The sequence below is a fragment of the Ammospiza caudacuta genome, chromosome 3, assembly GCF_027887145.1.
Source record: "Ammospiza caudacuta isolate bAmmCau1 chromosome 3, bAmmCau1.pri, whole genome shotgun sequence".
Taxonomy (NCBI): domain Eukaryota; kingdom Metazoa; phylum Chordata; class Aves; order Passeriformes; family Passerellidae; genus Ammospiza; species Ammospiza caudacuta.
Window position 1 is genome coordinate 72,786,980 of NC_080595.1, and position 121,786 is coordinate 72,908,765.

A 121,786-nucleotide genomic window follows, 5' to 3' on the forward strand; every position below is an offset into this window, starting at 1 on the left:
TCCACAGGTCACCCCAGGGCTGTGTTTTTCCCCTGAGGCTTCATGGCCCTCTTTCAGGGCATGCAGGTCAGGTAGGGAGACACAATCTCTGCAGACAGCTTGTGTTGCAAGACAGAAACTGCAATGCATGGTTGCTAGCTATGAAAAACTATCCAGGGAGAAGGTTTCTCTCTTACGAAATGCCCCTCCTGATCACCCTGCAGAAATCATCCTTGCCCTTGCTGCTGCTGCCATCCCTCAGCTTTTCAGTTCTACCTTTGACTTCCTTGCAAGCTTTTAAGAATGTCTCCACACGAGGCTGCTGAGCAGTGCCAGCTTTGCTGCCTTTCCTAAAATGTGCACTTGCAGTGAGAGGAAAAGAAACCCCAACACCCATCTCAGCTTCATGGTACTGGTGCAAATGGTTTAAGTTTACTGATGCTTATCAGATAGAAGTCTAGCTAATCTAAGGTCAAATTCTATAGCTAGAGTGTTAGTTTATTATTTTAGTGCACTGTTTGTGGTGTTATTGACACATAAAATAGTGAAATGAGTGGTGGAATGATTTTCCCTTCAAGTATTTAGCCATGTGCACAAAAGCAGAGAAGTTTGTACTTGCCTGGCCATTTTGCGTCTCTATTTCCAACATCATTCTCCAGTGTATGGAGAATTATTACACACAGGAAAGAATCATTCCACAGTTAAATAAAACTGCATGTGCTTTTTGTAGGAAAGGAGGAAAAAGCAGGTATTTTTATATTGCCTTTAAGAACTGTTACCCTTGTAGGAATGGACTAAATTTGAACCAGTCACCTAAAACCCAAACACAAGTATTGCCAAATCTATGCCCTTTTTCTAGACTTCTAGTTTGCATTAGGTTGAACAAGAAAACAATTTCTTAATGTTCTTAACATTAACCCTCACCCACTTGGTACAACTACAATTCAAAAGGTGTAAATTGCTAACATTTATGGAGAGACACTTATTTAGCTGTTAATCTATGCAATTATAGGTAATCTCAGTGCCCTCTATGTGAAACTCTTCTGTTTCTTACTATCTGCACACATTGTCATCATCAGGGCAATTAGTGGTGATAAAGAAAACTGTAAGAGAAAAGTTCTTTCAGACTTTTGGCTTTGATGTTTACGAGGCACTGTATCTGTCACACGAGCATTCAGTCCACAGAACTTCGTATTTATGTGAGGTGAACAGCATTTTCTTGAGGAAAAGGAACAAACCCCTCTTGCCAGTCAATTTATCAGGGTTTTGTCATTGTTTTGATGGAATGATTTAGGCATGACTGGGGAGCAGGCTCTTCAGGAGCCGTGGGTTGCACAACGCACAAACAGCTTGATAGTGTCATTACCACACCTCTGTTTTTTTAAATACACTTCCTCCTGCTTTTAGGTTGGGTCCAGTTATTCATAGGGAACACTTGGCTCTGCACAAGGAAGCACTAAATCCTTTGCCTTCAAAGCACACAGACAGCAAGGAAGGTCAAGTATTACTCAGGGATTTCTCACCACATCTTCTGATCAGATCTCTTATTTTCTCAGTAAAATGCAGCACATCATTTTCGCATGTTCAGCTCTGGAGCTCTTGATTAAACCAGTGAAGCTAAACCACCTCCCTGAATGTCACTAGAACAAGGAAACACAAAAATCAGCATTTAAATGTATCACTGAGCAACTAATTCCAGTTAATCCCAGCAGCCCCTGAAAGTCCCTTACGGCACAGGACGGGCAGGGAGCAGCCGTGTCCCGAAGCCATGGATCATGCCAGCAGCTTCACGGCCAGGAATGGCAACTCCTCACCTGGGGACACAGGGTCTGCAGTCCTACAGCATGGCATGAGTCCTCAGCACCCCACCATGGGCCCAGGAGGGCAGGCAGCCAGAGGGAAGTTCACATTTGCTTGTTTGCTCATTCTCCCCAGAGACCCTGAGCTGCCCACCCCCCAAACACCAACACCAGCACAAGGGAGCAAGAGACTAATTTATCATTATTTGGGAGGAACTGCTGTAGTTTTACTCATAGGCAAGGGCAGTTGTATAGGAGAGAGCAGCAAGGACAAGGACAGAGCCCTGGCAGGTTTCTCCCCAGGTCTGTGCCCTGGGCAGGGCGGGCAGATAGGATCTGCAGCACCATAAATCACCTCCCAGCAAAGGGAGAGGAGAAACGGATTGTGAAATGAACTGTAAAATAAACTTCTAATGTAAACATCACACAGGTAGGGGGTTGTTTTCTCTGTCTGGGAGCCCAAGTCTGGTACAGTTTGCTGGCTGACGGTGCTGGGCCTTGTTTGGTGAGGTTACTGCTGGGCATGGAGGCAGCCATCACTCGTGTTCGCCAGCAGGAGAGGAGGCTGCTGCTGCCATGAGCATCTTCTTCTCCTCTGGCATAGTTTGCCTGCTCAGACACCAGAACTTTGCCCACTTTTCCATTATGGACTGTCTGGGTCCTCCTGTCTCAGACAGACACCCTCCCAAACACTTGCCTCGGTGGCCTGGCAACAGTGACAGGCAACACCCCAAAAGGTTTCAGGCTGCATCTCTCACCAGGGCCTGGGTTTTCTGATTAGCAGGTGCTCACCCATAGCTGCCTCTCCCTGACATGTCCCTGCCCACTCAGTCCTGCTGCCCACAGTCAGTGAGGTTTTGCTGCTTGCACCTTTTCCTGGTCTGGCCCATTGTCCCTGCCAGGAGGGCCAACCCGTGCCCTCAGCAGGGAAAGCAGGTCACCTCTGGAACAAACCTGACCCACTGCAGGAATATCTATATTTTCACCTGTATTTATACTCCAGAAGGAGTCAGACTCTGTGATGCTGAAGGGTCCCTTCCAGCTCAGCAGGTTCTGTGATTCCCTGACTGTGCTACACCAACACCTCCCTGGGCCTGCCTCGTGTCAGCACAATGGGACGACATTGCTCAATACCTGCTACAGTCCAACCAGCAGAAAAGATAACAGTTTGCTACTGTACACAGAGACCTGTGCCTTAGGTAGGAAAGGACAGAAGACTCTGTGCTTTTTTAAATGTTTTTGTCTTGCTTTAAAGCTGCTTTAAGGCAAGTCATAGGAGCGTGAGGTTAGAAGCGACCTCAGGAGATCCTCCTGCTCTGAGGCAGGGCCGTGGAAAATCCAGGCAAACATTTTGTTCCCAAAAAACACCCTTAATGAAGAAAAGTCCACACCTCTAGGAAATGTGTTAATTATCTTCATAGCTAAGAGAACATAACCTAAATTTACTGTAGATGAAACATGGATGTGTCCTCTCCTTAGTGGGTATGAAGGGTGGGGGGTTTTAAGTAATTTTCTTCATGAAGTAATGAAGAAAATTACTTAAAAAATAAGAAGGTATTTTCTGTCCCCTCTCAACTTGTTCTAACACATAACATCAGCCTTCTCCCATTGGTCCCCAATCCCACTGCCCCTGCTCATTCTTGCTCCTCTTCAGCCTGGCTTAAACATCGGAGGAGGCCCCAGTGCCACAATTCCACAGCAGGAGCTCAGACTGCTTCCACCTCCTTACTGCCCACTGCCCTTTTTTCCAGGGCTGCTGCTCGTGCCCCACTTGGCATTTGGTAGCTGGTCTGTCTCCTCTTTTGTCTGTTGAACCTCACCTGGCTGATTTTCCCTCCCAGCTCTTGATGCTGGCCCGTGGCAGCCATGCCCATTCTGCGCCTGGGCATTGCTGGGCGCTGGGCAGTGTCCTCCAGCTGCTGCTGGGCTGCCTGACCTGCACCAGCACTCAGAGCCTGCTGCCAGCTTTTGGGTTTCCAGGGCTCCACATCCACAGCATCCAGCCAAGGCTGGGTGGGGAGGTGGCAGGAGGACCAGGGGACAAGTGTGGCACAAGATTAGGCTCATAGGAGGAGGATAGAAGGGACAGCTGGGAGGGGAGATAGCACACAAGTCCTACTTTTAGAAATGCACACAAGCAAGCCAATAGTTAAGTGTCTTGGTGAAAAAGAAGTTGCTATCTCCAAATTCCTCTTCTCTGGTCAAGCACCTGTAGTTTTTCTGCCAGATGGAAGGTAGAGGGGCTGAAAATTGTCAATTGGTCAAAAAGTTTGTGGGACATGGTGAAGAAATCCTCAGAATGTAGGGACTGGTCATTGTTTCCAAGCATGAGAGTCTGCATCCCATAATGGCCCTGAAAATTTGGGTGTAAGTGCTTAAACACAAAGTACTTCATAAGTTTGTCCATAATTCAGGTTTCAGATAAGAGGGGTCAGAACAATGTAATTCTACTCCATCTCTTTCTTCAAACATTTCTTTTGTCAGACTCTTATCATTACCTTGTGTTTAAGGTGCCAGATTTGGCCCACATCTTACATCTCTAGTACAGATTTATCCTGATATTCCAGCACATGGGGCATGTCTGGGACAAGGCTAGATGGAAAAGAAATGTGTGTGTGACCTCTGAGAGTGTGTGTGAGTGTGTGTGTGTGTGTGTGTGTGTGTGTGTGTGTGTGTGTGTGTGTGTGCAGATGTTAGACAAGACACTTTTAGATGGTCTTTCCTCAACCATGAGCTCACCTGATCTGTCCATATGGTAAATTTGACCTTTAAATTAGTCTTGAAATGCTGAACATGTGCCTAGAGAGGGCTGTCAGTTATTGAGGAAAAGAAACAGGTAAGCCTTTTGTTAGCTTATGGATGAGGTGATCAGCATCAAATTCTGATAACCTTCAGCTGGAAAAGTTTGCAGATTCTTGACTCACTGAAATAGAGAGAATCTAAGTTTTTCAATCTTATTTTGCAGATTATGGCCCAGGGAAGCATTGCAGGTCACACGTGCCAGCACTGCCAGAGAGCAGACACCACTGTCAGCTCTGCAGCTGGTTGTTCAGGGCTGCACCTGAACTGTACAAAGTTATTCACAATATTCATTTCTCACAGAAAAACTTGGCAGAGCATGAACAAAGAGAGACACTTCCTAAAAGAGCAAGGCATTAATTTCTTTGCCATTTATTTGTCTGTAAGAATTTGCTTGAAGTCTTGGGCTGGTGTCCCTTTGAGCTGCCATACCTGGTAAGAGGCCCACAAACCATTTGTACTCTCAGCTCTACCTCTCCTTACCTTAGCAGACCTGTGAATACAGCCACCAGACCACACTGGCTGCAAACTTTGCTGTTCCAAGCAATGTTCAGGGTTTAGCCTGTGTAAGGAAAGGGTGTCTGATGCAGATAGAGCAGCAAACTTTGTCTTCAGACTCAGGTGTAGTTTGAAGCAGGAAAACAAGGAATGTTTCTTCCTAGTGTAGCTGGAATGGTGTGACTTGTGCTGGCAATGAGTTCTTACCAGGTAATTGTGTTACCTGGCCTAGTTGCTTAAATCAAAGCCTCAAAAAAAAAAAAAATCATGTCCACAACATACATAATTGACCCAACAAACATTATAACAATGGGCCTTAGAAAAACAGAGAATGTAAAAAAGTCATAGAATGAAAAAAAAGGAAAAAAAAGAGAAAAAAATATTTATTTCCAAAAAAGATTCATGAGGATTAAAAGATAGGAAGATAATGGCTGACAGCAACGAAAATCACTGGTGACTTTAGATATGGGTTGAAGAATGACTAAAGGGAATGAAAAAGTGGCTCAGATGCCCCCATGGCATTGTATCATTTAAAGAGTAGCATTTTATGAAACCCTTTCCACTTTGTTTTTCACTCCCATGTGCTCACATCTCTTGACATTTTCTCTGCACCCAAGGAGAAGCCCCCTTGGATGCATGGTCCATGAGATCTGTAAGGTGGGAGCTGCCCACCCCTCTGCTCCTTCAACATCCCTTTGTGGGGGAAAACCAAACCTTGAGAGTCTCCTGCTAACAGCAACATCATCTTGTCATCCCAGAGGCCCTTTCTTAATAAGGGAGCAAAGCTTTGGCAAGGGAAGGTGAAGACATTGTGGAAAAGCAGAGATGTTCTGGTAGGAGATTTAAGAGGCTGGAAATGCAGCCATGTCCCCCAGGACCCAGCAATTCAGGGCACCTTCTGCAGGCAACTTCTCACCTTGACATCCTCTGGTGAAAAACTGAGTGAAATGGGCTCACCCTGAAGTGCTTGTTATGGGTGAGAAGAAGGGAGGAGAGGCTTTGCATTTGTGTTACTCAAGGAAACTTCCCCCATGACCTCTCCTGTCCATGTAACTTGGTTGGTGCTGGCCCTGTGGTGACAGCCACTGTACCCAGACTGCAGAGCAAACACAGCTCCACTGCACATCCCCTCCACATCCACATCCATGCCTGACCTCCCCTCTGATACCTTCTCCAGAGGCTTCAGAGAAGACACTCAAAGGTAGCTGCCTTCCTCAGGAAGAGACTTGGATCCAGCTCTGGAAGCCACTATAATTTTATAACTGCTGTGGCAGAGCAGAATTTTAGCTTCAGTTGTGGCTTTTCCATGGGAGTCTGCTAGGCTGAGTGACAGCGCATGGCAAAAACTTCTGTATAAATGAGGCAGCCTCGCCATAAATTCTGACTAACAGATGCACACTGAGGTTGATAACACAATTTGATATTGCAAATATGACTCTCCAGAGAAGTGTGAATGACAATGGGTTTAATTTAATGAGTAAAAGGACTTTGTTTTTTTTATTGTATGTCTTTTATTAATTGCTTTATTGCTTGCTAAGCAGTGACTTTTCTCCAGGACACTCATCCATGAATTAGTTAATGGTGTACAAGCCTGGTTAAACTTAAGTGAGAGAAGCCTGAGAGATTTAAGATAAAATGCTGGTGAAGTATGAATTTTCTTCTGAAACAACAAATCCAAGACAAACACTAGGCCAGTCACTCTCAGCAGAGGCTTGGAATGGCTGGACCTCTCCCTCCTGGAGGGGAAGGTGTCAGGAGCAGCTTCTTCTGCTGCTCTCCAGGGTCACCTCGGAGGTGACTCTGCCAATGCACACATTTTCTCCATCTTTTGCTTTGGAGGTCAGAGGTAGAGTACACCTGTAGTTCTTAACTAGCACTTTCTAACCAATGCCATCCTTTTCCAAGGTGGTTGGGAGCAGCAGAAGGAACCACTGTCCATGCAGCAGGTGAATCTTAGAGAGGTTATCACACACCAGAGCAAGGTGCTGGCACCTGCTGTGTTTGCTGCTACTGATGTCCTTCCCATCCTCCTGCACTGGACCTCGCTGCACCAGCCATGGGACAATTCAGGGTTTACAGTGGCCCTCAGAGCATGAAGTAGAGCCAAAGTCTGACATTCTGTGGTGCCAGGGTGCACAGGTGCCAGCAGCAGCATTTCCCTCAATGCCCATTGCAGAGAGCGCTGCTGGACAGCGGATCCCCAGGGAAGGGCAACATGTGGGAATTGCTCTGTGCTTTAAATTCCAGCAAAAACAAAGTTTTAGGGTATTGCCTCAAAAAGAGTGAAAATTGAGGGAAAAGACTCCTGATCAGCATTATATTTGTCTTGAAAGTTGGAAATATTTTTATGAGATGTCATGTATTTTTACAGTTTTCCTTCCATTTCACCATGTCACTCATGGGACAAAGGCATCTTTAAACCTGCATGGCATAATGTAACATTAAAAGAATGTTACAACAGTTAACCTCATTTATGCCAGCTGCTCCTACTGAATTGGGACATTTTATCTCATTTTCTAGATTAAATCAGGTCCTTGGTATGTCATCAAACCATCAAAAAATAAAAGCAGGAGACGCTTTGTTCTAGCAAGTAAATGTTTTGACATATGCAAAACTGCTCATGTCATGAGTATGCAAAGAAAATCCAGGTGCAAAAATAAAAATTCCCATCTGGAGATTCTGAATTTCATCAGATATTTCCAAAGTTTTTCAAAGATTCAAATCACAGTAAAAAAAAAAAATTAAAGCATACTTGGTTTTTTGTTTGTTTTCTATGCTTTGTACTTATGTGATAAATACATTTTCATTTTTAAAAAATCCACAGGCAGACCCAGTGGGAAAAAAAGCTCTGTGGGCTGGGTTGGGCAAAGAGAGATGCCATGAAACAGCCCAGAAGCTGCTGGCAGTGGGATGAATGTGTGTACCAGCAAGAGCAGTATCTACTCCATCTGGCTTGGGCTCCACTTCATCCAGGAAGACTTCCTTTTGAAGGGTGAGATTCCAGCCATGATGGCTCCAACCAGGAAAGGAGGTAGCCTCCCAGATTTACTTATCTCAGCCTTCTTGAAAGCACCCCAAACTTCCTTGGCAGCAGTAACCAAACAAGAGCTGTAAAATACTGTTTTCCCTGGTCTGGCTGAACTCACGACTCAGCAAATGTGGTGGGGAGCTCCTAAAATAGCTCTCTGTTGCCTCACCAGCCTCAGCAGCAACTTGAAAAGTCTTTTGCCTTCTGGGACAACTTGGAGAAGTTTTAAAATGTTTGGACTTATTTTGAAAGTACTGTGAAAGATAAGAATTAGCTATTCCAAGGCCGTGTGAACTGAAGGTCACAGCTGAGGCATAGCACAATAGACGCAAGTAGGCTCAGCACTAAACTTGCTCAGGAGCTGATCAGCTCATCTTCATTGCTGTGGCCATCCCTGCCTAAATTCAGGTTAAAGCTGAGTCCCTTTGACTTGGCACCTCACTAGGCCAAACAGTCACAATATCAGTGTCCCAAAAATCAGCGGGGCAATGCCAAGGGCATCTGGGTCCTTCCCTGGCAGAGCCTTGTTGGAGAAGCCTTGTGAAAAAAAGCAAAACAGCCCTGTTTGTGAGGGGAAGCTGTAGCTGCTGCAGGACAAGTGCACTGTCACTCTGGCAAGTTTAATGCACACTTTCTCCTGGTCAAAGGCTATTTACTCCCTGTCTGGATCTTGTGATGTTCCAGGCTGTCTCTAGTTAGAGCAAAACCTGAACAGTTCTTGCTGTGTTTAACAAGGGATATACCCAAGCTGCTCTTTATTGCTGCAGTACTTCAGTGTAGTGTTCCTGTGGGCTCTGCACGGACAACATCACGGTTTGTCCTCCTGGAGTAATGAAAACTCCCTCCCTCCTGTGAGATTTTCTTTCTTGAAAATATCATTTCCTCCTGAAAAACGACTCAAAAAGACCATATACATCTCTGGCTTCTCATCAGGGTGGGAGAAGAGTTTTTTTGTTTTCATGTCTCTAATTTCTGAGCACACTCCCCATGGCCTCAGCTAGAGCCCTCACTATAACTTTCTGCTGAGTCAGGCTGCTGGTTTTATTATCCCAAATCCCAAACGAGAGGTTTCAAGTACTCCAGGCATTTTTCAAAGACAGTTTGAAACCCAGCCAGCCCCTGGTGGGGGGTGTAACCCTTCTCTGGACAGGCCTGCGGTCGGACTGGTTCTCTCCCAGGTCAGGCGAGCTGCCACCCCTGGGGACAACTCCCCTCTGTCCCCAGATTCAAGAGAACCTTGTGATTTTTTAGCAGCAGTAAATGATCCTCCTGGGGGTTATCTGACCACCACCTGGCTTGGCTGAAGGATTGAAGGGCCGAGGCCCATGTCAATACGCATTGACAGATATTAGGGGATGCAGGCTGGGGACCCCTGCCCAGCCACAAGTGCCCCAGCAGCCATTTTCACTTGCTGCTTGAAAGTCACCCCTTCTCCAGGTTCTGTGTAAACACATGTCTGTCTGTGACACAATAAAACAGAGCAAAGGCAAATGTGCAATGCAGAGATCCATTATGCTTTATTTACATGCGTCACCATCTCTTTTACAAACTAGATTACAATTTAAAATGGAATACACAAGGCAATATCTACTAACACCAAGTGGAGTAAGCACTGCGTCTCTACTTCATTTGGAAAGGGGCAGGTTTTGCTCCAAAACAAACTTCCTTCCAACCTCTGAGTAGTAAGGTAATATATTCCTCCAGGGCAGCATCTTTTTTCTTTGTTTTCCTTTTTTTTTTTTGTTTTTTTTTTGTTTTTTTTTTTAATATAAAATCCTCAGTAAGACTGCAACGTGAGAGTGTCTGCTTTCAAATGAAAGTACAAGATAGCCCAAATGAAAAGTATAAACTGTTCAGCTCTTCGGTATGTAAAGACGGCCATGCGCGATAAGGCTGTGGATTTAATATTCTTCCAATTTACATGGCTTGAAACAGAAACAGATAAAACAGTTTTACAGATACTGTATACATATTTTTTCCAATCATGCAACTTTTTTTAAAAAAAGTTAAACATGTGAAGCCAAATGTACAATCCATTTTTTCCAACCCACAGTTACGAAATGTATCTGGTCCCCCTTCGCATCTGTTGGCAATTCCAAAGGTATACTGTGTACTTGAAACACTTACAGGACACCAACTGCCAAGCAATGATATAATTTTGGAGAAATACATGACCTAAAAGGTAACTTTTTAAAGCAGTGGCACAAAAATTTCTGCAGTTAAGCAGTGTTTAACTACCTGATTATTCTTCAAAGAAAATTTCTTTTACAAAATCATTAAATCAAGCTCCAACCTGTGACTAGAAACTGCATAAATAACACCTTTTTAGGCCTTTTGTTTAGTTCAAGTGTCGAAAAGCCAACCATGTAATTGTGACCTTGACCTTCATCTGTTTGACATGATTTCACAAGGACAACTCCTAGGCATAAACATGTTCAAAGACTCAAAGGCCAAATTTTCAAAATGTAAGTTCCTCAAACTATCTATTCAAGGCTTAATTTGACACCTTAATAACTGGCCCTTTGAATTCAGGGAGATTTACCTAGCACCTCTGGAGTAAAGGGCCTTTGCTGGGCACCTCAGCAGGTGAAGAGGGTGATGAGCTTCCCCTGGGCCTGGGGGGACCTGTTCCCTCCCCGTCCTTCAAGAAGCCATGAGGGCAGAGCAGCTTGTCCCCTGCTGCCACACTGGAGTCCCCAGCGTATGGTGCCTGATACCAGGCACTGCTGCTTGAAAATTCTGGCCCCAAAACTGAGCAACAGAAACCAAACCAAACTGAAGAGGCTGGCCAGGTCCATCCCTCTTCAGTGAGTGCTGCGATGTTCTCCAAAGCAGGGGCCCAAGCTGTCCCAGCCACGCCAATGGAAATGCTCCCCTTGACACTGCTGGGAGGCAGGTTAAGCCTTTCAGCCACTAATGCTTTTATTGTTTCTTCTAAAAAAAACTTTCCTGCCACTGATGGGCTGTCTCTAAACCAAGTGGTTTTTCTCCATTTTCTGAACAGAGCAGGCCATCACTTCATCTCTCATTTCTGCCAGTGGAAAGCAGTTCCTCTGAACCCAAGCAGGCTAAGTTGCTGGAACAGAACAGAATTTGCAGCCTTTTCATTCAAGTTTTCAACAGGTCTTCCCTTGCCTTTGACAAGAACTGAATCTGAATTAAGAAAAAAATAAATTATGGGGTTTGCTGACTTTGGCCATACCATCGAGTGAGGCTTTACTGATCTGTCAGTGACAATGGGTCTTTGGGCAGCACCACGGGTCTCACTGGAGGCTCATCTGTGTAGGGATCAAAAGCTGCACCTCAGCACAGGTAGCCACTGAGTGAGCTCTGCTGACAGCCAGAACATGGGGCTGGGGCACAAGTCCAGCCTCAGGGCAGCAGCTGCAGAGAAGCCTCAGCGAAAGAAACACCAGAGGGAAGTCCTTCAGCATACACTCACATTTTGGGGTGCACCAGGAAGATAAGGGCGAATGGCACACGCTCAGGGGAGGCCAGTGATGAACTCTTGACCAATTTCAGTAAAAGGTGCCTGCAACTGGGCTCGGGTAAGCAGGGTGCCCAGCTGTGCCACACAAGCATCCTGGGAAGCTGGTTGCTGATAGACATGGGCAATGTGCACCAGCCACCTCCAATGAATGTAATGAACTAGGCCACATGCTAACAAATAGAACCCCTCAGTGTAAAAAGAAAAGAGAAGTTTTTTTAAAAGGCAAATGATAAACCCTTGGCTGCTTGAAAGAGTTGATATGCTACAGGGCTATGCTACCCACAACTGCACAGAGCCTACACAGTCGTAACTGGGGGGAGAAGCCAAGAGGTGCATCTTTATGAGAGAACAGCATGGGGGCTACGGTAAAAAACCAAAACTTCCATCACACTAGGAGCCATTGTTTCACCAAAATCACCTCAGGGACCTGGAAGGTAAGGAGTGAGGAAGGGCCCACGAATGTGTGTGAGTGTTGGTGCATGACTGTGCACGTGTGGTGGCAGTGGCGAGAGGGAGTCACTCCACATTGCATGGGACATGGGTCGGTGGGAACTCATGCACTGAGACCTTGGGTTAAAATGCTAGTTTTGTTTTCCTAACATCCATGCATAATGATCCATTTCTGTACATAATAAAATATATTTATATATTTATATGCATAATGCTTTAATGCAAAGGAAAAAAAAACTTCATATATCGCTTTGGAGAATTATGTATACACTGTCCTATTCAGAACCTCCTCATACCAAATTCCTATGTACCATTGGTGTTTTCCCCTCTTTTTTTGCATCCCTCCCTCCCCCAGATACTAATAAAAAGTAATCAAACTTTCCAGATTATAGAGAGGATCTATACAGCACCATACCTTTTATTCATTATTATTATTAATTATTATCCATTTTACAAAAGAAAATCTTAGAAGCAAAATATATAAAACTGCCTTGTCTTTCAGTGTCATTTATCCTGCTACAATCTATGCTCATATGAAAAGCCATTTGCATGATACTGTGCCATTCCCACTCCTGCTTCTTCTGCCACAACGGATTATACATAATGAGAAGGAAAAAAATAATCAAGGATATGTCCAAAACAACAACAACAACAAAAATAAACAGGATCACTAATGCCATAACACACTGTGCAATGATCTGTGCCTCAGCTCCTGGCATTGTCACTGCAAGTCACCTGCCAACGCCCAGCCGCTCAGTTTCCTTTAAGTCCTTCCAAACACATCTCTACAGGTGACTACATTCACCTTGTGTGGCAGCTCAGCCTGCAACTCCTCACCAGCTCCCCAGAGCAGTGAGGGCAGCTTTGCTAACCTAAGGCAGGAGGGGAGCCTGCTCCAGCGGGCAGGAGAGGGGCTCCTGCCTCGGTGCCTGTGAGGGCAGTGGCACCCGCTGTCAGTCTGTCCTCGTGAGCCAAGAGGCACCCACCAGCTTCCCCTGCTTTGCAACCAGCTCTGGGCTGACCCTTACGGAAAACAGGGGTGTACCATTAAACTTAAGGAAAGAATAAGAGAGAAACAAACCAACCAACCCGACAAACAAGCAGGGCACGCATATCCCCTCTCTGGAATCCAGCTGGCTGACAGGACTGACAAACGCTGTACCTTCAGAAAACCCTGACACCTGAGCAGTGCTGGGTTACAGTCATTGCCATTCATGTGCACAGTGCCTCAGATTTCCCAGGGAGAGAAAGCAAAAATGGTTCAAAATCTACGGAAATAAAACTGGAGGCTGTCGGAGGGGGAGGGTGGGCAGATAGGGAAAACCTCCAAAAAGAAAAGCCAACTTAAAACATCCCATAAACCATTAATATATTGAAACACCACATACTCATTGACAAATAACTAGTGTAAAGGTTACACAGTGTGTTCTCAACAGGATGGTGCTGAACATTGTCTCCACAGCAGGTGCTTGGCCATCCCAGAAAAGGAAGAGTTTGCATACTTCAGAATGAGTTCAATTTTCAACAAAAAAAGAAAAAAAAAAGAAAAAGGAAAAGAGGGAGGAAAAAAAGTAGATTCTTCACTCCAGTAAGGGGCCTATTAACAGTCTGCTTCATTAGGAAAATAATGCAGGGTTCACAAAGGTCGTAAGCTGTAAACAGTATCACTGTCCACTTGCTGACAGCAGATTTGGCAAAGGGTTCTCTCTCTACATCTCGTGTCAGTTTGAGGGCCTGGAGAAAAAAAGGAAAAAAAGACAGTGAGATTACTGCATGTAGAAAAACAAAAACAAAAACAAAACCCCCTAAACAACAACAGAAAACCCACCAGAACAAAAAAAAGCAACCAAGCAAACATCCAAACAAAACAACAGCTTACACTGAGGAACATTTCAGGTATGTTTGCACCCAGGAACTTCAAACATATAGCAAGGAATAAGATGACCCTGTCTGAAAATACTTTTCCCTTGCCAAGGTTCATGTGTTTCTTTGATAGCTTAGCTGCTCCCAAACAGGACAGAAAAACCCTTTCTCTGATGAAAAATGATGGTCAAGTCTGATTTACAGAAACCCAGTGCACTGTAGATTTGTTAAACATATTTCCAGGTAGAAGCAATGAAGAATCTTCCAGCTTTTCTCCATTTTCACAATCACCTTTTCTCAGCATCACCAAAAAGCTGAATAAATCTTCTGTAAGTGTTTGACACCCTTGAAGGACAGATGAAGAGGATGCTTAAGACAAACAGTAAGGAGCCACAAATTTCAGTGTGGACTTTGGGGTTTTCCATTTTCCTGCTCACACAATACACCAGCAACAGACAGGGTCCAGCTGGCTTTAAAAACTGGGTTAGGGTCTATCTCATTCTCTAGCCAAGAAACTTCTCTGAGGAGAGAGAAGCATGGGGAAGATACCTTGGACACAGCACTGAGATGACTATGAAGAAACATGGTAGGTAGGTAAAACACTGAAAACAGATGAACATTTCAACCACGGGGGGCAAGGGGACAGAGTTTTAAAGGTATTCAGTGGCTTAGAGATACAGGCAAACACCACATAGGGTTTTGGAAAGTATGTACATTTAAACATTCCCATGAAATCCTCTCACATTTTCAGAAAGTTCACTTGGTAGACATCAGTATTGCTGGGCATGTAGCTTCTGACTCTGAAATCACTTCTGAAAACAGGGTTTAGTCCCCTCACACCTCACACTTACTACCTTTTGAGGATTTTCCCCAAGACGAAAGATTGATGATTTTTTATACAGTGCAAGAACAAGGGGACACTGGCTGAAACCAAAAAGCCATTGAGTCGATTACAGGAATGTCTTTACTTTGAAAAGACCCTGACAGCAGACAGCCTCATGAAAAATGGTGGATTTAGTGGAACTGCTGCTTTAACCAGGATGGGCATCTCCTGCAAGGAGGATCACTTAAACTGTCTCCTGTCTAAGGTGCCAGGCACTGATCCTATGATAACAATTTATTAAAATGACCTATTCTGATAATGCTAAATGATTGATGGAAATTTAATCATTTTGTCTCATGGTTATTAAAGCAACAGTGTGACAGCTGCTCCCTGTGCCATTAGGGGAGAACTTCATTCAGCACAGCTTAGGGAGTAGACAGATTGTGCATTTCACCCAAACAAAATTTGGCTTTAGCCTTAATTATGTGGAGGGGTTTGGGGTAGACTGTTTTGTGAATAAAGGGATTTCTGACTGGATCAACATATTGATTTCTTCATTTTCAAAGGGCAAATTAAGGCTGGCCTCTCGTTAATGTGACTGCCTGCCAGTGACTCCATTTGGTGTGCCCCGATGGCCGTAACAAGGTCAGCAGGAGATACCCAGACAGGCCTGGCAGCCCCCAGTAAAACCTGGCCAGTGGCTCACAAGCAGCTCAAGCAAGTGCAAGCCCATTTCTCTACTTCTCAAAGCCTGAGCACCAGAGAGGGCTGGAAATGAGCGACTTCCCAAAGCACAACACCCTCTGAAGGCAAGGCTCATGTCCCAAATGCCACAGCCCAGCAAGTCAGCTCCCTCTCAGGCAGCTGCCAGTTATGTTGAGCATGGACTTAATTGTGGCACATGTGAGAAGTCTTGCTGACTTTGAATAAAGCTATTGATTAAAAGTAAAAGAGTACAGAAACTCCCAATAAAGCACCAGAGTACTGCCTAATGTTAAAATTAAAAATCTATGTGAAGCATTATACTATGAAACCAAGTGATGAGAAAAAAAAAACTGGAGGATGGGTTAAGCTGAGCATCTTTTGTGGAAGTGGCACTACCAAATATTTTTTCTTGTGGGACCTGTACTTCAGACAGTGCTGAGATTTTGGAGACAGATGCACAGCTGAGGTGTGCATCACATAACAAAACCAAACTATGTTCCATTTTCACACCTCTGCTTACATGGACTTTGCAAATGGATTAAAAATGAAAAGAGCTAGATCAAAGTCTTAACCTGCCTGCCTTCAAATTACCCTGTTAACATCTGTAACAGACTCACGCAGTCTTGCTTTCTGTCTCACCACAAAAAGCCTATTTACCCTGAGTTAGCAGCCAGCTACCCCACAGCAATGAAAACTGTATCAAGGCAAGGAAACAAGTGCTCCAGTTATGCCTTCATTTATCACAGAGTCATAGAATGGTTTGGGCTGGCAGGGACCTTATAGATTGTCTAGTCCAATACCCCTGAAGTAAGCAAGAACATCTTCAACTAGATCAGTTTGCTCAGAGCCCCATCCAAGCTGGCCTGGAGCAGTTTCAGGGATGGGTCATCCACCCCACCACCTCACTGGGAACCTGCTGTGGTGTTTTACCACCCTCATTGTAAAAAAACACTTTCCTCTTATTTTTTCTACATCTACCATCTTCTGGTTTAAAACCATTACCCTTGTCCTGTTGGAACAGGCCCTGCTAAAAGCTTTGCAAACAGTCATGCAGGAGATGAGATGCCCCTTTCTTCTGTCCTATTCTCTGCCTCCCCATCCTCTACCTTGCTACTGACCAGTTACAAATGCTACTTTCATTTTACTCTGTGGCCAAGCTGACCAGTCCTGATCTCCCTCCAGCAACAACATTTCTTCACCCGTCTCCCATCATTCCACCACTTAACTGGACTCCCAAGCCCCATGCCAGCTTGTGCACCACCAGAGCAGCTCTGAAGAATCATCTGCCACCTGCTGATTTCTCCCTTTGATCCCCAGTGGGGCCAATTATGAAGCACTGGAAATTTCTTCAGAACAGAAAGGTGACGTGGTGATGCTCCCCAGAACAGGGCATAGATAATGTGCCCTGGATTATCAGTGAGCCAGCACAGCCACCAGCACATGAAGTTTTCTGCTGGAAGAAAAGCTGTGTGCTCCTTTACACAATTACGGTATGAGAATCTGCACTGCCAACACAGAGCTCCTCTCTATGGCAGCCTAACATGGATCTCCTGATTTGGATGGAAGGCTTGTTCAGTGGATCTCATCTTGAAAAGTATCACCCTTTGGAGGTCTGTAAAACAAGCATTCTCCCTGGGTACCACTTTGCAACAACTCTCCAGGGACAGGAAATCCCAATAACTACTTTTACTGTCTAGACACTTGGGATGCAAACATTTTCAAGGAAACTTGTGTCCTTTAGTGACAGATGTGCATTCGTTCTGCTGCCTCTGCCCTCCAATTTGTCATCGCTTCTAGCAACTGAACTTCTACTCCAAAGTGGGGATAGACTCAAAAAGCAAGACTTGATTTTGTATGGTTACAAGTTAATATTCTGCCTCAGGTTCACAGCTGAAGACTGAAAAATAAACAGAATTTGCTTAAAAACAAGTAAGGAAGATAGCTACTGTGGCCAGTCTTTCTGTAACAACAAAACTACAGCATGAGATTTATATTTCAAGCACAATAAAAACTGGAAATCCCAATGCCCACAGCAGGTATGCCACAGTGACACCCTACAGGCTGCACAAGGATGCCACAGGATGGCCCAGTGCTGAGGGACAACACTGAGGTCAGGGGACAAAGCCCAAGGACAAAATAAAGAGTTGGCAACTTAATGTGGCTTTATTTCCTGAACTTTCAGGCATGTTGCAACTTTGCCTTTTCTCTTTAAATTCTGCTCATAAAAATAGATTTTTCCCAGCTCAGAACTGGGGGCAGAAAATAAGGGTTGAAGGATGGAAAGAGGAAGAATGCCAACACAGAACCAGGCATGTAAGGCACAAAAGTATCTCTTTTCCTTCTGTTACCGCTCTTCTTCCAAGGAACACTGCAAACCATAGGAGACAACCAAGTATTTTGGAAGTAAATGTAATTTAAGACAGCAGATCATTTTCTCATCCTGTACCAGTGCCCTGGGAAAGGCCAGAACTGTAGTGAGGTGCCACAACTATTTATAAGCAGGTTATTCTGATATCCACTGCTCTACAGCACCATATACACGTCCAGGCTGGAAGAGATCAGATCATGATCTGGTCCAACTTTCTGTTCAAGTCAGGAGATGCAGGCAGTGCAAGGTAAAAACAACGGGCAAGACATTCAGCTCAGCTATAGAAGTGCATAAGCACAAGCCATTCTCCACAGCATCATCTGGGAAAAGTGGCCTTTTTCCTGGAGGAATGGCAGACAGCCGTGGCTGCACAGCAGCTTCCGCTAGCCGAGCTGTGGCCCTGTCCGATTCCTGCTCAGCAGATGTCCCTCTGCCAGACTCCAATAACTGCCACCCTGTGCAGCAATCTGAGTGGAAAAGCTGATTAAACATCCTCAGCAGACTGGACCAGAGCAGGCATTCCCACCACCCAGCCACAGGCACCTGATTTAACGGGGTCAGCATCCCCACACACCGCTCGGGATTTGATCGAGGACAGTGCTGATGGGAACATCCTGCTGGAGCTCCTTCACCATTGGCACCAGGGGCCCAGCATGGCTCCTTCCTTCATTCCCCTTCCCCAGGCCAGGACAGAAAGGCTGGCTATCAGTACTATTCCATCGTGCACTCCCACTGCCACACTGTACCTGGGCTTTTTGGCTGGCATCAACACAAGACTTAAACCTCTCCAGCTGTCAGTTCGTCACCTGGGCTGAGTGCCCAATTGATATGAAAAAAAGATCCCGACCTTTCCTCAGCTGCATGACGCTATGTTTCTAAAAAGGAGCTCTTATTACGCACTTCTTCAAGAAAACATGCTTTCATGGGGGCTATTTAAAAGTCTGGCTCAAAGGAAGGAATGAACAAAGAAAAGCCACCTGTAACCAGCCCAGTTATCAGGCAAACCACATACCGAGGGACCAACACTGATCTGCAGCTCTAAACAGTCATTATGGATCATTCACACGAGACAGACGATTTGCAAAGACTCATTCTATAGCAAAACCTGTGCACTGCTGATCCAAGGAGGAAAGCACTGGGGAGACCAGTTGATGCAGGCTGTGCTAAAAATATCGGTTTGTGCTGTCATCTGGTGAGAGTATGTCATCCTGTAATCTTAGCATCTGCAGGGACAGCAAGTTTCTGCCTAATTATTGCTGCTGAATCACATGACAAAGCATGAGGTTCTAAAAAATACATCTATATAAAACACCACCAGAAGAACACCCAAACCACAGGATAAGACCGCTGTCCTGGCTTCAGCTGCTTTACACTCACAACACAAGCCCGTGGAACCAATCCTGGTTTTTACAGATCTCTTCTCTGGCTTAATAAAACCCCAAACAATAAACCCAGATTAAAAACATACCAGAAAAAAAAGCCCTACTCCCAGAAGGAGTGAGCAATTCATTTGTGTGTCAGCTCCTGCTGTCTTCACACAGCAAAAGCCACAGCATCCCTGCAAGCCCAGGACTGGCCTCTGGATGCAAGGGGCTTTGATGAGCTTCAGTGGGACCTCATGGGGGACAGCCCCAATGGGGTTTGCCACAATATCCCCTCTCCTCCTCCCTAGCAGCCACGAGCACAGAGTTTGTTCCTTGGCCACAGATGTATTCCCCAGCCACTGAGGAGCCTGCTCAGGGCAGGCCCTCCTTGGAGTTGAAGGGATCCCTGTTCCCCACAAAATACATTTTCTGCATAGATATTTTTGTTCAAAGACTAAACTTGGCAGCTGTGTAGAGTTCAGCTAGTCACAAAACCACCTTTCAAAACTTGGGCTGGCAGAAACAACATTTAAATGTTACAAGTGCCACCACCTTAACCACTGGCCTACTAGAAACAGAGCAGAAGAATGTGCTGCTCTTGAATTTCCTCTAGATTTTTTGAAGGCGGACAGCTCCACCTTAGTTCTGTGTAAAAAACCTGGCAGTCCTATTCCTAAGACCTCATTTTTCAAAATAAGAGAAAAGGAAGTGCAGCTATGGTCCTGAGGCAGTCACATGTCATCAGGTAAGAGGTCCAGTAATTCAGCTTTCATGGGCAGAAGTTTTCTGGCAATAAACAAAAATCATTTTCTTTGTGGCAAACTGCACACAACTCTCTGATTCAAAACTCCATCCAAATGGAGATCTTTCACTACCGATTTTCACTTTTAAGGTGGTGCTGTAAACATGAAGTCATCCTCAGACCAATTTGTCTTAGGTATGAATTGTACAGAGAATTGGCTGAACACCAATTAACAAACTGGCAAGTAGTCCAAGCTGATATGGACTAATGAATGACTAACAGACATTTTGTTAGGTTTCCTAAGATTTTTTTCACCAGAGATGTTAATCATGAAGTGTGAACACTACGTGACTATTTGCAGCTTGTGTATTCTGCAATAAGATGTAGGACCTAGATGATAGTAGTGGAATATGAGTGACTTTAACTCATTTGTCAAGTATTTTACATGTAATTTTCAGATAAATCAACCTGAGTCCAGCACAGCTCTGTTACAGAGCCCAGAGGCACCCTGATAAATGACACACTGAAACCTCCTTCAGAAGATGCAGCTTAGATGAGTTTTTCAGACTATGACACTAACTCAAGAAGTTCCTGCCCTGCTCGTGCTGAGCCCTTCTCCACTCTTTGCCTAACCCTGACAGCATTGCTGCCTACATGATGCCATTGTAAACTGGATCACTGAAACAATCCAGGTAAAAGCAACTTCTTGGATGAGTTTTGGTGCTGGAGAAAATGTTTGCTCATGCAGCAACTGCTCACCAGCTCCTGACCTTCCAGGCAGCAGCACAAGTCCTGAAGTCTTCCCTGATGCTCTCTTTTGGGATTATTCCTCGGCAAAAGCCAAGTCCCTTTGAACTTTCCAGGTGAGACAGGCTCTGGAGCAAAGTGCAGAGTTGTGGGAATCCCAGTATAAGAGAAGAACCCATTAATTTCAGAATAAAAGGTATTCTAGAGACAGGTGAAGGAATAGTGATGCCTATTTATTGCTAAACCCTCTGAAATACCAAAGTGATGATTATCTGAGTGGGTGGAGGGCATTATCCAGTGCTTTTGGAAAGTAGGTAGAGAGAGAGGAACAGAGGCCCCAGGCAGTATAAGAGGGGGAAATTTTGACTGAGCAAATAAAGCAAGAAAAAAAAATTGATTTTCTCTATTCCTTCTTGTAAGAGGAAAAAAAAAAAACCAAACCGAACCCAAATTCATTTATGCCTCAATGAGGCTCCTCTGAAAGGCTGGGCCTGGTCAGCCTCATGGGCACGGGTTGGTGGGGTGGGACTGGCCAGGGTTCTTTGCAGGGACCATGCACAGGCTTGTGTGCAGCAAATGTGCACAGCCACTAAACCTGCAACAGTGGCATCTCCTGCAGGGTTTTTTAATTTCCCTATGAAGAAACTGTAGTTGATTTTCTTCCAAAGTAAACCTCCCTCAATACCTAAGTATGTATAAATTAAATACCTGTGTATTTGCCTTCTTTCTTTTCTTCCTGAAAACTGACTCCAATGTTTCTCTTATTTTTAATAGAACACACAGCACTCACTATTCCTAGGTATGACAATAATCCATTGTAACCACTTTTGCCTGCCTGCAAAGCACACCTGGCTGTCCTAGTGAAACAGATTTAACATAAGCAATTGCCAGGCTGTTCTGCCAAAAATGTACCCCAGTCTTTGGACTTGTAAAGATTCATTACTGGGGCCATGAACACTGCTGAGAGAAGATTTTAATTCAGGGATCCCTACTGCTGCAGGGGAGAAGTAACCAAGAAAAGCAATTCAGAACGATCGCATCTGATGTCATGCGAGAAGCCTCTATCAAAACGCGAGATGCTCACAGGGAGGCAAACTCTCAAAGAGTGCTGCTTTACAGATGAGGAAGGGTGCATGATGAACCAGCTCAGCAGAAATCATCTGTGCTTGCACCTGATACCAGAGGCACCCCACAGCAGCCGGTCCACTTGTCAGAGAGAGGGAGAGAGGCTTCCACAGATGACTGGACAGTAATCCACCAAGGAGAGCTGTCTTGTTAATAAATCTGTCCTCTGCAATGAGACTCTGCTCACACAGATGTGTCAGCTCCTTTATTCAGAGGGAGCAGGCTGAAAAAGATCATGGCAGCTACGCTTTCCATGGATGCCAGAGGCCAGGGTGAAGAGGCAGCAGGGAGCATCAGTGAGGAGGTGGGGTGTTGTGTCTCCTCCATGCTGCTCACACAAGTCCCCCTCGGTGGCTGCTACCTACACGCAGCACATGAAGCTATGGAAGCAAGAGGCTGTCCTACTTGCTTGTGTCAAGCAAAACTGTCAATAACATCTATTTTTCAGGCCCCATTTGACAGATTGTACTGCTGGATGTTGCACAGCAATAAAGTCCCTACAGCCTTTTTTTTTACATCATGCAATGAAGCTTTTTCAATCCAAGCAGCTCACACACCTGAAGGAAGAGATAAGTGGTCAGCAAGTACAACCTGCTGCGAACTTCTGCTTCCTCAATTTTGAATCAAATCTCTTTTTCCCCCCCCCTTTCTTTTCCTAAATTCTCCACAACCAGAACTGAAGAAACCCCAAAATTCATCTGTGGCCCTGGCATTGCCACATTGCTTCCTTGCTCAGGGTTCGTGGGATGCAGTGTCCTCTACAGGCCTTCTCCGCAGCCCGTCTCCTGGCTGTGCACTGCAAGGCTCTCGCTGAGAGTGAGAAGATGTGTGAGAACCAGAGCAAATCCTTGCACTGACAAAGGACTGTGCACACCAACAACTCCATCAGAGCAGGGCAGCTTTGCAGGTGGACTGAAAGCAGGCTGCCTGGCAGCCTTGCTGTCCCTCACAGAGAGCAGATAACAGCACGTATCCTGAGGTGCTCTGTACGCACAGGAAACAGGAAAACATTCTCCAGGTTCACCACTGCTGCTCACCTACCACAAACCTTCCCCTTGAACATCTAACTGTGAAACAGTGAATGAAAACGCAATTAAAGATGAAAGGGGCAAATTATGCACTGTAAAGTCAAAGGACACTGACTCCTTCTTTCTGTCCTTCACCTGGAAAATAAGAAAGCTGAAAGTAAGCTGTAAACTGAATGAATGCCTCATTTAACCTCACCACTGAGATGCTCTACATACTATTCCGAAGTTAATAGAACACTTTCAATAATTTATAGCTAACCTTTTATCCTACTACATTTTGAAATTTACTCCCTTATACTAATAAATAAACAAAGGAGAAAGGGCACTTTGTGTGGCACCTGCCCTATGAGTCAGGGAATATGTATGTGTGAGCAGGCTGAGGTATGGGCAGGATCCTGAAGAATCACAAAAGAATGACAGAAACAATGATTACAAGCCCCCAGCTGTGGAAAAGAAGCAACAGAAAAAACCACATCAATCTTGAAAAACAATTAATCTGAAGAAGCTAACATTTAAAAAACACCTATGTCAGAACCCCAATCTACAGATATTCTCTTGGATGAGTCCAAAAGAAAAAGATGTCTACCCCATTCAGGGAGGGGGGAGGAGGAAAACAGTTATTGCATACTTAAAACATTAAGTAGGCCAGGACATTCCTGAGACCAGGATCCCACCAATATATAATTCCTGCATTTGATACCTTTTTTTGGCCAAGAAATACAATTTTACAAAAAAGCAAACCCAAACAACTTTGCTAGCGTTGCTAAGCCACAGCAGTGGCACAACTCTGATTCTGTCCAGATCTGTCCCACACACCCGATCCCAAGTGAGTGCTCTGATCTTGCAAAGACACTCTTCCTCCTCCCCCACAGCAACTCTGCTCCACTGACTGCAGAGCCCCTCGCCCCTTCCCTGTGTAACACAGCTTGGGTACATGTGGCATCAGCTGCAAGAGGGAATCCATCTGTTGCGACTTCAAAGAAGACGAGTTAGAGCTCTGTGATTCCTAAAAACCACAAATATTCCACCTTGGTTTGCCTGATTTGTCATTAACATTTCTCATGCCTAAATTAAGAAGGGCGCTGAACACCAGATGCGTGCCGACAGTGTTGCAGTCGAGCAGCTTTTATAGCTTAGCCTCGTTTCCTTCCACACCTCCACGTTTCTTGGTTGTGCCTGTTGCATACCAACACACAGCAAGCCATCACAAGCCAAATTACTATTATTAGTGAGCACTAACTATTAAGGGTTTGGTGCAAACTCCAATAAAACTAAGGAACCAATTATTTTACCACATCTATGGGGCACTGACCTGTTTGCCCGTTTTCCCTGTTCTCAAAGATCCTTCAGCCTGGTACCCAACTCTGTGATGAAGCCTGTTTAGCACCAGTGAAGTTCCCCACATTCAGACTGACAACGTTCTGAGCTGAGATGAGGGAATCAAAGTTAAAATCCAGCCCATCGGCATCCATGAGTTCACTGCGGATAATGGACTCCATGTCACACTCCAGGCTCCCATTGAAAATGTCCAGATCCAAGTCACTGGGGAACTTCTCGTGTCCCATGACCGGGAGGTTCACGCTAGAGGAGTACAAAGAGGAGCCTGACAGCGGGTCAGAAAGTGTTTGCATAGACTGATTGACAGGTGACTGCTGATGTTTGGTGGATCCCAAGCTGTTGGAGTCACTCAAGCCTATGTTACTGATGGAATTGGACAAGGCACGGCTGCCACTAAGAGAGGAGTTGTGGGACTGGTGCTGGTGATGGGACAGGTTCTGACTGACCAGACCGCCCTGGCTGGACTGCGCGGCAAACGACATCATGGGGTCGTTGCGGAGCATTATATTCCTGCGGGAATTCTGGGCGGACACAGCTGTGCTGGCTTGTGACATGAGTGGGTCAGACTGTGTCATCATGACATCACTGTGACTAAGCGCATCAGAGGTGAGGAGATCCTGCAGCGTCTGGTTGTTGTAATGAGAAATGGAAGAGAAGGTGGCCTGCTTGTTCTCCTGAATCGTCTGCATGGGCGACTGGCGGAGGGAATTCAGGGATGATGGCCCAAACACAGCGTTGTTGAAACTACTTGACGGGGAGCCCAGCCCTGAACCTTTGGAACCATAAGGAAAACTGGAGCTTCTCTGCATTATCCCTCCTGTGGGTGACTGCTGGGAGGGAGGGAGTGTTATATTGTCCAAGAGATCATCCATGAGGTTATCAGTCAGTCCATCATTCAAGTTCATTGTCCCAGCCATATCAGTCAACCTAGGCAACTCCACAGTGCACGGTTTGTTTACCGACGGGGACAAGCTCGATGGACTACTGTACAGCATGGGAGAAAGTGGAGCATCATCATCTTGAACATCATCGAGCTCGGTGCTTGCCAAAATTGGCGACAAGCGGCCACTGATCGTACTGGCGTTTGAATTTGTACGGGAGCGAAAATCTGTCCATGCATCCAGCTCATCACTGCTGCGGGAGGTGGGACTCCCTGGCCACTTGGAGAGCTGGGAAGGGCTGTCCTCACTCGTCTCCTGGGCTGTCTGCAGGGCTGCCTTTTTCTTCGCCGCCCGCCCTCTGCTCTTGGTGTACTTGTTGCTGTTGTCCATTGACACAGCGCGCCTCCGGGGCGCCTTGCCGCCTTTTCCGCCATCTGGATTGATCATCCACCAAGAGCTTTTCCCGGTGCCTTCATTCTGCACCCTGACGAATCGGCTGTGGAGTGACAAGTTGTGCCGGATTGAATTCTGCAGGAAAGGAACAAAACAAAGCGTCAAGACCAGCACCCCACTTCTTTTACTACCCAAATCTCAATCATTAAACCAACATCCCATGATAACAGCAACACGAATAAAATCATTTGACCCTCCTGGACATCTTTGTGAATTTCTCAGGTGCTGGATATGGGAGGGCTGGAGTGTGACTGTGGCATGTCAGCGTTCTGCTGGAAAGCAAGCCCCAAGCTTGCACCAGCTGTGCATTCCTTGTGCCCATCTCCACACCCCTAAAAACTTCATCCTAAGAAAAGGTGACATTGCTGAGAGAGTGACATTCCTGCTAGAAAGGAGCTAGATGTTTCTCCCTTACTTTTTACTCAGGACAAACTATTACTATCAGTAATCTTGCCATCAGTTCCTTGAAATAAAAACTGCAAAGGCACAACAAAACTCTGGCTGGAGGGGTAGTCACACTCATTGCAGCCTCTGCAAATGTCTTTTTAATTCTTCATGGGCAAGTGTGCTGTATATTTGTTATAATAATTCCTGAGAAAACTGCAAGTGCTGTTGCTCCTCTCCCACAGGCACTCTGTGCATGACTAAGCTGTACTTTCTCTCTTGATTAGAGGCACCAGAATTATGCCCATACGGCAGTAGCTGGCCAGCTGTCCCCTCGCTATAGTATCCTCACCGTCTTCAAAACATGATGTGACACAGTGTGCAACGATATCCCTGTCCCCGTAAGCTGCTGGATGCAGAGCTGTATGAAGCTGCTGTACACAGCCGGATGCTCCGTGCTGTACAGGATGCTATGGAATACAGGGCTCTCAGGGGGGCCTGCACACAGCCTGCTCCTGCACCCTACCTGCTCGCACTAGTCAGCAGCATCAAACTGCCCAAACATCACGTTAGCCCAAACTGGAGATAACCACCTCACAATCAGAAAGAGCCTGAGAAAACCAGCCCACGGTAGCCCCAGAGAACCAGATTTAAACCAAAATAACTGAGATGAAAATCCCACTCCAGTCATCCTGCTGATCTTGTGCTTAAAATATGGACCAAAGAAAGGAAAAGCAAATAGTATTTGTTAGTGTGAATGCTCCCAGGTTTGGTAAACCAACATTTTTTCCCCATGTGGAAATCCAAAAGATTTTTGGAGCGATCCCATATTCCTTTGAGAAAGCCCTTGTGCTATTCCTCTAAGTTTAAAGAGTGTAGAGTTCTTTTTTCCTAAATTTTGGCAATTACCAGGTGTATCTATGAAAAGGATAAAATCATGTTTGTCCTATCAACATCTTTTAAAAACACACAGTCAGCAAGACCATAACACAATAAAACCATTCAGAACAAGTGCCCTTCATTTACAAAACAGTGAAGAAACTCCAGATTTAAATGGGCAAAGAATGAATCAATCAAGAAATCATTCACCTCAATATTTGCATCCTTAGGAAACATGGATGCTTGACATAAATAAACTGGAGATACATATAAAGAAGTACAGCCCAGCTGTTTTTTAAGAACAATTCTTTTCAGTATAAAATGCCTTTCTTTCCTCACTGTTTTGTGGTTTTTGTCAGATTGTGAAATGGAAAACATGCCTGAAGTTCTTGCACGCAGACAGCAGACGTGGTTGTGATTATCACTTAACAAAAAGAGAAATCATATGGACCATGCTTCAAAACAGCAACTGTTGTTTTAAACAATTTACACACAGCAACTGATCGGACTTTGCTGACATGCTCAAGAGAAGTTTGGGTCAGTGCCTCAGCTATAAACATGCCCATTTCTGAACAACTATCATGCCATCAAAATATAGTGGATTGAGTTGCATCATAATAATTCTTCAGCCTAAGGAGGGGAAAAGCTTTTTATTGTTTAACTGATGGCATTTTACAATATTTTGAGTCTGGCAACAGTCTAACTTCTAATAACTAGGTACCACTCCTTACTTTTTCAGGTTTCTCCCTGTAAAACTGGCTGGAGAACCGATTTTTTTTTGTTTAAAATAATCTTTCTTGATACTCCAGCTTGTACTGCATCTCTGCAGGTAGCTCTCACCCTCAGTCCCTGTAACGTCCATGGACAACCACTTATGAGAACATCTGTATGGGGATTTCTCCATGCAAAGTCCAGGCCAGCCTTCAAAAGGCACAGGAGCTATGCTGCTCCCCACCTAAAAATGCTGGGTAAAAGAATACATGGCATCATGACTCTTGCTAATGAAAAATAAATCTCAGAGAGGAGAAACACCTGAGGTGGCATGTGCAGTGTGCCATGCACAGCTTCAGATATAAAAAAAACTCAGCCAAAGTGCCAGCAGCTAACAGTTTTCAGCCTACAGTATTCTCATAAAAGGGGTTATTTCTGCTGCTGGTATCCGTAGTATGAAAGTATTTGGCTTAAAACCATGAAAAATCCTAAATGGTAAAACTGTGAGACTGAGGAACCTTTCAGGATGAGGACTGCTGCATGTGTGGATACGTACATGGACATGTGTAATTTTCTTATTATATCTTTTTGCTCAGTGTTGGTTTTACTCAAATAATAAAAGAATGTAATAATCCTTCTGCATTGAAAATTGGTAGTTATAAAAAATCCAAGCAGTTTGTTTTCCTTTACATTAAGCACTATGCCACTTATAATCCTGCTTCTGTTTTTCTTTGCTTTTCCTCTGCAGGAAGATTTTCTTAGGCATAATTGTGGGCTAATTTATTTTTGTGTACCCCATCTCCACCCTCTGTTCAAACACTGCCTTAAAACCCACTACTTTCACGTAACCTCCCCCACTAACCTCTTCAGCAACAGTATCTGAGTTTTTGCTTTCTCCTTCTGTTGGGTGCCCTGCCAAATCAAATCAGGGCTGGATCCTATTATCCTTTCTCATGCAAGTTTTGCTACAGAAGCCACCAGGATTGACAACTCACATCAGTGAAGGCTGTTGCACTGTGCTACCAGGTGGCAATCTGGATGGAAATAACTGTATTTTCTACCTGTTTTCTGAGCTGTCAAAAAATATTCCTATCTGCTTAAAAGACAGGAAAGTATATGGGGAACAATCACTGCTCACAACTATGGGCATTACTAACATATGACCATGCAACAAACCACAAAGGAGGTGGGGAAGCATAGAAAATACAGTTTATCATTTGAACCCACTGCTGATGAAATTAATGGGGATTTGTCTTTGACTTATGTGGGAGATGAATTAGGCCATGATGATGGAAACTTAACACATTTTTCCATGCCAAAATAAGAAACTTTAAAAGATCCATAAAGGAACTTCCATCATCTGTCCTGGAGACCATATGTGGATGGGAGAGATGCTAGCCAGGCTGCAGACAGCTCAGATACCACCGATGGGTACAACATATGGGCTGTACTCGAGCACAGCAAAAAAGAAATATGATGAGCTCCTCCCTTTATTAGTGTTGCTATTTATACCAGGCTTGAAGAATGTCGTGTGCTCCACTGAAAGCCAGAGGACTGAGGTTCCTGCAGATAACATCTAGAGCATCATGTACTGCCCTGAGGCCAGACCAGCTGCGTTGAAGTCCCCTTTGAAAGTGGTCCTGCAAGAAGAGGGACTGTCCCTGGAGACAAGGAAGACTCAGGGCAGAACTGGTGTGAGCAGAGGCTGGTGCAGTGGTGCCACAGGCAAGCAGTGAAGCAGTGCTGCTGTCCTCCCTTGTCTTAGGCTGATGGCCCCAGGAGAAGGGGTGCCAGAACTGGGGGACAGAACAGCTAGGGCAGCAACACCAGGGCTTGTACCACTTCCCCCAAACTCTGGGACATGCTCTCAACTTCAACAAATTTTGATCCACTGCCCTGTGTTTTATTTGGTTGATACTCCTCGAGGGATCCAGCTACATTTTGCTCTCAGGAAAATCCCCCGAGATCAGCTGGCATGTCCTAATTACACGAGTCTCTCTCAATATTTTGATAAGACTGCAAACGGGCAAGCTGACAGAGAGGACACTCAAACACTTCCAAAGTGCCCTATCCCTAATCTGATACAAACAACTGAATGAGTCTCCCAAGCAGGCCAGGACTGTGTGTTATTTCAACACTCAGACTCAGTCAGACAACAGCAGCAAATGCTTGAGCTTTTAAAATGGAGAAAATTCCCCCTCCCTGTGCCCATTTCAGCCTCTTCCGAGCAGTGTTTACCTTGTGGAGCCTGTCCACTAACTCAGACACCAGCTGCAAGTGCTTCCACTGCAGCACAGAGTCTTTTTTGTCTGGAAGCAACATGTGGTATCAATTTATCATCCTCGACAACGCAACAAGGAATCCACTCGCTTTAAAAATAAAATGAGAGTTGTGTAACTTAACTCTTAAAAGTCCCTGCCTTTTTTTTTTTTTTTGCCTGAAGATTAGCAAGATGAGGTGCAGCTGGTGGCTGATGAGTCCAAGTTACACACTGGTCTGTTTTTCTTTCAGTGTTTTGTAGTGAGTAGCAAACTTGAAATTTCAGATATGGGCACCTAAACTGTAAAGTTAGGGCTAAAAATCAAAAGCAGTAGTTTAACAAGTGGGATATTAAGACACGGTGGGAGAAAAACAAACACTATTGCAGACCGATAAATGCTGCTAATGCTCACTTGGGAGAATCACACTTTATTTTATCCTGTATTAACATATATAATGTTTTTATTTCACTATATGAAGTTGTCTGGTAGCCATGCAGCAGAGAAAGGCATCAGATGTAATACAAAAACAAGCCATGAAAACAATTCCTGCTTATCAGCCTCCAGCTGAACAGAGGGAGTCGAGCTCCTCCACGGCTTTGCTTGCTCACTTGAATTTCAGTTTTCAGCTTATGTCATCTTGCTCAAAATGTTGTCACACAGATCTCATTTGGGATGAACACCTCTAGAGACAGCTTCCACCAAAAAATTATTTTCTTTAAGAAAACCCTACTTTTTTTGCATTCAGTAGTTGACGAAACCAGAGCCTGTTAGTAATTCAACGCGTTTTGCCCACCTGTTCAGACCAGTGTCTGTGCCTTCTCATAAAGTAACTCAAAACTTGCTTCAACTACCAGTCTTCATAGAATCATAGAATCACAGAATATGCTGATTTTGAAGGGACACATCAGAATTATCAAGTCCAACACCCAGCCCTGCCCAGGACACCCCAAGAGTCACACCATGTGCCTGAGAGCATTGTCTGAACACTGAACACTTGATGCTGTGACCACTTACCTAGGGAGCCCAACCACCCTCAAGATGAAAAAGCTTTTCCTGATATTTAAGCTAACCCTCCCCTGGCACAGCTTCATGTCATTCTCTTGGGTCCTGCCACTGGTCACCACAAAGAAGAGATCAGTGTCTGCCCCTCCTCTCACAAGGATGTTGCAGACTGCAAGGAGTTCTTCCCTCAGTCTCTTTTTTCTCCAGGCTAAATAGACCAAGCGACCTCAGTGCTCCTCATATGGCTTCTCCTCAAGGCCCTTCCCCATCCTTGTGGCCCTCCTTTGGACACCCTCTAATAGCTCAATTTTATACTGTGGTGCCCAAAACTGCACACAGGACTAAAGGCGATGCTGCATCAGTGCAGAGCCCAGTGGGACAATCACATTTCACATATTTTACATTTTGTTTGCTTTAAAGTCCCCAAGGAGATTCAGTTGCAAGTAAACAAGAAAACAGATGCAGTGGCTGAAGTTGCCAATTATGCATGTACATAGGAATTCCTGGTGAAAAGGATTTGCAAGCCTAGGGAAGTTGATCTTTAGAAAGTACCAATCTAGTGGTTCCATACAGTCCCTTGTTGCCTAGCTGCAAAAGGCTGCAGTGCTACATGTCTCAAAGAACTCTGAAGTCCCAAAGTGGCCTCAGAATTTCTTCCTCTTTCCCATGAGCTTTTGCAAAACAGAAAAATGTATATAATTTAATAAAGTAGTGAGGGTGCTCTGCAGATACAGAAAAATCAAGAACTAAAATATAAAGAGAGTTCTCCCACAATATCTATCAGCCATGTTGTCCTGATATATCTCTTTTCCATATTAAAACAAGTATTATGTGTTTCAGATTGTTATATTTTCCCTAAAGTATGGAAGCTGCAGGGACAAAAAAAGCATTAAGAAAATTACACACAGGAAAAGAAATCTTTTCTGACACCCAAAGTGGTTTCGATGTCTGATGTTTAGTATCATCTGCATGTTCCCAAGGCAGCTCCCAAAAATCCCACCAGCTGTTCAGTAGAAGCAGCCAGCCAGCACACACCAGAGTCCTGCAGGGTGCAGCCCTTCACACCCAGCTAGGAAAGGCACCATCCTCACACTCCTGCATATGTGGGGTGACACAGGCTCAGCCCTACCCAAGCACACCCTCCTTCAGGAAAATGGAAAAAAAAAAATCCCACAGATTTAAGAAAGTCAGCTCCGCATCTGAAGGGTGGCTCTGTGGTTTCCCCTCCTCATCCTCTCTTCAAAGGAGTTTTCTGACCTTGGTGGTAGGGGAAGAACACCAGAAGAGGCCTCTGCTGTGATCAGCTCTGCCTGCACCTCTGCCCACCCCAGAAGAGCAGAGCCTTGAGGGATTTAAGCTCCTTGGGAGACCAGTAAGTCAGGACAAGGTTTATGCCCTGAAACGTGCTGGGACAGGAGAGCAGCACACAGATCTGCCTCCTGCGTCCCGCACGCGGGGCACTGCACTGTGCCAAATTCCAGCAGGAGAAAGTGATTAGCAGAGGGAAACAAAGCCTCCCCGACACGCACAGCACGCTCCCCCAGCTGCGCTGGCCACGAGGGCAGGCTCCCAGCCACCTGCCCATTGCAGGCTTTGTGCCCTCCTCTTCCAAAAGGAAAGCATCTCAAAGCATGGACCTATGGGAATTGAGTCATGACTTGAAAGTTTTTCCTAAAAAAAAAAAAAAAAAAAAAAAAAACAGTAAGAAAAGTTTAAAAAATTAATTCTAGTTAAAACAACCACTGCCTCACTCATTGCAAACAGTGATATTGCAAATTGCTATGCTGACGTAAATAAAACTTAGCTGAAAATATACACTGCCTGGAAATTGCCTCAGAGCACCACAATTCCAGTTAGCAGAAAAATCTCCAGTTATTTAACAGTCAGACATGCTCTGACCACATGAGGACTCTAATAAATAACATTTGTTTTGCTGTGAGTAGAGCATGCTGGTTGTCATTTACACTGGGTGTTGGGAGATGGGAAGCAGAGTGCAAGGAAAATGCTGATATTTTAACACAGCTGTGGACCAGGAAGGTCAGGCTCCCCAGCAAGCACCGCCCCCCCCCCCCCCCCCACCAGGAGCCAGGTACCTGAGCACCCTTTGCCATAGGAAGTCCCCTAAAAAACAAAGTGTTATCCTCTGCATGCTATGGCAATGCTTTTCCACATCAGAATAGGAGTTGGGAATCAGGAGGCAGGCACTGCCACTGAGGTTGCTAGGGCACCTTGTCAAGAGGCACCTTGTCCAGTCCCTTCCACCCACTTCATATTGCAGCCACCCAAAACTCAAAACCACAGTTGATTTAAATAAAAGGACTTAAGTTAATTAAGAGCAAGAATTTACTGCAAGGGATTGCTCTTGTAAGGTGAAATCCCAAGGGAACTCATCACAAGCTTGACTGGGACATGAACAGAGTCAGCAAGAAAATGGGAGATGTTGCCCTTATTGAACTTAAACCCAAGGAGCTACATACAAAAAGGCTGCAATGGACACACAGGGCTGGGTATTTGCAGAGACAGAGCAAAACAGTTGTAATTTCTGTTCAGGAGTGGTATCACCAGCAGGTAACATCTTTCTTTTCTCCTATTGTTTCTCAATGGCAAGCCCTAGCATTTCAAGTGCTTCCACTGTAAGAACTTTGGAAATAACACCATGCTTTATTTGTGGAGCTCCTTCAGCACAGCATCGCTGCATTTCTCCTCCACACCACAGAGCCCCCAGAGAAGGGCAAGCACACAGGAGTAATCAACCTGAACACTGTGCATAACAGTAACACCCACAAAAACAGCTACTCCTGTCAGCACAGCTCCAATCCACCACTGCTGAAGAGTCCTCCCAAACCTCAGTGGTCACCTAGTTAGACCTTAATGATAACAATGCAATTTTACTGCAAGGCAGACTTTCATCATGAAGGCCTTGGGTTTGTATTGCTAGAAAGAAGATCTAGGGAGAAAAAAAAAAAAAAGCCTCTGTTTGTCATTTCTTAGATGCAAAGATCCACGCATCATTGTGGAAGCCAGAGTGCTCAATTCTATTTGTACTCATTCTCAGCATATGGCTGTTACTATACATTGACTATTTAGAAACACGTATGGGCGTTCTTTCATGCCTTTATAAATAAATGTGAGTGATGCTACTGCTTATAATAATTCACTAAAAATAGTAGCTTCCCATGGAAGATCATAAAAGCCTCTCACTGCTGAATCACCTATTATAAATCTTCATTTTTTGAAATCTTTTGCAGTCATGGGTTGATTTTTTTAACACTTTCTATGAAATGCAAGTAAACCAGCAACAACTCCCACCACACAGCAGCAGGGGAAGAATAAAATCTGTGTGGACGCAGCATTCCAGGGTTCTGGAAGCCATGCTCAAGGCTGCCCTGCATGCAGCTCTGCGAAGTGCTAGCTCTGAAATGATAGATTGTTAAACACCCGGCCGGGATTAATTGGAAGCGTTGAGCTGCACACACTAAATTGTCGATCTGGTGACAGTTACAGCAAACATGTGACTGATGAGAGGAACAGATCTGATGCACCGTCGCCTGACTGAGTTTGATCTGGCCTCAGCAAGCCCTTCAGAAGCCAACAAAGGCACCTGAGACCTTCTCACGAGAAAGCCCACAAGCAACCTCCAAACCAGCCCCCAGCATTTCTGCTCTGTCAGCTAATCTGAAACAGGACCCCTCTCCTGTGCTATTTTAAGCACATAATTACTTTATTATTGAACCAGAAGATACTATCTGATTTTTTTAAAAAACAACAGCGTTTTAAAATATGATGTGCTTCAGTTGGCAGCTGAGGTGGCAAAGGGAATGGTCCTGCTCCACAGACCTGAGCTCTGGGGGAAGCTGGGGATGCATCTAAGCATGGCTCTCAGTGGGTCTGACCCACTGACTTTTACAGCCAAAAATCCCTCGGGAGCCTCCCAAAGGGCAGCTGGTGTGGGAACACACAGCTGTGACTGCAGTTACTGCAGCACTGCTCTGGACAGGGCGTGAATTAGGAGACAAGGGATAAGTGAACAGAACGACTTGAAAAACAGGTATCTCCTTCATGACTCCAGACTGGATAGCTACCAGTAAATACCTGAGTACTCTTCAAAATGTAATGGCAGCTGTAAAATATTAATGCCTTTTGAAAGTAGAAAGTGATCAGTTTTCTTTCTGATGTATTCTGACGTGCATTCTGCTTTCATCCTGAGAATAACACATGGGTCCTCTCCAGCCTCTTGGTTACACAGATTCCTGTATTTCCCCTCACTGGCATTAGGGAACATACTTTAAACACTGCACTTAAGAGTATATTTGAAGAATCCTACAGATTTGCTTTCTGTATACATAAACACAGCTCATGCTGGGCCAGATGACATGGGTAGACAAAAATATCCATCTCCATACTGTTTTTACAAGAACAGTAGCAAGGTGGGTTTATTCCAGCAGTCTCTCCCGAGCCCATTCTTTGATCTGACTTCTACTGATACACTGCATCAGGGCACTCAGTCCCAAAACCAGGTCTGCCCAGAAACCCACCACCAAGGCATGTGATGTTACTTTCTATTACCGCGACCTGTGTGGGTCGCAGTTGGTGAGAGAGAGACGGTGAATCTTGTATCTTGATCAGAAGGCTGAATTTATTAATATATGATATAATACATTATAATTATACTAAAAAGAATATAGAGAGAGGTTTGCAGAGCAGCTAGCTAAGCTAAGAAAGAGATAGAAAAAGAACCCACAACAAAGTTGTGGCCAAGGACTCAGTCCCCTGGCTTGAACTGGTGATTGGCTCTTAATTATAAACATAGAAAATGAGCCAATCAAGGTGAATCCTATTGCATTCCACAGCAGCTGATAATAATTGTTTACCTTCTCTTCGGGGGCCTCTGGCTCCCGAAGACACAGAAATGTGAAAAAAAGGATTTCTGTGGAGAAATGTCTGCGACAACTTTCCATGCTGTGATGCCCTGGGTGTAATCTCCAAGTTGACAGCACTTGATTCTTTTTCTACCTGGGCAGCTCCAGGTCAGACCTGGAGCCAGTGACACCAGCCACCCTCAGGATTCCTGGGGAGAAAGGGGCACCTCCACCCAACATGCCCACCAGCCTGTCTTCTTGTTCTTGTCTGAGAGTGCCTGACCGTCTCTGCGGGTTGGGGTAGATCTCATCCTCTGGCAGGCAGGTTTTGGGATGGTGACTGCCAGTGCCTCCCAGGGCATGGCAGCCTCAGAGAGCTCCTCAGCATTCAAACCAAACTCTAGATTCATCCCAGCCTCACCTACCCCACTTATGAACTGTTTTAGTTTTCATTGAACCTCACCTCACTCAGATGACTTGCATGTTACTGGTTCTACTGGATTTTTAAAATTTATTTTCTGTTTACTGCAGGGGCAAAATATACCCGAGGAGCTGACAAAAGGGAATATGACACCTATTACAATGCCAATGAATCAGCCCTTTGCTACAGAAAGCAGGACATTCCTGTTTCACATGTAACTGGCAGCAGCACCATCCCAGAAACCTCACAATCCAGCTAAATGCACAAGTATGAAAATATTTTTTTTTTTTTTAAAGCTGTTTGAGAAAATAAGACCACCATCACCAGTACAATCATAATCCCAAGTGCTGAATGTTGAGCCTAAAGCTAGACTGTCAAAATACTTCAGCACTCAATGCTTTGTTCAAGCCCCACCCCAACACCAGAGCCTGAATAGCAGAATGATGAGTGGAGGAGCCTTTTCATGTTCTGGATTTGAACCTGCACACATGAGTAATCCCTCCTGAGGCCAACACTTGGGCCACAATGGGGTCCTTGTATTGCTCCATACCTGCCTTTTTCAGAGGCAGCTGAGGAGCCACAGGGCAATGGGTTTCAGGACCTTCACTGTGTCAATAGCAAGAGTCCTCACAAGGCAATATGACAAGAATTATCTTCCCTGTAGGATGCAGTCTGGTTGAGCTCCAGGTGTGGGAAGGACTGCACCAGTGAAAGACACTTGCATCTGAAAGTTTACAACATCAACAGGCACACAAAGGAGCACTAACTCCATAAAGATTCCACAGAAAATAAAATCAGGACATTTGTTTGCTTTCATTTGCTAGCACAAACCAGCCTTGTCTTCCCTGCCCTTCAGGACAGGCCTTGAGCCAACTTCACAGACACCATCTTAGACTCTGGAAAATTCAAAGTTTTGACCTGCTGAATCAAAATCTATGCATTTTGGGGTTGCAGCAGATGTATGGACTCTGAGATGCCCTTACAATTCCTCCAGATATATTCTCTCTCAGATAATTTTCTGCTTCTTAGAGAAACTATCCCAGATCTCACATGGGTTGGGTGGACACAGGCCACATCTGGTTTTTAGGGGAAAAATTATGAGTTTTATTGGTGGAACTACACTGCTCTTTTTCAACACCTACATGTCCAAGACATAGGGCAAATTTTAAAGGGCAATGCCAAGAATGATGATGCCTTTGTACATCATCTTTTTCTTATGACACTGTTCACAGCATTCATAGCTCAAGAATGCAAGGCCTTCTAAGTATGCCAGGTATCATTTTCATAAGCAAAGTACACAAGAAACAAGCACCTTCAAGTTGCAGTTGAATAGATGAAGGCAAAAAGAGCGAGCAATGGCAAATACTTATGGAGATATTTTCCCTCCTTTGGAACAGGAAAGGACCCACTGCACCAAGAACCCTGAGATGTACATCCATTATGACAGGTCTGCTAATACTTTTGCAATATGAGACAATATGCAAAATATAAAGTGGGCTTACTAGCTTTGTGCTTTTTATTTCCTTCTCCTTCCCCCTGCCCCCATGATTGAAGTTTAGAGGAGATGGGCTATCTAGAAAAAAATAAATGAACCACCCACTTTCTGGTCAAGGTTAAGAAAAGGGGAATAAAAAAAAAATTAAGAGATGGAAGAGTCCACACTCATCTCCAGTTTGACTTTTTTCAGAGCTAGTGGAAATTGGTTCTGTTTATGAGGATCTGCTCATGTGCCTGTTGCAAAGCGAGATTCTCACCTGCAAAGGCTTTTTTGCATGCCTAAATGCATATGAACTACTTTGTGTGCTTCAACAGGAATGCCCTCAATGTGTAGGGTAGATGTGCACCAGCCTTTTTCAGACTCTGCCTTGTTGACAAGGATAAACACAAGGAGACATACAGAAATTGCCAATTTTGTTCACAGGCTAGTTTCAAAGCTTGCAAAAGTTAATGAAAACCTTCTAGTAGTTTTGTAACAGGCTCTTTTTGAGGTGAAAATGCACCACATTAATTATTTTCAGCAGAAATGGGTTTTTGGTGCCATCCAATCACAGCTATGACACCAGCAGCCCTTCTGCAGGAGAGTGACAGCTGAGTCACTAATGCTAAAACAGGGATAAGAAAAGGAAAATGAAAAAGAAACTAGGCTACTTCCCCTGAGGAGCTAAATACAGTATTTAATGGCATATTTTTATAAGGTTAACAAATCAAATGCTTCAGCTGTGAATTGTTGCCATCATCACAACTACAACAGGATGACCCCGAACACCCTATCTCCATCTAGGTTTTTTTCCTCCTGTGACCCACAAAGAAGGAGGAGAGGCTGGGAGCAGCCTGGTCTTTCACCACACTGTGGTCTTGGGCAGACTCAGGACACAAGGACTCGGCAGGACAAGCGGCGATGCTGCCAGCGCGGAGGGAAGGCGGCAGGCGGGAGCAGCTGGGTGCTGGTCCTTCCCTGCAATCTGCAGCAGCTGCCACCTCCATCAGCTGCTGCCCCCGTGGCACTCTGCCTGCACGAGCCGGAGCAGGCAGCACTTGGGCTCCCCTTGTTCAACTCACACCGAAGAGTTGTGTCTCCTCCCTGCCCCACTGCCCTTAAATGAGTGTGTCAAAAGCAATTAAAGTCAGGATGGCAAGAAACCTTAAGGCTCTGTGTACAGAGGAGCATCTTTTTACCAACACCACCGAAGTGTTGGGCACTTTGGACTCCATGTCTCAAGCTGCATTTTAGTGAAGTAGCTAAGAAATATATACATACTCTAGAAAATATCTGTTCAGCAGAAAAGTAAGGACTGAAGCTAATTCTCCACAAAATCAAGTGACAAGGCCTTCTGTGTTAGGAGACCCTGTATACAGTCACAAGGTTTTAGAGCACAACAGGATGAAATGTTCGCTTGCTTACCCAAGGTCATGTTTGCCAGCAATAGCCCAGGATCAGGGCTGCACCAGCAGAGCTGCTTTTGCACCTTCAGGCCCCAACAAATGGTTCCCACTGCAAGAGCCAACAATGTAATCACAAATGCAACATGATCATGGGGTGGTTCAGAACACTGCCTCCTGATCTGATAGCCAAACACGGGAGTGCACAAGATACTGGCATGCAGGGAACTGGGCCACCTGGGCAGATAAATCCTGGCAAGATTTATCATGTGCTAACCCTTCCTTCTTGAGGGCAATGCCAGAGAGTGCACATTGGACACTGCATTTATATATTCTTTTTAGAGAGGCACTTTCTCTGAGTCCTAGAGCTTAGCCAAACCCAGCCACGCTTGCCAAACACACAAAATTTCTATTTAATTAATCCCATGCATGTCTCCAGCAGACTCCCTGTTGAGCTGGCTTAAAGCACCCCATCCATGCCTTATCACAAACTCTGACCGTGTTTTTATGGCTACTTTAAGCATAATTCAAGCATGATGCCAAATAGCAAATAAGTTGCTGTTCGTGCAGAATGTCTGGCTGACCTCTGCAGGACTCTTCACATGAGAAAAAGTTTGCAGGATTAGGACCAAAGCCTGGAAGCAGGGTCATCTCTTCCCTCTGCCCACACCCCCTCTCCCTTGGCTCCAGTATCCAGTACATGCTGTCCTCTTCATTACTTCAACACAGTCCTTAAGGCCTTAAACCTCAATGAAGAAAATGAGCAAGCTCTGTGATTCAGGTATTTAAAAGTGGAAAAAAAGGGCAACTGTTAGGCAGAATGCGCTAGGAGGAGGAATCGGCAGAGTGCCAAGAGACAAGAGTCCACAGTCTTCAAATTTCAAAGGTTTTCAGGATAGATGACCTCAAGATACTTTCACAAGCTAGTCTGAACAAGTCACAGTTTGGGCTGGTTTTTTCCTCCTCTCCTTTTTTCCACCTGGATAACTCTGGATTTTTTCACTTGGTGAAAGACAAAATAATAACTTCAAATAACTTTACTCCCCCCATGGCACTTACATGTCAATTAGTTCTGGATTGCTGCTATATACAGGGACAGTGTATATGCTTGGGAAAGAGTCCCTGGGAATTGTGACACCATGAAACGCCTCGGTGCTTCAACCCTACCCCATCATTCTGGTACACCAGCCAGTGAACACAGAGTGCTTTCTTCTGCCGTGCCCCTCTCTGTCCCCCACTCCATCCACAGAATTAGGACATTGCTGGAACTCAGCACAATGCTATTTGCAGCCATGCATGTTTGAAATAAAACATGAAGTCCAGGATTGTACCTCAGGCTGCCTGAGATTCAGCCCCCTTCTGCTGCCCAAAACCACAAAGACAGTGTTTGCATGTTTAGATAACAACTATAGCAAATGAAGACTAAAACTGTAAGCAACCCCTTTTAAATGCAGACAGGGCAGGGAGTGACTGCCAAGACGCACTGGCACTAACCAGATGGAGCCTTACGAGCATTTGACTTGTTTTATTCCCAGGTTTCCACCCTGAGTCCCACATGCATGAAGTCATCTGGGGACACAGTTGGGTTTGTTATCAAAGATCTCCTGGACCCCCACGTGTCAAATGACAATGAGCTCTGCTCTTCTGGTGAGGTGTTTTTAACTTCGGGAAGTACTTAAAGAAAAGCTGGGGGAGGAGTCCCATGAGCCAAGTTCTCAGGGAAGTCACTGAGAAAAAGAAGAAAAATGTCTGGGAAACATGATGGTGTTGTGCCATTGTCCTGTCAGATGGATTTTTGGACATTGCCACACATGCTGCAGCAAGGTTTCCACTCCACAGCCCAAGCACTGCGATACAGCACCTAATGGGTTAAATCACATCAGTACTCCAGATTTGCAGTAGATGACAGAAATAGTTTTCTTCAAGAACAGGAAAAATCCCAAGCATCCTACAGGACACGATGCACGCTTCTCCATGACCGTCCCAACACATAAGGGTAAAATGAAAAGCCTGGAACAGACGTCAGCAGCTCCCAGAGGCCTGACAAGCAGTGGAAAGGAGAGCTTTCCAGCACCAAGAAAAGGCTGGGAGTATCACCTTCCCCTGGGTACATAGCAACAGTTGCTAGTTTTGGCAGGCAGCGAGATGCAGTGTAAGACGTGAGGGTGACATCATTTGATTATCACCTCGCTTCCCTCAGATTCAATTGGATTCCAATAAGAAATTATTTTTAGAATCACTACAGACAAAAGCCTTGAAAACTAATTTATTACAGATTTGGGTAGAGGAGGCTGGGGACTATATTAATAGCAGACAAAGCCTTAAAAAGGCCCAAGTATTTGGAACCCAAACCACAGCAGGAATAGCATGTACATATTAACAGCAAAGGTAATTAACCTTCTAAAAAACACACTTGAAGATGGAGTGGATTCTCCATTGCCTTAAGCTTTTGCATTTAAGGCTGGATATTCTTCCAAAAAGTGGGATGAAGCTGAAACTGAATTTGGGACTTGTTGTTGAAAGATCTGATGGAAGCTCTGATACTTTTACTCAGAAGTCCTGCCCTTAAAAAACCTAAAAGTCTGCTTGTTGCCTGTGCTTGGGAAGTTAAGTCCTAGTTTGCTGACATAGACATTTGCAGTTTCAAAGAAAATTAAGAATTACCAGAAGATATAATGACATATGAAGTTAACTCTCCAGAGAAAGCAGTACAGGAAAAAAAAATAAAAGCTCTCCAAAATGTTAAGCCTGAGGTTCATTGCTTTTGCCCTGGACACAAGAAATGAATAACATAATTTCTTGTAACTCCATGACACTGAGAGCTTGAAAGTAATTGATCTTGCCTCCAATTTCACGTTAGCCAAGGTGTTTGTTTAGGAGAAGAGGCTCACATGACAGGCTGGATCTTCTGAAGGAGACCTTTCCCTGAAGTGGTAGCAGCTCTCTGGAAATAAATAACTACAGGGATTCCCAGGCAGTTGTGGAATTGTCAGCAGCAGTCCACTGCTTTGTGGTGCACAGCACTTCTTTATGTTTATGCAGCTACAGGTATTAGTATTTACGGCAAACAGCTTCTTTTTACATCCCTTACTTTGAATATTTGATATCCTATATGAATTTTAATGGACTGTCGTACTGTCTTCTGCTTTTTAGCTTGTCATTTAGTATGCTTGTACAGTGACAGACTAACAAACTACTGAGTGATGTGAGGAACCATGTAGAATGCCACAACAACTTGTTTTGTAAAATAACAGGGCAGAGCTTTCTCTACTTTTATAGCAAAGACACAGTCTCTGCTCTGCTTGCCCCAAACAACAGTGAGAAAAAGTCTTTTGAGCAAGAAGGAAGGAAAACTAAAAAGCAGAAGAGCAGTGAAACTGCACTGTCAGGTTTTCATCTGCTAGAGCCCTTGCAATCAAAGCCAGGAAGGCTACCCAGTGAAGGGCCCTGGGCTATCACATCATCCCCACCGCAAAACTTCTGACTGACGTAAGCAATTGACTTGCCTGCTAATTTAATTTCTGCAACTCACTGCATCGGGACGTGACTGATAAGAGCTGAGGAGGAATTCCCACAGATAGGGGCTGTGCAGGGCCTTGCACACCGTGCAGCGCCGCCGGCTCCACCCATTGCTCTCTGCACATGCCACTGTCGCCCACAAATCTGAGGCAGACACACACCACTCTATCAGCAGGACCATATGTGTCTGCAGAGATAGCAAAAGCCAGAGATGGCCACAATTTAGCCAAATAAACAACTTCACTTACAAGAAATGACATGTGGCAGAAGAGATCCAGGAAAGGACACGGTTTAAGCGTCCTAAATTCAGAGGCTTTTTGCTTCAAGTAAGAGAGCAGAGGCAAGAGGCAACCCAATAGCCACAGATTTCTCTGCAACAACAATTTCTATTAGGGAGAAGTCAAGAAGGAACCATACCCAAACCATACTCAAAGCAGAGAATACAGACTTCTTCAAAATTGATGCATCTAAATTGAGGATTTTTTGTATGTGAAAGGCCTTGGATAAATTTTTGGGTAAGAATGGGAAAACAGATAGGAAAATCAGACCAGCAAGTAACAGGAGTAATGTGAAAATATTTGGTGGGGTAAAGTGGGCAATGAATTATGAACCATCTGGCCCACAGAGAGACTGTCTGCCAGTGAGGCCAAGCAACTCCTTTTTCTGGAGTGTGGTAGGAGAGGAAGCACAAGGGCAAAGCCTGAGACACTTGTCCACTGGGAAAGTAGATTTTTAAAAATCCTCAGAGAAGGCAGGAGAGACTTCAACGTAGACTGCAAAAGCTCAGGCCTCCTGGAGCTACATGCCTTAAGCTGAAGGCTGTGCCCATAACTGCCTCGAACAAAAGATGCAGCACTGCTGCTGGAGGGCTGGGAGGTGCCTGACCTTATCTGCCCAAGTCCCACTGCACCCTCCTTCTCAAGGGCCTGCAAGGATTTACTGCTTCCCCTGGGGTATGCAAGGGTCATAGAATCACAGAATCCTTAAGGCTGGAAAAGACCTAAGATCATGAAGTCCAACCACTAACCTAAACTCAGCATGTTCAGCTCTAAACCGTGTCCCTAAGTGCCACATCCACACATTTTTAAAATGCTTCCAGAGGTGGTGATTCCACCACATTCCTGGGCAGCCGGACCAACCTTTCAGTGAACAAAGAGGGTCAGTGTACAACAGAGTATCAAGCTGCAACAGACACACTCTCCAGTATGGCTGCATCCTTTCTCCCTGTCCAAAAGTGCCCACTGAGACTCTGTGACCACAGCTCTGAGGAGCAGCACTCAGAGACCTCGAGTCCTGTTGGCTGCTGATGACAGTGACCCCATGAAAAAGCTTTCTCAAATCAAGATACGATTTACTAATAACAGAAGGTAGGTAGCATAATGCTTTGTAAAACGGACTCAAAAGAGGGTAATTGTCTCTCCTAGCTTGGTCCTATGCCAATACATGTTCCAGGAGCTGCTGAGAAGCTGAGATTCCTGCAAACTTACAAGCAAGGTGTCTGATCCCAGTGAGTGGCTCTCGAACAACTGCCTACTTTCTGCCTGAAGAGTTTTTTTAACTCTTGGCAGTTCCTTTGATCTGTTCCTCCTTAACACTGGCAAAAAAACCTGAAGCTGAGGAGGTAGCATATTCTCAGTTAATAGCTTCAGCATTGTATCTTAATCCCTCCTGCAGCACCTTCCCAAAGTTATTTTACCAGCACCTGCTGTCTTGCCTGCCTGGTTGGTTTTAAAACTACTTTGATACCAAACCAACAATACACACATCCCTGAAGCGGCCATCCCAGTACTGGGGCATACACCCTCTCCATCCCCAGCTGGAGATGCATGCCATGCTGGGGATGGAGGGCAAGAAAGAGGGACAAGCCCTATGGCACACCTTTAGGCATCCTGGATGTCCAAGCTGGGAGCTGAGGCTAGTGAGGCATCCTGACACTTGAGGCTCCTTTCAAAGGCCCCAGGATCAGAACAGCCCTGCTGCTCATGCGAGGCACAGGACATCTGAAGCTTGACCATAGTGATTTTCTCCTCTTCCCTCTTCCTGAAGATATTTTTTCTTTGAGTTTCTCCATTTTCATTGCTGGGATTACGAGGCCTGTGGAAGCTGTTCTCATCATTGCATACCCAGAGAAATAAACCAAATCATAATAATAGCATATGAAAAAGCAGAAATTTATCTCAAGACCATGGTGTTTCTATTAAGGTGACTGGAGGCAAACACTTATGCCCCAAATGATGGGGAAGGCAGGCAGGCAGAAAGGTATGGGAAAAGGAATTAGTAATAGAAACAACATGATAATTCCAACACCAACAAAAAGGTGCTATAGACTTTCTTCTTGCCCTTCTCAAATAAATAACTTATAACAAACAATAAAGGTTTGACTAACAATAAAACAGACAATGCACTTAATATCTGTAATTTAAGCCTCAGAGAATAAACTACTTAATCCTTCATTTTTAAAATTTCTTTTATTTCTAAAAAAGATCACTAGCTCCTCACTCTGGTGCTTCCACAGCAATTTAGCAGGCATCAAATGATAAGACAAGAAACTGATAAATCTCAGTCCAAAGGAGAAATCTGTCTGCCCTGACTCAGAGGAGAAACCTTCCTATTCAGCTCCCTCTTGAGAAAAGCTGGCATAAATAAATACAGTGCTTTCCTACCTTCCTCATTTAGGAAAAAAACACCATCACCATCATGTGATACAGTCTCAAGACCACAGCTTTCTAGAAAGAAAGGTCAAGTGAAACAGTTCTTCCTAAAGAGCTTTCCTGACTGCAGAAACAAGATCGCACCAAGCAATGCGCAGCAGGACAAGTGCCTTAAATCACACATCACAGGTGCTTCTCCATCCTCCATGATGCCAGCAGGGACAGCAAAGGAGTGGGGAGGTGGGGAGGAAATACAGGCATGCTGTCACAGTTTTTACATTGACCATACTTTTGCCTGACAGGTCCTGTAGAAGGCAAGGCCACCTCGCCACCAACAGCAGCCGGGCGTTGGAGCAGGCCAACAGAAGCCCTCTATCCACATTCCACGGAGGTGGAGGCCAGGTAGAAGAGAAGGCAGGAAGCAGTAATCAACTGGAAAACTACCATGAACAAAACCCCAACCACCACCACAAAAACATGAAAACCCAGGGAAAAAAATCCTAAGAAAATACTGTAACTGGTTACCTTTATGTGAATGAGTGTCCACGCTGGCCTAGACTGAGTCACTCTGGGAACTGCCTCGCGGTCCATCTGGCTGCCAACTCCTGGCTAAACTTGAACATCCTGTGACTGAAATGAATGCATCAAAGCCTAAGGCACCGCAAGGTAACAAGGTTTTCTTTGTCCACCACTTCCAGATGCACCAGCATTCCCCTTCTGCTAACCCTCACATATCCTCTGGGTCTGTGTTTGGTATATTTCTGACTTTCAGTGGCTGTAAAGAAAGGGCAGACTTGAACTTAGCCTCTCACCCTAATTTCACGGACCTCCTCAATCCATCTCTGGCCATGAATCAGTGACAGTATAGTTCTGGATGTAAAACTGTTCACAATTTTTTATTGCTCTGGACATAAAATTTTGCTACCACCTATGTAAACAACTTTCCAATACTGGAGGATGCAGTTGATGCAGATGGATGTAGGCATAGAAACCATTCTGACACGATCATACAGAAAAGGAGACTGCACTGCTGGATACTGCACTTCCACAGTCTTTCAACCCACTTACAGTTGTAGTGGAAGGGGGAAGGAAAAAAAATATTTAAAAAGTATTCCTTACATTCCCAGCTTTCCTCCCCAAATCAGGAACACACTCCTATCTCTTAGGTGGCAATATAAACTTAAATAATGTTTCCTGCCCTCACTAAAACTATTTTTAAACCAGTAGTCAGGTACAAAACAAATGTCCCAGCTAATGCAATGTGTATTACTCAGTGATGATAAACACTATACACCCACCTAGACTTTTCACTTGATGTGGCTGGAAACTGCTATGTAAGGTGGAAAAAGTAAGGCAGGCTGCTTTATTTTTGGCATTTACTTTAGAGTTTAGGCTTACTGCAAGAGTACATTTACTCTGGCTCCGTGTACTGCTTCCAGCCATCTGTGTAAAGATATTTAGTGGCTATTTTTTTGTCAGGAAGAAAGAGGTACCACCCCCCAGTTCCCTTGTGTCTCCTACTCCGCCACACTGCCAGGCTGCAAGAAGGGAGCGAGCTGGGAGGGGACCTTCTCCTCGTCCGACAGAGCAGAGCTCAGCAAGGTAAAGCTCTGTCTAGCCAACAAAGCTCTTTACCACGAATATCCTTATTAAACACAGCCTTATCAGAGACCAGTTTCTGCAGTCTGAAGCAGTCAGGAATTAACTCTGTCAATATAAAATTTCAAGCCAGGATTAGAGCCCAGACCCAAGGGGATGTGAGCAAGTGTTCAAGCCACAACAGAGTCACCTGATCATGCTCACACCATGTCAGGGGGCTGCCCAAGGGGCCAGGGCTCAGACTGTGCGCCCACCACCCTGGTGCTACCCCAGCACCCCAAAGGGCTCACTACCCAGGCTGCTGCAGCAGGGCTGGGGGATGCTGAAACTTGTCTGTCTAGCAGGATAGAAGGGAAAGGCTCTGCCAGTACTTCCAAAAGAGAACAGGCTGGTACAGCAGCATCATCTGTGTGAAGAGGGCACGAAAAGCCAGCCTGGAAGGGGCAGACAGCACTTCACAAGTGTAGCCCAGGACTGTCAGCATGGGAGGTTCACCAGCACCTCCCAAAAGGGTGCCACCACCTAGCAAGGTGCCAAGATACAAACTCATTCAGAATGCTCCTTTGTCAGCCTCTGGCTCTAATCCCCACCCACAGGATCAGGCTGTGTCTCCTGCCTTATCCACAAGACAAAGCTGTCTATCCCCGACACAGCCCTCAGGGCTGTGGCACCAGTGCTGCTCTGTCTTCGCTCCAGGGCGAGCCTCCTCCCTGGCACAGCACGCACGGCCTGCAGAAGGTGTGAGCTCTGCCCCACAACTCCATGAGTCAAGGCCTTAATGGTGACCTCGCTTCTCCTGCTACATATTGAAAGCTGGCAGTGCTATTGATGGGGACTCCATGAAACATGTTTATAACACCCAGCTAATAAGGCAGCAGTGAGGCTACTGTGCCCTGTCATTAGCAACCCCAGTGAGAGAGCCTTCATGCTGCCCTTCCCAACAAAAAAACCTGTCCACCTCCCAGTACAGCAGAAGTACATTTCAGTGCATGCCTAAACTACAGTCATTTTTAACTCCTTCCCTGAGCTTGTTTCACAGCAGCTACTAAACAGTTAAGCTCATCACTGAGTCCAAATATGAACACGGGGAAAATACCTCCATCACTTTTGGCACAGAGCAAATGCAAAAGTTGCCTTTCTGCTTGACTAAAAGCATGAAAAGCAAACAATGCACACAGCATACATTGTTCAAGAAGGGAGTGCAAACAAGCCTAAAAGCAGATTAACTTTGAAGGTGTCATGCGGGAGCAAAGCAGGCAGCACCTACTGCTCCCAGCCCAGCACCCCAGGCAGCGGGTGCAGAGCCCAGCACCAGCTGGGAGCCTGACCATTAATCGCCTAGTCAACACTGGGAAAGACAAAGTTGCACTTCAGAAAACAAGCAGCTATTAAAAGAAATTAAAATAAAAAAAAAAAAAAGAAAAAAAAGAAAGAGGTACAGTCCTAAGAGCTTTAAGGAGACAAGGCCTTCACCCCCAAAGAGCAAAACAGCACACACTCCTTGTTTTAATACTTATTAATCCTTTTCTAAACAAAATGAAGAAGCTTTCAGTGAGCCAAAACCTTTGGGGAAATTTTTAGTCACCACAGGCAGTAGCACAAGCCTTGATTCCTACTCAAGTCTGCAGAAATCAGGTGCCTAACCCATCCGCACCTCTGAAATCCCCTCAGTAACAGCTTAATGTCACAAAAGGGAGAAACAAACGAGTTTTGTCTATAGGCTGCTTCTCAAACAAAGAATACAAATTGCATGTGACATGCTGCTGCACAAGTTTGACTGTATGTGTCTACATGCAAGTGGAAGGGCTAATGGAGAAGTATGCCAGCTTCAGAAGGGCATATTGCTGCCAGTCATTTTAATAAAAAAATAAAATAAAATAAAATAAAATAAAATAAAATAAAATAAAATAAAATAAAATAAAATAAAATAAAATAAAATAAAATAAAATAAAATAAAATGGCATTCCAGAGATTCTGTATGCTCCATTATGCAAGACCATTGATTTAAGCAACCTGCAATTTGGAAGCAGCATGTACCACTGCCTGCCCACGGCCATGGACCCCATGGGCCACACAGCTCAGCCATCAGAACTGGATTTACCAGGCACAGAGCACCAACAGGACTTCAGTCTACTGTATTAAGACCTAACCCCAGTCAACCCCAAATCTTCCTCCTTTTCTTTAAAGGAATTTAGCTCCATGTCCCAATGCATCTGTTTAGAGGAGCACAGCAACTCCATGGCTACAGCTGTGAAACAGAACTGCTGCCCAGGCCTGCCCCTGGACTGTCCCCCTGGATTTTCTGGAGATGATTAGATGGTTGCATGAGCGTATGGTTTTCCACCCTTAGCAGCTCCTTTGTCTAGGGAGCTGCCTGCCTACACACAGCTTCACAACCAAGATGTGCTGAAGGCTCATGTTGGGTGGCACTGCTCCAAACAGGGTTTCCAGAGTCCACTTGTCTCTTTTTTAGTCTTCTTCACTCCTCTCTGTGCTCTGCATCATGCCTCAGTGAGCATGAGACCACCTGGATAATTCACAGCCATGGCTTCAGATGAAATCAACCAAGCACTGCAAATTCAAGTATTTTTAAAAAAAGTTTTGGTTCATCTTTCAAAAGCAGAGAAAAAGCACAATTCAAAATTTAGATCTCATCTTCCTATGTGGGATGCCTGGACTCAGGTGGGGACCCAAGTCAGGCACCTATGAATTCAAGTTCTCTCCTGAACCTGCTAGCTTCCAAAAGGTTCTTATGCTCTTCACTTCACAGCACAGCAATTGAACCATCATCCCCCCCCACCCTTCATCTTCTGCAAATCTCCCTGGGTGGTAAACAGTGAAGTTTGTAAACACACTGGCATCTTGATGTGGATTTTCAGTTCAAAAATATTCAAAGTGACGCACATTTGGCAGTATGGAGAAATCATGAGCAGAAGGTTCCATCCTCACACTGAGCATCTGGGGAGAAACATCCAGGAAGGTGTTGGGTGTGCTAATGTGAAATCAGTTTGTAAGGGCCAGCACCTCCCTCACTTGTTAGCATTTGAAAGAGGCCACGGCTTTCAGAGGGACCCAAGACAGACTCATAGAATTTCAATTTGTTTTCTAAATCAAGGCTCTTCTAAAATCAAACCCAGTGCTTACACCTATAATCATACCTAGGTTTTGAAATACCTTTCTCCTTTTGTATGTGTGCAAGTCTTTATTGGGGAAAATCTTTTATGTGGATGGTTAACTACAATACTTGAGTATTTCTTGAAGTAAACACAACTTAAGCTCGTTTAGATTTAAGTAGGTGCTTGCCTGCCTGCTTTTCTGAAGGCAGATGAACTTAATTACATGTGTACCTATTCTTCTAAACAAGGGCCCTTCGGACAGCATTACTTTTTACAGGTTTTTTTTTTTTTAATCAAGATGTTCACACTGCACTTCAGAATTTATAAACTCAGTTATATTTATATCCTTATAATATTCTCAGACTGGGATACAAGAGTACAAAATATACTTACTTGGAATACATTAATTTTCATTTGAAGAAAACCATTTACACATACCCAGTTTCACTACATATTTAGGCAGCATATGATTAGCACTAATTGTTGGATATGCTGTTTTACTGTGTAATACACTGATCTTCTAAAACCTTGAACAGTAATGTTTAATAATCTGTCCCTAAACTGGGGTCTAAGCTTGGCTTCTCTGTATGTTTTGTCTTACTGTATTTGACTTGTTAATTATCTGCCCAAAAGCAGCACTGAAAGGAAAGTAAAATGTTAAGATCCATGTTAAGATAGGCATATTTGGATTCATCTTGTTGGAAACCAGTAATGCTAACTTTCACATTCTAAGTAATGCTTAGATGAAAGACAGGTACTAAGTATTTTCCATTGAAATGTGTAGAAGTCCTTGACAGCATGTTGTATAAGATTAAAAAAAAAAAGGCACAAGCACAGCAGACATTGAATGACCACTCTCATACACATCCGTGTCTAACTCCTCGGGAACTTGTACCTTGAACTCGTACAAGCACGCCACTTATCCAGAGGACTGTTGGGAGAGCCCAGGACAGGTCAAGGCAGGGACAGTGGCCAAGGTTAGCTCACTGCCTGTACCACACTCTATTAAAATTGCAGCTGCACCAGAGTGGAGGTTTTATGCAGAAAAAGAAGCGGCTCTGCCCTTTTGCACATCTGCGATGCAATGCACTATTAGGCAAAATTAACTGATTATGTAGCAAACATGGCAAAATGAAGCCCTGACTCCTCTGACAGTGCTATCTCTTTTTTAATGAGGCACAGAACAATCTGTTACCAGGGTTAGTGCTGCAGACAGTGTTTATGGTAATGGGTCCCAGCTCATCTATTTTTTTTATAGTTCAGTAGGTACTGCAGATGCCAGAGGTACCATACATTAACTGCTGAGCCTACAGGGGCACAGTGTTTGGCCATGTCACTGGATATTAACAAACTTGTACAAAGGGCCTCCAACAGTTTAATATGTTTAATGACATCTATTCTACTCATCCCAATCTGTTCCTACAGCTTGCCTCACTAACACTCAGTCCAGTGCGTTCACACCTGTGTGGCACATCCTCCTCCATTACCTGGAACTTTCCTTGCCTCAAGTATGTTGTGCTGGCCATGCCTAACTTACCAGGCTTTTGTAAGCCAAGGAGCAGCTGAAGAACATTGCTAGGAAACCCTACAGGCAACTGCAGAATCAGCTGAACCGAGCGCAAAATAGGTCAATTCTGCATTATCAAATGCATTTAGTGCAATTACAATCATCAGATAAATGAAAAAAATACAGGAAAGAACAGTGCAGGAGGGCAGGCCATCAACAGCAAGTGTGAAGTCCTGTTTCTTCACAAGAGAATGCCATCATCAAGTCACCCTCTCTGGTAAAAGAACAGACTTTAAATTGGACACGGTTTTTATCACATAATTAAAGGCTGCAAGGGGGCATATTTATGTTTTTCAGTACTGTGATAAACATCAGAAGCAAGAACATAGAAAAAAAGCATTTAAAAATCTGTAACAGCAGTCTCTGGAAAGGAACCAGATAGGAGCTGCTACCTGTTAAAGAAACCCACTGCCTTTCCACAAAGCCTCCTCATGACTTGTGACTTCTCAGAGGAGCACGTTGCAGAGGGAAAGAATGCACTTTGCAGGGCTTTTAGCCCATGAGACAGAGTAAAAAAGTAGTTTTCAATTCCCAGTTCTTGAGAGCTATGCATCTCTGAAAGACTGTCTCCAGAATTTTCTCCCCAGTCACCATCAACACCAGCTCTTCTGCCTGGATATCCTGCTTAAAATTCACACCTCACTTAAAATTTGCTCACAACTAACTCTAATGAACAGGTCTCACTAAAGTAAGGCTGTTCCCCTAAGAAGCCAGGAAGTTTTATATTTAATATACACTGACATGTGAATGTCCAGCATTAACGGAGCAGGTTGACACAGGACACAAAGATGACAAGTGCTTCAGTGAGGATCCCTTCCTGCACAAAGCAGTCCACAGGCTGCACTTCTTCCCCTCCCTTGCAGACAAAATCATCTGCAATCCATTACAGCCTTGAGCATCTTCATTATTTGAAATCACAAATGTAATTTAACACCTTTAAAAGTAGTAATGGCTCATCTTGGAAGTTGGGATTCAAATGATTTTGAGTGACATGGTGTGCCACGATGAGCACAATTCTTGCTGTGTGCGATGTAGACTGACAGACAAGCATCACAAGGTAGAGGGTATTCCATGTCACCCAAATTTTTTAATGTCAATTATCAAATTATTTCATGGCAGTCAAAATCACTCTCCTCTCTTAGGACACACTCCAGACAGGCCATAAGCACCATATTTGTCAAGGGAAGAACTGAAAACAAGACACCCATTTTGTTTGTTGCATGGTTTCTTGTGCAAGGTAAATGCTTCCATCACCTAAACACATGCATTTCATAAATGAAAAAAACCTAAAGTGAAAATAAAACTATTCTGATTGCTTGGCTGTTCTCCATACTTCACTTGAGAAATACAGATTGAAAGATTACATCCAAGACAGCACTGATGCAGAGGGATTGTGACACCACACCAAACCATAACAAGACTAAATCCTCCATCTCTTCCTAATCCCTCTGAGAATGCAGGATATTTACTTCTATTATCACCATCGCTCCACTTCCCAGCCCTAACTGCTGGTTACTGTAGTACAGTATGTACTCTTCAGAGTTGCTGAGTTAAAGAAAAACCAGCCCAAGTAATTAGAAAACAAACAAACAAAAATAGACTTTTCCTTCTGTCCCTCCCTTCCTCCTTAAATAAAGCAACATCACAGACTGTGAATCACATTGTGGCCATCATATGACCATATCAAAAGCCTTGTATTTGTTATTTCTTTTGCTGTGCACGCAGACAAGATAAAAATGTTTTACTGAGAGCTAGTCATCATAAAGTGCCCACTGAGGCAATCATTTATCTTTGCATGCAAGGGATCTCAAGACGTAGATTGCTGTTTACAGACTACAGATTTTTTGGAGGAGGGAATATTAACTAGGGAGAAGTCATGTCATATGTTTGATCCTAATATTTGTTGGCTTTGGAGCAGCATGGTTGTGTGGGACTTGTTCAATTTTGAAACAGACCTGCTGATACTGAAAGTAAATATCTTTTCACAAAAAAATCAACAAATACAATATATTATGTATACATTATGTAATATACTCTCTCTCTTTGTGCCTGAGTTTGGACCTAACACATAAACTGGACCCCTCAAAGCTTCACTTGAGCTGAAAGTTAACACTGTGTAAGCATGCCAAGCAGTACATGAACAACAGTCTCCACTTAAATAACACCAGAAAAACTGGAATCAATTTACAGTAAGTTTTCAAAACCAGCATTTAACACAGCCCTGAAGTCTCTAAGTGACACAAGAATGCCTACTTCCAGGTAGAGCTACGCTGTGGCTGTGTAGAAAGGCACGGGCAGAACGGAAAATGCACTCACTTCAGCCAACCCGTGGCCAGTGTATTTCCCTCTAAAGAAAGCAAATGACTGAATTATCAACTGTAAATGACTTCTGGGTCACAGAAGGAGGTGGAAGGGTTGAAACCTTGAACTACAGCTGCTGATGCCTAGTGTCTTTATCTCCCTGCTCCCTATGGCTAGTTGCTGGTTATCTCAAAGGATGAACGACCTGTCTGCAATGAATTATGCCTGCTTATCTTCCAGACAGGCTATACACCAAGTCATTAAGTCATCTAAGAGTATAACCCCAAGGGAATTACTAAATGAATGTGAAATCCTGTTCTGCTCTTAGCCCTTGTGATAGACTTCTCCCTGCTTCTGGTGCAGGTGCCACAGGGAGCAAGAACAGGACTCGAACATCTCTCACCTGTTGGTGTGGCTACTTGTTTTGTGATATTAATGTTTTCTGCTTCAAATGCTGCAAAGTAAGGTGATGTCAGAATCGTAACAACAGTCATTTCCTTCAGAGCGGGGGAAACACAGCCCCTCTCTGACCACAAATATTTCCAAACCTTCAATGTACCAGCTGAGACAAGCAGCCAACATGAGACTAGCAGAGAGCTTACGGCTATCATATTTGTGTTGGGATGCAATGGATTTTGTCCAGATGAAAGGGTGCACTTCTCCTGAAAAGCAGCACATTTTTTTAATTAAAAGAAATTGATTTAGTGACAGGATTTGCAATTGGTTATCTGACAAGCCCACTGACCTTCACACACATATACAAACAACTGAGGCTTGATGCATTCAGAGAAACGAGTTCTCGCTTGAAACCACAAAACATTGAGATCACTGACTCCTACAGAACCCAAAGAACCCCCTCTAAAGCAGAGTGTATCAAAGGAGACTTAGGATAAAGATTGATCTGCACAGCAAACCTTTCCAGATAACACTTCATGAAGTCAGGGGGATAAATAACATCTTTAAATAGAGAGAGAAAAGCATGTCTGACAAAGGCTCACTCATGCTTTATTACAGCCTGGCAAAGCTTTAGCTCACCGTTTGCCTGGGATGCTGTATTTACTGTCCCTACTCCCGTTGCTCCTTGTACTAAGCTGTGCAGTAGTTAAATATCTCCTTTCAAGTATTCTCAGCGCCCACACAAAAGAAAGAGGCTCAGCAGCACCCTTAATGAGAAGAGACACACTAGCACCTCCAGACAGCACTAAACAGTTTGGCACCCAGCCTCTAAAGCTGTTTTCAAGGGGCTGTTGCTCAGGTTTGTTTTTAGTTTCCCATTATCTGCAGCCAGGCTAATGAACACCCTAGGAAGTGTTTCCTTGAAAGTGGTGGTACGACAGCCTCTGTGTTCCACCCTGGCTGAACAGAACTCAACCTGAGTTTTACTGGGAAGCAAAATAAGCAGGGTCCTCCGTGAAAGAACAAGCCTGTCAGAATGGAAATCTGCACCTTCACAAAAGGGCAATTACAATCTCTAACCTTCTGCCTGGTGATGCCTACAAAATGAATGAATGATGCTCAGCACCATTTCAGGATCCCCTTCTAAATTAAAAATTATAGATTAAAAATAATAATAATTTATTTAAAGCTCGGTTTTCTTTATTTACGAGCTTTAGTGAATGAAAACACCTCCCAGTCTGGTCAACCTGATAGGTTTCTCTGAATGCTACAAGATAAATAAAACCTAATCCTTGCTTGAATGTTCCTGGGACAGGGCCAGGATATTTATATCTTTCCAGGGCAAAACTCAAACTAGGCCTTGTGCTGTGCCAAGAAAAGTCCTGCTAGGACGAGGAAAGAGGAAATTGCTCCCGTTTCCATGTGGACATCAGAAAACGTTGTCTGGAAAACAGAAGATGCCACACAGATGGTCAGAGAGCAACCAGACTTCCTTTAGAAAGCTACACATAACACTCCTCCCAAAACTTTTTTTTTTTTTGGAGGATGGCTCAGGCTTGTTGTTCTTCTGAGTGTGTTTTGGTTTGCTTTTTTTTGTAATCAGAACATTCTACATGAATAAAAAGTAATCTAAGTTTCTTTTTCAATCAGTACCAGAGACATACTGGGCACCTCCACAAGTGTGATTTTAATCTTATCTTCCTATGCATAGTGGTTTATGTAAGGACTTAGGGCTTTTTCCTCTTATATAAAACCTATTTTTTCACACTGCACCTCTAGCCACTGCCATAAATGAGGAATTAAACTACATGATGGTGAGAAGTTTTCACTAATAGACCAGCTCCTAAGCCTGCAAGCAGTCTGCTAAAGGAAAAATAAAAGCAACAGATTTTCAGTTTTAGTGGACAAGGACAGCAAGGGCTCCCTTGTTAGCTTCTATTTATGGTCCCACAGCAGATGACCTGAATCTCCTCCATTCTCATCCCCCTCTACAGAGCCTATAGCTTAGATTATTCACTTCTTAATGAAAACACCACCTGCCAGATGGACAAGAGAATAATTACATTACACTTACATTATTAAAATACATACAAGTCCCATTTACTTTGCACAGAGCAGTACTATACATCTGCGTCTGTGTACAGTAGAAAGACTTTCAGAAATGGGATTTTCCTTGCTGTATTTTGTGGTAATAAAGATCAGCATCTGATTCATGCAATTGCCTGATGCAGATCTACCTGATGTGGGAAAGGCAGCTCTTGGAGTAATAAGCTGCCTTTCCTTATCATTTGAGCTGGCTGGGTTTTGTAGGCCAGGGTTCAACTATTGCATCCACAACACGTCCACAACACACTGGCATTCCCATCTGAAACCCCAAACAGAACGGAGGAGACACCACCAGAACTACACGGAACGGCAGAGCTCTAATGGGAGTCATATAGAGGTAGGGACCTTATCTGAACTTGATAAAAAAGCTTTGGATTTAAGTCTAGGGGTGAGCAGAAGTTCAAGCCAATTATGCTCCCGTATCCCTAATACCATCCATGGCACCAGCCAACAGCACCTCCTGCCCTGGTGGTGTGTCTCAGGGAGTATTTCCACACCTCTGGTAAAAGCATCATTATTCATATTTCTGGGAGCCAGGAGTAGAGAATTAGAAACCAAAATGCCTGAATGGGCAGTGCAGCACATAATAGTTTCATCATTAAAAAGATGGCCACAGAGTGAGTCACTTACTGTAGGGCCACAGCTGCATCTGCATTGAACTGAGTGCAGAAATTTGATTTCCCTTCCCGAGAAATGTCCTGAACCTTTAATGGTGTTTATCCAGGATGGCGAGAAGACCAGGGAATGCTTTCTGTTTGCTGAACCCACTTCTCTCTTCCCCCAAGAGAAGCTACACCTTTAACAAAAAAGGCCATATTTTGTTGAAAACATGTTTTAAAGTTTAACATCCATAAATTGTGCTAACATGGAAATTTCAGTAAGACCATTTCTTTCTGCTGTTCCACTACTTCAAATACTAGTCAGAAATACTACTCTGGGGCTAATGAGACTTTTCCAGCCTATTCCTACTTTCTTGGCTCTTGCTCCTCAGATAGAGCAGAGCTGTGAAAGACCCTCTGGGGACTTATCAATGCATATTTGCAGACACTCGAAGAAACTACTGGTTGGTTTGGCTGAATACATAAATTCTGCCATTCAGCTCAGTGGTATCAGAAATGCTGGATGGCTGTTGCCCTCACAGGGTGAAACAACAGGAGCACAGTGTTCAGTGTACACACGGTTCACTGCCTTCTGCTACTGGAAAAAACAGTAAAGTTTCTCCTTAGAAAGATGATCATGTTTTGGGTAAGTAAATAGGATGGAAGAAGTCCAGAGCTCACACTAAGCAATGCTACAAAAACCTTGTACACAAGCCATCCTGTCTTTCTGGCTGACAACTAAACACGTATTTCCTTGAGGGAAGAAAACATCTCAATCAGTTTGCCTGAGACCCGAACTTCAGTCCTAGCCAGACAGCAGTCCTAATTTCACCAGGAGCCAGAGTCCAGCCCTGGATGGTTTCCATCAGGATTCCATTAAGCCTGTGCATGTGCAGCTCTCAGAATTTGCAAGAGCCACATGTGTGTTCAAGAGCAGATCTGGATGTTGTCTTTGTTTCTGGCTTCATGATGGTTTTCATGCCCCTTAAGTAACAGTCTGTTTTCTGGAAACTTAGTAATTTCTTAAATATGTTCACAAGTTTATCCCTCTTATCTGGCAAACAAGATTGAAATTATCAAGTGTCTGTAGCTTTTGTTTTTACTTTTGAAGACAAAACTGTTTCTCTGAAGGAAGATGTTGGTTAGACTGCATAGTTTCCTGCTCAGGAATCTCTTTCCTTTACCAAGACCAATGTCTGCAGAGGTCCTGCCGTGTACAGCTCCTAGTTTGTCTCCTAGGCTCCACTGAGTATTGAGTCAGTCTAAGGTGTCATAGAACTGGACTAACAACTATTTTATGAAATCAGAAATTACCTCAGAACACAGAATACCCAAAGAAAAGAACCACTTTGCACAAGAAATAGTTCAGGTAGCCTGTAATCCCAAGCAATTCCCATTGTTCTTGGCAAGAGTAGGGTATAGATCTAAATTCCCAAACGCAGCAATGTTTATTGCACTAGCTTGGTGATTCACTAAGTACAGGATGTGCCCAATTATTCTGTGTATTTTTCCAATCCTATTTCATAAACTTCAGTTGCACAAGGTACAGGAATAAATTCTTTCTTGTCCATTAAAATTAATTTAGAGAAAGGCCATCTGACTTGAACAATAAAATCACCAACTGGCTATATGTGTGAGGCTTTTTTGTTTTGTTGTTGTAACCATGGAATCAAAAACCTTGGCTGTTAAGTGCATATATTCTGCGATAAAATTGCTTTATTTTTTGTCTCAACCTGCTGAGAAAACTTTTGCTTTTAACTTAGGATGTTGGGTTTGTTCCAAATCCAAAAATTAAAAACAGAAGTTCTGAAGGACATGGATATCTAAGCCAACAACATTTGACTGTCTAACATAAAAATTAGCAGAATTGTTATTACTAAAAACAAACTATTACATCTTTCCAAGATAAATAAAAACTCAGAAGTCTGACTATCAGTCCACAAAGCTTCTAATTTAGTTTGAACACAACACCATGGATAAAAGAGATACAACTTCAACTTTTGTATTTCGAAGTTAATTTCACTACATTAGGCAAGCTGGCTGTAAACTGAAGCTTTACCTCATTTTCCTTCCAAGATGTCTTACCACAAGTAAATACAAGTCTTTGAATTATCATCAAGGTGACAACCATGCTCCATTGCTACGCATTCAAGGTTATTTTATGAATGAAGTGTGGGGTTCACTGCAAAAGTAGCAAAGGCAACAACATGCAAGACAAACACTGTGCAAGGTCCCCAAGTCCCAGCACAAGGCACACGCAGCATTTACGAGAACCGCAGCAGGCAGGATGTGTCCATTTGGCTGGGATGAAGCAGGTTTCACCTGGAGAGCTCACATCACCCTTCCTGAAGCAGATGGGGCAGCCTGAGGTGCAGTGGCTTCCCATAAGCCACATGGCTCCCTTTGCTACCACAGATGCAAAGGAAACCTGGGTTTCTTAAACCTCCAGCTAGGATCACCCTGGCTGTGTCCACACACGTGGGTGGTCAAAAGCAGTTCTGAAGCAACCCTCCTAGCCATCCCTCCCATTGCAAGATGGCTTTCTTCACGGGGTGGCTCTGCTGGGTCAAAATTAAATTCTTTTCAGAAAAAACTAAAAAGGAAATTCAGCTCCAGGACACACCAAATGCCTTCACATCTTTGAATTAAGATTGAAGTGTATGAAACAAGTAGTGCTTTGGGCAGATTCAACCCACACATGTAGTGGGGACATTCAGTCCAAAGGACCAGACAAAATCTAGTCTGGAATAAAATGTTCAGTTTGAATATAGTGTAGATGCAGGAGCCTCTGTAACCTGCTGCTTTGATCTACTCATCCTCCCCCACTGTGCCACACAGCAGGTAAAGCCCCTGTCTGTCTAGCATGGTGAGCTGACAGGCCAGCCAGTGCCTCTTGCCAAGTGTGCAGGACACACACCCAACATAGTTTTCGTGGACAGCCAAGTATTGCACTAACAAACCATTTTATGCTCTAAATGTGAGGATGAAGGTACAACCTTCACACTCCAGATCACAAATTCACAAGGCAGATCAGAGTTCTGATCCAGCTTGTTTGAGCTCCTCCCTGACAGGACCTGCACATCTGCTGAACCCCATCACAGAAAATGCCCCAGAAGCAGCAGCCTGCTACAAATCTGAGGCATCCACACCACTGCACAAGGCCAAGCAACACCTGAATCACCACTGATGAGAGCCATGAATGAAATCACCCACTCTTCCCAGCAGCACTCAGACAGCTGAGCCCAAGCTGCCCTGAGACACTCGCATCTGGCAAAGCCGTGCCATCCAAACCAGGTCAGCCAGTTTGAAGCAGGCTCATCCCCGCTCCTGGCAGCACAACTTTACCTCCAGCAGCTGCCCCGAACTTCAAGGAAATCAATGTCACCTCACCACTTTGTGCACACACCCCACAGTCACAGTGACTGGTCAGGCTCTGCAACCTCACTGGGAAGAGACACGAGAGTAAGATAGGCCAAATTAAAACCCTAAGCCCATTAATCACACCCTCATGACTTCAGATAATGCAACATGCAATGTGCACCATATGCTTATGTAGGTCTTGCCCTTGGCCATAATCTAGATTATGGAATACACTTGGAGCTGGGCTGTGGTGAAAAAATGAAACAACACAAGGCAGGAGGGACAGGCAAGAGTCACGTGAATTCACTCCCTCGATGGAAGGCAGTTATGCAAAGAGCTCATACCTGAACTCAAATGGCTCAATTAACATTCCTGAAATGAAACTCATCGATTCTTCACATAAAGTGAGACCAAAAGTGATGGCATGTACCCACTCTTTGACACACTCAGTGCCTGAAGTGGAGCTCGAATGGATCATGGCTGCTTTGCAAAGTTCTCTGTGAAGAACTGCCAAAAGAACAAAGTTATGTGAAATATCACTTTATCATTCCTACAGTGGAAGCAATCACAGAAATGGCAGTAGAAGAATGCAGCTGAAGTAGTTTCCTCTGGCCTGCTGCAAATGCACCAAAAAAGCTCTTCAGCCTCACTGGAGAATTGCAGGGATCTCTGCATTACAGTGATTTCAAGCCTCTATTTGCAGACAGTGTTGCATGATATTTGTAGAGCTGCATTAATAGAAATCCTTTCAATAAACAACACAAGTGAAAATTGGACATACTCAAATTGCATGATTTCCATGCTATGCTAAATATTAATGCTCTTTGGCACAACTGTAGACTACTTCACATGGAAAAAAACCCATTACTTTTGAGGGGGAAATGATCCATGCAGAGATATACAAAGATTTAAAATCAAACACATCAGAAAATAAGTATTCCTATTTAGACCAATTGCTTAAAGTAATTTTTTTTTCTATAAAACTGCAATATTTCCAACACATACACATCTGATATAGCAGGTTTACAGTGGGTAGATGATAAGTCCCAGAGGGGAGCTGTCCCTGCAATCCTTTAATATTTAACATGTTACACAGAATCACAAAATCTGTTAGGTTGTAAAGACTTTTGAGATCACTGAGGCCAACCTATGACCTGACACCACCCCTTGTTAACCAGACCATGGCACTAAGTGCCACATCCAGTCTTTCCTTGAACACCTCCAGGCATGGTGACTCTATCACCTCCTTGGGCAGCCCATTCCAATATCTAACCACCATTTCTGTGAAGAAATTCCTCCTGGCGTCCAAACGAATCCTCCCCTGGCACAGCTTGAGGTAATTTCCTCTCATCCTGTCACTGGTTGTCTGGGAGAAGAGACCTGGCTACCATCTCCCTTCAGGGAGTCATAGAGAGCAATAAGGACAGCCCTGAGCCTCCTTTTCTCCAGGCTAAACACCCCTACCTCCTCCTCACAGGACTTGTGCTCCAGAGCCTTCACCAGCTTCACTGCCCTTCTCTGGACTCGCTCCAGCCCCTCAATGTCCATCTTGCACTGAGGGGCCCAGAACCAAACACAGGATTTGAGGTGTGGCCTCACCAGTGCCAAGTACAGAGGAAGAATGTTCTATCAACAGCCCTCCAGATACAAATCACCTGATTTTTCATTCTATCTCCCAGTGTATTTTTTCTGCCTGCAGATAGTGAAAGATTGCTTCTTAGTGATAAAACTGTTAATTCCTGCAACTCCACCTGGCAGAAACAGCAGGACACTTTAAACAATGTAGTCTGCATGTAAGACATTTACCATACAGGTGACTTCTAATGCACACAATAGAAATGTCCTTCTATCTTCATCAGAAGTTGCTATCAGCTCAAACTCCAATTAACTTCATAAAATAAAAGAAGGAGAAAAGGAGGGGGGAAAAAAGTGTGAGGTTGGTGAGAACAAGGATAGGACAGAACTGCTCAGGACCTCTTTTGTATCTGAAGTCCCCTTCAGCCCACCTGGAAGGGCTTGCTTGTACCTAGGTAGAAAGCCTAGACTGATGCTAGGATTGGGTAAGTGTCTTTTTCTGACCTAAAGAGACCAAATTTAGATACCTGTGGTACCTAAGTGCTATAATGGTAATATGGGGAGTATATTGGGTTTCCTAAAGAGAACAATTCAACACAGCAGGTGTGAGCTGTGTTGTGAGCTCTCCTTGCCTGCACACACAGCCACTGCAGGAACACCTGCAGGAGCTGATGGGGGGAGGCAGCCCCAGGTAACACAGATTCACCCTGAAAGAAGCCTGCAGTGCAGCAGGCACAGTAAGAAACACTGCAGAGGCAACTGTTTTGCCTGAGCTTTTCAGTTTGAGTAATCTTAGATAATATGAGTGATAATAGTAGGTAATAAAAAACCACATAAATATACAACCTTAAGCCTCCTGAACTCCTTTGATCTCAACAAACCATGCTGTCAAGCACTTGCAATGCTGTAAACCTTGCCAGGATGGTGGAGGAGACACCAAAAATGCACCACCAAGAATAGCACACCTCTGAGAGCTGATCAGTGCTGTCTGCTCTGCTGAAAAAGAAACCACAGAGCAGGGAAAGGAGAGCACGCCCTCCACAGCCAGGGCTCTGCCTGGGGACAAACAGCAGCTGGCATTCCCATTCCACGCACCCCCCAGCTGCCACTGCACAGCGTGGGTGGGCGCCCCGCCTGCCCAGCGGGCACAGCAAAGCCATGCTCTCTTCTGCTTGGGGGAAGCAGACTTAAAAGTCAAATGCCTTCTTGGACAGGGACTACAGGCACAAAAGCACAGGCCATGACTTTCATTAGCAATCCCTGTGCTGGAGCAAATGCTTTCTCCAAACATGTCGATATGCACCACTGGAAGTGGACAATGCTTCTGCCCCCCCACAACCATTCTTGTTGATAAAACACAAAGGCACCATCTTCAGCGACCTTCTTCTCTTAACTCCCCCTCAAGCCAACAGTTGCCAACCACTAAAAATAAAGGTAAAAGCTGCTCCATGAAGGTTCTAAAGACGACAGCAGTGCTGCGTGCCTCGAAGGAATCATTTGTCCTCTAACATTTCAGGCATTCAGACAGAGATGGACAGAGAGACACTTGGCTTAATGCTCTTTCCCCTCTCCCCTCCCCTCCTTCTTGGAAATGGTATTCTGTTTGAACAGTTTGCTCCGAGTACCCGTAGCCATTCTTGGCTTTAAATGCCTCCTTCCTCCAGGAATCATTTCAATGTAGGCCACTCTATTTATGCTGCTCTTCTGTAATCGGGGGATGAAAGAATATCACTTGCAAGACATGCCTGCCTGGTTCACAACCTATCTCCAGGCAGTGCCAACAATAGGACTGCTTACACCTAATCCATTTACTTGGCTTACCTGTTATATTCCCATCCCTTTAATAAGCACTACACAGCAGCTTCACCAAACTTGGAAACTGCTAAATGACCTGTAGTAACCTCCCCTGTGCCACATACTTGGAAAGCTGTGGATTTGGATTTACACAGAAGCAAACCAAAATTGTCATGGAGCTTCCAGCGGCCTGCCATTGAGAGAAGACATCTGTGACCTTCCCTGCACAGAGACAGTGCCTTTCTTTTTTTTTTTTTTTTTTCTGGTAACCATTTGTGGGTACAAGCACCTCCCTCTCCATGGCTAACTTTCAAGGAACAGAAGCCACGTACAACACAAATAGCAGCTCCCTTTTCAATATCTGGGGGAAAAAAAAAAAAAAAAAAAAATCACATGACACTTTTTCTACACCCTCATGCAGGCAGAAAAGCTTCCCAAAATGCTGCTGACCTCTGTGGTAAGAGTGCATTTAGCCTCCTGCAAGTGGCTCTGAGATGCTGGAACTCACAGTTTCCTTTCTTCCTTTAAAGAAGTAGCAGCTTCAATGCTGCTTGTCCCTGCAAATTGCTGTGCAAGGTAAGAGGCAAGCAAAAAGCAGCAGAAAACGGAGATAGGAGCTCCAGTAGCTTCAGAAGAGCTGCAGCTCCTACATCTACAAAAGCCCAAATTCTTCATTACATGCAGAACATAATAGGGAAATGGATCAAGAATACAGAATGGAAGACGCACATTATTTCTACTTAAAACAAAACACTTAACCTATTTGGGCAGGTAAAGAAAGCTATCTTTCCCAACACAGAGGTCTAGAGTGGGAAGTGGGGATTTTGGAACCCTAGCATCAGAAATATATTCAATTACAATGCTAAACAAACAAAAATCCACAAATTAAAATCAATTAAAAGAAGAAAAAAATAATCAAAACCCCCACAAACCCTGATATTGACTAAAAAATCAGCTTCTAATAGAACTGAACTTTATTGGAAACTCCAACTAGATGCTGTGGAGCAAATGAAGAGACTCATATGATATGAAGTGTGTTTGCAAGCACATTTCAGGATGCACTGAAGTAGCAATACTTACACAAATTTTGTTAAGAAAAGTGAAGGACTACCAGAGTAAAGCCCTAAAAGATACAACTTTCAGGAGGAGCAGGAAGAATCCAAGGATTCAGGTTATCTAAGAGAACACCTGGTCATTTGTACCTTCCCTGTGCAAAGTTCTCTGATATGAGACTAAGCTGATGTTACCACACAAAAATGGAATACCAAAAAGCCCAAACAGTGGCTTGACAAGTTCAGAGAAGAAAAGAAGTATCAAGCTTAGAACAAAAGAAAAAAAAAATGAAGGTAATTATCCACTGGGAAAAAGAATTCCAAAAGCTTCATCTTAAGCCTTTAAATCCCTTAAGAGTAACCTCAAGCTCAGCCAGAATTCACATCCTTTATGCAAGAAGTATTAGATGAAATTTTATGTCCTGTATGTCACACAGACATCAGATCACGACCATAATCAGTCCCTCCAGCTTTAAAATCTATTAATTCTATTCCATATGTGTTAGGAACTCAATTACATTTTGGAACCATCAAAACCTATACAAATATTATCACATTGCTGCAAAAGACAAGCTAAAGAAGAAACAGTTCATAAATCACAAAGCACTGCAAAATGAGGCTTCTTATCATGATGAAAGTGTATTAATAAATCAATTTTTTTTTAAAGGTGCTTTATAAAACTCATCTAGACCTATGCCAATTCCTCCTCATGCTACCCCATTGTTAAAACACAATTTTTTTAGTAAAATTTCATGGTTAATAAGTAGTATCAATTATCATAAAAAAATGTGTTCACCTATTTTCTGCTGCTTGACTGGAAGAAAAAAAAAAAACCAAACACGACTAGAGGGGAGGAAAAGTCTCTTTTCAAATCCACCACCTGGACCCTAGTTGATAAGAAGTGCTCTCTTTACAGATGCTTCATTCCAGAATGGAGAAAAAAAAATCTTGAAGAATAAAAATACTTTGAATTGGAACAGCAATTTCCATTATTAGCACTAGAACACATTAGCAGTTAATGTCTTTCTCATAAGGATGCATCCTCCCTCGTGGCTGGCCTGGACAAGACTCACAGTGCTGGGTGCTACCTGAACACAGAGTACCAAGGAATGTCTGCTCTTTCAAACAGCTTGTTTAGAGCAAGCTGCCTTTTCCCCATATCTCAAGGAAATGCAGAAGGTAGGTGAGAGAACTGTACTTTCTGGAAACTGCAGCTGTACTTTGTATCACTCCAACATCTCCCTCTTCCCTGTTGTGCCATCAGCTCCCACCCCCTCTTACTAAGGTTGAGCAGTACATGCCTACTTAGGCCTGTGAGTAGATTAATCACAGCTCCTGATACATTAAATGAAGTAGATGAGGCTCTATCATATTTCTACATTAATGCCACTTTACTTAATCCAATCTCTTTCTTTCACTCAAACATTAGGCATAGTTTTCAAATTTGCATTTTATTATTAATGGAAAGAACTTTATGGTGATTTTTTTCCCCTCCCTAACAAAACAGAAAAAAAAATAAGGTCTAGTCCATTTTTTTTTAGAACAGGCTATTTCTTAGTAATAAAAAGGATCATATGACAACAGTTTTGCAGTGTATCGTGCAAGCTCTGCTGGAGTCAATCCAATTTCTATACAAGTGCTGCCATTTGGACAACAAAGCCGCCCTATTGAAACGGGCAGGCTTCATCTTAATTCTGGCACTACTGAATGGAGAATACACACTAGCTGGGGAACAATGAACCAAGAAAAGAGTTACAAATCTCTCGTGACAACTGCACGCCAAGGAAGAGAAGACACATTATGATAGTGTTGTTTGCTCTGCTTCTTCCCAAGACCACTTTCTAACAAAGGTGGCTTTTTTGAGCTCAAAGCTGAAGGCTCTTTCCAGATTTTACACATGTACCTTCAACCCCCATCACACATCCAGTGACATCCTCCACTACTGCACCATTCCTTGGACAAAGGTGAGGAGAAACAGGCTCCCATCTTCCCCCTCCCTTTCTTCTACTTCCTGCTTTATCTCTCACCCTTCCTATTTGGAGCCTCCCTTGCTATTTTCACATTTAAAGCACATACAGCTGGACTGTTGTATTGCTCTGGGGAAAAAAAGTATTTGCCCTTTATTAAATTTACTTAACTTACTTCTCAGTGAAATTTAACTTCTGAATTCCAGAGATTTTCTGAAGTTAGGCTTAGTTCAAAAGTGCCTGCCTTGACCTTGGCTCCTAAAATAAGTTTGGCTCACACTGGTCCTGAACTCACCTGGTGACACAAGCAGAAATTCCCCCCAGCATGATGCATTTTGATGAACCATTAAATAAATGCTAAAGTGTTTATGTGGTACAATATATTGTGCAAGTGTGCATTACAACTCCTACAGAATAGTGTGCCTAAAATCCCTTACAAAACAGGTTAGAAAATGCTGTGACCCTCTTAATGTTTTCTCCCAACACGCATTTTTAAGTGGGAGTGTAAGAAACCAATATAACCCCATACAGGGGAAAGAAATAAAATTAAATCTCAAGGTAGCAGAAGATCATGTGCACATCACTCAGTCCTGCCAGTGATTCTCAGGTGACAGCTGTGACACTACCAGGGGAACACACACACCTGGGCAGAAAGGGATGGTGGCTCTCACTTGTAGTGAAGTTTTCTACTTTGCTTTAGTTTGCACAGAAGAGACTGAGATTGCACCCACAGGAGCAGAGCAAACCTTTTCCTGCAATGCAAGGCAATTTCACCAGTGCTTGCAGGAGTTTCAGAAAACCTGGCAATGGGTATTTCTCCTCACCACAGATGACTTTGGCTCTTCAGGCTGCTAGCTTTTTGGTAGGGTAAACACAAGGACATATATACACCCATATAAACATGCACACACACAGGAAGATAGGACAAAACCTTGTGAAACCTGTGAAACAGGCCAGCTCAGTCCATGAGCTTCAATGTAATGAGGTTCTTAAAACCTTTCAGGTATTTACTCTGGCAAATACAACCTGATAATACAGGTATTTGTAATATAAATCAAATGCAAGTAGGTGCATGTTTTTTTTTTTAATTAAAGCAATTACAATATTTTAAAGATTTGAATATAAAGCCTTGCTTGGTAATTCTGGTAAGAGGGATCCAGGAAAATACTAGCTTCAAAGACTCCTGGAGAGAAACACCAACTCATCACAAAACACTAGACAATTTACCAAGTGATCTTTCAAGGACAACAGCTCAGCCTTCTCTTCATATCCCACCAGTAAAAGCCAACAGGAGTTGAGACACTAATTCTCCTGGTATACCTGAAAATCTCCTCATTATTCTTCAAATTGAAAACTGGAAAGCATGAATGACTTTAAATTAAAAGGCATTTAAACTAAAGTCTTTTCTGTCACACCTGGTTTCAGAAACTTGATGATTCTAATGCTGATTTGTACAAAATGTCCCGTGGAAAGGGGGAATGGAGGGTCAAAAGCAGGATGAGTACCCTTCCCGTGCCCACACATACGAGATGAGAAGAAGATCTGGCACTTTCTTTTCCTTATTAATAAATAGCTTTGGATTCTCACTCAGCAAAAAGGAATTAATTTTATCTCCAGTGGATTGCAGCATCTTGGCAGGAAACACAGAACACAAGTTTAATCTTTCTAGACCAAGTCCTCAAGCTTGGCTGATGTGAAAGAAAGTATGCAATGGGAGTTTTTCTCTCTGCAAATAATTGTATGGGAGGGAGATGAAGCAAGTCACAGATCTAATGAGCAGAATTGCTCAGCTCAGCCATTTGCTGTCCTGCAAGAGAAGCACAGCTTTTGTTTTCTTCGACAAATGGGAATCTTTTGAGACTAGGAGCCTGGGTACACAGTCCGCAACAACCACTGCTCTCTTACCTCCAACATAGATTAATGAAAGATGGGGGGAAAAATAAAAGCCCTGGAAGCCAGAAATCTTGAGAACATCAGAAAAAAGTAAAACAGTAAGAAGTCCAGTCACTCAGAGTACCTGGAGAAGACCTTGGAGCTAGAAGGAATGTGGTTTGGAGCACGTGGCTCAGGCTGGGGCTGTCCTCTCCAGCTAGATGCAAAGGGTACAGAGGGACAATGACAGAGCTAGGTCGTGCCTAACAGGTCCTCCTACCAAAAGTGAATTACAAAACACAACGTGAAAGGTACCAATAAGGAGATAACTACTAACCTGCTAATAAAGGCAAAGGTTGACTGTTCAAAAAGCTGCTAGACCAGCTACATGAGGATCTCAACCCTCCATGGAACACTTCCCTTGAAGACCACAGTTAAAGCTTACAGGCTTATACAAATCAGTCAAGAGTTCACCTTTCTGTCCATCAGAGCAGGGGCTCACAGTGCTTACAAACCTGCAAATACGGGCACAACACACTGCATGGGGCATGCACAGCACAAAGACAGCTGAGGTCTCCAGCAGCTGTCAGGGATCCTGAAAGCCTCGCAGCACTCTTTGATTCCTAGGAAGTACATCCATATCAAGATGATTTGTGTCCGAAGGCTTGAACTCCTCTGGGAAAAAAACCTCCAAGTTGTCATCTCCACTGTGTCAATCTTGCTAGAGAAAAAAAAATGCGCTAGTCCAATCCAACTCAAATTCTGAGAAAAATTGCTGATGAGAAAAGATACCGGGTTACATGTGAAGGATACAATATGCTTTTGTTAAGAAAAATCTACTAACTTGCTCCCTAAAACTTTTGATCAAAGCTCTGAGAGAAGCAACTGAGTAGTGAACAAAAGAACCTCCTTAATCACTGTTTAACGCATTTAAATCCACAGGTAATAACTCTGATAAAATATACGAGATCTTAGACTCAGTTCTACTTCCCTGCTTGCAATTTCTAAAAAAACCCTTAGAAAATAAAGAGAACCTCGCAAATCTATCATAACAAGTCTCTAGAGAAGAAGACTCAGCCTACAAGGTTAAAGCTGCCACCCATCCTTCATGCAAAGGAAGACAGAAGGTGACTGCTCTGGTGTCTGCCCTTTTGTCCTCATTCAGGTGCCAGTGATTGAGAAATGCAATGCAATTTAAAAAATCCAACAAAGTGAGTTTGTGTATTCTATCTGATTATCAGGTGTTTTAAGATTACACTTGAGTAACTAGATTAACAATGCAATAGGAAAGAACTACAGCTTTGACATAGGGTGCTTTTTTGTGACCCTTTCTGTTTAAAGTATTGTGGAAAGCACAGATAAATTTCCAGCATTTTCTAGCACAGTAATACTGGAAATCTCCTTCATCTGAGTCAGGAATTCCAAAAGGGAAAAGAGAAAAAAAAAAAAAGAAAATAGAAACCAACTGTAAATAAGAAGACATTTAGAAGTGGCCAGTCTATTCAAGGGAACTTTTAAAGTTCATGAACAAGCGCTTTTAAATCTTCTGCATTTGTCTTTGTTTCCAGCATTATAAATTCAGCCTAACCAAGGGGAAATTAACACAGACTCAGAAAGAAGTGCTGGGGAAATAAGATGAGCTCTTTTATGTTTCCCAAGTGAGGAAAGGTCACTCTCTAAAACAATGTAAAATATGGTATTAATTTCAGTTGGTTTGTCATAACTCACTGAAGGTCTGAGCCACTTTTCAGCAGCCCACCAAGCCAGACTGAGAACTATAATAATAGAAGACCAGCTCCCAAGTGGCATTCTTTTGGAGCCCAGAGGCTCCCAACACAGAGTGGCAGGCAGCAGAGCCTTTTGACACCAAATAAGTCAGCTTTTGTGTTGCCTTAACACAAACATTGGCCAAAGGCAGACATGTCCAGCTCGGTTGCAAAACTGCCCCATGTCCCAGTGATGTCCTCTCATCTTGCCCCTTCCTGTCTCAAGAAGAGGATGCTTTGGGAAAGGTGTTTAACATCCTGAAAGCACAGCCTAAATCACTCCCCATGCCTAGCCACACTGACTCTGAAGGAGCAACTATCATCTAAAGCAAGAGTTTGTAAAATGATGCCTAAATGCAGTAAATGAAAAATCTCAGTATGTACTTTTATTGTCTGGGAAAGTTGTTCATACTGTTCCTTAAGAACTTCTCACTCTTCTGTGAAAAAACAGAGATGTAGTCCAAAACTGATGTCACATTATGACATTAAATCAACTTTCATTCCCTCTTTTCTGAGTCAGAAGACACAGAAGTACATCTTGCATTAAACCAAAAATATATGGAATATTAGCTTCATATAAGACTTCTGTCATAATCCTGCAGCTGTATTTAGATAAAATAAAAATGACAACTATGAAATTTCAAATTAATTTTCTTTTTTTCCTGCTTAGAATCCAAGTAACTACTGTTGGGTAGACAACTATGACCCCACACACACTGGGCTAATGAAACAACCTCCCAGAAAAATAATCTCTGGAAACAAAGAAAAGAGAGAGGCTACTGGAAGGTAAAAAAACCTGACCACTGAGAAGTACCTAAAATAAGTAAAGGATTACAAAAGTGTTCTCAAAACCATTCCATTAAATATGATTTTTTAATTATTTCTGTTGAGCAGGAATTAGTTCACCTAGCATATTATCACCAATATAATTATCAATACATCTTCATCCTGGTACAGAGAAGCGGCTGACAAGTATCCTGACAAAAACAGTGATCCCATGATAACTGTAACCCTCTAATATTTGCTACAGGTAAACAATGCAGAAAACAGTCTGTTGACTGTTTGCTCTGAATACACCTAATTGTCTACAACAGAATTAAATTTTTAAGGTCTTGCAAAGGAAACATTCAGGTTTTTGAGTTACCTGCCTGCACTCTGCAGTGAACAGAGCCTTTGAGTCCCATGGCTTTGACTGTCCCTGGTACCTCCCACCTGAGGGAGGACAGCTGTAAATCACACCCCACCAGACCATGTCAACATCCTCCACCTTCAAACAGCCTGGCAGGATCACCCCATACCTGGCAACACTTCCAGCAGCACATAGGCAGTTGCCTCACAACCTTTAGGATTAAAATTTTGCTGGCCCAACACGCAAGGAAGACAGAAAAGCTCCCGAAATGCGCAGCCTCTTCTGAGCGAAACCACTTGCACAACGTGGAAGAGGCTGGAAGAAAGGGGAACATCTTTGGATTTCGCTCATCTTGCAAATATTCAACAAGCTTAATTGCTTCACATATTAGAGATAATAACAAAGGAACTGAGTTGACTCTATGTGGAAACACAGCACTAATTTGAAACGAGCACGGGCTGAAAAGAATAAACACAACTCCCTCAGTAAAGTACTGACTGGAGGCAGCAAAGATAGGAAGGCTGGACAACTGTGTCCCAGCACTGGAAAGAACTATTTATTCCCAAAGAAAGAGGCTTGCTTTCCCCAGGTGACTGGGGAAGAAGAGGCAGAAGGTTCCTAAAGACAGGTTGCCTCTGATCCTAATACACTAGATTAAAACGATTTCATTTCTTTTTGCCAGAGGTCTTGGAAACATCTATATCTTGGCTAGCTTTAAGATACTTAAAAAACAATTCAGTCCCATCTCTTGCTATTTATTTCTTCAAATGACAGCATGAGGTATGAAAGACAAGTTCTTGCAGCCAAAAGGTATTTAAACACAGACATGCTATCAGATTGAAATATCACATGCATTTACACTCTTCCCTTTCTGGCTCTCTAGTTCCTGACTCAGACATCTCCTCACATGATAATGGGAGTCCTGAGGAAGATGGCGAAGTCTCCACCAATGGATCCCCCAAATGCCTACAGAAGTCCTGGTGGACACAGTACCCATATCCTAAGAAACCAGCCTAACTCCAGCATAGCAGCACTGATATGTTTCACACAAAGGGGCCAGGCTGTCCTGGCAGCTCAGCATGGGGCGCCTCTGCCCATGGAAAGGCAAGAGCAGATTATCATTTTGCCATCTTAAACATTCTGCCACTGATTTGCCCAGTTGTAACATTAATGGATGTTTTAAACAGGGAAGGACTCACGCTCACCATGGTGAGCAGTAGGAGCAGTGAGGAGTATTTTCTTGGCTTTGAAGAAGAAACCCAGCCTCACAGTAACTGCACGGGGAGTGTGCCAGCCCGAGATGTCCCTCTCCTCACACCCTAAAGGCTGACCACCATCTCCTCCTTACAATTCAACCCCCTCTGCAGCAAGAGACAGCACACCCTCAGCCTGAGTGAGTGCTCCCCTAACCTTGCTGAACCTATGACTGCCAAAATACCTCTATGAGAGAGTTAGGCAGGAGGCAGCCAGCAAGGGAAGGAAGTGCCTGTGGAACTGGTAATGGAGGTGGATATTCCACACACCACCAAAATGGAGCACTACACAGAGGAGTGAGCTGGCCCTCTCTGTGCCAGCAACAGCATGCTGGGGAGTACAGATCCTCTTCTTTCTTTCTCCCTAGCAGAAGTGGGGAGACCCCATCAGAGGAGATGGAGAGTTGGCAGCCTCCCGACTAAAGCTGCTCTGCCTGGCCTGGCAGCATCCTTCCCAGCAGCCTGGGCAGCAGGGTCAGCCCCGAGCAGAGCAGTCTCCAACCTGGCACAGCCCCGAGCAGAGCAGTCTCCAACCTGGCACAGCCCTGCCTCGGCAGCAGGGCCCTTGAAAGGCTTGTATTAAAAACAGGGTGGGAACTGCAAATCCTCAGAATCTTCCCGGCTCTGCAGAGCCCTTTCAGAGCCATTAGGCAGGGAAAGGCTGCTGCCCCGAGGGACCTGGAGCCACACATGTGCTGATAACTACACAAGTGCACACACACAAATGGGTGCACAGCTAGAAAAGCCAGGGGTGAAAGGGAATCGTGCTTAAGATTAAAACCATCAACAAAAATGAAAAAAACTTTCAATCATCAGAGGGCTTTGAATTCCTCCAGACATGGCATTTTCACATAGATTATCTTTAGGTAAACAAAGTGCTTTTAATTAATTTTTTTAGCCCTCACAAGACCTTCATTAAATGCACAGCAACTGCAGAACGCAGAGGTGACAGTCTTACCTAGAACCTTTTTTGTCTAGGAAGCTACTTCACTTGCTGTTAAAAAACAATTTGCACCTCGGATCAAGACCACCACTAAAACCACTTGCTTCTTTTGGAGTTAAAAGATCAGAAGCTCCAAATTGCACCTTTTTCAGAACTGAAGTGCAAAAATACAGAATACTAAAACTCGCTAGTTAACAACCAGAAGGGTTTATATTCATCACCAAGATAACCACAGCTGCTTTTCCTAACCAAAGTGACCCAAATGCACCCTGTGTGGCACCAGCTCAGCCCCTTTGCCTCCTGACAGGCAGATAAACTTTAGCCTTCATATGCAGCATCAACCTCTCCTGAAACCCATGGAAAACACAGAGGCTCTCATAAGTTCTTAAAAATGTTGTGAACAGCTGTTTTAATTCCCTCTCCCATTACACTTACTGGAAAGAGGGGAAAACCACCACCCTGTGCAGTGCAGCCTTGCAGAGCCACCCCACCCTGAGGCACACAGCCATGTCTCAGGTGAGCTGGGAAGGTGCCAGATTAAACAAAGACAAGCATGGGACTGTGCAGGGGCCGAGCCCAGGTTGCTGTGCTGACCTGGCACACACCTATCTGCACACCCTGGCAGCTGAGTGGGGCTCAGACCGTCCGGGCATTGTGCAGGAAGCAGACAGCAAAAACCTTCAGGCAAGCAGTCTCTGCAGCCTAACACCAAATCTCTTCAGATACACAAATAAAAAATCACATTCACTGAACAAATAAAAGCTACACCTGCAGCAAGCTTGGCTTCATGTGGCAGATCATCTGTCTTCAGCCTTTTTGGAAGACCTCAAACACCAGGGGAAATGCCTGGGTTGGGTTTGATTTTGTCAGAAACCACCCACAAAGTGTGGCAATGGACCAGTGATGGGGAAGGGCCTTTCATTTCCCCAGCACCAGACCAAAATCCTACCCAGGTCAGCTTCTGTCTGACAGCTGTTAAAAAACCTCTGTGAAACAAGCTGGCTGTTTTAATCCAGTTTGCAGTGGACTGTGTGTAGATCCCAAGGTGGTAAAAGCTTTAGCCATGCAGTGGACAGGAACATACCCTTCATATAAAGCTCAGTACAACAAGTACTAATCAGGAGCAGCCATGCAGGAGAGGAGCCAAGGACAGAGAGGAGGCTGGAAATCCAGTTACCCACTCCATTCCTAGAAATGATTCAGTTAGATTGGACTTACAGCAAACGGGCAGAAACACAACAAGTAGCTTGTCTTTGCTCCCTACATTTTATGAATAAGTATTTCAGCTCCTGAACCCTTGATCTTTCTTCCCATAAAATGCTATTGCAAAAGCCAACTCATATTTTCCACACACATGGAAAAGTATTTGCTACCCATTCAATTCCTTAACCAAACACACACACTTAATATACCAGCAGCTTTCTTCCTCACCCCTTTTGCATTTTTTTCTTCAAAAAATCCTTAAGCTTCTTTTTGGATCTTTCTTTTCAATATTAAAATAGTCTTTTTTGATTGTGCCATCACTAACTTTTGGGGGCAGCAGAAATCTTCAGGACTATGCAGTAAACATTAATACCAAGATTTCTGCTGTTTACAACCTTATCAGAGCATGGTGTTTTCCTGTGAGATTTTCAGTCTTTTAGAGCAGTTGACAAGTGAATGAAAAATTAGTAAATGCCTTGAGTGCACTGCAATAAAATAAATTTAGGAAAAAAATCTAAAACCCCCTAAAGCACAGAATATAGGAAGGGCAAAAGGGGGGTGTTTTGGAAATTGTACACGTGCAGTCACGATGGGTTACTTCCAAAAACATACTTCCAGCTGTTATGTATAAATATTGGCTTGGAAATGAAGTCCTAGCTGACATGCTGGCACTTGGTTGGGTCTGTTGGCTGGTGGGGCACTCTCGGGTGACACCATGTACATGCTGTGCTGTCACATAACGTGCTGGTCCCTCCCGTCCTGGTGTGTCACCAGCATTGCATCACTGCCAGTGAAATAACGCAGCTGCCTCACTGCTTTTTTTTTTCCTTTTTTTAAAGTGACAGCAAATTTCAGTGCAATAAATCTCTGAGCCTGTGCCCAGCTCTACTGCTCACACAGGCCAGCCTCTCTGCTTCGTAGGATCCTTCTTTCTCCTTCAGCATGGCCTCATTTGAGGAAAATAACTTTCTCACCACCTGAAAGATGTCATGATTAAGCCTGAAGTTTAGCAGACACATTATTGCCTGTCGTTGTCCCGTAGGCTCCTGGGATTACTTGCTTTCACTGGCCATTATCATTGCCCTCCCTGAAGCAAGTGAGTTAGTCTCTCCAATAACATCTACAATCCACCACAAACCTGAACACTGCTAAAAGGCCCCAGAAGTCACTGGCAAATCTCAGCAGCAAGATACACAAAACTTTCCTGGAGTGAACACAGCAGCAGCAGTAGGTATGGTAAGTACTCTCACCAGGCTGCTGGCCTTCACCACTGTTCAGCAGGCAGGAGGCCACGGCCAGATTGCCCACATGGCTTTCAAAGAGCACCTCAATGCCATAACTAATATGCAGAAAAGTTCATTTATCCAGCTTTATCCACTACTCACCCACAGCAAACCTGCCCAAGTGTCACACTGTATAATGGCAGAGATGTCTGTAGCCACTATTTGTCATTTAAGTAGGACACCATAGTCCATCAAAACACCCTACCATATAGTTCAACCACAATTTTACAAAATCCACTCAGTTACTAGCAAAAAATAAAAAAACACCAAAGAAAACCCCATCACCATAAAATAAAAATTCCTTTTTTTCTGTATTTTGACAGTACAGGAAAAACCCACTTTGTGTGAACTTTCAAAAGGGTTCCCAAACGATGGACGCATGGAAAACACTGCTGATCCCTCCAGAGCATCCTCTTTTCATTTTGACAATTAAATGCATGAGCATAGAGTTCAGCATCATCTGCAGCTGCAAACACTCTAGCTGAAACCTGCAAGCTACGTACTTGTTCAACCAGATTCATGTTATTATCTTTTCCCTTTCCTTTCGTTGTGGCAAGAGTAACAATTTAATTAGACAGGGGAAGAAAAAAAAAAGCCCGTATTATTTATAACTATAGCGCAATACATTATTTTTAGCTAAAGGATTCTTAAGGAAGAAATAGTGCCCAGACCGATTTTCATGTACAACTTCCTGAATTTGTGATTCACAGCCAAATTTCAGGGACGAGTTTAATTTAGGTTTTAATCCTTTTGACCTTGGCACATTAGCAAGAGCTCCAGATTTAGTGCCTGCAGCTTTACTTCTTCTGAGCTCTATAGATTTAAAGCTCAACAGGTCCACTGGCTGCAAAACCAGCAACACTTGAGAAAAGGCAGCCTTTGGAGCAACAAAGCTGTCATCCATCTGGCTGTGGCTCTTGGGGAAGTTTGGGAGGTGGGGGGCCATTCACCCAGGCACAATACCACACTGATAGGAGCGGGACGGATCCCGTTTCGGGAACTGTGTGTCCACAAACAAGTGCCAGAGTGACAGGCTGTTCTGTGCCACGCAGCAGATATAGCACCAACAGGCTTCACGCTGCAAATCCACCCTCCCCGGCCTCCTTTTTTTTTTTTTTTAACCTAAACTATATTTGACTTCACTGCCAAGTATTTCAGCACAGCTGCTATTCTCAGGTTCTCCCAAAATACACACAGTAGGTACTGTACTATTGCACATACAAACATCTACCTTCCTACCACAGCTATTTATGATTAAAATAACTTTTCTCCATTTCTGATTTCATTTCCTTTCCCTGGGCCCTGTTTTACATTGCACAGGAGGTGCTTTCAAGACCAGAACTAGCCTCTAGCATGAAATGAAGAAGTAAAATGTTAGCCTGGTTAGAAGTTTACAATTTAGTGTCCAGTTTCCCTTGTGGGTGACCTATAAGCAGGGCTTTTCTCCGATGCCTCACAGTTTAGGGAAAAGAAAGGACTGAAAGTCAGCAATTAGCCAGGGGCTGGTGGTGGAAAGGAGCTGCCTGTCATCTGGTGGTTCCTCAGGTACCACCACTGCCCTTTCCAGTCTCTGCTGGGTTTGTTACATATGTTACTAGGGCTGGCACAGCCTGAGTTCTCTCTAAAGATCTGCCCCAACTGCAGCCATCGCTGTCAAAAATTGTGCAGGTGCACAACAGCAGCACTTGGCAATGGTGGATCTTAGTCTGTCTAAAAACAAATTTCTTGGGTAAAGAACACCACACATGCTTTTCAGTTGCACTGAAATAGGATAAAATGGTGCCATGCAATTTAGCACACTTTTCCACCCTTATGAGACACTTCCATGGTTCAGGGGTTCTGTGATGCGATGCAAGAAAAGGAGCCAGTGGCTCCTCTGCATCTGGAAGATGGCCTCTGTGCACTGAAACCCACAGCATCATCTTCTAAACTCACCCATACAGATTGGAAAAGCAAACACACCTTGTTTTCACCCACCCTTGCACCAGGCAAGAGGGGAGGTAAAGCATCAGCACCGCAGTTACAGTGCGGAGGAGGCTGTACACAGGAGCAGACTAAGTTTTACTGAGCTCCAAGGAGAAGCTCTGTGAGTGGTTGGGGTGCTCCAACAGATGTTCTCAGCACCTGGTTCTTATCCAAACCCTCCCTTAGAGGCACGTGCTCCGCTCAAGAGGACCTTGCTTTCAGTGCATGTATTCTTCCATAATTGAACGTGCTGAAGCCCAAAGCTTCTTTACCTCCCCAAGCTTTTACACGATTCATAACTTCAGCATGACATTAGCTCTGGTGCTTCTGGAGGGCCAAGCAAAACCCCTCCTACTCCATGAAATATTAGGCTGGACATAGTTGACCAGCCTCATTCCTTGTCCATGATCATCCTGCCTACTCAGCCAACTATTAAATAATTAACCCACACTGAGGCAGAGGCTCCTTTCTGCCTTATGGAATGGGGCCTCAAGTTTTCAGTGTGAAGCTCCTTTGTACTGAACCCAGTATGTCCCAGGAATCTTTCTGTGGGCAGCTGTACTCTGTATGAACGGTAACATAAACAAGAGAGATTAAAGGGGTTCATCTCCCGCTGTTAAAGACAAACAAATACAACTGTTACAAATCATTTTGAGGTGATAAGGGATTTGGGGTGAGCAAAGCTGAACCCTGACTCCATGACCCAGTGGAACATATCCAAGTGCAGTAAGAGGAAGCTCCCAGTGGTCCAGAAGCTGGGCCTGCAAGCCATGCCAGAAGGGCACAGCACTAGTGCTGCCAGGCTGCACTTCAGCAGCACGGCACTCCATTCTGCCTCCTGCTTGGAGTCACCTCCCCTCACTTACGAGTGCCTAAAGCTGGCTGCACCAACTGAACCTTAATCCCGGGTTTTAGCACAACCCAAGCATTTGGATACCTTCATACGTGCACACACACTGAATCTGTCCTTCCCTTACACAATTTGGTAGCTTCCCTAAACAGCTGCTGCTTCCAAAGATCCCTAGCTCTCCTTCTCCTTGTTTTTAAGTTCCCTTTTATTTAGAATTCAGGCATTTACATTTCTAGGATGGGAAAAGGACATTTGTGACTAGATGTTCAAGACACACCTATGCATCAGAAATCAGGGGACAGGAGTTTAAACTAAAATACCATGATATTACTGGTCTGTGCTGCCTCTTCCTGCTCCCAGCCCATTGCTGGAGGAGTGAAGCAGCTGCTCTCCCTGGTCCAGCACTGTCAGATCCCCAAGGCAGAGGAGGGTACTCTTCTTGACACCTGCCCATTTAAAACAACTGCTGGATTTGCAGTCAGAGGAAATCCCCTTCTTTGTCCTGCCCTCAGAATCAGACTGACAAGGAAGGCTGTTGGAAGATTTTTTTTTTGTCTTGACTTCTCAGCAGCAAAATACACAAAACTTTTCCTGGGATCTCAATGGGATCCTTTGGATATTTCATTTAACAGACATGCTGCACCTGCAAGGCCTTCAGTTTTTCCTGGTATCTGCATGCAATACATTGCTGTTCTGGTCTCTGTCTTGTAACTACAGGACTTTGGTTTGCCATAAGGTGACAGAAAAATGCTTTATCTGATGTGCTGTGGGCCAGATTTCTGAGAGACTGTGGGAAAAGATACTCATTGGCACGGGTGACTAGACTAGGCCCATCCATTTCAGGGCCTTTGTAGGCCAGAAAGGTGCACATACATTGCAAAAAAAGAGAATTACCACAATGTCAGAACCCAAAGTAACATGGCTTTCTTTGAATTTTTTCTACCTACTTTTCACATATTTCTACTGAAACAAGAGGCTTACAGCATGGAGAGTTGCATCAAACAAAACTCTGCTCAACAGCCTTATCTCAAATTCACAACACGCTAATTCAAGATTGTTACCTCTTCCATCTCCTTTCCTTGCACACTAGCAAACAAAAAAAGTACACAAAGGGCACATGGAGAAGCCTCACTGCAGTACAGACAGGACAGATTTTTGATTCAACTTCAATCTCTTCCTTGTTTTCCACAGACACTAAGAAATATGTACAATTCTTGTATCTACATAAATTGCCTACTTCTAACTGGTGCAGGCTTCAATAGATGACCAGCAGCATGGAAAACAAAAGTTACTTAAACTTCTCCACTCTCCATAAACGCAAAGGAAAACCTCAGCTGGCAGCCAGCACAGTGCAGTACTGACGCTGTTCCTAAACCTCAGTCCTCAGCATGTGTTGCTGCAGACACTTATCTGCACTTTAAATGTGCACATTTGAATGTTTCTGAATGGACAGAAACCAGGCAATGTAAATAGAAAACAGTTGTAACATGACACAGAGACACAAGGTAATGCTCCCCCTGCATTACACAGCTAAAGCTTCAGCCGACAGCAGGGGCTACATGACAGAAATGCTCCATCAAGCCAGAGCTCTGCAAAACTGTAAATGATTACAGAATAATGCCCTGCAATCAAAGAACAAAATGTGTGCTGCAGATTAATCACTTTCCAACATGGGAAAGGAAAGATAGGCTTGAGAGATAAATCTGGCTGGGGTGTTTATGCAAGCGTATCATGCTCCTTAGTACTGAATGTCCCAGAACTTAGAGAGGAAGTAAACAATGTGCTGGGGGGGTGTGCGGGGGGTGTGTGAGGGGTGTGCGTGTGCCCGCGCTCACAACCCCAAAGAAGACAGCTTGTGAAAAATGCTGAACTTTCAGTTATGAAACACCGGCGTCAGGAGTCACTTCACTGCCAGCTGTGCTGCTCCTGCCTGAGAAAATCTCAAACAGGGAGCCCTTCAGACACAGCTGACGCTTCCCTCTGGCATTTCAAGCTTCCCTACAAAACTCCACAAGGATGCCCACGGACTCCTGAGCCCTCTCCCCCATGGTGCCTCAGCAGCTCCAGCACATGGGCAGTGCATTTGAAGGCAGGGACTGCAAGTGCTTCTGGTTGGGATTTACTTCTGGAAGCACACTCCAGTAACCTACATTTCCAGTGTCCCTCTAGCATAAAATCACACTGCTTTTGGCTGTTTAGGCAATGCCAGCTTTCATGCATTCCTCTTTTCTCTGTAAACATATTTACATTTGTAACTTCTAACTGGCTTAATACTACACAGGCATTTCGAGGAAAACTCTACCAGCCCCTGAATTAAATGCAACACTCTGACAATCAATTACAAACAGTAAACTTACAGCAATGGGTGCAGGAGAGGCTGGTGATATGGATTTAGTTCAAGGGCTGCACAGGTTTGTTGGGAAGGCTTTCTGCAAAAGCTCACCAGGAGCCTATGTCTCAATAGACTGAGTCACCAGAGTGACACACATAACAAAAAAAGTTAGAAAATCTTCATGCTGAGAGTTTTAGTTGTCATCAATGGCTTTGGAAGACGTAGGGACACCATGCTGCAATTCCTCACCTGAGGATGACGGTTTTATACCAAATTTATTTCCACACAGGAGCTAATAAAAATTTCCTAAAAACTAAAGTGAGAAAGAATGCTGGAGTATGCACTGCAACAGCGCTACATTTAGGTAAAATACTTCACAGAAACCAACTACTGAGGTTCCTTCTCCCTGCAAACATTTGGCTCTGCATTAAAACAAATTAACAATATGCTACTAATAACAAGACTGTGATATAGCTGTGAGGTTCCCCTAAAGCAAAATCCTACCAATGCTAGTAATTGATTCAGCAATGTGCACCAGTGCAATGGCACAGGCGTCTCCAGTCCTTGGGAACATTACATCCACTCTAATTCTCCCCCCAAGGTCACCACAACCATCAGAAAATCCCCATACATCGTGACCCAGAGAGCTGTGTCTAAACAGCCATTATCTATAGCCTGGGAAAATGAAGCACTGCACCTGAAAGGCATCAGCTACCACAAGTAAACCCCTCAGCCAACCACCCTGCCAGAGTGGCTCGGGGAGCAGTGGCAGAGAACAAACTGCAGGAGAAAAAGCAGGGCGTGCTAGATTTGCCTTTGCACTATTTGTTGCAATGTGTGTTTGCACACACTTTATTGCAATGGAAAGAGGACAGGACACCCTGTTAACCTGATTAAAGTTTTGAACTTCTATCATGAAGGAACAAGAGTCTCATGGATGACACACTCTATGCCCAAGCTCTTTAACAGGTCAACACAGGGTTATTCATACCAATAAATGACTTGGTCTAGCTAGCACCACAATTCAGTATGAGTTTCTCAATCTAATTCTGATAACAAAACCACTGCCATCAGCTTCTCTAGATTTGAAAGCATTTTACCAGAACCACTGAAGACCAGGCATGAAGTCAGCATCACAGGCAGAAGGTACAAGAAACCATGAAGCAATATCAGAAAAGGTCAGCTGTATCATTATATTTTCAAGTCTAAATCTATTCATCAAGTCAGAGGGTCCTTACTGGAGGACACAGAATATGCTATGACTATGGACTGTACACTTTCATGCACTTCTATGCCTTCCATCTTTTCTATTTTTAGTGAGGTACTCAAATGTCTCCTCTCTTTTCACAGATGAGGAAGGAAAAAGGAACAGCCCCTCACACCATGGAAATAAGAGCAATTACTACCTATACCATTAAATACTTTAGGGACAGCTCAGTAGCCCCATGAATTGTAGAATCTCAGATGCTGTTGGTGTCTAGGTCAGGCCACAGAGAAGTAAGACATCCAAGTCTCTCTGAGACAGGACCCTCCATCTCTTACACAAATGAGCAACCTCTCAGTACCCAGTATTGGCAGAAGGAACAGGATTATCCCAATGACTAAGGATTTGCACACTGACAGTACCAGGACTGCTTACCTAAGGGTGGATCAGTTAAAAATATAAACAGTGTTCTAAATTGTAGGTGGTGCTGTGAGCCCCACCTACACCTTGTATTGTCCAACACTTCCTACTACAAAACCCTGCTTGTTCCTCAGCACTAATAACTTTACAAACCTGAACTGAAACTGGGATTAGGAACAGGATAAGTGGTCTAGGATAGGCAACCAAGACACAGGAAATACACAGTCCTGGGGCAGGGGGGAAATGTTGAATGGGGAGCTGGGGAAAAAAAAAAACAGACAAGAGGGACAAGCAGAACAGATACGAAAACAAGTGGTGGTGGGCAGAGGTGGGGAAGGTCACAGGAAAAGGAGGAATGCTTGGAGCAAGACAGGGAATCACACGAGAAAGAGACTGGGATGAGAGAACATAGTAAGGAGCTTGGGGAGGGGAGAATATTTGGTGCTGGGACAGTGCTCATCAGGGAAGCCTATGGATACTGAAGAGGCAAAAGGCACAGACAAGCACACCCAGAAGGGCGTATTTCTTTACTCAGAGCCAAGTGCAACAGCCATGGCACAGGGCCCACACAGAGAGCACAGGGGACGAGCTGAAACCCTGAGCACTCCTTGAAGGATCCAGCCCACCAAGGAGAGCGGGGGTGGATGGAGCCTGTGAGCTCCTTACTAATAACAGCGTCACAGCCGGCATGAGAAGTAATTTCAAATGCTAGAGGAAGCTTCATTTCTGACATTTTGTACTTCCCAAGCACTTGACTTTTATATTGATACTTTTTTTCAGTGCAGATTTTTGGATAAATAAAGAATGCTCATATTTAGTTCTTCTGCTTGGCCCTTCACTAAACAGTGAAGGGCCAAGCAGAAGATAGTGAGAACTATCCACAGAGATACTCCAGTGATCTACAGTTTGTGGTTATACCGTGCAAAATCTCCCTGGCAGCTCCTAGAAAATGAGGAGAGCCCATCACTGGCATTGCTCAAATCCACCCACTGCCTCATGGTACTTCTAGGGAGAAAGCTGCTGACCCCCACAAGTCTGTAATCACCTAGAAGAATTTGTGGTCTGATACCTGATACAATTTCCTGCAAAAAATAAGGAAAATACCACCTCTGTGGCAATGTTGTTTTTTTGGGTTTTTTTTTAAACCAAACACAACCAACAGCCACCAACAAAAATGTAAAACCAGAAAGCAGGCACTCAAAGCTGGATAAATTTAGTAAGATGTCATGATTCAACTACAATTGAAGGAAATCCATATTTAATTTCTCAAACAACTGCTATCATACAATTCAAGCAGTGTTTTTCCTTCAGGCTGAGAAGATACCAAATACACACTATTTCTCAATTTAATACTTTTTCCCTCTTTTCTTACTTTCAATTGGAGAACATTGTCATTCGACATGCTTACAAGCCTGAATAGCAATGACACGTGAGAAGTTTTTGCCAGGGTTAAGTCCCAACACAGCTGTTGGAAAAACCCAAAATGAACATTTTATCCTGGACAAATCACTGTTCTTTTCACTATTTATACTCTTGGATTCAGCAGCTGCAAGTGACACTACAGGTCACGTAGTCCAAAATGGACAAGGAATCTGAAGATTCTCTCAAGTTATGGAGTTCCTACTTCTGTTCTCCCTCTCAGTGCTTCACAGCACTGCTGCACCAATGCTAATTTGCTGCAAGTTTAAGTAGAATACCAAACTCTGGTCAGAGCAGACTTTTCAGAAAATTTCCATTCTTCATAAGAAAGCGCCTTTTTCCTGCTTTCATTTTTCAGCACCATAGGATCAACACTGGCTGCTCAGCTGATAATGCCTCTCTTTATTTGAAATTATTTTTCTCCTTTCACCACCCACATTCATTTGGGACTTATTCAGTATTATTCTGCTTGACACTGGTCCAAGACAGCAAATAATTTCTGTAACTGCACAATAAGCTGAGAAGACCCTAACAGAGCTGCTTCATTGTCTAAGAACCCCCTTACATATTGAAAATAAGGCTGAAAAACTTGTAAGGATGCTAGATACAGCTGTGCCTTTAACAGCACAACCTCTCTGGTATTTTACATTTGGCATCTGGCATTTTACAAGCAGGGAAACATTTCTGCTGTACTTTGGCCTTCTGTCATCAGAGAGAGGTGGAGATTTATGCCCTTTCTCCTTCTAAATTGGACTACTTCAGTGCCCTATTTTATATTCCTCCTGACAGGTCCCTATTTTGTATAAAACAAAAAGTACTACTGTCGCTGTGTTGCATGGCAAAAGCCCTTTCCAGCTGAAAGAGAAAACTCCTGCCACCAAGTTAAGTGGCAAGATGTAACTTTGCAGTTGAAACTGCGAGGATAAAATAACTTTCCCCAGCAACATATTAATTTCCAGTAGGATTTGATAAAATTATAATTCACTGTCCAGAAAAAGACTAAAACATTAAACATATTATACTGAGAAAGTCAAAATAGGTCATTCAATCAGCATTATTCCCCCTTCATTTCACACATAATACAAAGCAGTTAAGTAGTTTCTCTTTCAATTAGCATCATCTTTGTCTCCTTGGTGTCTAAAATACACTGGAGATACGAAGCTGCTCTGACGGCACTGCAGCCCAGGCCCTGCTTCCCACCATCGCTGACTCCTCAATAAATACAAAGGTGAAATCCTGTCTTCAAGTATTTCAACAATGATAATTTTCTTTTGTTATTCCAATTTCCTGGTCTATCATCTCAACCAACAGGCCTTTTCCCTCTGATTAAAAAGGAGTACAGGTACACTCAGGAAGAACCCCAGCATTCTCCAGCTGCTAATGCACATCCCACTCCATCTCCAAACCAAGAACACTTGTTACCTGGCAGAGCCCTGCAGAAAGTGGGCTAGAAACAGCCTCCACAAGGAACGGCGGGGTTTTAAGAGATCTTTCCTGGATGTGAGAAGTCTAACATATGCTTCAAATGCATTTTAATTTAGAAGAACGTTGGAAAGATTTTATTTATGTTTCTAATTAGGTAAACAATATGCTTCTTCCACCTGCTTTGAGCTACCCCACTAGGCCCAGTAGACATCAGATGTCTCTGAACATACATCAGGTTGATTTACACCCTACTGCTAGCTCAGAGAATCCTTCCTCCTCCCAGTCCCGTATGCCACTACCTTATGGACTACACAATTCCCCTTTTCTTTGTATGGAAAACGGCCTCACTGCTGATTTTCAAACACCTTCCTAAGCACCACAGCTCCCCTCCCCATAGCTTTATATAGTACAGTTCCTCATAAAAAATTTCTCTCCTACCCCAAGCATGCAAACCTTCTAGCACAATTTAATCAGAAGTATTTTTGCCGTGTATGAATCAGGATGCGAGAGCTACTGGGGCAAGAAATAAATCTCAACATGCCATGGGAAGTGAAAATCACACTGTCAACATCATGATGAACATAATACTAGGTCAGAGCTTTTGGCTGCTGCACAAACTAGGCTGGAAACCTCTGGCCCAATTCATGCAGAGCTCTGACATGACTGCCATTTGCAAATCGAAGATTTCACATGTAGCCCACTTATACTCGGCTGAGGCTTCGAATTCAAAAAATGCTTCAGAGTTTTTACAGCTCCTCAGCATCATTATCAGCGCCAAGGTTCTTGTCCTACAAAGGCATACAAGGGTCAGCAGCCTCCCATTGTAGGTCTTGATGCATACTTAAAGAAGCACCATTCACCCTGAAACCTGACATCTCACACAAACGGTTTTGAGTTCCCCCATACAGTGAAACTCTCAGGCACAATAGATCATGTTGCACAAAAGCAGGGACAGCAGCTCCACATCTCAGCTTACAAGCATCTCAGGACACGACTTGAACTGGCATCACCTTCTTGTACAAATTCCTGAAAAAAAAACATTCTCTGAAAATTAGTCAAGGCTCAGAGCAGTTGTGCAGAACAAACAGTAAGTTATAGGCTTTCAGGAAACCACATCACTGCTGTCTGCACAGAACCAGTCAGCAAAAGTGGTGATAATGTGAGAGCTTGTGAAACACTCACAATAAGACATTCTTTCTTGAGCACTGTTCTCACTTGTCAGATGCCAAATTTTATTTACTAAAGCATATCTAGAACTTAATACATGAAACTGATAAATCCTCCATGAAGTATTAGCAAATATATTTACACAAGACTGGGGTTCACACAAAGTCGGAAACTTTTGATCTGGATTAAGTCTCACATTTAAAGGTATGTTTACACTGCAAATTTCAAGTAAGAAAGTGGAGTTAACCTTGGTCACAATGTGTCTTTTGTGTCTTTGGAGAACTGCAAAAGGTGTTTGAAGAGATAGTGTGGAGAGAAAAAACCCTAGATAGAGCAGGATTTAAAAGAACTGCTATGTGAGTACATATCAAGACAATTCAGTCCACATTCTAGACAAAACAAATATGGCCCTGGAGTTCAGCCCATATCCTAAAATTATTTCTTTAGAATAATACATTTATTCTTCTGCAACCTATTTTGGAAAAAAGCATAGAAACCAACATGATATAGCACGAGAAAACACTAAGTTATAAGGGCAAATGGTCTCCAGAGTCAGAAGTGCTGACTGTCTAGACTAGGAAAGCAGCTTGTATTAGATATTACTAGGTAATAAATACATTTTTAAACAAAGCTTGGTTTACTTAAGTATGACACTGTTACTAACGCTCCCTGGTCATACTCAGTCCTCACACGGGGCTCAGGCTGAGCTGCAACCAGGATTTTTGGCACTGCTGGCTTGAGTCTGTCTAGCACTAATGCAAATGTGTGCTCCTGCCTTGACACAGCCTTTAGCAGGGATGAGACTCAGACCTGCCCTCTTTACTTCATCTACCCATGAAAGCTGCACGGTCATAAACCCACATCCATGCCAACGCTTCTTCATTCCCACTCCCAGCTGAGCAGTCGCGGCACCACGACACAGAGTGAAGCCCCAGCAGACACATCCTGATGTTTTTGGGTGTTCCTCTATCTGTCCTCCCACAGCACGCTGTCCTCATCAGTCTCCTGACTTATCTGTGGTCTCCCACTCCTCTAGGGCTGGGATAAGCAGATGTTACCTCCCTGTTCAAGTCCTGGCAAGCAGCCAGACCTGCCCTTTTCTGCTCACATGACTCAGGAGCCAGCAAACCTGCTGAAAACTCTTTCCTAGCACTGAGTCCCACCCACTGATCACAGTCCCGGGAGTGCCATGGCCTCCGCTGCTCCCTAGAGAGAGACAAAGAACTGGAAGGCCAGGGATGGGGAGTCAGGCTGGCCTGAAGACACTGCAAGGCTGAGAGCTGGCTTGTGAGGAACCCCAGGCAGACCCACAGCCCGACACAGAGTGTGAAGGCAGCCTGAGAGGTAGCTGTCAAAGGAAGAAAATGGCTTCTTTGGCAGCAGTCCTCCCTCCTGCCCTCATTCCAGAGCTCTCAACTGGGTTTTGGCGTGGAGACGTCAGCAGGGACCCACCCTTCAGCCCAGCAGGGGCAGTGTGTGAAGGGACGCAGGAGTGGCGTGATCCAGTGAGTCACCCCACGGAAGCGCACCTGACCAGGGCAGCACCCGGGCGTACAGCAGCCCTGGGCTGCACAGGCACAGCCCTGCACCCACGGCCTCCTGACCCCCAAAACTGGGGGCACACACTGCAGGGGCCCTGACAACAAGCTGTTGGTGCCACACAGTGCTGTCCTTGCTTCAACTGGTCCTTCCTCCACCAGCTCCTCCAACAATGGTCCGTGGGCTGCCTCTACACTTCTGTACCAGCACGCACCCTTCTCACACCTCTCTTTACATGCAGTGAGTAGAAACTTCACCATCAGGGGAAAAATAATAAAGAAAAGCAAAATAATACCCTGCCAAATAAACATGTTCATGTGAGAACCCAGCATTCCATAATTCAGCTCTAAAGTATGTAGCATGTTGTGATAGAGCAAGCAATCCATTTAATTTGTTAGCACAAATCTGTTATAAGAGCTAATTTTCACAAGGCATTTCTTTACTAGTACAAATCCACAGAAGGGCATTTCTCTGTCTGTGAAAGCTTAAGAAGGTATTTGAAAAAGTATTTAAACAGCCTTGATTTTTAATAGGTATCAGCATATAGATACAGAACATTGCCCTGTAAGCAAAGTCCAGGTAGGACACACACAGAGTTATTAAAAACACATCAATGCTACTAATTCCCAACCTCCCTCAAATTCCCCGCAAAACAGCATTATAAGCATATCAATCCTTGAGCAAATGTGCAAGGTGGGGGGCCCAAAGAAAGGACTCTGGCTTTGCAGGGCAAGAGGGGCTCCTCCTGGACTTCACAGCCAAGCACACCACCAGGAGAACTCTGCTTTTTGCACGCTGGCAAAAAGCAGTGCTCTTCTCTAGCCCTACTGGAAGGCAGCTCCCTTGCTATTCCACCCCAGGGATGAGGCAGAGCATGGATGCAATCACTCACTTGTTCCCAACTCCTCACACTGTACTGGCCTTGCTTTTCATCAGTCCTGAAGACCAATCATCTAGCTGTATCCCCAGCCAAAACTGCCAGCTACAAGCCAGCCCTCTACCTCCCACAGAAGTGTAACATGCAACCCTCCCACTGGTGTTACAAGTGGGAAGGATGGAGAAGGTGAAGCAGGACATAACATCCCTGGAGTCTCCAAAGACAGGAATGAGAAACTGGGATATGGGGAATTGAGGCAAAGATTTTTTTTTTTTAATATTGGTATTTGGATATCTAACACGTCCTCTCTGGTTCTTACTACCCTCACAGGTTTTAGACCAATGATCTGCGACAACCTTTACTCAACACACTGCCCAGGAGATAACTTGGCTAATGTAGTTGATGAATACAGCAAGACTCCTGCTGTTGTCGGAGATCACGCTCCACTCCAGCAGTGTCCTGTTCTCAATGGCTGCAGGAGCCCTAAGGTCCATCATCCTCCTCCACACAGAGCAGAAGATGACGTCCCTGCAAGGCACCACGGCGTGCCCCAGCAACCCCTACATACCCTCTCCAGCCTTGCACACCTGAGCTTTTCCTACTCCTTCACCCCAAAGGTGCTGGGGTCACATCACCACAGGACTCCAGATGCCCCTGCAGTTCCTGGCAGGCTGAGAAGCATGGCTCTTCCTCTGCTGCCTCAACCAGATGAGCAAGAGCGGTATCCACCACTAGCAGAAAATGCTTGGAAACATGCTAGCTTGCTTGGGAAGCTAAACTGTTGTCAAATAAATGCCAAATACACATGGTAAAGAGTTGGTGCCTATGAGTGGTACAACTGTATCCCACATGCACAACTAGAACATCAGGAAACTGGTACAGTCATGCAGAGAAGCACGGGATACCCCAACCTGACTTCACCTGAAGCAAGTTAGAACAAAACATCTCACTCTGAAGGAAAATCCCCTTCTGTAGACAAGCCACTTTTTAATAATAAGTGCTAAATGGACTATTCAAGCAGGTAATTAATGTTAATTAACATATGTCAGGCCATAAATTGGCTAAACGCACCTCATTTTCCAAGCTTGGTGTGTGGCAACGCTCAGGAAATTGTAACAGAACAGTCTAAGTTTGTAGAAGCACAAAAAGAAGAGCAAATAAAAGGTTAAGCATAATCTTCACTTAACTCATGGTGTGCTGAGCCAGCAGTACAGAAAACTGCATGACTATGCACATTACTCGAACACTTCATTTTGCTCCTGAACCGCTGCACTACGCACATACTGTCAGTCCCAAGAAAAGCCACATCAAAAATTCCCTGCACTCCCTGAGTGCTGCTATCGGCCAGGCCTTTATCAGGATTGTCACTGTGTGCAGGACCTGAACGCACCTTCTGTTCCAGGACCTGGCCAAGCTGTGCCCCTTTCCAGAGCCAATTTGAAAATAGCAGTTTTCCATGGCAAGAGGAACAGATCAGCAACAGGGAGGATGCTCACAGCTTGCATTTCTCCAGACAGAGTACCTCCAAAAGAGGAGGGCTCCTTGCCTCTAAAGCAAACTAATATTGCCATTTTGTAATGCTGCCCTTGGGCACATTTTCTGTGACAGACAGCGTAGTCAAGTAAGGCTTCTGAAAAAAGTGAGAGAGAAACAAGAACATGCAGAGACTTTAGTCTAAGTAGCAACTTGCATTAGGAAACACTTTCAGTTTCTCCTTTGGCAATTCGCCACTATACCAAGACTGGGTTTAATTGCATTGCAAATAAGAAACAATCCTCACAAAAGATTTTCCATACTTGCACGCAAAACAGCTGGCTGCCAAAATCTAGCAGGGCACCTTTAGGAGGCTGCCACCTAGAGAAATGCTTTGGCTGCTTATCCTCAGTGTTCCCTATCTCCAAGGCAATCCCTTCGGCCTCCCTCTGAAGCCAGCACACCCACTGTAGTTTTCTGGGGTGGTTTCACACTTGTTGACCCCACGCACCACAGGCGAGCTGGCTGAAACCCACCCAGCCACTGCGGGAGGGTGCAGGGGGGCTGCCCCAGAGCTGCCTACCTTCCACTCTGGGCTGCTACTTTGTCCACATCAGCACAAAGAGCTTTCACAAAACCACACAGCTAACCCTAATCACTCGCCTTTCTAAATGCACCAGCACGTGCCCAGCCTCCCCTAATCTCCCAGGATTACAGCAAAGTAGTGTAGCACCACCAAAATGACCCGAATACAAAATGGCCTCGAGAGTAAGACACCGCTCGCTTCACCAGGACAACACCGAGCAGAGGCAGGATGTCCCAGGGCAGCAGTGCCAGGACATTTCTCCTCCCTGGCCTCAGTCTCAGACAGTGTTTGTTCAAGCCAGTACAATACATCAGATATAGCTGCCATAAGGTGATTTAATTTTTACTGGCATTAAATGCGTACTTTCAAACACACAGGTAAGAGGAGAAGCCAACCTCTGAGTCTCAAGCTTCCTATTTTAAATATGCGCAAATTTTAAATATGTACTAATATTGACACTATTCGATCTATTACAGACAATGTCAATTGCTGCATGACTGTTTTAGGTAACCTTCTGTATCTGAATGATGGAGGGACATCAATTCCAGCATTTATCATGCAGGTCTACCTGGCAGTGATAACTATCCAGCAATACCACATCATCATTGATTGGAAGTTTCCCATTTGCATCAAAATTTGAGTTCATCAGAGCCTGTGATTCTTACCACCTGAACACATTCACCAAGGTGATGTGTTTCTGTCTGCATTTAACAAGTCCTTCAGCAGAGGTGCTCCTCACTGTCACACTGTGGACCAACAATGAGAGTGATTCTGGGAGAGCTATTTACTTGGTCTCTCTCTCACTGCTGTAATAGCTGTCACCTGCCTGCATGAGCTGGGGAAAAGTGAGATCTCTGATGTACATTACAGATATGAAATAACAATATGTGCCAATACCTACATATGGTTTCTACTGGAAAGTTTAAAAAGTCATTTGTTACTGTGCTACTACAGTACACTCCTCTTTGATGTAAGACATTTGTTATCTGGTGGTTTCAACCGCTGGAACCACACATCTCTTACACTGCTCAGCACAAAAGTCACTTACAAATGTTTCTGAGTATTTTGTTAAAGCACAACATAGTAAGGCTTTGATCAGGTAAGATGCTTAAGCAGCAAGTTTAAGCACACAAGTAATCCCAGTGAAGTCCCAAGGATCCATTCACGTGCTTAAATCCATGCTCTCCTTGGTAGGTCAAAACTTAAAATAATCAGGCTACAGCTTGTAACTCAAACCCTTCTGTACAGATGAATAAGGCAACACAAAAATATATTAAAAAAATAATAGAAGGCTGAAAAAAATATTCCTGCTAGCAGCTAATTGGGAAACAGAACCCAAAAATAAATAAAAAAGAAAAGAAGTTTATAAGTCAATAGAGGAAAAAAAGAAACTGACGCAGACTCCAGTTTTATGTTGCCACTCCTGATGAAGACATTGTGTGTCAGTCCACAGAAGGAGAAGTAAGAAGAAAGCGTGGTGTTACTTCCTTCTCACATCTTTGCAAGAAGATGATAAAAAGAGTCCAACACATCTTGCATATCAGCATCTGGCTAACAGATTTAGACATCTGTCTACATCACTGGCAAATTTCTCAAGCCTTTTCAAGTTTCAGTAATTACAGAAGAGACTCATGCATTTGGTACACCAAAGGGACTGCAGCCCTTTGGTACATACTGGCCAATAAAACATGGTAAGAAATTTATGAAGTTTACAAAAACCGCCCCTTCAAAGTAAATATCCCAGCAGCTAGTGCTTATCTTCTATGGGGAAGATGAATACAACAGGTGGAAAACAGAATAGGCTTCTGATATGAAAAACAATTCAAAGCAAATCAGCTACATTTAAATTTGGGAACTGCTGGTATCTCTGTATAAAGGATGAGACTCATAGTCTTGCCATATCGCTTAACAAAGAGGAAAATAGTCCCCCTAGTGTACTCTCCATGTAGAAAAGACTTTCACAAGATAGTGCTCAAGAAATTACAAAATAACATTGTGGGAAGAGGTACGGAATTACTTAAACTGTAGTGAAATTGGGCATCTCTACCATGTACATGGACCGAAAGGTTTTCCAGTTTCTTATTTCAAGATTACTGAGGGAAGTGAGTGCTTCACCTTAAATACCTGCAAGATAAAACTTGGTTTTTAAGTCAGCACACTAGTTTTGTGACTGCAGGACTTCGATTGGGTAACAGATACCTGAATGAGGAAAGATCTAGTCATCAAGGAGCTCTGTGAAGTACCTGGAACAGTCACCTGGCACAGCGAATTTCACAAGGGTGAAACCAGCTCACCCTCGGATCTGTTCCCCCCTCCGGTGATGACGAACATAAATACCGACCTTCCCTAAGTATTCAAGACAGAAGCCAATACCGGAACGTGCATGGAAACCCTCTCCAGTGGTCTGGAAGTGTGTGGGATTGTACCAAGCAGGGCAGCCTGCGGCACACAGGAGTGTCGGAGCGCGGCACCTCTGCAGCACTGCGCCGTACACTGCTGCCCCAGTCAGCTTCAGGCACTGTTAGCTTAGCCAGTGTCCCACCGGGGCCAGGGGGAGGGGGAAGCAAAGGAGATTGATGGGGGGGTGTGTTGGGCAAACCTTATCCGAATTACCGGAAAAGTAATATATGCCTTCCTAACCACATCTGAAATAATTCACTTCTGCTTTAATGCCCTAGCCAGGGAAATTAAAAAAAAGAAGAAAAGAAAAAGTGATAGTTGTAACTTTAATTTACAGCTCTTAAAATAATTGTTTGAGGAGAATAATCCTGGCTATGTTTATGGATTATGGTGTTTGGCACATCTCACTGGAAACAGTATTAATATTTGATATATAATAATACATAAGGTAATAAGACCAAGTTATCTTTTTCCCTTTGTTTAAAATAACAATTTTCCCACTCAGCAGCAGAGCAGAATATTGTTAAATGAGCTTACTGCCTTCAACAATTAATTTAGCTGTGTAAAAATATTCTAAATTAAGATGAAAGCCTTCTAACACAGAACTATCTTCTGTTCATTTAAAGTCTCGGTGTAACTAGCGATCTGAAGAAGTCTAATGTGAAAAGGTGACATTAGTTCCTGAAGAGTTGTATTCATTACCTGTGAAGGAAACAAAGATGATAAATAAGGTACAATGTGTTTTAACATCAGGAGACTAAGATGTAAGAGTGTTGCCCCTGTACAAATTAAGCTACTCTCCAGCCAAGAAACTGAAGTAGTCCTCTTCTGAACATATACGCACTTGAAAAAGAAATCCTAGCCTTACTAAGGAATTACATTTTCCAGTTTTAGATGTCTGGCAAATTATTATTATTAGCTCCTGACCTCCCCTTTGCCCCTTCCAGCATGCCCCTACCACCTACACACAACTGCACCCACCGTTAACGTGACCAAATGCCTTACCCTAACTTCAGAGACTGCTCACAATCATCAGAGACAGAATTTGCTGCTACCAGTGTGCCTGCATCTCCTGAGAAAGGTCATCCCAAAGGCTTAAGAGAAACTTCTGAGCTAAATTATAACAGAAGAATCTCAAGAGATCCAAGTTTTTAACATTTTAATTAGCTCCAAGTACCAGTTAATGCTGCTTAGCAAAGGAATCAATATCAAATTAACAGTATAAATTGTCAGAAAAATTGTGACGGTATTAAGGATACTAATCAATGCAAGCACTTCATATTATGGCCCAGATTCTGCTTCTGCGAAAGTGAAAAGGAATTTTGCCACCAAATTCAATACAGTGCCAGCCCCACTGTTAGGTAAATCTTCATTTGAATCAGATACTGAGAATTTACTGAAAATTCAAAGTACCAGATAAAAATGCTGGATTTGTCAACACAGCTGACATCTAAAGCCACTGCTTCTGTAACCCTTTATCACACTCTGCATCACACTTGTAAAGTCGGATCAAAAAAATTCAACACCTAATACAGACACAAAAGCTGTAAATAGAATGTGTGGTTTTAAAAGCCTTGTCTTCAACTAGCTATGCCAGAGATAAACTTTGTGTTTGTATTTTCCCAAGCCTGAGACAAGTCTGTCAACTAAATATTTCCTCTCCTGTGTTTCATTTGGAAGGTAAAAATCATACAGCCACACTTCAATTCCTAGCAGCAAGTCCTACTCAGGCAGCAAAACACAAGACAGGGCTGCTAGTACAGAAACTGCCAGAAATGTTTAATCTGTACAGTATTTCTGACCAATTTGTATACTGAAAGTTATCACCTGATCCAACCTGGATAGATTCCATTACAAAATTTAATTTCTCTGTAAAAGCATTGAACTTGCTGGCAAATTCACCTTCAGCCATGCACACAAAAACTCAGTGTCAGACGCCGCTAGTATCGGCCCTCAGCAGCAACTGAACCTTGCCGGGATTTCCTTCTGCAAACAGTATCGCCGTCAAGGAGCACCTGCATTTCTGTACAGCTCCAAGTACGTGACATTTTGGCATCCAACAGACGCTGACAGATGACCAGGAAAACGAGAAGAAAAAAAAAAAGGCAGCTCTGGAAATCACTTCAAATGTGCTTTACGTGCAGTTCTGGCTCCTGGTAGGCCTTATAAGACTCTTTCTTGAGGGTAAAACCCTGCCTGCCTGCAACGTGCTTTTGCACGCGCTGAGTAAACAAGCCACAAAACCAGAATTTTTTCTCCCCCTCACTTATTAAAACCGTAGTACTCTTAGCTGCTCACTGTCGCAGTGCTGGACAGAAAATGCTGGGCTATCAGTAGACGGTGCTCTCATACACTGGCAAGGCAGGAATCGCAAACCAAGCATTCCAGGGGCTCAACAGCCAATAACTCCATGCTTTGATTAACTTTATGAAGAAATGAAAAAATCCGAATTTCCCTCTACTGCTTTTGAGGAACACATGGGCAAAAAACTGCGGGTTTCCTTGACAAAAAGAATAAAGTCGTTCTGTATTTGAGCTTTGAGACGCAGACTGACCATACATAAAAGCAATTCTGCTCGTTTCCAGCATGAGTTACCTCTGCTGTTACCATAACTTAAAAAAAAAAAAGGCAAAACAAAACCCACACACTTTATAAATATTTTTCATTTTTCTTTCTCTCTCTTCCTCTCTCTTTCCCTGCTTATGTGCTCGTGCATCACAAAACTCAACTCCGCTCCAGCGTGTACTCTGCCCCCAGAGCCAATAGCCCTCACCGCCCGTACACAGCAACAGGAAAGAGACAAAACTTTCCATAATCTCTCTCTTTAAAAAAACCAAAGCCGACAGGACGACCACCATCAGCACGACCAGCACCAGCGCCCGGCGGGCTGTTGCCGGGGCGAGCCGCCAGCACCCCGCTCCGCGGCCGCATCCTCCAGGGGCAGCCCGCCCGTCGGTCGGGGCGGCGCGGCGGGAGCGCCGCGGCCCCGGGACCCCGCCTCACCTTCCACCCGGCCGAGCTGTTGCTGTCGCCCTTGTCCTTGAAGTAGGGCACGCAGCGGACCATCCAGTCGTAGATCTGGGAGAGAGTGAGGCGCTTCTCCGGGGAGCTCTCGATGGCGCGGGTGATGAGGTCGGCGTAGGAGAGGTTGCCCCACGCGTTGCGCCGCGACGAGCACTTCCTCGGCGCCGCCGCCGGGCCCCCGCTCAGCCCCCCGCCGCCTGCCGCCGCCGCCGCCGCTCCGCCCGGAGAGAGGCTCGGCCCCTCCGGGCCGCCGCCGGGCAGCGGGGCCAGCAGCCGCGCCGCCTCCTCCGGCACGACGGTGGTCGCCGCCGCCGCCGCCGCTTCTCCGGCCGCGGGGGCCGCGCTGCCGACGGTCATAGCCGAGCCGCCCCCCTCCTCCTCGTCGTCCTCCTCCTCGGGGATCATGGAGGCGGCGTCGGCGGTCGACTCGCCGGCGGGCTTGGCTGGGCTGGCCTGCAGCTCGGGCCTCTGCAGGGGCCAGGTGCAGGAGCGGGGGCGGCTCTGCGGCTCGAACTCGGGGTCCAGCTCCACGTCCAGGGGCGAGAGCGGGGCGGGGGGCGACGCCTCTGCCATCTTGGCCTCCCCCGCGGGCGGCTGCGGGGCGCTGCGACGGGGCGGGCGGGCGGCCGCCGACCCCGCTCCTCCTCCGCCGCCTCCTCGGTGCCGACGGGAGCCTAGCAGGCGGGAGGCTGCCGGGCGGGCATGCCGCGCTCCGCTAAGGGCTGGCCGCCTCTCCGCTGCGCTCCCAGCTCCGCTCCCCGCGGGCGATGCGCACGCCGAGGCTGGGAGGCGGGGGGAGAAGGGGAGGGAGAGAGGAAAAAAAAAAAAATCAGATTAGGAGCCGGAGCGGCCGCGCAGGGCGGCAGCACGGGCCGGGCGGTGCCGGAGTTGCCCGCGGCGCTGCCCTCCGCGGCGGCGGAGCGGCGGCCGCTCCCGCGGTGCGTGTGTGCGTTTGTTTATGTTTCACTCCATGCGGATGCAGAAGTAGCTCCGGCGGGAACCGCGCTGTATCCAGCCGGGAGAGGAGCCCCTCACGCCCCCGGCGCCTCCGAGCTCGCTCCTCGTCGCTTCCGCAGATATCTTGCCTTTTGGGGGGGTGGTCCTTCGCGCCCTCCGTCGGCAGGAAGGCAAGGAGAGCGGTCCTTTGGGTTGCGCCGAAGACTTTTTCCTTCTTCAAAACGCCCTAAAGGGAGCCGAAGTCTTAGCATACATCCAACTGCACACTAGCGTAAACCTGTCACTTTGCGGTGCCCCCAAGCCACGCGCAAGCAACCCCCCAAAATCTCACAGCCGGCGGAGCAGGGGGCAGGAGAAGGCCACCCTGGGGGCTGGTCGGTTAAAAAAAAATATAGTAATAAATCCTCCTTCTTGCAGGGAAAAAGCAAACACAACGGGAACAAATCAAATCGCCAGTCTTCCAACAGGTCCAGTAGCTTTAAGCCCTCCCTAGGGCTGCCAAAGAGAATAGGTTTTGTTCCAGCATCAACACCACATTCATAACCTCCTTGCTCCTGCTGCTGCCATCTTGACAGTTTTTCCCCCTTCACTTAAGTCATTTAAAAAGCGCAGGAAGACGAAGCAGGGAAAGCCACATCGGGAGGGGGGGGAGGCGGCGGGGGGGTGCTGGATCGAGAGCCACCTCCACAACCGGCAGCAATCGAGATCCGAATTCACGGGAGGAAGAAGCAGCGCTGCTGCATGGTTCCTGCTGCTCCTGCGCCTTCAGCTCCAGAGAGCCTTCCCTTTAAAGGCGAAGGATGGGAAAACGGCAGAGCGCCCGCTCCCCCTGCGAGCAGCCGGCGAGAGGCAAGCGATCCGCCCGCGCCCAGCCCGTCCGCCGCCGCAGCCCGCCCGAGCAGCCTGTCACCCTGCTCGCCGCCGACTTCCACATCCCTCCTCCTAACAACCACCGGCAGCAACACAAAGTTATAGACACACGCAAGGAGGCTCAACCAAACCGCACGGCTCGGCACGGCCCGCCCACGGGCGGGCGGCTCCGCGCAGGAGCCGCCCCAACGGGGCGGGAGCGCCGGGATGGGGGGAGCCGCCGGAGCGGGGCGGGCTGGAGGAGCTGCCGGCACCTGGCGAGGGCAGCGCCTCTCTGCTCGCCCGCCCTGCGGCTGCAGAGCCCTGTCCGGCCGGCCCAGGGGAAAGCGCTCAAGCCTCTCCAAGTACTCGGTAAATCCCTGCGAGGGTTGTATTAGGCCTGTTTCTTTTCTGTAGTTGTTTTCACTGGTCATCAATTATTGGTGTACGAGCTATTCTGGTGAACTTTAAAATATAGAGTCGAATTTAGTAATTCTTTGAAAACTTTGATTGTGCCGTTGGGTGATGCCAGGAACATGTTCAGACATGTCCACACGTGAATACAGTGCCACTGTACCTCCTCCTTGGGGCTTTCCCTAGCAGAAAGCCCTCTAAAGTAGCTTGCTTGAAGATTTTAATTGTGGGTTGAGTAAAGGGATGACCCACAAAACCAAGGAACATAAAAGCTATTAATATGGATGTAGTTATAAATACTTCACATGGCAACATCTGTGTATCAGTTCTCACCTGGCTTGATAGAGACCTAGACTGTGGACTAGATTTAGTCCAACAGTAGCATTGTCTCTGAGACAAGATACAATAGCATGGACCAAGAAGCAGTGTGCTTCTGAAGCTTTGCTGGATAGAATTAGCAGACAAATCAAACTATTCCTGATGTATTGCATTATAGACAAGTAGAGAGATTTGAAAACCATTCCATTTTATTAGAAAACATCAAGGCCCTGATCCGTAGTCAGTGCCTTACACTGCTGCTAAGTAGGGCCTAAGGGTCTGGTTAGGTTTTGAATTCAAACGCCTCTGAAGTTAGGAATAATTTAGTGTGATTTTATTACAAGGGACATCATTTCAGTATGCATACAATTAACCCCTGGTTATCTAAATGTACCAGGAGACACTGAATTAATCAGAATGAATGCAGGTTCGAGTAATGGAAATAATGGCTGCAACTCCATTTTGGGTCACCATGTTGAGTGCCTTGCCATGGCTTTTGTTGTAACATGGCCCTCACAAGAATGCAAGGCAGCTCAAAAAGACAGCAGCCACTCTGCAATTGTGACACTGGCATTCATGTATATGATTTAGCAGTTGGTAGGGAGGAAAACCACAGTGGCATTGAAGAGCCAGAAACCAAGTTCAGACAAAAAGACGTGGTGAGAAGATGCTTAGTCCAACACCACATCTCCAAGGAGGCTTTCCTTGTGGCTTTCAGCAGTTAGCCATAGAAAGCTGCCTGTGAACCGTGACTGCTGCTCAGCCCTTTCCCAAAACTAGCTACTGCTTGGGGCTGATTTTGACCACTGCGGAAACCTCCACGTGGAGCACATCCTGAGGTTCCAGGGAAGCATAACACTTTGACCTTGGGCTGGGTTGCAAGCAGCAAATCTAGTCCTAAATGATATTATCATCTTCATTTATTTATTTAATTGGCATTGCATTACTCTACAGGCACTGCTATTAGGTCTCACTGTACTGGATGAAGGCCCTGCACGTGGTAAGAAATGCTCCACTCCCTGGCAGAATTGCAGTCTAAGTGAGGCAGGAGAGGGCGGGAGAAAGGAAATAAGTAAGTAGTAACCCTATTAAAAAGATGATGGACTGAGGCACTGAACAATTACATGACTGTACTGAGGTCATACAGGAAGCCCATGCCAGAACTGAGAAATAAAACTAGATCACCTGTGTGCCAGCCTTGAGCAAGATTATCTGTCCTCTTCAGAATTCACTGGTATATCAGCCACATAACCTTTATCACACGTCATGATACCAGTTCTTCACAGCTCCATGCAGCACGTGTGTGCCCGTGATAATGCAGTTTAGGGGCGTAATTAAAACCACAGTATAATTTTTCCTACACATTTTGCTTATGAAAAGTGCATGAGCAAAACAGAAAGACACAGGAGCTCTGCTTATTGTGATTCCATGGCTAGCCCTCTGAAATACACATAAAAACCGATCAAAATTGAATCTAAAGCTTGCACAATTTTCAGTCTCCTCTTTTAAGTACTTTCATGCCCCAAGGGTGGGATTTTCCAAAAGGCTCCATTTATAGGAGTTTTATCACTGACTTCAACAGGAATAAAGTTAGGCCAGCCCTCAGGCCATTTGAAAACCAGCTCACTTACTTTGCCTACTTAGGCTGCAAGTGTTTTAGGGCAGGGCTGCATCTGCCTCTCCTTTTATCTACTGTGGCCACTCAAGCTGATGTGGGGAACCTGTGCCTATCACGGTGTCTGCATTATATGGATCTGGCAGGGTTACAGTCACATGGCAGCTAGAGAAGTGCAGGTGACATTTCTGGCTTCACCTCTCACACAAATATCCTAACTGCAGAAGCAGGGTTGGAGATAAAGTTGCATGGAGGGCTGGGAGACCTGGAATTTCTTGTCAGTACAGCATTATGGACATCTCCTGTGAAGTGTACTGCCGCTCAGTAAATGAATGTTATATTGCACTTACGTTAAACAACAGCTGCATTGTCTGCGTGGACCTCACACAAACAAGCATATCAGGGGTTGTTTGGTAAGGCACCTGCAGCCTGGTCCCTGAGCGGTTTGTCCCCTGCAATAACCCTGTGTGCCCCTCCCAGTCACACCGTGAGAGAGTGGCTCCCTTTATGTGTTTTTGTTCTTCCCACAGTTCCCTACTGTGTCCTTTAAACACAGACTGGGCAACAGGCAATAGGCTGTGTGGCTGATTCAGAGCGACCTGGATGCTGATGATTAGAAAGAAATGTCATTTAGAAACCAGCCAAATTCATACCCTGAGACTAACTTTTTGGTCGAGTTTGGCTAAAACTGGCTAATGGGTTTCGCAGTTGTTATGGAAAGGTTGGCTGACTGGCAGACACAGAACAAGGGTCCAAATCGTGCCATGGAAATTGATGGGTTTGCCAAAGAAGGCCACAGATTTCTAACTATAACATTTTCCCCGAAGTGATGAACAGCAATTTAAAGATCACTTCAAGTTAGCCTCAGCATTATTTATGAGGCCTGCAATACTGGTATTTCCCTGATATCCCTCTTCTTAATGCCCCATTGAAGGAGCATCTCAGCTTCCATTGTAAACCAATAGCCAAGTTCCTGATGTGCCATGGATGTGATTCAAATGTGCTTTGAGGGCCAGGAAGAAAGGTAAGAGGTGGTGAAAAAGCAAAAACTAATTACATGTTTTAAACCCTTTAAAAAAACTGCTCTTTAGGCTGACACTGCTCAAAGGCTTGCTTCATAATTTTTAAATACTTGGGGGTACATGCACTTTTTGAGTTTATACTGTTAGGGTGCAGTCAAATTGCTGAGATACACCAAGAAATTCCGCTTTTATTATTATTATTAATCTTGGATTATATGAAAGAATTTTGACTTGTAAAGATAGACAGCTCTCTCCCTTAGCTTGGGCTGGTCTGAATGACCAAACGCTGTTCTGCCCTGCCACTGACTCGTTGTGCAACGCGGCCGTGTCCACTTAAGCCCGTCTCGGTTCCCTCCACGTGGGGTTAATTAGCCCCACTTATCGCTTAATTACTCCATCATTATAACTTAGCACCTTCCTGCTCCCACACGGCGCGGGGAGGGGGAGCGGCTGCGCTGGCCCCGCCCCCTGCATCCCCGCCCCCGCGCCGGGCCCGCCCCCGCCGCGGCCCCGCCCCCACCAAGCTAGGCTGCGCCGTGCGAACTGAATGATGTCATGCTCCGGGGCCGCGCGTGACCGCCGGGGCCCGCCCTCGCCGCCCATTGGCCGCCGCCCGTCGCCCGTCAGGCCAGCGACACCTCCCATTGGCCGGCGCCTCCGCCCCGCCGCCGCCCCTCGGAAAATAATAAACAATCGAGTAAAATGCGGCGCGGGGCGGGGGTCCGGGCGGGCTCCGCGCCCCCTCCCCGGAGCTGCCCCTCGCTCCGGGCCCTGCCTGCAGCCCTGCCGCCAGAAAAGCCTTTCCTCTAGGTGCTGCGGCGCTCGCACGGAAATTGCCTCAGCCAGAAGGTACTGCTGCACTGAGGACCAAGCAAAACCATGTCTCGGCTTTCCCCGATCCCCTTGTCTCAAAGCTAAGTTGTGCCAGGCTACAGGTGCCCTCCAGATGTGAGTTGGAGGCAGCGGAGACCTGTGTGCGGAGGGAGGGGAAGGGACCGAGTGGGTACGTGTCTGGCAGCCAGGTGTGCCATTCCAGTGTGTCAGATGCCTAGAGGTAGGGCACCGAGAGGGAGACCTGGAAGCCACACCTCTGAAACAATGTCGGTTGTCAGTGTCGGTTGTCTTCGCGGGACCAAAAACGTCCCCGAGGTGACTGTCCTGCCCGCAAGGTGCTGTGCAGAGCTACATCCTCGATCCTTGCTTCGTTGGGGTGGTGCTCACACAGCACAGCCCTAAAACAACTACCTCTCACAGCCCTGCTTCCCTCTACCTGCAGGCAGAAGGCGCGCTTGTCCAGCAGGGGATTTAATCGGGGATCAGGTGACGAGAATGAGGGCTGCGGGAAAGGATTTACCTTTTCTCAGGCTTGCAGCCTGGCCTCTCCTTTTGACAGCAGGTGCCCAATACGGCCTATTTCGCTTCCTCCAAAGAATTAATTATTTTCTCCCGTACGTGGCCCCTGGAGGAAAAAGTCTAAGCACCTCCCTCATGCTGTCATCCTGTATTTCCAGTGATCAGAGCACTTGTTCAGGAGCTGAAGATGTGGCTCCTGGTCCTCTTCCCAGGACGTTGTGTTTTCTTCTCTGACAGATGTTTGATGTCAAGTACATAGAGCACACTTTCAAAAGGGGACTGAAATCCAAGGCTGGTCCCCTCCCTTCCCCATGGCGATGTTGTTATTGCTGGGTCATGGCCTCTCCTTGATTGCTCCCGTGAATCCCGAAGCCCCACCCTCTCCCCCAAGCAGCAGTGCGGGTTCAACAGGCTGCATGGAAATGGAGTGCGTGCCAGGCTGGCCTGCCTCCCTGGTGAAACACTTCTCGGGAAGGTCAGAGCCAGGAATCTGAACCCCGGCGGGCAGAAAAGGAGAAAATGACCTCGTGTCTCCTGGTGTGTGTGAGGGGCACTGCAAGGCACACAGAGGGAAGGAAATCTCCCCTGGGGAGTTGAGGAAGGGTTCAAAAGGGCTGCTGAAGTGTTAAGCAAATGCAGTCAGCGGCTTAGCACATGGTGAAGTTGATTATAAGCATTTGCAGCTGGTTCTCCTCTCGAACCTCGGAGGAACTGGGTAACTGCTGACTCAGGAGCTGCATCAAGTCGCAGGAATGGGAAGGGGCTCGTGTTTCCCGAGTGCCTGTGGAGCCGCAGAGCGATGGGACAGCGCTGGGCACCTCCTGCCTGCCGTCCCGTCCTGGAAAAGCGATCCCAGCAGCACGTTCTAAGAAGCCAGAGCCTGTTGGTATGTGCTGGATGTGCTCTGAGCAGGCTACGCAGCCGGGGCCGTGGGTCTCGTCTTGCATGGAAACGTGTCCGAACTACGAATTCCAGCACTGGGTCCGGGGGAAGACAGGCACAGAGCTGCCCAGCTTGGGGTGGTTGTGTGTATGTGAGAGGCAGAATATCCTGTATCTTGAGATGCTGACAACCCAAAAATAGGCCTTTATTGCCTCCAGGATTAGGCATCTTAATTAGGAGCAGGGGATTTTGGGAGGGCAGTTCTGAACTTTAGTGCCTCGGTTCTGCCCCGGTACTGTTCTGCTCTTAAAGACTTTACATGCCTTGCAGCTCATGTGAACGTGACTCAAACAAGCTCAGGGCATGCAGTTATAGCAACTGCCCTGCAAACTCTTCCTGGAATCTGCAAAGTTGAATTCTTCCATTTGCACACACCCTTGCCTGCTTTGCAAAATCATTTCCTTCAGTTTAGCAAACCAAAACTTCAACTAAAGTAATTCACTGCCAGTTTATCTGTGGAGAGGCAATGACAGCAAGAGTGAGACCTGATTTTGTTGGTTTTTAAATGTATTTTTGGGGGCAATTTTATTTTTTGAGCCCATCTAATTGAATACATGCCAATCTGCTAGGGAGTGTGCTGCTTCTAAACACAGTGACTACTCTTCACAATAGGCATGTCTAGTTTAAAATATAGGTAGAGGTATTATAAACCTTGTTTAGCCAAAATGGACTTGTTTCCTTGGAAGTAAACAGGGAAAACTGGGGGAGGAACTCTGGCTGAGGTCTGACAGATGTTCAAGTATGTGAAGCTTAAAGAGGAACGTGTGCTATTCAGTTTGCTCACGGAGCCTTTGTGACCTGTGTCTTCGCAGTAATGATGACACAAGCTTTTTTGAATAAAAGGAAGAAATTAACTGCCGTGGCTAATTGCACCCTTGCTAGCTTGCTAACCAAGGACACCATTTGACTGTGAAAATTGTTGGTGTACCCAAATCTCTCAGCTGGAGAGAATATCCAAAGTGAGAGTGTTCCCATATCTGTGGGTTAGAAGGGCTGTTTAAAAAACTTCCTTTAATTAGAAAATTAAACACTATTGCTTTAAAACAGTGGTGCACTGCTTTGAAAAATTAAGATCATATGGAATCATTTATTGCTTTTCAATATGCATTCAGTCTCTGGTGCAATTTTATGTACTCACTAATGCATAAAGTTTTTTGGAGCAGGAATAAAGCACCACAAAGCATGATTTAATGCTATAGGGTCACCAGATCTGTTTCACATTACTGGATGTTTCAATCTGCTGAAAAGAAGGGGTTGTCCCCAAACCAATGAAACAATGATGGGAAAGGGGGGGGAAGCCCATAAATCTGAAACACTTTGGAAATATAGCACACATAACTAGAAAAACTTTTAAAAGAATCAGTGGGGATTTGGCTGCATAAGAGATTAAAATTATGTAAATTTATATTAAGAACAGGAAAGTTAAAACAAAGTTGCTATTAACAGCACAATACTTGGTTGCAATTTAAGGTATCTTAATAAATCATGTTTTCAAACAGTACAGGCCTACGTAAGCATGTGACTGTAAGAGAAAATAAGAGCAAGTAATCCAGGAGTGCACAAAAGTGCTTTTGTTTTTAGTTCTGTGGTCACTGGAAGTGCCTATTCTTGTGCTTATACACAAACACCTCTGGCTCCTTCTTCCAGAAATCCTATCCAAACGTTTTTGTTCTGACTTCGTTAGAGGACTTTGTGCTTTGGTTCTTTTCATATGACTTGTTCAGGGTTCAGTCTTACAACGCCTTTCCTCTGGCAAGGGACTGAGATGGGTCCTATGCCTTCACTGCATTTTTTTTTTTCTTTTCTTCCCCCCCCCCCCCCCAGAATGACAGGCTGTGGGGCAGTCTTTGCTCTCAGGGCCTGGGCATTTCCCTTGCACTGGTTCAGCAGGGATCAACAAGAAGAGGCCAAGTCTGACAGGTAAACCGTGCCTGGTTTGAGCCACCTGGCAATGAACTCTGCAGGCATGGGAGGCAACCTTTCTGCTTTTATCATGAACCTGAGAGCAGTATAACTGTCTGGCTAGTTATAATTTAACAGAAACCCCGTTTGTCATCTCGCTGTGGTGGTATGCTTTCTTTTAAATATCATCTGTGGAGTCTCCCAGTGAGTGGGAGCTTCAGTTTTGCTTTGTATTTCTTACAGATACTGACAAAAAACTAGTCCACCAGGTTACTGAATAAGAGCCATATTGCTTCTTAGAGGCCTAAGCACACTAAAAAGAGTTTGCAGTCATTTTAATACTTCATTCAAAATATTTTTCAGTATATATTTGTCATTTATAACCAATACAATAACTGACTGGTTTTTTTATTAATTTTGAAATCTTATATTTTCAGCTTTATTAAGCAAGTAAATTAATATTCAGCCTTCCTGTAGCACTGGAGCTTGTTCATCATGGCTGTGCCTTCCATCATTCTTTGGTAATTGATATTAGTAATTTCAAATAAGTTCAGATCTTTTGTTCAAAATAAACAGAGTATATGTGTGTCTTCTGGATCAGCCCCATAATGTGACCTGTCCTGTCTGCTCAAATTATAGTATCAAAATAAAAATCTCCAGAAAAATTGAGCCAGTTGAATGAATACATCATCGGTATTAAAACCAGCACCATGAGGACTAATTGCTGTCTTCAATTAACTTTTGCTCAGATCCTATATCTTAGCCATTGGAAAATCTTAAATAAAATTCTTTTTTACGTCCTCTCAGGCTTTTTCAAAAACAGTTGTCAGTTTAGGCACATATTCCTACTTTAACTTGTATGTATGTTTGTTAAGACTATTGCTTGTCTGTAGATGGCAATAGCATTACAGTGCTGAAGTAGCCCCCAGCCTGTAAAATAAGGCTGTGATGTTGGTGAGCATTAACTTTGAGAATGAAGAGAAAAAAATATCTTGCCTTTTTCTTTTCTGTTTGTTTGATTGTTTTGTTTGTTTGTTTGTTTAATGCCTGCAGCAGTGGCAGTGGGGACTGTTCTACTTGCAGGAATGTTGGGACTAATCATGTGAGAAAAGATCTTGGAGTGATGAGGCAGCATATTTCCCATGTCTGAGGTCAGGATTTGTTCTGTGAAGCTGACCTTTAAAACAGCCTGAAAATGAGGAACGTGGCACCAGAGAGCAGAGCAGGAAGCATGAAATTATGTAAGATATGTTTCTTCTGCATATGAAATACTTTTTTTTTAAAGCTCCAGGTTTGTGATTCAGCATTTTCTGCCACTGAGAGATACAAGAAAGGGGAAAATTCTGTAGCAAAGAAAGAAAGTCCCTATTGTTCTAATCAAAACCTAATAAAATATTAGCCACCAGGTACTTTTGTTCCCTTCTGATGAGCTGGGGTTGAGATTATATTTTCCCAAAATCACTCTCCCCTCAGCCTCCTGATCTGAGAACCCTGGAACAGAAGACAAAGTTTTATTTAGGCACAGCCTGGGCACCTTTTCTATATATAATCTGTGTGAAGTGCCTCCAGCTTTGTTGGCATTGGATTCCTGGGTGACTGCTGTTCCAGCTCTGACAAGCAACTGCAGGACAGGCCTGTGATGAGGACACTCCAGGGTGCTGGTGCCCAGTGGATGTTTGGTGCAGGACAGGCAGGTCAGGGTCCCCCCAGGGCTAAACCACCAGCTTGGGGGAGGTTGCCAGCCTGGGTTGGATCCCAGCTGCATGGTGATGCAAGCCCTAGACACAAGCTCTCCTCTCTGACCTTATGCAAAAGTGCCTTCACTGCCTTTTTTTCCTTCTTGCCTTTTCGCCCTGTGCCCCTTCCCTTGTGGAGAGGCATGAGGTTGCATTGAGAAGTTTGATGCAATTGCCAGATGCCCCAGCCTGTTGCTGCCTCCCTGGTCTTAGAAATGCTGCCGACCTGTTTGGAAGGAGAAAATGAAGGAGCCATTTCATCCTTTCCCTCTTTGGAGGCTGGTGCTGTGTTCAGATGGCATTTACCTCTCTTGATAAAGGAGGTGGCAGAGTGGGGAGTACTCCCAGATAGTGGAGCTCAGCTGGGTCCATGGAGAGACTGGTCCCTGGCAGAGTGTTGGCCTCAGGATGGTGGCATTTTCCCAAACAATTCCCGGGTATGGGCATAAAATGTCTGCAGTCACTACACTTCCATGGGTAAGAGGGTTTAACAGCCTGTTGACAGCTAATCTGTGCCCAGTGGCTCATTTGTCCCTATGGATGTGGTGTGGGTGTGCCTGGGGCGATCTGTGCTCACAGCAGAACCCTGCACGGGGGCAGCCTTGCTCTCCAGTGTTGAATTATGTCGCGGGAAAGAAGGAAGACGGCCTTGTCATGCTTCCCCTTTACCTGCTGAGATGGCAGCAGCAGCAGCAGAGGTGACTGATGGCTCTTTTTTGGCTGCTCCAAATGCCAGACGGAAGCAGGCTTGCATCTGCCTCAGACTCTGAATAGATTTCTTTTTTTCTTTTTTTTTTTTTTTAAGAGTCCTAAGGGAGAAGCAAATGGATATAAGCATGTACTGTATTTGTGAGACCAGCCCTGGGATGGCCTGCACGTTATAAATTGATGTTGAAAAATGGGTGGTGGAACATTAGAGCCACACAAAATGATTCAGAGCCTGAAGAAAATGCTTTGCAATGGGAGACATGGAGCACTTTGTCTCTTTAGTTTATCAAAAAAGGCTGAGCAGAGAATTGATTATGATGGTGAAGGAACTTCCTTGGAAGAAAAATATCAGGTGCTGAAAGGCTCTTTAATCTAGTAAATTATGGGAATGTGTTTCAGCAAGCTGAAATCAGATACATTCATATGAAAAACTGGGCACAAATTTATTGGAATGAAGGTGGTTAATCACCATAACAAGCTGTCAGGATAGTTGGAACATTTTCCAGATGTGCCCAAGCCAAGACGGGCCTGTTTCTGAAGGGCGTGCACTAAGCACCGTTAAAAGCATGAGGGACACTGCAGTCAAGTCTCAGGCAAGGTAAACAGGTGATGTTTGAAGGACTGTGATGTGTGACAGGCTTGACTAACAGCTCCCAAAGGAGCTGTGAAGATCTAATGGTTCCCATCTGTCCTTAACCTCCCAGAGACCGAGAAAAACAGCACTTAGCAGAAAGTGGAAGGGAGGCATCAGAATGACAGCCTCATTGCTGGCACACTCCTGTGACCTCTGTTTCTGGAAGGACTGTGTCTTTCACCTGCTTGGGGCTCTGCTAATGTTTGCTCTCCTGCCAACACAGGAACAACCTTTCTCCAGTCCACAAGCTCTTTGTACAGATTGGCATCGGCACCTTTCATTTTAGAAGAGAATGAATAAAAATTTGTGATGCTCAGCGGCTCAGTGGTAGCTAGGATAAGTAGTTTCCTTTTTCAGTTTTTTTTTTAATTCCATCTTCATAAGCTTTGGTTTTGCCTGTTCTTCACACCTGCTAGTTTCCCTAGTATCCATTTCCTTGTATTGCCTTTGCCACCAGACTCAGTGTATTTTCCTGCATTGATAATCTGTGGTGCAGGATGCCTTGGAGGGTGCTTCCTACCTATGATTTGACAAAATAAACACTGTCTTTCTTGCACAGATTTCACACGGGATGGGTATGTCAGTGATGTGCTGTGTAGATAAAAGCTTGTCAGGAACTTTTTGATAAAGTACCTTTCATCCAAAAGTACAAGTTTGTATCTGCTGTAGCTATTGATGGAAACACACTAAGCCGTCTTTGCAAAATACCTACAGTCTGTATCTCGAGAAGTGCCCTAATCTAATTTTAAAAACAAGGCTTCTTTTCCAGAAGACCAGTTGGTAGTGGAAATCAGGAATTTCTTATCTCCTATTCCCTTTTCTGGGGTCCCAGTGCTTTCATGCTTATTGGCCATCTGCCAGGGATGATGCAAGTATTTTATACTCTCAAGCCCTGAGACAAGTTTGCTCACTTTTCCTGGTTCCAAAGGGCAAGGTACAAAGTCAGAGCTGAAACAAGGCAAGTGATTTCCACACAGCATCCCTGTCTTCAAATTGGAGAGACATGGATTTGAAAGGTGGACTGTTTGCTAGATAAGGCATTGACTGGATGGATGCAGCCAGAGAGTTGTGGCCAAAGATTCTATGCCTAGGCTGGTGCTGAGTGGTGCCCCTTGAGGCTCTGTCTCTTCAGTATCTTTATTCATGACAGTAGGACCAAGTGCACCCTCAGCAAGTTTGCAGATGGCATAAAGCTGAGCGGTGCAGCTGGCACAACAGAGGGAAGGGATGCCATCTAGAGGAACCTGGACAAACTGGAGAAGTGGGAGCATGAGAACCTCCTGAGGTTCAACAAGTGCAAGGCGCTGCAGCTGGGTCAGGGCAATCCCAGACAGTACAGACTGGCAGAAGAACTCATGGAGATCAGCCCTGTGGAGAAGGACTTTTGGGTTCTTGTGGATGAAAAGCTGGACAGGAGCCAACAGTGAACACTTGCAGCCCAGAAAGCCAAACACATCCTGGGCTGTATCAAGAGGTGTTGTCAGCAGGTCAAGGGAGGTGATTCTGTCCCTCTGCTCTCTCAGTCCCCACCTGGAGTGCTGCATCCAGCTCTGGGGTTCCCAGCACAAGATGTGAGCCTGTTAGAGGGAGTTCAGAGGAGGCCACGAAGATGATCAGAGGGATGGAGCACCTCTCCTGCCCAGACAGGCTGAGTGGGCTGGGATTGCTCTTCTCTTGATGAAGAAGAGGACGCTACAGGAAGACCTCATTGCAGACTTCCAGTACTTAAAGTGGTTTATAAAAAGAGGGAGAGAGGCTTTTTACTTGTAGTGATAAGACAAGGGGGAGCGGTTTTAAGTTAAAGAGGATAGGTCTAGATTAGATGTTAGGGAGAAATTCTTTACTGTGAGGGTGGTGAGCCACTGGAACAAGTTGCCCAGAGAAGCTGAGGATCTCTGGAAGTGTTCAAGGCCAGGCTGGATGGAGCTTGAAGCAATCTGACCTAGTGGAAGCTGTCCCTGCTCCTGGCAGGGTTGTAGGAACTAGTTGATCTTTAATGTCCCTTCCAACCCAAACCAGTCTGTGATTCTATGAATGAAGGGGTGGAGCTGTCATCCAGTTGTCATGGTATTGTTGTCAATTTCCACAAACCATTAACCTGGTTCATGGACTCTCTAGAACACGGAACTTAAAGGTAGAGCAGGGTTTTGAAGTGACATCTCCAGATAGTGAGAGTCCTGAACTTACTTTTATGTGGGGAAAAAAACCTTTTGAAGAATAAGAAATGTTGGAGGGCGAGGATGGTCGTGTTTGTTTTAGATTTGGGGTTTTTGGCGGACACACTCCAAGAAGTTTTCCAACCAGTTTTCCTGAAGTCCTCATACCTCTAGAAAGCAGCAGAAGTGTCTGCATGAGCAAAGAGCTCCAACACAGGAAAGTACAAAGGATGTAAGAAGAATAAGGCTTTAGCTAGAGAGATGGAAGTGGTGAAGTCCTGCAGCCACTGGTAGGGTTTTCTGCAAAGACTGCAGTTGCAAACAGAGCCTGGCAGGAACTCACCCAGACTTTAGGAAACATTTAGTTTTAGAACTTAAGAACCCCATGTTTTAGTCTGAACTGAACACATGAGTCTAAAATTTCTTTAAACTCTGGATGAATTTTGCTTTTAACCTTACCCTGTAGCTTGGATCCATTTGTTTAGTCATTGCCCAGATGAAGGTTATTCTTTGTCTCAGAGAAAAGGTTTACCTTTGCTCTCTGTCTCAGATTAGCTTACTGTTGTCCCCACAGTTTACCTGCATATCCTGCTGCTAAATGTGGATAAAATTAGCAGATTGTCCTTTTACTCCCTTTCCTTTCAGCTTGTTGATGCAGGATTCAGTCATGTGCATGGTAATGTGTAACTGAAGGATATAGGCCCTGCCCAGCTGGCTTAGATCTCACCTCTAGGCCTGTACTCAAAAAACCCCCTACTTATTCTGAGCAGCATGGGAAGCTCTCCAGGGCCCAAAAATTAATCAAAAATTTAAAAAATTAATTTAAAAAATTAATAAAAAAATTAATCGATTCTTGTAGAAATGTTTCTGTAATGCTGTGGAATCCAGCCAAGAGACATGATGAATGTGAAAGCTGTTTTCTAGGACATCCAGTTTCATTTAATTTTGTCAAGCCCATAGAATTTTTCAGCAAATGTCTGTATCCTTCCATCCTGCATCCTTTTGTGATGTGGTTACCCTGGCAATCCAGCTGACTTTCCAGAAAAGCCAGAAGTTCATTGACTTGCTACATTAAAGGCCTTCAGTAGGCTTCAGCATCTATTGATGCCAGTCCTTTCATGGGCTTGGACTGTTATGAGGAGACATCTGCAGAGAGGGTTATGCTTTAGCATGCTTGGTTGGAGCTGATTTTTTTCCTTGTTTCTTCTTCACTCTACATGGACCAAAAATCTTGAAACACTGAGGTAATTTTTCTGCATATCATCAGACTTCTGTTCCAGCAGATTCTCTATAGGGGTAAAGTGTTCCAGTAAAGGTCTTTTCTTATGTACCTCCCTTCAATGTGTTTGTGCAATAGTTTGACTTGAAAAAATCTCAATATAATTCCTTCCTTTAGGCAAGCCACAGAGGGACCAATGTTTAACAAGTTCGTCTATATTTTCCACTTGAATTTAGCATTTTTTTAACACTTGAGATTAAGAAATAGAGCCTAAAAGGTACTTAAGTATGCAGGAACACTGAGCATTGAAATGCCTGACTCCCTGAGTGCCACATGGAGTGCTTGCACTTTATGAGGGGAAAGTTTGGTGCCTCAGAAGAACAGAACCTGAACGCACAAGGAGCTCCTTGCACCAATCAACGGAGGTATGAGCCTGGAGGGGGAAATCACATGGGGAAGACCAAGCAGACAAGAGCTGCTCGCATGATAAAAAACAAACAACAAACTAATTTTTAAAAACCCAAACCAAACAACAAGCCATGAAATGTTAAACAGAGGTTGACCCATCCCCTCTAGTACCTTCTGGTTTCCTTGCACTCATGTTTTTGGAGAGGATACAGTCTGTACATTCTCCTAGGATGTTGTCAGTGGATAGGATTTCTCCAAGCTGAACCCTGTGGGAGGAGGAGGAGGAGAAGTGGAGACACTGATGATGAAGGGGTGGAAGAATAGGACTAAGGGAGCTTATTGAAGCTCTTAACCATAGTAAGCCCAAGCAAGAGCCATCTTTTTTTACAAAGGCATGGTCTTGGGGGTATTTTTGAGGAGCCTGTCATAAGTTAAATCCTACAAGTGCTCCAGGTTTCACAGCATTGGGGTTTCAGGCTGGTTCAAAAGCCAGACTCCTCTAAGTCTCTTCCAGATATTGTGATTTTTTGAGAACAGGATCCCAGCAGAAGATAACCACAATAGATTTCTTCACTGAGATACAGAGATACAACTCATTAGCACAGCTGCCCTTTAACATGGGGAATTCACAGGTGCATCTGAAGTTGTGAGAGTCACTGTTTCTTGTAAGACCACCTGTATGTGCAAGAAGCATCCCAGAATTACTGCAATCCCAGGAATAGATGGCACTTCCAGCTCCATTTGCCAAAAGGTCCCTACATGAAGGGGCAGCAAGGACCCCCACCAAGAACTTCTGCGCTCCAGGGTGGAGACAGCCTTACGTCACCCAGGCAACACGCTGACAAATATATGTTCAAAATGATGAGTTGGAAACAGGGATCCCTGTCAAAAGGTAGCCATGCAGAAGCTTTCCAGAGGTTTTTTTGGGGGCCTGCCTGTGACTTTGCTCAAGAGTACACATGCCCTGTACCCTGCACCAAAAGATGTTGCTGGTGCTGTGACAGGGAGGCTTCAGCTTGAGCTATCGCAAGGCAGCATCTGGCCATGGGGAGAAGGCTGGGATAGGATTAAGCAACATGAAAGGGGTCACAGCAACAAGAGAGTTCAGGAAGTTTGGAAGTACTCTCAGACACATGGTGGGACTCTTGGGGATGGTCCTGTGCAGGGCCAGGAGCTGGATTCACTGATCCCTGTGGGTCCCTTCCAACTTAGATTATTCTGCTATATAAGGCAACCCCAATTTCATGGAAGCCCTTGCTTCCCAAAATCATTATAATTGGTTGTGTATTAAAAACAGATCTGTTTAAAAACATAAATCATGGTGAAGGCTGAGTTATCCCTGTCTTGTGGAAGGCTCTGCTGCCCACCTGCCCCACACTTCCCTGTCCAGCAGCTGCCCTGCAGCCCCTCACGACCCTTCTGCCCCCCATTTTTGTGTCCAGCCTGCCTGATGTGGGACACAGGGCTGTATCCCATGCTGGGAGTGTGGATGTTTGATATATCTTTTTTTTTTTTTTTTCAGTATTTCACAGACATTTTCGGGTTGGAGGGGGCCTCTGGAGCTCATCCAGTCTGAACCCTCTACCAAAGCAGGGTCGCCTAGAGCAGGTGACGCAGGAATGTGTCCAGGTAGATTCGGAGTCTCTCCAGAGAAGGACTCTCCACAACCTCCACGGGCAGCCTATTCCAATGCATACAGAAGTTCTACCTCATGTTGTGGTGGAACTTACTGTGTTTTAGTTCATCGCTCCTCATCCTGTCACAGGGCAGCACCGACAGTAGTCCGGCACCATCCTCTTGCCTTTGAGAGAGACACCTATGCATTAATGGGATCCCCTCTCAGTCTTCTCTACTCCAAACGGAACTTTCTGGAAGGGATCTGAGCGCAGGCTAGTACGGTGTATTTGCCAGACTGTTCTCAGCCTGGCGGTGACACTCCGGGGTGTATTTTTACCCTCTCCTTGCCAGGCCGCCGCCGCCGCCCGGCCGCGGAGCGCGCCCGCCATCTTGTGGGCCCTGCCCGCCTTGCAGGCCGCCCTCAGCCCAGCCCCGGCGGCGCTCGGGGCTTCAAAGGGAGATTTCCCGAGCAGACTTAAAATACGGAAGATAACTGGGACTGTAACAGGCTTCCTAGAGAAGTTGCGGATCCCCATCCCTGGAAGTGTTCAAGGCCAGGTTGGGTGGGGGCTCTAAACAACCTGGTCTGGTGGAAGGTGTCCCTGCCCATGGTAGGGATGTGGGAACTTTAAGGTCCCTTCTATCCCAAACTATTCTACGATTCTGATTCTGTGATTTTGCAAACAAGGGTAGGAAAAAGCCAAAAGCAGTGTCCTAAGACAGGCTTTCCCTTTTATCACTGGGAAGCGGCTGATTGCAGAGTGGGTGGATGTGTTTTCAGAGCCCCTGCAGGTGCAAGTCCAGTGGGGAACCTGGGCTATCTGGATGACTCCTGTTATCCTAAAGACAGATATCCCCACAAATCCTTGCCAGTCTAGGATTTAATTGACCCAGCCTGCTAATTTTTTACCGTCAGAGAGTTCAGCGTGTGCAGATTCTGGGGAAGATGAGCGAAGAACAGGGAATGCATTTTGACTGGAAGTGCCACTGAATCACAGAAGCAATGAGCGTGGTTGATGAGAAATTGCCTGCTTGGCACTACTACAACAGCCTGCTGAAGAGAGAGTGATGCAAGTGCATGCACACTCCTCTAGGAAAGGGTGAGGAACAAAATTTTGCCTCCCCTGAAGCAAGAGAAGAGATCTCAACACAGAGTGGTGCCAGATGATGGCATGTGATGTGCCCAAATACAAAAGTATTCCTACAGAACTAGGGGCTGGCTTTCCTTTTTCTGTCAGTCTTTCATGATAATTTACTGTTTATCCTGCCTTAGCCCGGACTCTCTGTTTTGCCTGGATAATGGAACAGTGGTGCCTCAATTCACTTAAAATACAGCATTGAACTTGTCACTGATTTGGTAGATGCACCAAAGTCAGAGGAGAGGGACCCACTGACAGCAGTGCTTTCCAGCCTCTCATTCCCCAGTCTGTGCATACATCCAGGGTTGGCCCATCGCAGGGGCAGAATTCAACACTTTCCCTCACTGAAATTCATATGGTTGGTGATTGCCCAGTCCTATGATTTGTCAAGGTCTCTCTGCTGGGCCTCCCTGCCCTTGAAGGCTTCAGCAGCTCCTCCCAATTTAGTATCATCAGCAAACTTATCCAGGATCCCTTCAGATTCTGCATCCAAGTCATTTATGAAGATGTTGAGGGAGCACAGGGCCTAAGATGGAGCCCTGTGGAACCCCAGTGTCAGGCCACCAGTCTGCTATCACCCCCATTCCCTGTAACCCTTTGTGCCCGACTGGTGAGCCAGTTGCTCACCCATGGCATGATGTGTTTATTCAGCTCTGTGCTGGACATTTTGTCCAGAAGGATACTGTGAGAGAGTATTGAAAGCTTTACTGAAATTAAAAAAGATTACATCAACTGGCTTCCCTTGGTCAGCTAGGTGGGTTCCCCTGTTGTAAAATGAAGTTTGACAAGAAAGACCTTGCCCTCAGGAAGCCATGCTGGCTGTGACTGATGAATGGTGGTTTCCTGCTCAGTTGTGCTTTCCTTGCAAACCTTGTTCCTCTTCCACACCAAGTCACTTATGACACTTTGCTTCTGATTCGTCATTGCTGCCTCATTTTGGAAAACTGAAATAAATGCTGGACAAAGCAGGAGAACTGCAGGGCTGCCTGGATGCTGTGCTGTGGAGGCGGGTGGTTGAACTGCAGGCAGCTGGCAATCAAGCCTGTGAGTGTGACAGAAGGAAGAGCTGAGGTGGAGGAGTGGGATGGAGGGTGCCCAAGCAGCACCATACAGCCCACCAAGGGCAGGCAAGGGGATGGAAGGCAGTCCCTGTTCAGAGAGGGAACACCAGTTAGTCTGAACAGGAAAAGGGAATCTGGCAAGGACAAGTGCGCAGTTTTGTAATGGTACAGGGGACCCCTGGAAAGACCGTGAAATGAGAACAATCAATTAACAGGCTGCTGTGGCTTCAGAAAAGCCATTATAGACAAACTGGTGTAATGAGCACATCTGATGCACAGAAGCTATTTAACCTTCAGCCCCTTGCCTTATAAAGCACCTCTGGGGCAGTGGGTAAAGCTGTTAATTATTAAGGTCAGCCCTAGGAGACAGAGGTGTCCTCAAGTATGGGCTGCTGTGATACACTCAGGTAATTTCCCCATTATGTCAATAACTAATTTCCTGAATTGTTCAAGAATTGACAGATTAGCATCCATTAACCAAGTCTTAACTCATGGCTGTGGGAGCAGTTACAGGCCACAAGGGCTGCAGAACCCATTTGTAACTCCTTGAGCACATGTAATATATACACATAGACAGTACTGCAGCAGCTTGGTGTTAGTAAAATAAATAACCAAGGTATGTAAAAAGGCTGGGCAGGCAGTGACAGGCACTGGCTTGAGCAGATGTCTCAATGTTTATCCTCAGGTGCTCTGAGAGCACAGGATGAAGTCACTCTGACTTTTAAAGAACTGTGTATTGAGGAATTGTAAATTAGCAGAATCAAATAAACCAAAATACCAATTATATTCCCTACCAAAAGGGCTTTTTTCTTTTTCTTTTTTTTTTTTTTCTGGGGAAAAAAAATCCATACAGCAAACATTTAATGGATTTGGTAAGTGTGACTTTTTACATTGTTCACCCTTATGCGGCAAGACAAATCTCATTGCTTTTATTTATGGAGGCCATATAATTTTGTGTACCTAAATGCAAGCCTAGCACAGCCTATGAAGAACCTTTGGAAACTGCAATACAGGTAGGTAAGAAATTCCTTTGATTCACAAAGTGGTTTTGTTGTTTTGCCTCAAAGCCAAGAGCAAAAACGCAGCTGTCCTGAGTGGAGCTGTTGTGAAGGGACACAGCGGGCAGAGTGCTGAGGCTGCCTGAGCCTGGCACAGCGGCTGCACCCAGCTTCTGGAGCAGGAGGGAATGGCTGTGGGACTGCCCCGCAGCGTTACCTGAGTCTGCACTGACCTGCCTGACACTCTTCTGGCTGACTGCCTGGAGTTAGACCAAAGAAGGCTGAGGAGAGACAGCAGAGACAAGGAAATGAAACTATGGGGGTGATAAAGCCTGCTAATACCAACATTCCTTTAGGGGATCAGTGGGGAGCGAGGTGCTGGAATCACTGCTGCCAGCCTGCGGCCAGAAGGGTGACGAGCTGCTTTACCAAGGGCAGCAATGAACACAAAAAGAGATTAAACCCTCTCCCAGCACAGATGAAAGGGCTGGAGACTGGGGGTATGGAAAGGAGGTCAGAGCAGCTTCTCAAGAAGAAACATTACTGGACTTGCAGCTGCACCTGGGTGTCCCACCAAAGCTGGGGATGATGGGCTATGGGCTGTGGGAGGGGATTTCAGGGGCTTGTCTATGCTGCTGAAAAGGTGGAAAAGGGGAAGTTCCAAGCGCCAACACTTCCCTCAGACTTAAGCTTGTTTCCTGGTTTGTAGCAGGCTTTTGGCTGTACTGCCAGCTGTTCTGCCCCAAGGGGAGACTTTCAGCTGTCCACTGCAGGCTGTTTGGAGGGGAAGGGATTGGCAGGCAGTGTTCAAAGACAGCAGTCCTGTTTAAATGCCAACACAGGGAGTAGGGTGGGCGAGACAGGCAGGGGGTGCCAGCCCAGTCACAGGGTGGTGAACATGGCAGCAGCCCTCACCTCCTAGACTTATGCCCTGGGAGAAATGTCAAAGCTGGAGTGGGTAGGGACACTGCTCCCTTACCTGGAATGATGTCTGGCTTTCCCCCCCCCCCCCCCCAAACATCCTTTACCAGACCTTTCCCCACAAGCCTTATCTCACTGGTATTCCTTAGGCTGCCGTGGCTGCAGCATCTCTGCAGTACCCCTGTGCAAGGGGCAGGTGGCCGTGGGAGAGGCCACAGTGGGAGAGCAAGCCCAGGTGCACCACAGGCTGGAGCTGTCTGCCCACCGAAACCGCCCAGGTGGCTGTGACTGAAATTTAATTTGCCTGGTGCATTCCGTGGACATTTTAATCAGCATTTCCTACAATCTACTTGGCAAAGAGGCTGGATTGGCAGCTGCCTGACTGAATGGGCTTTGCACCCAGTCTAACCTTCTCCATTCGCAGTTTCCAGTGCTGGAAAACCTCTCTGTCTCACTTTCAGAAGTTTCTATAGCAATCACAGCCATCCTAGTGAAGCACTGGAAATGGCAGCCCATTCAGATCGTAATTTTGCTGGACAGTAATTGCTCCTCTCTCCACTGGCCTCTGAAATGTTACTTTTTGGGAGATAACAACTGCAACTGGAGGAGACTGGTCCTCTGCCTGTGTTTCCAACCAGTTTGCTCCCCCTGCCCCCTGAGGAACTCTGTTACCTGTTTAAAGCATGTGAACCTCGATTAGCAGGGAAGTGTTGCCAGGCACATCATACCTCAACTACAGGAAAGACCTGACATGAGTGATGCTCCTAACAGGCCTGCAGAAGCAAACCTCCCCACCCAACACAGCATGTTGTGACCTGAACATTATCCATCACTGCATGTAGAAAAAGTTACAGAAGTGTGTTTGCCTTTGCTAATTGTAAAAGACCAGAGCACTCAAAGGTTTTTTCTTTGTGTCAGTGAGATTACTTTTCCTAGTTTCCTTGACTTCAGCTTAAACACTCACTTGATCTTTTGTTCCATGCTTCATTTTTCAGTGGCTGTGATTGCTCTTAATTACTGTGACACTGAAGAACCATGTGCTGAAAATACATTAAGTAACTTCTTGCAATAAGAGAATGTGGTAGAATTATCCCACAGCTTGTGAAGAAATCAGTTAACCATTTCTTAAGCTCTTGTAATAATCTTCCTCTATACTTTTATGGCTATTGTTGCCTGCTGGAAAAATTAGCTTAAAGCTGAGTAAGGGGAATTGTGGATAAGTGTTTGCAATTTGGCTTTGGACTGACATAGTGTGGTTGCACTCAGAGAATTTGAAGTCTTTGCTCTGGCAGCAGTACTCAAATCTGGGAATATAGGATTCGCATTGGAAAAGAGTGGATTTTTATAACTATTTAAATGAACAATTTCAGCTAGAGAGTAGATTAACAGAGCCAACTAAACCCTTCACCCTGACAAAGAACTGGCGGGAGGATTATAGAAACACATCCAAAATTTTACCAACATGAATGCAGAGTACTAGGTCAGTGAGAAGCATTTCTGTATTTTAATGGCTCTCTTAGAAATCAATTCAATTTTAAACAAAAGTTGTTTTACAAATATGTGGAGAATGCAGAAGGCTGGAGAGGGAGCAAGTGGCCTGCATCCTCCATCTGCTCCATCCTCCCTCTCCTCTCATGCTAGGAACTGCTACTGCAAGTCCCCCTTCTGGGCAGACACAGAGGCAAAAGCAGGCAGTGCCCTGAAAACAAGGGTCAGAAATGTCTCCCATTCTGCAGGTGCATGGATGCACCCCCAGACCCCACACCCTGTATTTTATGTGTGCCAGAGCTCCTGAGGCCCCAAGCCAAGCAGCAGGGAAGTCTAAGCCCAGGGGTCTGGAGGAAGCTGAGACACAAAAACCTGTGCTTCTCCATCAGAAATGAGGTCACAGAACAAGAGAATATTAAGTACCCCAGGATGAGGAGCAATCTTCATTGACAAGAGATGGACATTGGGGATTGCTCATTTCTGAGAGCAAATGGATCAGGGAGCATCCACTGGACAAACAAAGCTGCAAAGGCAGATTGGCAAAACCTGTTCTTGAAGAAATTCAGAAGAGGCAGCAAAGCCTAGAGACTTTTTTTGAGCAAAATTTCTAATTAAACCCTGACATCTTACTGCTGCAGGATGTTTGAAAGAAAAACAAGATCTTAAATTGATCTGGAGAAGGGTCCAACGTTTCCATGAGTGGCAAGGCATGCAAACATTTTTGGGGGTACATCTTTTTCCTTCACAAATCTGTGTGAATCTGTAATGGGAGAGTAAGACATCCCATTCTGGATGCTCTTCTCAAACACTGGATACCATAATGCTGCAAGCAAGATACTGGAGCAAGTTGGTTGCTTGACTTTCAGTATTACAATATCCCTCTTCAAAAAACGGGAAAATACAATGTTTGCAGTAAAAGGTGTAGAAATAGACCCAAAGTTCAACCTAAAAATTTTACAGCCTGGTTTCCAAGTCCGAACTGCTTGCCATCTGCCAGCAGGACCTGTGTGTGTGCCCCTGGCATCCATGGAGGAGTGCCATGCTCAGCAGCGCTGTCCCGCTCCCAGCACTCAGAGGTGCTCCTTTGGGACACCTGCACTGGGGAGCTGCAGTGATCCTCAGACCCTGCTGTCAGCCCTTCCGTGTGGGGGCTCTCTGCCAGCCTCCATGTTAGCCAGCTGCTTCCCCAGCAATTCTCTAAGCTGTGCAGAACCTGTAACAACTAACCACAGAACTAACTGGCTGACAGCACAAGCACATCTTGTACAGTAATTAATTAATCCCCTCAAATTATGAGGGGAAAAAAGCACTTTAATTGTGGTTTGCATACAGTTATTTTGTCTCACCCTCAAGTTGTTGGAGGAAAGAGACAAAGAGGTAGAAAAAAGGGTTCCAAACCCAAAAATTACAGCTGCTGGCAGCAGTAACTGAGGCAGACAAATCTAAACTACTTCTGGAGGAGGACCTTTCTGACAAGGCCTGGGTATTCCAACCCAAAAGCTGAACCATGTGTAGGGCAATGGCTACAGCTTGTGCAGCCAACCACATGGCCAGAAACTGGCAGTGCTGCCAATCCAGGTTTCCCCCCTGGATACAGAGATCTAAGAAAAGCCATCACACTAAGTCATGAAGACCAAAGGGCTGGAGCACCTCTCCTATGGAGACAGGCTGACAGAGGTGAGGTTGTTCAGCCTGGAGAAGGCTCCAGGGGGACCTTACA

General features: G+C 44.9%; 1 protein-coding gene across 2 annotated transcripts; it reads right to left on the bottom strand.

Annotated features, from left to right (window-relative positions):
• Positions 1–9,372: 9,372 nt before the first annotated feature.
• On the bottom strand, positions 9,373–98,443 carry FOXO3 (forkhead box O3). Of its 2 annotated transcripts, XM_058800696.1 has the most exons (3): positions 96,589–98,430; positions 24,121–25,555; positions 9,373–13,777 (listed from the first exon to the last, which is right to left on the bottom strand). In XM_058800696.1, exons 1-2 carry the CDS (start codon positions 97,180–97,182, stop codon positions 24,155–24,157), a joined length of 1,995 nt encoding a protein of 664 aa, XP_058656679.1. In that variant the 5' UTR covers positions 97,183–98,430; the 3' UTR covers positions 9,373–13,777; positions 24,121–24,154. The 2 variants fall into 2 exon arrangements, with proteins under 2 accessions (XP_058656679.1, XP_058656680.1); XM_058800697.1 differs by lacking the exon at positions 24,121–25,555 and having other exon boundaries at positions 9,375–13,777; positions 96,589–98,443.
• Between the last annotated feature and the right edge of the window lie 23,343 nt (positions 98,444–121,786).

Coding starts and splice junctions, on each gene's coding strand:
- FOXO3 (XM_058800696.1), bottom strand. CDS start 97,182: ATGGCAGAGGCGTCGCCCCCCGCCCCGCTCTCGCCCCTGGACGTGGAG. Junction 25,556..96,588: donor ACAGCTCGGCCGGGTGGAAG/GTGAGGCGGGGT, acceptor CCTTTCCTGCAG/AATTCAATCCGGCACAACTT.